The 144179-nt window shown below is 43.7% G+C and overlaps 1 protein-coding gene across 4 annotated transcripts; it reads left to right on the top strand.

The window, feature by feature from the left end:
- The first annotated feature begins 53487 nt into the window (after nt 1-53487).
- EMB1030 (Alanyl-tRNA synthetase, class IIc) lies at nt 53488-111253 on the top strand. 4 transcript variants are annotated; one of them, XM_086503683.1, is made up of 13 exons: nt 53488-53690; nt 92974-93084; nt 93226-93437; nt 93515-93693; nt 93775-93853; nt 107520-107654; nt 107810-107959; nt 108052-108162; nt 108293-109201; nt 109547-109819; nt 109902-110111; nt 110549-110697; nt 110772-111253. In XM_086503683.1, the coding sequence occupies exons 1-13, from the start codon at nt 53546-53548 to the stop codon at nt 111103-111105; spliced, it is 2997 nt and encodes a 998-aa protein (XP_086359809.1). In that variant the 5' UTR covers nt 53488-53545; the 3' UTR covers nt 111106-111253. The 4 variants fall into 4 exon arrangements, with proteins under 4 accessions (XP_086359809.1, XP_086359810.1, XP_086359812.1 ...); XM_086503684.1 differs by having other exon boundaries at nt 53489-53690; nt 92974-93055; nt 93218-93437; XM_086503686.1 differs by lacking the exon at nt 53488-53690 and having other exon boundaries at nt 92974-93055.
- The last annotated feature ends 32926 nt before the right edge of the window (nt 111254-144179 follow it).

Below are 144179 nucleotides of genomic sequence, written 5' to 3'. Positions count from 1 at the left end.
TGTTTCTTGATACCCTTACTTTTGACCTTTTCATTTATCTTTGCTAAAGCCTTATCCTACATTTGCCCATAATGCTCCAATGCGCTCATCCTATCCAACTGGACCTCTTGTAACTGCAAGAGCCTCTCTTTGAATGCATCACTAGGCAGCCCAAGCAACTTCTCTAACATCTTGACCACAGGCAACTCTACCTCCACAGACAATAGTGTTTCCTTTCCATACACCAAATGAAATGGAGTAAACCCTGTACCTGTCTTCACCGAAGTACGGTAAGCCCATAATGCACTAGGCAATTCCAAATCCCAATTCTTTCCTTGGTGCTCTGTCACTTTAGAAAGAATTTGTACCAACTCGCCATTGAATCTTTCATTTAAGCCATTACACTGCGGGTAATAAGGAGTGGTATGCTGGTGCCTAATCTTCATCTTTGTGCATAAGAAGTCTAGCAGTTTACCTCTAAATCCTGGCCCCTTATCTGAAAGTAGCTCTAATGGCACCCCAAACTTGCAACATATTTCATCATACACAAATTTTGCCACATCCTTTGCAGTGATCTGTTTTACTGCTATAGCCTCTGCCCATCTAGAGAGATAGTCCACTGCCGTCAAGATATAGCTTTTGCCCCTGCTTGTGATAGGTAACGGGCCTATTGCATCAATCCCCCACTTTTCAAACACATCAAACGCCATAATGGTTTTTCGTAGCTCTGGCTTCAACACTCTCTTCCCAAATGCTTGACACCTATTGCAAGACCTACACCAATGGTGAACATCCTTGTGCAAACTAGGCCATACATACCCCTCTTGCAAAATCTTATGCAAGGTGATCTTTAGAGCAAAATGGCCACCACATGCGCCTTCATGATTCTCTTCCAACACTCTGTAAAGCTCCTCCCGCCAAGGTACACGTCTCAACACGAGATCAGCCCCTTTCATGTATAAGACATCACCAATCAATTTGTACCTGTATGCTCTACGCACAAAACCATACTTCTTAGACTTCTGAAACTCCTTTGGAATAATTCCTGTTAGCAAAAACTCCTCTTCTTGAGCCAAACTTTCCCGGCCATGATAAAGAGGTAAAGTGGTCCTCAACACAAATAGCTCCTCAATCATGCCTTGAGCTGCTTCATGTGCCTCTCCATTTAGAGCACGTTCAATGTGTCTGATGCTCCATGCTTCGAACTTTTTTAACAGGCCTTTAATTCTGAAGCACATTTCCTTCAATGAGGTGTTCTTACTCTTCCACACACCCAACACTTGCTTCACAACTAACACGGCATCACCTTTTATGCTCAACCTTCTAACCCCATGCTTCAAACAAATGTGTAATCCAGCTTCCAACGTAGCATATTCAGCCTCATTGTTACTATGCACATCCAACTTGAACCCTCTCTTGCATACTAGCTTCCCCTCTGGATCATAAAGTGCTATACCCCCTGAAGCTGCATCATGGCTCTTTCTGTATGAACCATCAAAGAACAACACATGTGCATTGCTGATCTGTGGCACTTCTTCAACTACCTTTCTCACCACCTCTTCCTTAACAATAAGGGGATTCTCCTTGTAGGTCAACAAATCAGCTAGGGTAGCCCTTGTACTATCTTCCACTAGAAAAGAGAACTCAAACTCTTGCAGCTCAATTACCCATTTCTTCACCACATTTGACATGTTAGTACCATTAACTAACTGTGGCAAAAAGGCATAACTCGTCAAGAAAAAAAAAGGTCGTAGTAGCAAGTAATGACGAAATCGTCGACAAGCAAATATTACACTGGCCATCACTAGCTCTACTTCCGAGAACTTTCTCTCCGCTACCAACTTCACTCGACTTGCACAATACACTGGCCTCATATAATGGCTGCCCTTCCCCTTTTGCAATAGCATGGCTCCAATGGCATCATCCCCTACTGATGGATTTACATAAAAAACTTTCTCCCAATCAGAAGCCTGCATGGCTGACAACCCCCCTAGCACCTCTTGAAACACTTCTTCACAGTTGTCATCCCATTGCAATGGATCATGCTTTGCCACTTGCTGTAATGGATAAAGAAGCTGCAAAGATAAAGAACCGTGCCATGTACTTCACTTTGTGTATAAAAGTTGCCAATTGCTTCGTACTCGTAGGTGATGGAAGAAGAATAATAGACTTAACCTTATCTGGATCAGCCTCAATGCCATTTTCTGACACCATATGGCCCAATAACTTCACCCTTGGCTGTGCTAGATGACATTTCTTTGCATTTAGTTGTCCTCCACATTCATCATATCGAGCCAATACCATCTGCAGCTTCTCATGGTGTTCAGCCCTACTGCTATAAACACAGAAGTCATCCATAAAAGCTTTAACACAACTACCAATGAATGGTTCCAACACCCAATTTGCTCTCTCTTGATAGAAGGAAGGTCCATTTGACAACCCAAATGGCAATATTGTGTAGCAATAGCAGCCCCATGGCGTAATAAAAGTGGTCTTTGTGCGGTCTTTAAGAGCAATCTTCAATTGAAAATAGCCAGAAAAACCATCACACACACTGTACCTCTCATAACCTGCCACTGAATCCAAGATCTAATCGATGAATGGAAGAGGATATGGGTTCTTCTTAGTGGCTGCGTTGAACGGTTTAAAATCTACACAAATTCTCCACTTTCCATCCTTCTTTGGACTGACCACAACTGGACTCACCCATTCTGTGGTCTCCACAGGGACTATGAACCTTGCCTTCAACAACTTGTCCACCTCTTCTCGCAAGGCTTCCATTTGCTCTTGACCCATCCTTCTTAGCCTTTGCCGCACTGGCTTAGCACCTTCTTTCAGCTCTATATGCATCTCTTTGCCCTTGAACCCTCTGATCTCTTCATATGAAGTAATGAACAAATCAGGAAAACTAGCCAGCATGTGCAAATATATATCCTTCTCCATAGCTGAGAGGTCTCCACTGATCATTTGTGTCATCAATTCCTGCTTCTTTGACAACTCAACCTTGGTTTGCATCAGCCCTTCAATCACTTCATAAGGCCCTTCACTTTCATCTTCAACCTCATTCGCAAATGCAACTAAACCAAACTCCTGGATTTCTTTGTCCATCAAAAGAAATGCAACATCAGCATCCTCATCACTGCTGGTAGTGCTATCACTGTCCTCATCTATCACCATGGAAGAGTCTTCATCACTAGACTCATCCTCATCTTCATAAAGCTCCTCTAATCGTTTCCTTGTGTCCATATTATAAATCTTCTTGGTACCTGTCTTTCCATAGAGGCTAATCGTACCATGTCGCCAATCTTGAACAGCTCCCATTGCACGTAACCATGGTCTGCCTAGTATAATAGGATATGCTCCCAACCCTGCTAGCATCACATGAAAATCAACCATTGCCTTTGCATCATATGCTTCCACTTCTAAGCTCTTTACAACACCCAAACATTTTACTTTCTGGTGGTTTGCCAATCTGATCCAAAAACCTGACACCCCAGCCACTGTGAGACCCATCTTCTCAACGCATGAGTGTGTTATGACGCATATTTGGGCTCCTCCATCCACATAACCTTGTGCCAAATTTTTCCTTTTATGCCACACATCTACTATTGGACAAATGTCTGGTAGCTCATCCATTGCCAACACCTTTACTGAACCTCTCTCTGGCCCTTTCTCCATTGGGTTAACCATCCTCTTCCACTGTCGCTTTAGCTTAGGCACCATCTCTATAAGCTGCCCAAAAGTAACATCTGCCTTCTTGCTCGTCAGATCCTCCTTCAAGTCATAGCTTAATTGCCCATCCCCTAGTGAAAAATCTGAAACATGAAACTTTCGACGAGATCTCCTTTTCCTCTTGGCCTTGACATCCTCGCCTTCATGGCTCTTTCCTTTCTTCTTACTAGGACCTGGGGCACTTCTTCCTTCCTTATCCTCTGTTGTCCTCTTCCCAATAGGCATCACTAATGTATCCTCTAGCTTTGATGCCTTCTCCAAGGTGACTACACTTAGCACTTTTTTCTTTCCCTTTTCCTCTTGGGTTAATCCATTGGTTCCTCCATCTCCCTTAATTTCGATGCCATAATCATTTGACCTAGTTAACACCTGTCTTGGCAAGGGATACATGTCTCCCCCCATCCTTGGTGGCTTATCACATTGCGGGCTGATGTGACCCAACTCTCCACAATTGTAACATGTGGGCGTCTACCTCCAAAACCTACCATTGCTTTGTCCAACACCATTCCTAGGCCTTTCTTCACCTCCTGGCTGATTTGCAAACCTCCCTCGACCTCGATTATTTCCCACTTGACCTAGCATGTTTAGGCTGAGATTCTTCATTAAATCTACCATTTGCCTCATGTCTTGCCTTAGCCCATCATCTTGCACCGATGTAGTGACCACTGCTGGCATAACCTGAGTAGTAACAGGAACCACTGGTTCATGATGAACCCCTGACATGCGACCTTGTAAAGACTCTATAGGCTGAAATTCAGACCTCATGGGCAAAGACTCCACCCCTAACTGGCTCATTTTCCTCAACTTCCACTCTTTGTTCCTTGCTACCTCTAGTGCATCTTCATATGTCCTAGGCTTCTTTAGCTCCACTCTCCAACATATATTCTCCCAAAGACCTGCCAAGAACCTGTCCTTCTTCATCATGTCAGGCGGGGGTACCTGTGGTGCTAAGGCCTTGCACATCCACTCCCATGCCAATGAGAACTTACGTATGTACGCATCTACTAGCTCACCTTCCTTTTGCACTAAAGCCTGTACTTCTTGCCACACTTTTTCAGGATCTTCTATCTTCACAAACTCCACTTCCAACCCATGCCGTAGATTGTCCCAACTCAATCTTACAGGTGGATCAGCCACATGCAACTCCTCTTCAAATGCTTTAGACCAAACTCGTGCATCACTCTTCAAACAAATTTGGAGAAGGCGTAACATCTGCGCAGGGTCATGAATCTGGTTGCTAATGCAGGCAACCTCCATCTTTTCCAAAAATTCTTCCACATCTTCATTACTTCTTCCATGAAACTCCGGATAAGAGAAAGCCGTGGCTACCCAAGTTATAATGCTTTGAGAGCCCCTTCGAACACACGTGCAAGAACCCAAAACTTCTCACTACCCAATCCCCAGAAACTTCAATGGAGCTAATCTTTAGATAAGGACAAACACATGCACATCAAATGAGTTTTCATAGTTAATCATCGGAATGACAACAGGCAAAGGACATTCCAAGATCTCTCGTAATCTTCTTGGCCCGAACATAAAGACTATGCGCTGCTGGAAAAAAATCTTCGTGGACACATGAACATTTATCTGGATTCTTTGAGTTAAATGAAATGGAGTGAATTGAGGGCCATTTTGATCATCCATTAAAGCCAACCATGCAGCTCCCAAGAAATCACACCTTACTTATCCTCTGATTTTGCTAGAATTTTGGCAGCATAACAGCATAAATGGATTAAAAGACCAAAAAACCAGCCACCATAACTTGGGAAAATTTCGACAGAGTTTCCCCAGAAGTAGAGCAGTAATAACCCAAAATATAGACTGTATGTGTAAGCATAGACTGCCAACAATAGAACTCGAGCATCAAGTAGGAATCACTAGTACATAGCCTATGGCGAGGTCACGAAAAGGGTGCTCCAGCCACCTGTATCACCGAAAAAATCTCACATTTGAGAATCCCCCAGCTCAATGAAACCTCACGCTATCGACCCTCTCACGAAGGCTTATGCAAACCTCGTATAGTCAAGTCTCAGAAATGACTATCTTCCAGACCAAGTCTCAGAAATGGATGGGACTGCCAAATAAAACCAAGTATGGCTCCACAAAGGCGTACAATGGCAGTATCCACAAGTAGCGTACAATACAAGACCATGTGCTCAAACAGACACCCAATGATGCATACACTCAGAAACTGCAAGTGACTTCCACTTGCCAGTATATCACTGTCCTCCAGCTACCTGTACCTATGTGAATCACCTATACCTGTACCTGTCCCTGTAACCTGTAACCTGTATCCTGTAATCTGTGACCTCTAATCCCGAATCTCGAAGCTTGAAGCTCGAAGCAGAAGGTACTCGAAGAAGAACCTCAGTGGGGGCACCAAAAGAATGTGAGCGGGATGGAAACACACACAACGCCTCTATAATGACCCGACACACACTCTTGGGATGATACGCACACACATTATGGGGCACCACTCGGCTTACACAACCACCCTGGCCGAGACAGGAAACACACAGACGAAGTGAGAAGAGAGAGATTTCCCACTTGCCCACTCAATACTCACACACACACTCTCAATTCAGCTCAAAGGAGGCAAATTGCTGTTGTTTAGACTCAATGAAGCTCAGCCCAACACCAATGGGGCAAATATGTTACACAATATTGAGGAAATACACCAGATACAACCACAAAGTTAAGCAGAGGCTTCACTCACCGGAGAAGATTACACAGAAAAACAGCAGAAAATCTGTGAGGAATTTGGCAAAATGAACAGCGCCATCGCGTCCGGAACGGTCGAAAACCCCACTCTACAATGTCAAAGTGCTCAAATCCGACCTCGGATGAGCAGTTTAGGGCCAAAAAATGCTCCAAAAACAGCAAAAACACACTTGCGGCTGTTCCTCCTCTCTTCTCCACATTTTTTCTGGTCTTCTCTCATTTTTTTCAGTTCCCACACTTAGCTTTTTAGTTGGGCACCCTTGGCCTTTTAGATGACCTCAAACGGACCCCGAACATGCCAAAAACTGACCTCGCAGTGCATAGTTGTCACCTTTTTGCATCATCCGCACACCTAGCACTCATTTCTTTTCAATAATGCGTCTCGCAACCACGTGAAGTGGCCCCAAAATATGGTCCTCATGATGACCTTTCTGCATAATTATCACAAGAAAACACCCATGTTGTGTCCGTCCTCATCCACGTGCAAATATTGACCGCGTTCGCCCTCCTGACGCCACTAGATGCCATCTAACGCACCTGCTTACCTCATGTCGTCGGCCCGCGAATAGCTTCCTCGAGAATTTTTATGCGCTACCAACTCCTCCTTATTGTGGAAAAAACACAATGGTACTGGTAATAGTGAAAATCGATGCACTATGTACACCCTGTCCTACCTGTACACATGTGGGACCCACGTAACCACCTGGCTCTGAAAAACGGGCAATTCTTTATTTGATGCACCATGCATGTATATGTACATATGCGCAATCCCTTGCTCCAAAAAACTCCTGACAGCGGCAATGATCCCCCCTTGGGATAAAACAAGCCAAGATGTAAAGTGCCACTAAGGTAGTGGAAAATCCTCTTGACAGCCTGCCAATGCTTAGACCCTGGGCTATGCATAAATCTGTTGACCTGTGAGACTGCAAACTAAATATCCGGCCTCGTTTTGCATACATAAATGAGGCAGCCAACAGCAGTTTGATAAAAAGTGACATCAGCAAGATCGCCAGCATCATGTAGACTCAACTTCAAACCTGTTTTCATGGAAGTGGCAATAGGTTTGCAATCCTCAAGTCCAAACTTACATAGCAATGTCTCTATGTAACTTTTCTGACACAAGACAATACCACCATCACACTGCTTAAACTGTATACCCAAGTAATGATGCAATAGTCCCAAATCTTTCATCTTGAAAGTAGCATTTAAATCAACCTTAAATTCAGCAATATGTCTCTCATTTGGTCCAGTGATCAGCAAACATCGACATAAAGAACCACAATGAGAAGTACATCACCCTCACGCTTTATATACAATGTGCTTTCTGTTGGACTGTTATGAAAGCCTCGTTTGACCAAATGAGTGCCAGCTTTCTCATACCAAGCACGAGGAGATTGCTTCAACCCATACAAAGCCTTCTTACATCTGCACACTTTGTCCTCTTGTCCTTTTATGACAAAACCGCGAGGCTGCGTTTTATAAACTTTCTCAAATATGTCACCGTTCAAGAAAGCAGTAACAATGTCTGATTGATGTACATCCCAACCAAAATGAGCTGCCATTGCACATAGAAAACGCACAGTAGTCATACAACAAGTGGGAGCAAAAGTCTCTTCATAATCTATGCCTTTTTGTTGTGCATAACCCTTTGCAACAAGTTGAGCCTTATGGCAATCGATCTCACCATCCGGCTTGCGTTTCAACTTGTAAACACACTTTGTACCAATGGCCTTTTTGCCAGGAGGCAAATCACATAAAGTCCATGTGTCATTTTCTATAACTGCATCATATTTTGATTGCATGGCAGCCATCCAATTTTTTGAATTCTGTGCTTCATCAAAAGATAGAGGCTCCTCAACATCATGTAAGCTAGACACAGCCAAAGCATAACAATCTAATGCATAAGATGTATGGCGAGAGCCTGAACGAGTACGACTAGACAAAGGTGCATCCAATTTATTATCACGCAAAGTGTGCACCAGCCATTTTGGCATACCTCTAGCCTGCTCATTTTCAGCCCTTTCCTCATCAAGTACATCATGTTCATTTGCATCAATAATAGGCTGAAGTGTAACATTTTCAGAAACCCCCATAGGCTCTACATTTGCCTCATTGGAAATTACATTCGTATTTCCACCACTGAAAAGAGGCAACAAAGTGTCATCAATGTCCTGTGAGCTTACATTATTGTCTCTAGTACATGATAGCAAGGCTGAACAGAATCTTCCACAAACACTACATCCCGTGAAACCAGAATACGTTTTGTTTGCGGATGATATCACCTGTAACCTTTGCTTTCAGCACTATAACCAACAAAAATACATTTGACAGTCTTATCATCCAATTTTCTACGCTGTGTTTGTGGCACCAAAGCATATGCCAAACAGCCAAAAACACGCATGTGCTCAATAGAAGGCTTTCTATCATGCCATGCTTCATATGGAGTAATAGACTGCATAGCTTTCGTAGGACACATGTCAAGTACATAAGTGGCACACATGATGGCCTCAAGCCAAAAATAATGCGGCAAAGCTTGACTTTTGACCATACATCGTGCTATTTCCGTCAGTGACCTGTTTTTCCTCTCAGCAACACCATTTTGCTGAGGTGTATAAGGCACTGTACATTGGTGTTTTATACCACGACTAGCCAAAAATGCATTAAATTCATGAAACATATACTCCCCCCCTCGATCGGAACAGAGGGTGCCCATAGTACATTTCGAGACATTTTTAGCCATAGCCAAAAAAAATTTGAAGCCCATAAAAACTTTGTACTTTGCTTTAAGCAAAAATACCCATGCATGCCTGGAGTAATCATCAATGAAAGTCACAAAGTAAAGGTAATTGCCCAAGGATGCAGTTTGCATGGGTCCACAAACATCACTATGCACAAGTTGTAACCTGCATGTGGCCCAAACTGAAATATCCTTTGGAAACTTAGAATGCTGCATCTTACCCAAAATACAGCCTTCACAAACATGTTTGACAGGTGCTTCAAGAGGCGGCAAAGAAGCAACCATATCAGATTTCTGCAAACTAGCAAAATTCAGATGACCAAAATGTGCATGCCAAAGTTTTGCATCTGAAATAGCCCTTGAATCTGCAATAGCATTTGCAAAATTTTGTCCACACTTGTCATACAAAATGAGCTTTTACAGCCCACGGCACAAAAGGCCAGATGCAACAATTTCATCACCAAAAGTACTGAGATCATGAAGTGTACATCTGTCATCCACAAATTTGACTACAAGTCCAAGTCTAGCAAGTGCGGATACACACAAGAGATTCTTCTTGATTCCAGGTACATAAAGTGCATCAACAAGTGTGAAGGAACTGCCATTTGCAGCAGTAAGCACAATCTTTCCAACTCCCTGAACCGGATAGGAGGCATTGTTGACACAAGTGACTGAATTCCCATGAGGGACAGACTCGAGAGAGGTAAATAACTCACGATGTGAGGTAATGTGCTTGGTAGCACCACTGTTGAAATACCACACGTGAATCAGCAGCAATTGACAAGCATGCATCATGGACAGCAGGATTGTAAGTGCATTCTGCGCTAAAAGCCCATTCTACATGAATATCAGCAACACAGTCTCCTTTCACAGAAGACTCAACAATGGCTGCATTTGTAGTGGAACCAGCATTTGCAATGGAACCACCCTCTTTCTTCTTAGCCTCTTTGACCTTCAACTTAGGACACGACTTGATCAAGTGATCATTAGCTTTACAATAATGGCAACGCATCTTCTTTTTGCCCTTATCACCAGAATTGCTAGACGAAGTGCTTCCAGTAGAAGCATTGGGAACAGAAGTTTTGCCACTCGCAGCAGAACCATAACAAGTGGCTGCATTGCTGTTACCACCCTTTCTTTGAGAAGCAATAAAATCCTGTTCAACTGCAAACTGACTAGTCTTGTTGTTTCTAGAAAGTGACTCTTGCAACAGCAATGTGCATAATGCATCAAACTTGACAACTTTTGGATTTCCTTGGGTCGTAAGTCTCCAAGTACTAGCAAAAGTCTGGAAAGAATCTGGTAAGGCATCAAGAAGAGTCTGCACAAGGGTCTGAAATGACTTCACCTGCAAAAATAAGTTGATCATTGATATCCTTGACACTAGCAAGGAAAGTGTCCATATCATCTTCCTCATGCATAATCTTCGACTCTAGCTCTTTACGCAGCAAAGCAATTTTTGCCTCATTGCGACTTGCATAAAGACCAGCCAAAATATCCCAAGCCTGTTTTGCAGATTTTGTTGAACGGATGTGAGGAACGATGGTGCGCTTCACAGACAACACAATCAATGCATGAGCCTGCGCATCCTTTACATCCCAACGAGCTTGTTCTGTCGTAGGCAAAACAACTCTAATATCAGCAATCCTTGCAGCAAGACCTGCAACATCCTCAACATCGCCTACATCCTCAGAACCAGGACGTACATCAATGCCTTGCACAATATTCCAGACGCCCTTTGATACAAGAACGTGTTGCATCATATAAGCCCACATAGGGTAATTGTCCCCATCCAACCTGTCCTCACCAGCAAACATCTTGAACACATCTGTGTTGTTGTTGTCAGCCATGGTAAATGTTGCACCTGATGTGAAAACTGCTCGAAAATAGGAGAAACGGAGCAGGAACAACACGTGCTATATAGCACAAACCGTAGAAGACTATAAGGCACGTGTTATGCAGAAAACGGCATTGATAGAAATTCTGCAAAAAATGACGAAATTGCCTGTGTAGACCTACCTGTAGTGGAAATGGAGGCCAAAATGAGCCCGAATCAAAAATCTGAGCATACTAAGCTCTACGAGGTTACCCAAAATATTTTTCGACCTGCAAACACTTACCAAAGCTCACTGAAATTGAAGAAAGTGAGCAGGCGTGTACTAGAGCTGCTGGCGACTGAGGTCGGGAGGACGCAACCTGCTCTGATACCAATTGTTGGAATTAGGGTTGCAGAGAAACGCACACATCTTGGAGAAGACGAAGGAAGCTCAAGGCACACAATAGAGAATGTATTACTTAGTGTGCAATGGAAAGATAGATAGCCCTAGAGTGATGGGCGTATATATAATGCTCGGGGGGGGGAAAACCTCCTAAAGAGGGAAAAAATGCCCCGGCGGTCCTAGTGTGTTCACACATCACTACCACATGTATATGGTAACAAAGAGGAAAAGGACTGTGGATAGATTACATCCAATTGAGTGTGGAAAGACCCCCTAGTAGGGTAGAAAAGGCATATTTTCAAGATTAAAAGACTTTTCTCTGGGCTTAGCGATGAAAAAACAAATCATTAACAGACTTCAACTTCTTGGGAGTAGAGATGAAAGAAACTCTACCATTACTATTTAGCAAAGTGATTGGACCCTAGTGAGCCATGTGCCAACCAAAGATTCCTTATTATTCTTGTGCAAAGCTTCTCGCACACTAGCAAGCGTCTAGTTGGCCTACCATGGATTGACTTGTTCTATCTAAAGCTGTGAAGCAAGGAGCTTATGAAACCTTCTCAATCGATCCACCTCCTTGTCCTTCCCCCCATAGTAGCATCTTCTTCACTCTTTTCATCCTCGTTGTGCTACATTTCAACTTGGGATTTTGGTTTTGCAAACAAATTAAGGGGGCATGTTTGCTCCATAACACAAAGAGGAGAAGCTTGGAGTCCTTTGAAAGAGAACCTATGATGTCACACACCGGGCTTAAGAATTAATGTACATTTGTTATTGAGTTAATACAACACTACCACCCAAAATTGTAAGTGGTTTACAAGCTCCAACACAAGTTGTTTTCTAAGTCTCCAACTTTTTTTTGAGCATTCGCAACAATGAACATCCAAAACTCTGAATTGTTTAGTGAAGACCTAGTCCTAAACAATACAAATCCTCTACTAATAGTCCTCTACATTGTATACATAGTCCGCAATGTTTAGTGGACAACTGAACTTTCTAATGGACATTGAAAATTGAAATAATACATTTTAAGTTCTACAGACTATTACTAAGAAAATGTCTTGCAAAATCTTGGCCAGATTTCAAGCTTGCCTTCAAAAAAGTCGATAATATATACCAATTACTGACAAATGCTTCAAATATAGCAATTACCGACATATGCTTCAATTGCGATCTAAAACCAGAATAGTTTTTGTTGTTTGTCTCTATTTTCTTCAGTTAGATAAAATGTTATTGGCAAGCCCGACATTGTGCAACAACCCTGAATATCACTACATAGTATATTGTGCAGAGTACTCCTAACAAGTTTAAAAAAAAAGAAGCTAATCAACTAAAGTCTAAAAGGTTAGAACTTAATCTTACGAGGATTCACAACTCTAGTAAAGAGTCAAAAGACTCACGAGTTTGAGGCATGAATGTTGAAACTGGGCATCAAGAATTGAGACTTGTTGAGAGCCTGCACATGCCACTCCAAGAGGCAACAGGCCGTTCAACTCCATGATGCAAGCCTGTAGTATCGCAGCTCTCTCAGGTCAGATGGTGTGGACAGAGACACCATAGTTCACTAGGTCGCACTCGACAACAACAAGTTAGCAACTTAGCGGGCAAGCTCGACAGTGGAGTTTGGACAGCAGCAACGGCAGCCCCGAAGCAAGCAAAATTGACACTTCATGATGGTTGTAGAGACGAAAGGCAAGACTCGAGAGGCTGTGAGCGATGAGTGAGAAAACAACCTAAAGGGAGTTGGCCCCTCGTATCTTTTAGGGGTTGAATTTTGTATCTGTGTTCACATAGCCATGGACAAACCCAAAGAAACTTCAAAGTTCAAAAGAAAATAAAACTTATCATAAAGCTATAAACCATCACTAATTTCTAAAGCTCTTATGAACTTTGAATCGGTTTTTCAAGGGCAGTTGGATGGCCAACCCTTCTAGTGACAGATCTGAGAAATTTTCTTCCTTCGCAATTGAAGGGCAACTTCGATTTGATCCCTTCAAGTGCAGGGTTCTTCATGAGTCAAAACCCTTCCTACGGGCAGAAGGGTGTCAAAAACTATCGTTAACCATTGGTAGGTAGTGTTTTGAAGTTTCAAAAAAAAAAATTCACAACATACAAAAGTACCTTCAAGGTAGGTTCCAAGGGTAAAGTTTTCAAAATAGCCAGCATTATATGCAATTGAAGTTATTTAACTCTATTTTCTTGATTTTTCAAACTGATTTTCTCCTTCTCCCCCTCCCTTTGACCGGCGGTTTTGAATTTTCCACCGGCTCAAGACTAAGCTAAGGCACGCTTTTCTTGAACACTCGGAGTCACATTGCACAATTTACCTGATGCTCTCTCTCTCTCTCTCTCTCTCTCTCTCTCTCTCTCTCTCTCTCTCTCTCTCTCTCTCTCTCTCTCTCTCTCTCTCTCTCTCCCTCTCTCTCCGTCGAAACAACCATTGTATTTAAGGTGGCCCAAGTAGGTGTATGTACTCCCTATGTAGCTCCCCCGCCCCTCCCTTATATATACGGTATGAGTATGAAATAATGAGGGGCCACCCCTATTGCGTACGCTTATGTACAAAATTCAAAAACCCCCCTCTTGTACACTCACGTGGTATCGTACGGCCAAATGGTTGCTCCACCATTGAGAAGACAGGACACAAACATGCATAATGCAGTGCCTCTCAAGCGAAGGGTTTCTCTAGCCATACATCGGCTTGCTAGTGGAGCAAATTTGGAAGTGTCTGCAGACGTGCATAGCATGGCACAAAGCACAGCAACCTCAGTTTTCCTCGAGTTTTGTTTGGCTATTCAAGAAAGTGATCTTCAGGGCTTTTACATTCGATGGCCATCGGTTGCTAGAATGGCACAACTTGCAGAAGGACTCAACTCTTCGTGGGATACCTTATGTGATTGGGGTTGTGGACGGATCTCACATTCCTATTATTGCTCCTAGACAAAATCATGCAGACTACTTCAATAGAAAAGGTTTTCACTCCGTGCTTTTGCAGATGACAGTGGCTGCCAATTGCATGGTCTGGGACTATGATGTTGGTTGGGCAGGGTCGATGCATGACTCCAACAATTTCTCGAGAAGCATGCTTGGTAGGCGGTGTGAAAGTGGAGTTTTGGGAAATTACTTCCTCGTAGGGAATTGTGCCTACCCGGCATGGTTGTACATGTTGGTCCCCTTTAAAGGGAGCAAGGATGGCCTACCTGAAGACAAGTATTATTGGAACTTCATCCAATCAAGTACCCGTATGCCTGTGGAGAGAGCTTTTGGGATGCTAAAAGCTCGTTTCCGGATCTTGTTGAAGCGATGCGACATGAATCTTGAGAATGTCCCAAACGCAGTTGTAGCCTGCTTGGTATTGCACATGGCATCTGCCTAGTGCATAAAGATAGCTTTGACAATGCTTGGGTTTTCGATGCAGAAGATGAACTCCGGACGATAGTTGAACTAGAAGAAAGTAGAAGAACTGCTTCTACTAGTCTCATTGAGTTGCAAGCTATCAGACCACTGACATATGATGAGTGTATTGCTCGTGGTCAGGGTGGCAATTGGGTAGATGATGATGGGGATTTGGTAGTGGCATCTGAGGATGGATATGTAAACATGGACAACTCATGTGAGCAGTCTCAGGTTGTAGATCACCAAAAGCGCAAGACTCGTGGTGCAACAAATGAGACAACCTGGCTAGAGCATTGTTCAAGGAGTACACATGCAAGAATGTGGTAGTCGTGTTTGGAGCTGACTCATAGACTCCATCCACACTAATGGAGAGCTCATCCAATGACGAGGAGATGTCTGGTAGCTGAAAATAAGAGATGTCTGATAGCCAGCATTTCGCTTAGTGTGGGTTGGCCAATCCCAATTTGATGTATTTTTGGCTGCTTAATATTTGAGAAACTCTTGTCTGTGTTTTTTTCTGATTTTGTGAAGTCAAGATTTGATTGCAGGGCAACTTGGATGACACACATTCTTGTATTTATATGCAAACAATGTATGCGACTTATTTGTTTTTATGGTTCTGTTATAGCTGTTCATGTATGTCAGGGTTGCGACAGATGTCTGTCTAGGCGGGTTTAAGGTCGCCAAGTCAATGTGATTGTTTGTTGCAATCGTGCAAATTGGTGAGGACTAATGCAGTCATCACAGCAACTATACACTTCTCCTCTTGAGCTTGGAGACAGTAGTTGGTTGTTGAGTGTGTGTGTTGCTATGTTTGGGTCGTGTTTTACTGATGTTGATGGTACTCCTGTCTCTTTATGTTGATAATAGATCTAAAGTGCGCAGTGATGTTTAGTCAGATTGTTGAGGCAAAGCTGTTTTTTGAAAATAAAGTCTCTATTAAGATTTAATTCTTGTCCTGGTATCTGTTGTTGCTTAGCTCAATTGTTGAAGGTCGATGTGGAAAGAGTACACCAGAAGGTATGTTCCATTAGTGTTTGAAGAGGATGCTATGCCGATGATGATGACAAAATTGACAAATGGGATTTGGAGCTGCAATGACAACTTATTTTGCAGCTTTATATCCATGGTTTTGCACTCAGAACTGCATACTTGTATGTCATGTATCCTTGACATGGCGAACTTTATTGATGGTATAACTATTTTCCGATAATCAAGCCATTATGTGTGTCTCTTTCTTCAGCTTCACTCTTTGTCTTTCTCTCTGTTTTAGAGCTGGTGAGCTGCTTCTTTTTCTACTCCTTTGCGCTATATCTCTCTTTGTTTTTAGCTGCCTATCCTTCTTCTTCTTCTCTCTCTCTCTCTCCTCTTCAAGATTAGCAGGTAGAAAATTGTTTATGTGCAAAGCAAGAATCGTTTGTTGCTTTCTAACGCTCTTTTATATGGTTGTCGCCATGTATTGCCCGTAGGCTATCCGCCCGCGTGTGACGCTTCTTCTCACTACTCAACTCCTAGAGATGTTTTAGCTGTTGCCCGCTGAGAAGCAAGACCCTTTGTCTGGGTGCTTGTGTGTGACGCGAGCTGAAGGGGGTTTTCACTTATTTTGAGCCTGGAATGAGCCACTTGGTGCAACCACAACCATCGATCCATGGTCATAATCGGACACCTTCGAATCAACAGCGCATGCTTTTTTTTATTTTTTATCTTTTTATATTATCAAACATCATCGCACCTGGATATGATTTTTGACACGGAGAAGGTTGCAAGGAAGCCGACGTCGTTCTAGTAGAGGGCGGCCGCTACGGGAAGAACAACGCCAGGTGGTTTGTGGTGGAGGTAGCCATTGGTCGACAAGAAATGCACAATTGGAGGAGCCACCATGGACGGGTAGTAGCAAGGTCACTACTCAACAAGAGGAAAGCAGCAGAGCGATGGCTATAAGAGAGGATTGCACACACATCACACTGATTTTGGTGGGTTTACTTTTCCCTCGAGGTCATCATGCCACATCATGAAGTGGTAGCTCCCATGCCCTGGGCTTCGACTCTATTTAGGGAAGCCTCAAAAGGCTTTTAAAAAAAGAATCGGGTAGTTTTATGCGGACAGGAAGTTTTGCAAAAACGTGCACCGGGAAGGAAAGGGGCATAACACGTTGTAGCAAGGGGTAACCAAGTAGATAACGAGCTCTGGCAAGGAGCAAGCAAGGAGATAACCAGGAAGCAGAGGAAAAATAGGAGTTGTTTTTTACTTGGTGAGCCAAAGGTCCTTTTGCAGCTCTTTCAACCCACAAACGGCCACATTGCATCAATTTTTTTTATTAAAAAAATACAAGCAACAACGCAATGAAAAGCAGTGCAACTCCTACATGTGCTATAAATACAATGTGCAGCCTAATGGGGCAAAACAAAGGAAAGGCAGCAGCAAGAGATCAAAGACAGGCAGAGAGTTAATGGACATGGGCCAAGCAAATGAAGTGCATTGCGCTAGCAAGGAAAAGCTATTGAAATTGAAACTTATCAAACAAGGCTTTTTCTACATTCGACTTGATACTAGTCACGAGAGAAAAGGGGCTGTAGCAAAAGCAGTGCAGTAGAGAGAGAGAGAGAGAGAGAGAGAGAGAGAGAGAGAGAGAGAAAAGAAGCTATATGGCTTGTAGCGAAAGTTGGAACTGGTGAGATGCATTTGTTCGCCCGATGCTCAGCTGAAGCTATCTTCAAGTGCAATTGAGTTTGAAAGTATAATGGTATATGCTATGCAGGTAGAAGGATTTCAAGCTTTTGAAGATTGATGTTTGCCGGCACCTTTACAATGCCAAGGGGGATGGGTTCACCCTAGTCAAAGCATGCAGAGGGTTGTTGTTGGATGGATACGCCGCGACGGACGTCAGCACAGCGAGAACTCACCTAACAAGATTTGTCCAGCTAAGGACGAAGCTCGACCTGCAGGCGCATGGAAGCAAGCATAGGGTGTCAATCTACACTCGACCGACTCTCGACTAATTCCTACAGAGGTCTCTACCCAATGTCTAAGCTACAGCCTTCAGGAGTGCTTAAGAGGAGATTTCCTACAACGCTTTCTAGAGCCAAATACCCATCAAACGGTCTCGAAACGCCATAGAACTTGAAGGAGACCCTACTAACACCAAGAGGTCGCTCTCCCTAAGGTCCATGAACCAAAATCCCAACCCAAAACACCCGGTGCAAATTCACGTAGGATGTCTGGCCGAAATTTTCAGGTCATCGTTTTCGAAAACTAAAGTGCCTAATGTGTAGCTCTACTCAATGCGAACGCGTGGAGATGCTGCAATACAAAAACGGACAACGTATGCTCACTGAATCACCAGATGAAGCTCGTAGGTCGAGCTTGCAAAACCGGACCGTATGCGCGCAATGTAGGTATTGGCGCGTAGCTCTCGTTGGGGGCAACACGCTGCACTTCTCCGCACTCGATTCCGACCACCGGTGCGCGCATAGCGTCAAGATGAAGTTCTCACTCTCTCTCGTACACAGTACGCTCACTCACAGACTTCACTTTTTTAAAATGACAAAAGTTCTTCATTAAGGTCAAAAAGTGGTATAAATACCTTACAATTTCAAACCCTAATGTTCCAATTTAACCATCTACTCAATCTAAATGTCAAAACTCGGATACAATCTGAAAACTTCTGTAAGCCCCAATATTTACAAAGGTGAAATGTCAAGTTTTCTCAATAAATGAATAATTACCGAAAATAATAATCCGCGGAGCAGTCATTTTCTTTAGGATGTGTCCAGCTTCTAACACTCCCCCCTCCTTGTTCAAAGTCGTCCCCAACATGGCTGTTTTTTGGAGGGTCTTCAATAATTGGTTCTATTGGTGGCTCTCCTTTGTAGGGCTTAAGTAGGCTCACATAAAGAGCATTGTGTATGAGCCAATGGTTGGGCAACTTGAGTTGATAAGGCATGTCATTGATTGGATTCAAGATTTGAAGAGGACCATAGTATCTTTTTGCTAATTTAGCATAATACTTTTGGTGGCCCGTAGGATTTTTGCCTATCATTTTTCTCAATCGAGCCTTGGGAAACTTAAGTAAAACCATATCATTTTCTTTGAATGTTAAGGCCCTTTTGTGCTTGTCAGCAACAGATTTTTGCCTTTGTTGAGAGATGGATATAGCCTCCTTAACCTTTTGAAAAGATTCTTGTAGTTCATGGCTATACTCATCAGCAGCGAAGATCTTCCCATGTACTTTAAGTAGCAAGGTACTTTTAGGTCTTCCCTCTATGATCTCAAAAGGTTCTTTTCCTGTAGTAGTATGGACAATATTATTGTACACATACTCAAGTACTTCTCCCATTGCGATCGTTGATCTACTTCTGTAACATAAGTCTTTAGTATATCGAGTATCGTAAGATTAGCTATCTCACTTTGGCCATCCGTTTGTGGGTGGTAAACAGAAGAGAAATTCAATCTTGTACCTAGATTTTCAAAGAGACTTTTCTAAAAATTACTGATCATTCTAGGATCTCTATTTGACAATATGGATGTTGGTAATCCATGGTGTTTGAAAATCTGAGACATGAAGATGGTTGCCATTTGGTGTGTCTTAATAGTCTTTTTGATAGAAATAAAGTGTGCTTGCTTGCTAAACCTGTCGACTATTGTCCATATTCCCGTATTCCCATGGATAGACTTGGGTAATCCAAAGATAAAATCCATGAATATACTCTCCCATGGTGAATTGGGGATTGGCAATGGTTGGAGTAATCCACATTTCTTTCCTCTATCATACTTAGTCTCTTGGCATGCCACACATTTTGAAACATACTCTTGTATGTCCGCTTTCATGGTAGGCCAATAGAAGTATGTCTCTACTCCTCGAAGAGTAGGTTGAATGTCAGGACACCAGCAAAGCTAGACTAGACAAGGGCAGGGCCGGGCTAGGCAGTGTGGAAAGGGAGTCCAACTAGGGCAAAGGGCCAGGGGCTATGCTATATAGTGGGTGGTTGAGTGGTGGACTCCTAGGTTCTAGTTCCCCTTGTCTAACATTGGTATCAAGAGCAAGGTTCCTTTTTTGGGAAAGGCACAGCCCTGGAGGAGGGGGGCCACACAATTGTGCATGTTTTTTGCATGTCGGGGTCAAGGGGACGTGAAACACCTCTCTTGTGAGGAGGACAACAAGGAAAGAGCGCGGTGGGCAACCCCCCTTGCAAGGAGGAGCCGTCGAGGTGGACCTACATCAAAAACGCCACTCGCGGGCTCTACGGCTCCGTGCGGGCAGGGGAGTGTTTTACGTCACTGGGTTGGAGCCCCTACCTCAACACAGAGGCGGCCATGGGGTTTCGCGCGCTGCTCTGAGCGGCCATAGCCGACTGTGTGACGTTTTTTTTCCCACTTACCGACGCCCAACCCCCTTGGGGGTTAGTGGCCACATCCAAATTTTAACCATAAGGGGTGGTACCCACAATGGGGTACCCCACCCCCTTACTCCACGTGTGGATTCAGCAAGGCCGGAGAGGTGCGGCATAGCATCGACGAGGCTGGCACAAACTTCGAACCAAATTCTCTGCGCATTACGCAGAAACTTAGAGATTTAAAGAACACCATTCCGAGGGGAGTTCAAGTACAATTATTTGGCAAAATAAATTAACGCTTTCAAGTCTAATTGATTCGGCTATCAAGAACTTGTGGAATTTCATATATGGCAGACAATTCGAATCAATTTCCATCGGGATACTATCGATTTTGACAGAATTAGCAAGGCTAATTACACTTTGCGGGTGCTCTCAATCTTAGGTATTTTTTCTGACTACTCCTTGCACCGCACTGTGTCACCATGGATTCGAATATCAATATGACATTCGATTTTGAGCAAAGTACGCCTGATCCTGCCAATGATGGCCCGTGGTCGGATCCTCTCAAGGAGAGTACCCGCGACGCTACAGCAGGTGATGATACTTACGAATTGCTCGATATTCAAGAATTCCGTGCACTTCAGACACGCATGACAGTCATGGATGAAAATTTTAAAGCTTTAAATGAAAATGTTACTAAACTATCCACATTAGTAATTCAATTACTGCAACAGCAGACCAAGAGTCCTACTGACATGCACATGCATGAGCACGTTGCTACACAAGGGCAAGGCCCTTCTAATCTAGGGCAAGGTCCAAATGCTGATACGTTGCATACTCTCACTGCAAAAGAGGTGGATGAATTGTTGAAAAACACCAAACCACCGATTTTTAAGGGAGAAGACCGAGACCGCAATAAGGATGCAGTGAATATCTTTCTCAGCAAGTGGGATGGAATTCACGCCTTAAGGCGTACTCCAGACGTAGTCAGAGCTCTGCAAACGAGCTTAACTCTGGAAGGCAAGGCCTACAAATGGTGGATGTCTTTCAAAGAGAAGAACGTCATACCACAGAGTTGGACAGCTTTTGAAGCCATGTTTAGCAAAGATTTTTTGCCTACAAACGAGGCAGCAAGACCCAAGACCCTAAAACACTTGAGGAAGCCATAGTGAAAGCACATATTCATGATGATCCAGATGAAAAGAAAACACATAATAGTCACGTGCCTGCTAATACACATGGTAATACACGCACTCAGTATGGGCACAATAAAAGAAAGTTTATAGTTGCCAATTCGGATGCATCTAAAAAATCCAAGGGGTCCAGGGGTTCTTTCTCTCCTGAGGACTTTGATAAAGCCAAGAAAGAAAAATTATGTTTTTAATGTTTAGGAAGAGGTCATGGCAAAAGGGATTGTCCCAAGGGGAAATATTCTGCTCAGGGCAAGGAGAAAGCAATGCACACGGTGCAACTGCTATCTCTTGAGTCTTCCTCACAATTCTCTATAGCGGAAGTAACACACACCGAGGTGGTGCATGAATGCTGTCTCACAGCTTCCATGTGGCAACCAACCTTTGGACCACATGAGTTAGTACGTATGCACAAATATCTGCAAGGGCACAAGGTGTGCATCTTGGTAGATGACGGTGCTACTCACAATTTCATCAATTACGGATTGGTGAAAAAACTCAAATTGCCTCAAACTCCGAGTACCCACCGCTACAAGGGAGCAATGATGAATGGACATGATACCGAAATCTGGGATACTCAATGCCGAGCTGTTCCATTGGAAGTACAAGGGTACTCCACATGCTTGGATTTTCAGGTTATGAACATGGAAAGGGCGGATATGGTTCTTGGTAGGGAGTGGTTGCATAGCCTAGGACCATCACTGAAGCGTAGCTATGGGCACAACAGCTTGATGTTTGAATCCCATGGCGCACATGTGTTGTTGTTAGGAGAAAAAGATATACCTTCATCACCACTGATTTGTACCGTTGAGCTTATGGAACTTGTTTTTTATAATGAAATAGATCAAGTTTTCTTGTGTTACTCACTATCTCATTTTCTTTCTAACATTGAATCTGTTGAACATTCCTCAACGCCGCATGCTTCTCTCTCGTCACCAATGGCTAATTCTAAACAAGCAAACATTGCTAGTCAATTACAAAAATTATTAAAGGAATTTCAAGATGTATTCCCTAATGATTTTCCATCAAGATTACCGCCAACACAATCAGTGCAACATTTACCACCCTACCGTATGAGTTATTCGGAAGCTGCTGAGGTGAAATGTCAACTTGCTGACTACCTTAGCAAAGGGTTTATACAACCTAGTTCTTCACCATGGGCTTTGCCTATTCTATTAGTGAAGAAAAAAGACGGCAGTATGTGCATGTACGTAGACTACCGTGGCTTAAATGCGGTTACGGTTAAGAACAAATACACATTGCCTAGAGTAGATGAGTTGTTTGACAAACTCACTCATGCTCGCACTTTTATGAAAATAGACTTGCGGTCAGGATATCACCAAGTCCGTATTCGACTTGCCGATATATCCAAAATTGCATTCCGAACATGATTTGGACACTACGAGTTCTTGGTGATGCCCTTTGGGTTAACCAATGCGCCCGCAACATTCATGACAACTTATGGATAGTGTCTTGAAGCCATATTTGGGAAAATTTGTCATTATTTTTCTTGATGACATCCTAGTCTATAGTGCTTCTGACAAAGAACACTTACAACATCTCAGGCAGGTGTTTGAGTTGTTACGCAGAAAAAAATTATATGCCAAGGAATCTAAATGTGATTTTCTAAATGATGAAATTCACTATTTAGGGCATGTTATTTCAGCTAATGGGCTATATATGGATCAATCCAAAGTGGATACCATTCGGAAATGGCCTTCTCCTAAAAATCTGGAAGAATTACAGATTTTTTTGGGATTTGCAGGTTTTTACCGAAGGTTCATTAAAAACTATGTTAATATTGATGTTCCCATGACGGATCGACTAAAAGGCAAAGGCAAATCTTTTCAGTGGGGATCCGCTCAACAGCACAGGTTTTGATACGCTCAAGGATGCATTAACTACAGCTCCTATACTCGGTATTGTAGATCCTTTGAAACCATTCGTTTTGGAAATGGATGCCAGTGACCGTGCTATTGGAGCAGTCCTGTTACAAGACGGACGGCCGATTGCATTTGAAAGCAAGAAGCTTGATGCATCTCAGCAGAACTACTCTGCTTACGAACGCAAACTCTATGCAATAGTGTCTGCCTTAAAAACATGGCAGCATTATCTGTATGGTGCTCAGTTTGAGATTGTGTTTGACCATGAAAGCATCAAATGCTTTACACAACAAACGGATTTGAAGGGTCGAAAAGCCAGGTGGGCCGAGATTCTTCAGGATGCCAGAGATCAATTCTCTCTTGTTCACAAAACTTTGTAGTGAATTTTTAGAGTCTCTCAAAGGCAAATATGAGCATGATGAAGCATATTCCAAAGTGTGGAGCCATGTTCAAAAGAGGGATCCTTCTCACTCCAATGACGGTAGTGTACAGTTAACCTCCACACCTAGTTCTCCTTTATTGAGTGATGAGCTACAGCGATAGAAGCATTTCACCATCGACGATGGGTACCTACTCCATAAGGGGAGAGTTTGTGTACCGACGGACACAGACATTCGGCGCCAAATTCTTTATGAATGTCATGATAGTCCCAGTGCAGGGCACCTGGGGATTAGAAAAACTTCAGGTAGTGGTGGACGCTCTAAGTCGAATGCCAGAGATCAATTCTCTCTTGTTCACAAAACTTTGTAGTGAATTTTTAGAGTCTCTCAAAGGCAAATATGAGCATGATGAAGCATATTCTAAAGTGTGGAGCCATGTTCAAAAGAGGGATCCTTCTCACTCCAATGACGGTAGTGTACAGTTAACCTCCACACCTAGTTCTCCTTTATTGAGTGATGAGCTACAGCGATAGAAGCATTTCACCATCAACGATGGGTACCTACTCCATAAGGGGAGAGTTTGTGTACCGACGGACACAGACATTCGGCGCCAAATTCTTTATGAATGTCATGATAGTCCAAGTGCAGGGCACCTGGGGATTAGAAAAACTTATGCTCTCGTACGATGACAGTTTTACTGGCCAGGTATACATGGCTTTGTTCAAGCTTATGTCTTGCATTGCCAAAAATGTCAAGTTAACAAAGCGGAGCGCCTGAAAGCAGGAGGACTCTTATATCCTTTGGAGATCCCCAATGGAAAATGGAAAAGCATCTCTATGGACTTTATTGTGGGTTTACCAACCACTATACGAGGTCATGACTCGGTGTGGGTGGTTGTAGACCGGTTGACTAAACTATGTAAGTTTATTCCAACCAAATCAACGGTTAAGACACCAGAACTAGACAAGTTATTTGTGGACAATCTATACAAATTGTATGGCTTGCCAAGTAACATTGTCAGTGACCGTGATCCCAAGTTTAACAGTCACTTTTGGAGAGCTACGTTTAAACGATAGGGTACACAACTGAACCTCAGTACATTTGATCATCCAAAAACAGATGGTCAGACTGAACCAGTTAACCTGGTGCTAGAGGATATGCTAAGAGCATACGTCAGCAAAAAACAGTCAGACTGGGAAGAATACTTATCTATTCTCGATTTTGCCTACAACAGTGCTAAGCATGTCACAACAGGCTTTAGTCCTTTCATGTTATAGGTTTCAACCTAGGTCACCAATTACGGTGGGGTTGGCAACCGAAAAAATCCAACAGGTTAAGGATTTTCTCCAAGACCACATGGATATGCTAAAACTTGCTCGTCAGAATGTTCGACAAGCACAGGATCGGTATAAGAAGTACGCTGATGAGAAACGTCGGCAAGTTACCTTTGAAGAAGGGGAGGAAGTATTTTTACGTGTGCCAGAACATTTAGAAAGTCTGAAAATTGGGCCAACACCTAAATTATCTCCCCGATATTGTGTGCCTTTCAAAATACTCAAGCGAGTAGGTGATCGTGCCTACAAATTATTGCTACCTTCACATTCTCGTATTCATCCGATGTTTCATGTAAGCCGTTTACGTAAGCGGTTACATGGGGATGACAATGTCATTGACCAACAGATTTTGGTAGATTTCATTGAACCTCCTACCTTACCGCATGAACCTTAACATGTTCTCGATTATCATGAGTTGTGTACACGTCATCATGTACATCAACAAGCCTTAATCAAGTGGAAAGACCGACTGGAGGAAAGTGCCACTTGGGAAAACATTAGTGTTCTTAAGAAGAAGTTCCCCACTTTTGTTTTCGAGGATGAAAACTCTTCTTAAGGGGGGAGTAATGTCAGGACACTAGCAAGGCCGGACTACACAAGGGCAGGGCCGGGCTAGGCAGTGTGGAAAGGGAGTCCAACTAGGGCAAAGGGCCAGGGGCTATGCTATATAGTGGGTGGTTGGGTGGTAACCTCCTAGGTTCTAGCTCCCCTTGTCTAACATTGAATGCCTCTATGCTCTGCATAGGGAGGAGCATGGGATTCATACATGACTTTCTCACGAAGGGAGTGGGTAACACATCGCTGGAGAAGATAACCATCTTGCAATGTGAATGGTTCCTCTTTCTTCCCCAAAGCAAGGGCTGACATTACATCTTTGAAGTCAAGGTCAATATCATACTCATCTATCATAGAAGATAGATCATTGTGAGTTGCTATAGACACCGCATTGACTTTTGGTCGTCTTGAAAATGCATCGTCCACTTGATTGTGCTTACCAGCAATGTGAGCGATATGAAAATAAAATTGCGAAAGAAAATTTTCTCACCTCATTTTTTTGTCGGAAAGCTTGGTTTGCTTCATTGAGTACTTGAAACTTTGGTGGTCTATTCGTAAAATGAATGGAGTCTCCAATAAATAGTGCTTCCATATGTCTAGGGCATGTAGAACAACTAAAATCTCTTTCTCATAAATGCCCAAGACATGTTCATCTGTATTGAGCCTTCGGCTCTCATATTCTATGGCATGCCCTTCTTGAAGCAAGACTGCTCCAAGGCAATCACCATAAGCATCACATTGGACCTCAAATGGCTTTGAGAGATCTGAAAGCATGAGAACTGGTTGAGAGGTAAGCTTCTCTTTGAGCTTGTCAAAAGATTTTTGCTCCTTATCAGTCCATGAATACTTAACGTTCTTCTTTGTTAAGTCATGTAATGGTCCTGCTATTTGAGAAATTTTTTATATGAAGCGTCTATAGTATGCACACATACCAATAAAGCTTCTTAGCTCATGTAGATTCCTTGGATTAGGCCATGCTTTTATTACCTCTAACTTTGATGGATCCATACGGATACCATCTTGAGAGATAATATGACCTAAGTATTGAATCTCTTGAAGGAAAAATTCGCTTTTCTTTTGGTTGAGAAAAAGCTTGTTCTCCCTCAATGCTTGAAAAATCACTTGGAGATGTTGCTCGTGTTCCTCCAAGGACTTGGAGTAGATGATGATATCATCAAAGAACACTCTAGTGAACTTGCGGTAGGGTCTAAATATTTTCTCCATCAAACGATTGAATGTGGCTGGTGCATTGGTCAAGCCAAAAGGCATGACTAGATATTCATAAAGACCAAATGTTGTACAAAACGCGGTCTTTAGGATATCTTCATCCACTATCCTTATTTGATGATAGCCACTTTTAAGGTCAACCCTACTGAAGTAGGTAGAGCCTTGTAGCTTATAAAATAGATCTTCTATCCGAGGCACATGAAATCTGTTTTTGATAGTGGTATGGTTTAATGCTTGATAGTCCACACACATATGGTATGTACCATCTTTCTTTTGCAATAAAAGGACTGGAGAACAAAAGGGAGAGGAGCTAGGCCTCACCATCCCTTTGCCTACCAATTCTTGTACTTGCCTCATGATCTCCTCTTGTTGAGCTTGGGAAACTCGATAAGGAGGCTTGTTAGGCGGTGAGCTTCCTGGTAGGAGCTCAATTCGATGGTCATCATCGCCTCATTTGGAGGTTAGTCCATAGGGATATCATCGATGAAAACATCTTGGAATCCATTTAGAAAAGTAGACAAGTCTAACTCTTCTTGATTCCCACCATTTTCATTTGATAAACCATTAGCGTCATTAGTGGATTCTTTGATAAAAATCATGTACACAAAAATTGAGCTTTTCATTGACTTATCAAAAGCTGGTGAATTTACAAGTGGTATAGTACGACCAGACTCATTAGTATGTATATACATGTTCTTTCCCCTGTAGGTGAAGTAGATTCTCCTTTCAAGGAACTTCATGTTGGCAGCCATGCAATCAAACCATGGGGCCCCTAGGATAGCATCCTCATGTTGGAGAGGAGAGATGAAAAAGTCTTCTTTGTCGAAATAGCTTTGGACATGAAGCCTGAACTTCCCAATCAAGGGAGTAACGGAGGCTTGTTGTCCCTTGAAATCTGTGTCAACCGTTACAATATCTCCCATCTCAAAAGCTTGAATGCCCAACTTGGTGGCCAACTCCGTTGATATGAAGTTGTGAGTAGAGCCAGAGTCAAACAAGATGAAGGCATCAAGCTCCCTTACCTTTCCCCAAGCATAGGAGAGAGATGATCCTTTGCAATGAGCATCCTCTTTTGGAGCTTTGATGGTGGAAGCCCTAGGAGTCTCATTGCGAGCATTTTTCTTGCGGCAAGAACGATAGCCATGTCCTTGCTCCCCACACTTAAAACACTTATGGTCCTTTTGCAAAAATCTTCAAGCTCTTTATGAGAGAGTTTGTTTTTACCTTTGTAAACTCCCCCCTCCTTGGACCTATTGTTGTTGTTGTAGGAAGTGCCTTGGGAAGAATTTTGGCCATTGGTTTTCCCCTTTGCATCATTTTTGTCTTTGTTTTCCATGGGTTTGACATTCCGTCTAGCGGCATTGGTTTTCCCCTTTGCATCATTTTTGTCTTTGTTTTCCATGGTTTTGACATTCCGTCTAGCCCCTTGTTGGAAATTGATGCAGGAAGCAACCATGGTGTGGTGGATTACTTCGGTGATAGAACCAGGCCGGCGTTGGAAGTTGACATACTCGGCCATTTCTTCAGGTAGTCCCGCACAAAATTGTTGCTTTTGCTTGGCAAAGTATATCTTTTGGAAGACAGTAGCCTTGAGATGTAAATCCCAAAACTTGTCCACATATGTGTGAATAGACTAATGTGAGAGAAGCTTCAAACTGCACCATTCGGTAAGTACTTTGTCCTTTGCATCACTTGCAAGCAATTGCTTCATGATGGAAACTCGTAGAGTTTTCCATGTCTTTGAGGCTTCACCGTTGCAACGAAGGCTAGCCCACGAGCCGATTTCTAGAAGTACATAGCTACATGGCATAGCTTGGAGGACTTCGTGAAGCCTTCGTCTCCAAAGGCTGCATCAAATTGTTGGATGAAGGCCAATACTTTGTCGATTGCACCAAAGGTGCCATCATAGGTGAGAAAACAGATACTCTTTCCTCTCTCTTTGAACTTCTTGAGCTTTTGTGATGTTCACCATGCAGGGTATGATTTGTGATGTCCTCCCCTCTTGTATTCTCTAGGTGAATAGCCATAGCTTTCGTCAAGAGAGGAGGAAGGTGAAGAAGAAGGAGAAGAGGGTGACCTCTTTCTTGACCTTTTCTTCCTTTGTTTCTTCCCTTTCGGAGTGACGAGGAGAAGGATTGTGTGTTGACGGTTTCCTCATGGGAGGAGTTGACGATCGTCTAGACCGCCGTCTTCGTGGAGCCACATCTTCAAAGGAACTTAGGGATTCATTACTTTCTTAGTCTTTGGATTCTTCCTCTCGTATGTGGGAGAGAGTCTTCTTTTGGGGGTCTCATCAAGAGGCCTCCTAAGCTCTCTCTCCTCTTGGAGAGGAAGGGAGATCCCATAAGCACAAAGTTGTTGAACAACTTTGGCTTGCAAGTAGGGTTGCCGGTAGCTTGGTGCAACCTAGTAACAAGATAATTGATAAACATGGGGGCATCATCATTAGCACCTTCATGTGCAAAATCAAAGTTATCAATGTTCATTCTACTCTCTTGGTTATTGTCAATCATGCTAATTATACTTATGTTTACTTAGTGTATTCTCTGGCAATGAAAACCTTAGTTGCTACTCCTCTTAGCCTTTAAAAATAAGCACTTATCTACACCCACGACTCAAATTGGTTAATTATAGAGAGTAGTGGGGTGGGTCTAACATAGCAGAATTGCTGAGGGATAGCTCCTTTCGGACTTCTTATGGCTCAATAATAGTAAAGCCGTAGGCAAGTCTAAAAAGACCCCATTATTAAGACCAAAGCTCCCAAGGTGTGCACCATATCCCACATAGTGTGCTCAACAAAACCGATAATAGATCCCAGTCCCAATTACCCTAATATAATTAACAAAGCCAACCATTAATAGGCTACTTAAGGACCTCTCTTCTTAAGCAAGAAAAAAGAAACCAAATGCTCTGATACCAATGTAATGGAAATGGCCTATGAACTTTGAGAATAGCGGAATTAAGAGAATTAGAGTGAGCATTTTTGTGAGATTACTTTGAGAACATACAGGGTGAACTTAATTGATGGTAGCAACATGAGCATAGTACTTAATTAACTTGGCATGAACAATACTTTTGTAAGAGAGAGAGTATTAGAAAACATGATAATAGTTGAGGACCGGATTTACTTGGATCCGGTGGTCCCCCCTTTAAAAGGCGTTTGTATTATAGATTCTCCCATCAAGAGAGACTTGTTACAACACAATCTTTGTGTTCCTTGTGACCTTGGTGATGCTATGAAGATGGAAAGCTTCATGCATCACGAGCTTAACATAAACTTTGCAAAAAGCATTAACTACCCAAACCTTAGTCCCAAGGCCTCAAACACCTTCGAAGGTGGAGAGAGCTAGCGGGGAATGAGGGTAGGAAAGAGGAAGAAGAATCATCCATAAGAGAAAGAAATAGTTCCTCACTTATCATCACTCTTTTTGCTTAGCATAGCATAATAGCATGGTAATGAAGATGAAGAAGATGACACACTTAAGCATTGAAGCATGGCTCTTGGTTGGATTTGCATTCCATAGCCAAGAGTGTTGGTGTAGGCTCTCCACTTCTCAACAAGCTTGGAGAAGGAAATGGAGCTCTTGCACTTTTCACTTCACACAATGAGAGAATCTCTGTGTGTGTGGGAGAGTATACCTCTCTCTCTCTCTCTCTCTCTCTCTCTCTCTCTCTCATTATTTTATTGTTTTATTTGGACATGTGTCCTCTTTTTCCTCTTTGAGAGAAAGAACTTAATTATTTATTTTTATGTATCTAAATCCTCATTGGAGAATTTAGATACAGCCCTTTAAAACCTATCCAACAACATTCAAGCACATCATGAGGGCCACATGTGAAGGATCATTTGAACATGTGACTTTTATGCTTATTAAGTCATTTGGTTGAATTGAATACTTCAATGACTTAGTCAATCAAGCATGGAAACGTTGATGCCTCTTGAGAGTTGTCTTTGAATTGAATACTTCAAGAACCTTAGTCATTTAAGCATGTGAGAAACACCTCAAGTTTTGGGTAAGGTTTTCACTATCTCTAAGCAAGCCAACAAGCATCTCATGCTTGGGTATGATTCTCGCCTCAAGGTCAGCCCTAGCTTGCCTAAGGTCAAAGGACTTTTGAACACTAACTTTGAAGGTCTTTAATGAAGCTAACCCTACGATTTTTAAGCTCTATTCGGTAGCATTGCTCTTTAACATACCATCTCTCATTTGGACCTCTTTTAACCTTGGCCTCGTGTTAAAACAGATCCATAGGCAAATGTCTATATTCTAACCCTTGTTCCTGTTTATTCTTCCACATCAAATGATCAGTTTAATACGAGAAAAATCATTTGGGTTGGTTAGATATTAGATTTATGACATTTTGAAATGATGTTGCAGGGTGAAAAGGATTCTCTACCCGCTAAGAAACGTAGACTTATGACTAAGACTTTATCTCGTCTACCTCATAGTCGAGGACTATGATTTCAAGAGAGAGGTAATGTCATAATCTAATATCTAACCAATCCAAATGATTTTCTCATATCAAATTGATCATTTAATGTGGAAGAATAAACAGGAACAAGGGTTAGAATATAGACATGTGCTTATGGATTTGTCTCAACACGGGGCAAGGTTAAAAGGGGTCCAAATGAGAGATGGTATATTAAAGAGAAATGCTACTAAATGGAACTTAAAGACCGTAGGGTTAGCTTCATTAAAGACCTCCAAAATTTAGTGTTCAAAAGTCTTTTGACCTTAGGCAAGCTAGGGCTGACCTTGAGGCGAGAATCATACCCAAGCATGAGATGCTTGTTGGCTTGCTTAGAGATAGTGAAAACCTTACCCAAAACTTGAGGTGTTTCTCACATGCTTAAATGACTAAGATTCTTGAAGTATTCAATTCAAAGATAACTCTCAAGAGGCATCAATGTTTCCATGCTTGATTGACTGAGTCCTTGAAGTATTCAATTCAACCAAATGACTTAATAAGCATAAAAGACGCATGTTCAAATGATCCTCCACATGTGGCCCTCATGATGTGCTTGAATGCTATTGGATAGGTTTTAAAGGGCTCCAATGAAAATTTAAATACATAAAAATAAATAATTAAGTTCTTTCTCTCAAAGAGGAAAAAGAGGACACATGTCCAAATGAAATAATAAAATAATACGAGAGAGAGAGAGAGAGAGAGGTGGACCAAGCATGAGAGGGGGGTATACTCCCCCCCCCACACACACACACACACGCACGCACACACATTCTCTCATTGTGTGGAGTGCAAAGTGCAATAGCTCCATCTCCTTCTCCAAGCTTGTTGAGAAGTGGAGAGCCTACACCATCAATTTTGGTTATGGAATGCAAATCCAACCAAGAGCCATGCTTCAATGCTTAAGTTTGCCATCTTCTTCATCTTCATTACTACGTTATTATGCTATGCTAAGTGAGAAGAGTGATGATAAGTAAGGAACTATTTCTTTCTCCTATAGATGATTCTTCTTCCTCTTTCCTACCCTCATTCCCCGCTAGCTCTCCACCTTCGAAGGTGTTTGAGGCCTTGGGACTGAGGCTTGGGATAGTTAATGCTTTTTGCAAATTTTATGTTAAGCTCATGATGCATGAAGCTTTCCATCTTCATAGCATCACCAAGGTCACAAGTAACACAAAGATTGTATTGTAACAAGTCTCTCTTGATGGGAGAATCTATAATACAAACGCCTTTTGGAGGCGGGATCGCCGACTCCAAGTAAATCCGGTCCTCAACTATTGTCATGTTCTCTAATACTCTCTTGCTTGCAAAAGTATTGTTCATGCCAAGTTAATTAAGTACTATGCTCATGTTGCTACCATCAATTAAGTTCGCCCTCTATGTTCTTAAAGTAATCTCACAAAAAAATGCTCACTCTAATTCTCTTAATTCCGCTATTCTCAAAGTTCATAGGCCATTTCCATTACAGTCTTAGCCTTCATTCAACAATTCGATGTGGTGTTTGGAGATGAGGGCTTCACGGAGTCCTCTAAGCTACGCCATGTAGCTATGTATTTTCAAAAGTTCACCAGGCAATGCTGGTCTAGCCTATGGGCAAACAGTGAAGCTCCACGAACATGGAAAGCTTTAAGAGCTTCCATCATGAAGCAGTTTCTGTTTATCAATACCAAAGACAAAGTACTCACCAAATGGCGAAGCTTGCAACTCTCTCCCTACAAATCTATCCACAAATATATAGACAAGTTTTGGGACTTACATCTCAAAGCCACTATCGTCAAAAAGATGGATTTTGGAGAGCAAAAACAACAATTTTGTGCGGGTTTAACTGAAGATATGGTGGAGTATGTCAACTCCCAAAGGCCACACATTATATTTGTGGCCATACACCATACCATGGTGGCTTCACGAATCAATTTTCAACAAGGGTTAAGAGAAATCTTAAGCCCACGGAGAACAAGGACCGTAATAACGAGCCCAAGGGGAAGGACAATGTCCAAAAGTCTCCTAAAGGAAACGCCAACAACAACAAAGCTAAGGAGAAGGGAGTTTATAAAGGCAAAAATAAACTCTCTCCTAAAGAGCTAGAGCATTATCGTAAAGATAACCGTTGTTTCACGTGCTTGTCCCCACAAGAATACACGAAATGAGCCTCCTAGAGCTACCTTGGTCGAAATCCAAGAAGAGGATGCTCACCACAAAGGATCTCCTCTATGCCATGCTTGGGGAAAGGTAAGAGAACATGATGCTTTTATTCTCTTTGACTCTGGTTCTACTCACAATTTCATATCCACAGAGTTGGCCACCAAGCTAGGCATCCAAGCCTATGAGATGGGAGATGTCCTACCCGTCAATGGTGCTTTCAAGGGGCAAGAAGCCTCAGTCACTCCCTTAATTGGGAAATTGAGGCTCCATGTCCAAAGCTATGTGGACAAGGAGGACTTCTTTGTCTCTCCTCTCGAGCACGAGGATGTAATCCTAGGGGCACCATGGTTTGATCGCATGGCTGCGAATGTTAAATTCCCTAAAAGGCAAATCTACTTTAGGTTCAGGGAAAAAGATATGTACATAGATGCTAAGGAGTTGGGTAACACCATACCCATTGTATATACGCAAGCTTCAATAAGTCAATAAAGACCTCTATTTTTGTGTACATGATTTTTGTTAAAGATTCTCAAAATGAACCTAATGCTTTAGCAAAAGAAAATATAAACAATCACAAGGAATTAGAATTATCCAATTTTCTCAAGGAATTTCAATATGTTTTTATTGACGACATCCATTGTGAACTACCTCCTAAATGAGGCAATCACGATGAACTTCTTCCAGGAAGTTCACTGCCTAATAAACCTCCTAATAGAGTTTCTCAAGCTCAACAAGAGGAGATTATGCAGCAAGTGCATGAGTTAGTTGAGAAGGGCATGGTTAGGCCTAGCTCATCTCCATTTTGTTCACCCATGTTATTAGTGCAAAAGAAAGACGGCACATATCGTATGTGTGTTGACTATAGAGCACTAAATAGGATCACTATCAAGAATAGGTTTCTCGTTCCATGGGTAGAAGACCTATTTGATAAGCTATAAGGGTCGACCTACTTCAGTAGGATTGACCTAAAATGTGGCTACCATCAAATAAGGATAGTTGATCAAGTCATTGTAAATACCACATTTTGCACTACGTTTGGTCTTTATGAATACATTGTCATGCCTTTTGGCTTGACCAATGCACCAGCCACATTTAACCGCTTGATGGAGAAGCTATTTAAGCCTCACCGAACCTTTACTGGAGTGTTCTTTGATGATATAATCATCTACTCTAATTCACTAGACGAACACAAGCAACACCTCCAAGTAAAATTTCAAGTCTTACAAGAGAATAAACTTTATATTAATCAAAAGAAAAGTGAGTTTTTCTTACAAGAGATTCAATATTTAGGTCACATTATCTCTCAAGATGGCATCCAAATGGATCCATCAAAGCTAGAGGTTAAAAAGGATGGCCTAATCCAAGGAATCTACATGAACTAGAAGCTTTATAGGTATGTGTGCATACTATAGACACTTCATAGAAAAGTTCTCACAGATTGCGAGACCATTACATGACCTAACAAAGAAAAACGTTAGGTATACATGGTCTGCCAACGAGAACAATGCTTTCGAAAAGATTAAAGAAAAGCTTATCTCTCAACCTGTGCTTACATTGCTGGATCTCTCAAAGCCATTTGAGGTCCAATGTGACGCTTGTGGTGATTTCTTTGGAGCTGTTTTGCTCCAAGAAGGGCATGCCATAGCCTATGAAAGTCGAAGGCTCAACCCTGTTGAGCAAGCTCTAGGCATATATGAAAAGGAACTCCTTCGCAATTCTACATGCCTTAGACTCGTGGAAGCACTATTTATTGGGGACTCCTTTCATTCTACGGACAGATCACCAAAGCCTTAAGTACTTCACAACGCAGACCAAGCTCTCCAACAAACAAATGAGCTAGGCAAATTTAGGGACAAGGCTAAACCATTTACCTTACAAAATGGTTATCTTCTCTATGGCAATAGACTATGCGTTACTAACTCACTACGTGAGAAAGTATGAATGAGTCTCATGCTCCTCCTTATGCAGGGCATAGAGGGATTCGGTCTACCCTAAAAGGGAAACATATTTCTATTGGCCTGCCATGAAAGCAAACATACAAGAGTATGTTTCTAAATGTGTGGTATGCCAAAAGACGAAGTTTGATAGAGGGGAGCAACCTGGATTGCTTCAACCTTTGCCAATCCCTAATTCACCATGGGAGAGCATATCCATGGATTTTATCTTTGGATTGTCTAAGTCTATCCATGGGAATACGGGAATATGGACCATAGTAGACAAGTTCAGCAAACAAGCTCATTTTACACCTGTCAAAAAGACTATCAAAGCCCATCAAATGGCAACCCTCTTCATATCACAAATCTTCAAGTACCATGGCTTGCCAATGTCCATAGTGTCAAATAGAGATCCCAACCTAGGGGTCAGGGACCTAGGCCAAGGGCCTAGACTGGACCAGTTGGACTGGGGATCCGCTTAGGGCAAGAGCTAGGAGCTAGGCCTAAATAAAAGGGCGGTAGGGAAGAGGATCCTATGTCTCAGTTCCCTAGGTCTTACACTGGTAGCAGAGCCTTTCACTGCCAAGGGCAGTCAATAGGTATGTTAACTTGTTGCTTTGATCAAGCAATATTTGATAATAGCTGACATTTGATAGCTCAGCGGTAGATCAACATCGAGCAATGTTACGATTCTCAATATCATGTCTTTCGGCAAGGCCCTTGACAGCATGAAGTAGAGTAGTTATTGAGCATGTGCTTGATAAACTCTCGTATGCAATGGAATGGATGATCACGGCTATCATTCATAGAACCAAGCAGGTCTGAGATGCATAACTTGTGCGTGTTCTACTAATTTTCACTTACATTTTCAATTCGACACGATCGATTTTTTGTGCATGAACGACAAGGTCGTCTCTCTTTGCTATGACAGTTGTCGTCAATAGCATTTGTCGGCAACGAGGCCAGACATAGTTCTATGAAGCAAGCTTCAATTTCTACATCTTTCATTGAAGCTGGCCACGTTTGGCATATGCTATGAGCATATACAACGGGGAAGGAATAGGCAAAGTGTTTGTAGGGGGATTCAATTTTGCAGTTTATGGCCTTATGTACCAGACGGGTGTATAGGACATACAAGGGCGTCTGTGCAGATATGGCTATGGGCCATTTTGGAATGAGTTTTTCTCCCAACTTTCATGACAACTGGTTGCAACAACAACAACCAGGTTAGCCAAGTTTAAGTTTTTCCTGTTTCTTCCTGTTTACACTTTACTTGAAAAAATTGGCAAATTAGGGCATCTCACCTCACAGAATCCCTACGAGTTTAGATTGTGCAAGGCACTAATGGTTTTGGCTCTAACGTTTGAGGCTATCACTCTCGCCAAGGGCATAAAAATCTGTATGCAAGGCGTGCTAACCAGGTGGCATGAATTCTACCGCTTCGGAGATTACGCTTCCGCTATCACACCAGACACTCTTTCAAGGACAGACTAAGGATGGATTGTTTACAATGATGGTTGGTTGCTATCAAGACACACCAACACTACAAAGAATCTAAAATTTTGACTAGATTCATCGGCAAGGGGCCCTATTCAAGTCATTCCCATACAATCACGACCCATACACGGTAGATGGTCAAGATGTGACTGGTGTTACCTCTCGATGCGAGCATCATACAATCAAATTATAAGATAAGCTACACATCAGGCATAAGATGCCTACGAGCACACATTCTGGGCACACACTCTAGAAATTTAAGGAAAGTTCCTCAGCCCCAGCCTGCTCTTCTTCTCTCTCTTTTTCTTATTTCTCTCAAGACTAATGAAAACTTTTTCAGAATCTTTTGATACAATTTTTGCTCGTGAGTCAGCTTGAGCCAAGGTGCTCTAACTCACAGCTAGCACGTGGCTAAGATGCTACTCAAATTAGTACTATTCGGTTCACCGATCGAATACTATTTTGCATAGTGGCTATGAGCCACACTGGCTAAGAGCCATTGTTAGGCCAAGGGTAAGACCTAGCTATTGGCATTCTTTGGATACTTCTTTTAAAGATCAACCAGATCTACCCAGGGAAGTACACATCGACACTACTGGACAAGCAAGAGTCTTGTCATTACGGATGTCTAGGGTGTCATTTTTCCACTACATGTTTTCAGTGCGACACCCAAGTTGAGTTTGTTATACTCTTCAACTCACAGCAACTGAGCTCTACAAGGAAGTCTCGATGCAGCAATCAGTTGCAACAACATGGCTGTCCATAAGAGCTCGACAGTTCTCTTGTGTGGATTTCCTGCTCTCTCTATAGCACTACGGCGTGTCTATGGACATTGTTTTGGGGTAAGACCCGGTGGGTGATTGTTACATCACCCCATAGGCATTAAGGATCACAGTTTGATCTGCATTGAGGATCACAGTTGATCTCTCCCAGTTATACTTTCAAGGAAAGAATTCCGCAATCTACCACACGTGGTAGTGGCCGAACACACTTTTCAAGATTGATTCCAATCATTCTGTGCACGGTTGACTATGTTGGTTATCGTTATCTGCTAGTTGAGTAGTTTCTACAAAGAGTTTTTACCAAGGGGTTTGACTACGTAGATTCTAATCCAAGGGCTGGGATTGCAAAGGCAACACCCAGGGTTTCTAGTGCAATGCTGTTTGTTTTTCAGGTAGGGGACGTACTCTTCTCCATTTGAATACAGCTAAGTGTACATTACGTTCAAATCTCTAGGTACGCATCTATTGATTTGGTGTTATTCCATTTTCAGTATGCTTTGCTTGGTTTTTCAAGACCTCTACGTACGCTTGAATGTTATAGAGCCATGCCAAGGGCATGTCGGCACAAAGTATTTTGGGCCAAGTGTCCAATCTATCTTTCTGTCTTACACTGTTACGAACCTACTTGTAGGGTTCAATTTGGCACAAGTTGTCACATGGGATACAACATGGTCTAGGAACTCAAGGAGTTCGGTTTAGCCAGTGTGGAACAAGATAATGAGGGTCCTGCTCACTTGTCACGGAGTGTTTTGTAGTTCCTCCACACACAAGTGCATCTTGTACTTGATGGATGTCGCCTTTTCGGCCATCCTTATTTGAGACATATTCCACATGTGGTGAATATGAGTCTCTGGGACTGACACTGGCGCCTAATTCTTAATGATGTGTCACGACGAAGACCCTACGTGCTGGTCGCATCCGTTTATTAGACCATTTGGAGCACACCGTATTAGGAACAATTTCAGTGGCCAGAAATTGTCAGGTACGCAATACAGCTTTGTTGCGATGACAAGTGCTGTGAAACCACCTTAACGGAGGGTCATCTCTACATATAGCCAAGTATGCTAAGTTATTGGAATGTCTCATGGTTGGTACCTAGGTGTGACTGATCTTTCACATTCTGTTATGGTCCAACTCTTGTTAAAAGGCTTTCACTTATGTACCGTGGAAAGTCTCGTCATGGAATTGCGGTTTGGATAAATTTGTGTTAAATGCATGCACACTAGGTGTTATGGGCCCTAGTGTTTAACACTGATATATTTGGAGCGGCATGCCAATTCATGGACTTATATTCTCTCTGCACCTTTTTGCACTGCATGTGGAATCTCTCTGTTAACCCTCACGGCTCACGGACACCCATCACCTACGACGGACGTGTATTATGTATTCGGTAGAGTCAGGTACCGGGCTTGTCGGACCAATAGGGAAAGGTAGAGTGATCGCGGATGAGAGGCGCACTTTAACTTGGACATTCAAGGGATTAGTTGGCTAAGCATGGGCGCCCAAGTGTGAATGGGGTGAGCTCCTATAAAAGCCAACTAAACCTAATTTTTACTCATTCTCTCATTTGTGCAATAGAAGAGTGCTCTTGCTCCATCTCCATCTTCTTCTTCTTCACCTCCTTGTGTGTGTGTGTGTGTGAGAGAGAGAGAGAGGGAGAGTGTGTGTGCGATCGAGCATTACGAAGGCACGACGGCGGCGAAGCGGTTGAGCGCGGCACGACTGCAGCTTCTTCTTCATCGCGGCGAGGAATCCACCACGAAGGCAAGCGTAGAGCGGTGAGTGACACACCCTTTGTTCTCTTTGAGCTTGCTAGTTTAGGCTTGTTGTGTGCTTGGAGCCGTTTGTGGCTCGCACACGGTGTATTGGCAAGTCCCTTGCTTCGACAGTGCGGCAAGGAGCGCACATTTTTGGCGCCGCTGCCGGGGATATGCCATACACTAAGCTCGGTTAGCACTTTACGCTTCCTTGTGGTGCAATTTCTATCATAGGAAAGGCAGGGAAGGAGTGTGTGGAGATTTCTGTTTTTTGCGTTTTCTGCATTTTCTGTCAAGTTTCAATTTCTGCTATTGTCTGTGCTTTTTCAATTTTCTGCATTTCTTGCGTTTTTTTCAATTTCTGCAATTTCTGCATTTTCAATTTCGGCGGTTTCAATTTCTGCAATTTTCTGCATTTCTGCGTTTTTTCAATTTTCTGCAGTTCTGCATTTCGTTTTCAATTTCTGCAATTTCTGCATATCTGCGTTTTTTCAATTTCTACGTTTTCTGAAATTTCTGCATATCTGCGTTTTCTGCAATTTCTGCATATCTGCATTTTCAATTTCTGTATTTTCTGCACCCAAAAAAAAAATAAAAATTTAAAAAAAATTATTTTTCCTCCAAAAAAAAAAATCTGGAAAAAAAATTATTATAAAAAAAAAAATCGGAAATTAAAAACGCGAGTGAGCGGGCGGCAAAATTTTTTGAAAATAAAAAACGTGACTCTTAAAACGGACGGGTTGGTTTGTATAAAAGATAGATCGGGATCAGGATCATTTGTCCAAGCCCAAGCCCAGGCCTAAGCCTTAGTCCTCAGTCTTATGATGTATGCTAGACTCACTCTTATATATATACCCTACTCCCTCAAGAGAGAATGAGAGCATGTGGGACAAGTCCTCCACTCTCCTCCTTTCTCTTCCCACTTGCACCCTTAGACTTTCTAGTTTGGGCCTAGTTCCCTACTGGAAATTGACAGTTTTAGGGATTCCGAGGGCATAGAGTGACCAAACGGAGGGCTGTAAAGCACGGCACGACCCTCTGACCGATACGCTCGTTTCGAGCTATCACACGGCCCATTCCACGACACGCTCTAAAAAATCTAGCAAAAAAACAAACAAAAAACATGCTAAAAACTAGTCACAAGGCCTCCTAGAGCAGCTTTTTGACACCTTAGGGTATCAAAAGCACATGCACTTACGCTCTGGGCGGGTGCTAGAACACGAGCATATTGAGGGTGCCTCTGTTCATACGGACACCCATTACCCATCCACGATAAGCTCTAGACCCTCAGCGGGGACACAAGGTAGCACCTCCCAAGACCCTAAAATAGCCGCTAGTGATTCCTCCTCCGACTCAGAAATCATGGAAGCATACCCTACCCAAAACACTGAGAGAGAAGGCCATGCACCTCCCGAAGCTCCACAGCCTAGTACTAGTATGTTTAGCCGTTTCATGGAAACATTAGGTAGAGCTACTCGCTCGGAACCTGATGCAAATGAAGCACACGAAGGGGGTGGGGAAGTGGAATCTCCTTTCACATCGCACGTGGACCCCACACCCCCAAAGAGTGTCCATGTGGATATCCTACCAACTTCTTACCAAGAAGGCCCTGTTGAGCTGCCTCCTTCAGAAGTTCCCTCTAGAGTACCGTTGGTGACAAGTAAAACCACGGGGAGCAACATTGCTTCTACCTCACAAGAAACCATTAACACGTCGACTCTAGAAGGATTGTTCATTAATGATCATTGGACATACGACCTCCACACTGAGGTGTTGACGGATCTACACTCTGGCCACGCCTACCATGTAGGATGGATAGAGATTGTACAATCCACCTCTAGTGCCACGAGCATCGAAGATCAACAAAAAATGATCTGTAATGTTATCCATGGCATTATTCAATCAGAAAGGCAAAACCGAGGGGTAAATATACTCTCAACTGGCCCCATGAGATTTCTGGATACGAGCAAGGCTCAACAGCCTACTCTATCACAAATGGAGACTCCTCTAATGAGCCCCATGGACCCATCTTACGTCATTTCACCTGGGGTCTCTATGCAATCTGAGCCTCCGAGCGAAAACTTTAGCTTCCCTAACTTGGCTCAACCCTCTATTAAGGAAAACCCAGTGCTCACTCCAGGGATAAGCCTGACAGAGAATGTACCGATGACATCTACGGTTAGCGCAGTGCCACTACCTAGTGTCGTAGTACCTAATATGGGGCCTCGACCATATGTGCCTCTAGCCCCTTATGCACACATGGCCCCCACACCTCCAATTGTACCACTTGCTTATGCTCCTCGAGTGCCGCTCCCTAGCTCTTATCCGAGTGGACCTATGCCCGGTTATGTTCCATATCCTGCATCATCTATACATATGCCAAGACCGGTACCCGTTCCTCTCCCACATATGATTCCAAGAGTACCTCCACCGGCCCTACCTCCTCACATAGGTGACTTGGCAGCGTTTGCTCAAACCATAGGTCGATCTATCACGGAAAATATGCGTCACGCATCTGATAGAGAGCCTAGAAGTAAGGCAGTACAAATTGCCAAACTCACGCAAAAATTCAATGGGGACGAAGATGCTAGAAAACACATTGAAGTGTTTGAACAAGTATGTGATTCCTTAGGGGAACGCAACGAACTACATAAGTGCAATGCCTTAAGCTTGACATTAAGTGGGAAGGCTGGAGATTGGTATAGGACCCTAAGGGTGGACGAGAAAACAATCTACCCTACCCTTCGAAGGTTGTTTCTAAAGGAGTACATACGAGAAGGTGTGCTTTGGGGTGTAGCATCTCAGCTACAGAAGGCCGAACGTAAGGAAGGAGAGTCAGTAAGGGACTTCATTAGTCGTCTAAAGCACTTAAACTCTCGCTGCCCTGTAAATGAGCGCTTCAACAATAACCAACTGCTTGATCGATTCATTCGAGGGTTGAGGAATGAAGGAATCTATAATGGACTAGTGATTAGAGGTATCACAACCTGGGAAGATGTCACTGCCAATGCAATCCAATTAGAGGACAACTTGATGATAGCAGGCATGAGGGTGTCTACTGACACGAGATCCACTAGCTCACAAGCCATTGAGTATGAACCCATGACTGCAAAGCCCATTGCCAATGAGCCAAAGGTATTTGAGACATTCTTGACAGACCTCACCAAGGCAATCCAAGAGTCTCTTAAGGATAACCGACCCCCTCAAAATAGTCACATGTATCCAAGAAGGGAGCAACAATGGTGTTCCATTTGCTTAGGTCCACATAGCACTAGTGAGTGCCCTACGTTTAGAGTAAAATTTAATGGAACTTGCAACGCATGTGGTAGGTATGGTCACCAAGCTACGGATTGTTTAATGATCAAACGTACGATGGCAAATAGACCACCTGTAGCCTGGACGGATGCGCCTCAAGCTCCTGTATTGATGCCTACTCCACCTGTTGAGCAACTACCGCAACACATGGTCCCTAGATCTCAAAATGTTGTACAAGCTACACCGTTACCACCTCCTGTGCTAGGACCGCAGCCCCCGCATCCAAGAGTCGCCCCTATGAACCAAGTGGGTTGCGAGCCATCAAATGCTTATGCAGATGGTTGTGAGGAGGAAATAGACACTAGTATTGCCTACGGACTTGATACATTGGAAGAGTGTCCTATATACTACATGGAAGATTGTTGGGGGCAAGTCAGGGCAAGTCAAGCCGGTTTATCAAGCTGCTGCTCTCGCATCCAGAGGTCAAAATATCAACACCCAGGCTAGGAGGCCACCTCTTCAATGCTACGAGTGTGGTGGACCACATCGGGCAGCGGAGTGCCCTATTAGGCTGCAAAAGAATGCTGCACAGATGCAAATGAATCAAGGGAGCACGTCTGCAATGCCAATACTCACATGTAATCGTTGTGGCATAGATCACTTGATTGCCCAATGCCCCTATAACCCAAATGCGCCTAAAATCACACCCCTGAATTTGGTCGAAATTGCTAGTGTGACATCGCCAATACCACCCGTCGCACCCGCTTATGCGATTACACGGTCCATGCTTCAAGGGCCAGGCCATATCCTCGAAGAGAGAGATACCGCGTCAGTTATCCAAGCAAAGAAAAAGAAGACACGAAGGAAGAAGTCGCAGAATACGGAAAATTCAAAGCCAAGTTCCAAAACAAACATAGGAACAGGAGATGACCCCGTGTATATGAATGACCTCGAGGATGATTCAGATTCAATCGAGACAATGGAGACTAGAACCAATACCACAAAGGGAAAGACCGACAAAGAAAACCATAACATGGAACCAAATGGAAACCGAATAAGAGAAAACCATAAAGAGCCTCTGAAAACGCCACAAGCGTTTCCAAATCCAATCCAAGACCCCCAAGATAAACCGCAGGGGCAAAAAGGGAAGAATCGTAAAAAGAAGATTGGGACGTACCCAAACCCAGTAGACGAGATTGAGCAGGTGAAACATCTAAGAGGTTTAGTGGAGGAGACTCAAAGGAAACTAGAACCAGAACCCATGCAGGTCAAAATTCATGACACAGTGTTTCCCACGCAAGTTCATCCACCCCACATGAACCATAGACTGTTAGCCATATCTAGTATCATCCATGAAGGGAGCAAGGACGGGACATCAGAAAGTGAGCATACACCCTTCTTGTTGGAAAGGATGTTTAACGAAGGAATACCTGATCCCATTGAGGAATATGAGATTCCATCCTCACAAGTTCCTAGTCAAGGACCTACACCCTGCAAAACGCCAATGAATGTTGCCAAACTAGTGGACTTCATGTCTTCTGAGGTCCGAACCACGATCATAGCAAAGCTGTATGGAGATCCTGAGTTATTCCTTGCACTTCGAGCATTCCTTAACGGAGAGCTACGAACGGGATTACCGCAGTTTGCGCAACCAAATAGGCCTGACTCGATTATGATTGATGAGGAAAATCATGTGCAATCACTTGACTTAGATGGACACGAGTCTGTGATCGAGGTACCCATTAACGAATTAGGGCAGTATTTTGAAGGCGACGAGTCTAATGTGACCCTACCCATCACTACCAAGGGATTAACTATAAAGGGAATTCTTGATGGTGGTGCGGGAGTTAGCATCGTTACAAAAGATTGTTGGGAATCCATGGGAAAACCCCGCCTCAGTGTTACTAACATTGTAGTAAAGATGGCAAATGGTACCATAGCCAAACCTATGGGGATGCTCAAGGATCTTAAGATCAAAGTTCTAGGACACAAGGTACGACATACGTTCATTGTAATGGATTTCTCTAAACACCTTATGTCATATGAAATGATTTTAGGACGACCATTCATGAGGGAAGCACAAATGGTTCACGATTGGTCTAAAAATCATGTCTATTTGCAATTCCAAGACTCTGTCCTTAGAGTGGATTTGGTGACTGGTAAGGTACACCCCTTAGGGAGTAAAACCATTATTGATCATCGCTCTGACACCACAGTTCACTCGGCCCCACTACAATATTGTTACACTTGTAAGAAGGATACAGACATTGGCCAAGATTCTCCTTATATGGATATCCTACCTGGGATGACTGAATCAGACAATGTGGATTGGGTCCACCTAGCATCAACCATAGACACTTGGGGAAACAGGGGGACGACCTGGGTAACACCTGAGGGGGATGAAATGCCTGTACCCTTAAATATGCTACAAGCAATGCATATCGCTTCCAACAAGACTCATCCTAATGTAACGAAGAAAACATACAAGTGGGTCCCTAAAGCTTCTTTAGTGACCATAGCTAGTGCTAAAAAACAGAAGCCTTGTAAGAAACGTACCACTCGCTCCAAGAAAAGTAAGAAAATGTTGCGATGGATCCCTAAACGACTATTGGAAGCCCAAGGCTACTATCAAGGAAATGATCAAATCTGGGTGCCAAAACGTAGATTGTGCTCTTACCTATCACCTGACCCAAGTGAGCCCAATCCCGTAGCTCCAAAACGAATCAATGATCGTGAAAAGAAAAAAATCACAGAATGCTACACACCCGCTCCCGAGCTAGTTTGGGTACCAAAGAAAGAACGATTTGTTCCACCTAGCTTAGGAAGGGGGGAGTCCCATGAAGCTTCTAGCTCCTCATGTAATACATCCATAGAGGTAAAAGCTTCTACACAGCCTCCATCTATAGTAGTGGACCTCCATGAAGCTACAAAAGAATCCACACCTCCCAGTGTTCAAGAATCACCTAATGAACCACTTCAAGTTCGATCCTGGGAGAGTACCTTACCACCCTTGCAACTTGACGAGGCACCTAGGGTAATAGAAAACTACTGGCAAAAATCCTCACCTATTACCAACTGGAACAATTGGTTTCAAAGGGTGACAAGCTCATTTCAAACGGTATGATCTACCCAAGGAAGGGGGGAGTGTTTGTGGACATCCATCATTCACTTGTTTCCCTCTCAACCTTTTTCCCTGACCTCTCAATTCCAATCTTAGGGAATGTACATATAAAGCTTTATACTCACAAAAAAAAAAAAGAGCAAGAGCAATTAGCAAACGAGTATGCACATTAAAGTCAAAACATTGACTCAGACCTACACATGTCACATTTGGTACAGTGAAACAGAAACCTATGCCATAAAACACCTTTGATCCTCATCACTTGAGTGATGGAGGGTAGGTAAGATTAGTACGATAGGAGTGTTTCTGTTTTAGAGTTGAGTGATTAGCAAAGTTCTCTTTTCCCACTAATGTGCCTCCTGAAGGTATTCCTTTTGTTTCCTAGTGTGTACAGGAGCGTGTTGCTATTGATAGGATTTGGACCTTCATGGAACCTTTCTCTCGTTCACACTTCAAATCAAGCGCGACCATCAACACAAACAGGTGTTTCTTATCCATTAGCATTGCCCTTATCTTTTTGCATCTATGATTGTCTGCTTTGATTGTGATTGGTAGCATAATATTCAGCGCATTTGCTTAGTATCAAACATTTAATTCAATGTAATGTTTTGTCATAATCACTTGTCTAGGTTTAAAAATCAAGCAGTCCGACTAAGCTAGTTTGACCAAGCTAGGTACTAGAAATCTTCTCTTAATACCATGGGGAATGCCTTCCTAATAAGCAATGGTTACTTAGGTTCTTAATCCGATTTAGGCAGCATTGTATGAAATGTACTAGGGCTTTCTAGTGGGCTTAACCCTAGTGACCTTTAGCTTAATTATTATAAAGGGAGTTTACTAATGTGATGAGCCTGGGGAGGGTAATAGTGTTATATGACCCCCCAAAGTTACAAAATTAAAATGCTGAAAATGAACAAACAAAAAATCAAAGTGCCACAATGTAAAATCTTACGCTGGAAGAGAAATCTCAGCTTGAATTGGTACTTCACTCACATGTATCGCCTATGGTACTAGAGCCCTAGAGGTTCCCAGTGTGGGCGCTTTTCCTTGAAAAGCAAAAAACCCAAGGCATACAAAATAAGCACACACATCATAATTGAATCAATGTGAAAAGACTTTGGGGGGTCAAAGAAAAAGTAATCAGTCAGGCGATGATTTCATGAGAAATTCCTTTTATGGTAGCTTAACTACAAAGTCTTCTAGATATAGCCTCTAGTCAGCCCTCGAATATGAATACTTGGCTCTCGCGATTAAACAACTTAATTGACCACAGAAAATTAAGAAGCTTACCCATGGTATTAATATTCGATCTCTAGTGCCTTTCGACCGTCAAATTAGCGACCCTAGACTTGTTTAATTTTCTACCTGTACATCTGTTTATGCATTTGATTACATTGCAATTTAATGTTCATTGCTACCAAATTGTTTGAAATTCTTTTTCCAATCAATGTGTCTACCTAAAACTGCATATGCTTTTTAAGAGAATGCCATTACTGTGCCAATGTTGTTTGATTTTGCAGTGACTGAAGAAGGCTAATGACATTCATCTCAAATGCTCTTCCACCTCGACGAACCAGCTTCAACTCAATAGCTTCCGAGGACGGAATCTACATCAGGAAGGGGGGCATGTTAACCCTCACGGCTCACGGACACCCATCACCTACGACGAACGTGTATTATGTATTCGGTAGAGTCAGGTACCGGGCTTGTCGGACCAATAGGGAAAGGTAGAGTGATCGCCGATGAGAGGCGCACTTTAACTTGGACATTCAAGGGATTAGTTGGCTAAGCATGGGCGCCCAAGTGTGAATGGGGTGAGCTCCTATAAAAGCCAACTAAACCTAATTTTTACTCATTCTCTCATTTGTGCAATAGAAGAGTGCTCTTGCTCCATCTCCATCTTCTTCTTCTTCACCTCCTTGTGTGTGTGTGTGTGTGTGAGAGAGAGAGAGAGGGAGAGTGTGTGTGCGATCGAGCATTATGAAGGCACGACGGCGGCGAAGCGGTTGAGCGCGGCACGACTGCAGCTTCTTCTTCATCGCGGTGAGGAATCCACCACGAAGGCAAGCGTAGAGCGGTGAGTGACACACCCTTTGTTCTCTTTGAGCTTGCTAGTTTAGGCTTGTTGTGTGCTTGGAGCCGTTTGTGGCTCGCACACGGTGTATTGGCAAGTCCCTTGCTTCGACAGTGCGGCAAGGAGCGCACACTCTCCTACAAATTTATTATGAGTTTACACCCTGCCATACAAGGCACTGGCTCAGGATGGGTGTCTATGGTTGGATGGTCTAAACTCTAGGAGCTTACTCCAGTCCACCCGTTTTCAACCTAGTTGGTTGTCTTCACTCCATATAAAATATATGGCTGGATACTCAATAATTGAGTCTTAGTTTATCGACAGTCAGGGAAGACTGTCTGTAAGTGGTTGGGGAACAACACCTCACTCTTACTGTTGCTATTCATCTCGTGTTGGATGGGAAACTTACAAATATCTTTTGCTAAAGGATCTGCTAAGAGCATACGTTAGCACAATGAATTTCTGAATAGATGATTTTCTCCCTATTCTAGAATTTGCTTAAGCACGGTTTTCAACTTTGAACACCTGTTGTGGTGGGGTTGGAGATTCTTTCAATCGTTTCATACGTCAAGGACTTACCAGGTGTTCTGACAAACTATGTTGGCATGTAAACTTCATTAGGGGTGAACAAGTAGTTCTGTGTGTTCCAAAATGTTCAGAAGTCTGACATGAGGACACTCCCTATGAAGTCCCTCAATAGCTATGAAGCTTTTTCATATACTCACGCGAGTTGGAAATCTGGCTCTCAACTTCATGGGCAGTTGCGCCAAGGTTCTCTTGCATTATTCCAGTACCTTCAAAAGATCTGACAACTGGTTATGCCTTTGGACAACTCTTAGTTATGGTTACTCCTTTACAGTACTCAAGTGAGTTATAAATGGAGTTACCATTTAGACCCAAGTGGTTGCAAAAGGACAACAATGTTGAAAATCAAGATGTTGCTCTTGGTTTCATTGAACCTCGTCACTGCACCACCTATCGATCATACAGACAACTGGCTCAAGTATGGGACGTCAATAAAGAAAACATCAGTATTCTTAAGAAAATATTACTACTTGTGTTTTCGAGGACGAAAACTCTTCCTTAAGGGGGGAGTAATGTCAGGACAAGGGTCCTACGGGGCAAGGCCCAACCTAGGGGGTCAGGGACCTAGGCCAAGGGCCTGGACTGGACCAGTGTAGACTGGGGATCCACTTAGGGCAAGAGCTAGGAGCTAGGCCTAAATAAAAGGGCGGTAGGGAGAAGGATCCTATGTCTCAGTTCCCTAGGTCTTACATCGTCTCTACCTCATAGTCGAGGATGACTATGATTTCAAGAGAGAGGTAATGCCATAATAACTAATATCTAATTCTCCTAAATGATTTTCTCATGTTAAACTGATCATTTAATATGGGGAAGTACCAAGGGAGAAAAAGCTAGAATATTGGTTAGGTTGGTAGACCGGTCACAGTAGGGATCCAAAGGAGAGAAAATAGGGATCCAAAGGGGGGGGCATCTGCAAAAGAGAAATGTGCATCAATGGGCTTCAAAGTCCCTGAGGTTCAGCCCATTAAGACTTCCAAAATGCTAAGGTTCCAAAGTTTAACTAAAATCTTCAATGGTCAAGCCTTAGGGTGAATTGGATGCTTGTGGGAAGACTCAAAAGTCTTCCCACATCCCTATCTAGGAGGGGGCGAGCCATATTAGTAGGGGATGAGAGAGAAAGACACACACATACACGCACACACTCTCTTCTAAGCTCCCTTTACACAAAGGGCATAGTGGACACATGTCAGCTTCCTAGCCCAGTTGCCCCCAAGGTGCATTCAAATCCTGTTGGATGGCCATAGAGATGGACCAATGAGAATTAGGCTAGAGTAAATTTAGTTTAATTCATTTAAAAACACTTGATAAAAGAACCAATAGAAATTAAGCTCTCTAGAAGACTATTGGATAGTCTCCCAAGGGGTCCAATGAGCATTCATCAACCCAATGGCTGCCTGATTCCTATTGGCCAGAAGACTAAGAGGTCCAATGAGAGTTTAGTTGCATTATTTAAATACCTAAAGCTCTCACAAAAGGGGAAAGGGGGACACATGTCACAAAGATATCACTTATGCTTCTTAATTGTCATTGGCTAAGCTGCAGGGGCCAATAGGATGCCAACATGAGCAAATAGCAAGAGGGTCCGACCAAGAAAGAGAGGGAGACTGATATTTGCAAGGCATTATCACACACACACTCACACAATCTCATGTGTGAAGTAAGGGGAAGACTATCTCGTTCTCAAGCTTTAATGGAAAGCTCATCATCTACTCCAAGCTTGTGAGAAGGGAGGCCTACACCAACAACTCTTGGCTTTGTGATGCAAATCCAACCAAGAGCCAAGCTCCAATGCATGCTCATCTCCTCTACCATGCTAATTACTAAGATATGCTAAGCTACTCACAACTCTTGGCTTTGTGATGCAAATCCAACCAAGAGCAAAGCTCCAATGCATGCTCATCTCCTCTACCATGCTAATTAAATAAGCTATGTTAAGCTATTCAGAGTGATTATGTGAGGAGACATACTTCTTTCTCGTAAGAATACTCCTTCTTCCTCTTGATCTACTCTCATACCCCGCTAGCTCTCACCATCTTTGAAGGTGTGTGGGATCTTGGGTTTGAGACCATGAGGGAATTGATGTTGTGTTTTTCAAGTGTAAGCTTGGTGCTTGAAGCTTCCATCTTCATTGCACCAGCAAGTTATTGAAGGAACACAAAGTATTGTATTGTAAAATGTCTCCCTTAACGGAAGAAACCTATAATACAAATCCTTTTGGAGGGGGGACTAGCTCCATGTAAATCCGGTCCTCAATTGTTGTCAATAGCTTAATTTCTCTCTCTTTTTGAAGTATTGTTCATGCCTATTTAACTAGGTGTTATGCTTTTGTTGCTCTCTCCATCCAAGCACTCTTGCTATGCTCATTAGGAATCTAGTTTTAATGAAATGCTCACTATGTCTATGTTATTATCCGCTACACACAAGTTACTAGATCATTAAATGTTACAGAAACCCTGTATCTTTTGGAATTCATCTAAACCTTCTAGTTTTAATATGATTTCTCGATACTTAGAAAGATAGTGAGTGAGATAGAGGCCAGACATGCGGCATGCACCCCATGCTATCCAATTCTTATCTTCTAATTGGAGTCCAGAAACTCTTTGGAGAAAGAAGCTTGAAAGGCAGCCCAAGACCGAAGACGAGCATCTATTGGAAATGTCATCCACCAATTATAGGCCTTGCCTTTAAGAGATAGACTTATTTTACAGCTGTGTTAATATCTGGAGTGTGTCTTAGCCTATGAATATCACTCCATTTGTGTAAGAACGTATTGACTGCATCCTTGTTGCGATCATGCTCTTCACCTTGAAACTCAAGAATGGTGATATTCTAAAGTAATGCATTGCTACCTTATGCATCTTCTAAAGCACTTGTCTCATGGACTCCTTGAGTCGTACAAACGTGTGTTCCTTGAACCATGCGAGCTTGGGTTCCTTGAACTGTGCTAGCTTGGGATCCTTGAGCAGTCTAAGAATTCATAAATGTCATAAGTAGTTCAGTAAGGTTTGTAACATTTGTATTTAATGCAGAGAGGTTGCGTTCAAGTACGCTTTGGAGATTTTTCAAAGTCTTGAAAGCAGCCACATCTACAAGGCCATGATCTCCTAGACCATCATCGTCATGCATATTAGTATTGGCAGTGCCCATGGTTGCCGGATTTTGATGTGCGTGCTCAAAATCAAAAGTGTGTGTATGTGGGATATCCTTGCCAGCCATGGTAAACACACGCTAATGTAGAGAGAGAAAAAAAACGTCAACTTGTACCTTGTAAAGCTTGAAGTCGTTGTGTTTTTTATGCTCGATGACTTTCACGTTGCATGCGATCCTTGCCTTGCGAAATTTTGTAGCGCTTAATGTCTTGTTCTTCGTAAGAACACCTTTGTTGATTCTTCACAAAAGCTCGTTGTATTGTGAAGGATTTTGTTCCCTTATGAAGCTTCTTTCTTGAAGAAAAATGAATTTTGGAAGAAAACTTGACTTTCTCTAAGGAGTGAAAAGGAAGGGTGAAAGTACTTCCTTGACGTTTGTAGCTTTCCTTTCCTTTTAGCTTTCTTTGTCGACTCAAGTATGCTATCTTTCCTTCTTATATACAATAAGTCTCAATAGCTTAGATGGTAGGGTGTTGGCCTCTTACCCTCATGGGTGGGCTCAACCCTCCTTCATGCAAGGGTTTAGAGGGCCTTTCTACGCACACAACAAACAACGCCAACAAAGCCTCAGTGTTGTAGAGTTGTCGGTCGAGTTTGCCTTGGTCGCACACCTTAGTCGGCTACTGCTTCTCGCCGTCTGTTCTCTCATGCTGTACCTGTCTTATCTTTTGCTACCTTGTGGGCCGTCGTCTTCTCCATCTGTTGCATGCGGAACGTGGGCGAGGAGATGTGCATCCCATTCACATGCAACCCGCTTTTCCCCTTTCTCAAAATAGGCCGGATACTGGAAGGAATGGAGTAATGAAGTGTGCTAGTCTCCACCCAACCATGCTATCTTATAGCCTCCCCCTAGCATACACACTGTCCAACCTTGCCCGTAGGACCTGTGTTCTTACAAGGACTATCCAAGAGACATCAAAAATCTATCCTACGAGTTTGAAACACAAGATTTGTTACTTAAGATTGAAGCGGGAACTTGCCCCCGTACTAAAGGACACCTCACTTTTGGAGGGGACACATGGTTTAAAATAGGTGTTGCGAATCAATAAATATCTTGGTAGTCAATTCAAATGTTAAGTTGATGTGTCTTAACAATTGTGAACTCAATGTGAGCTTGTATGTAAATGAGTTTTGAACTAGATGTGAACAATATATGAACTTGCAGTCATATGCATTATAGCTTTTGTATTGTGAACTAGTTGCACTTTAACCAAAAACCTTAGGTCTCGATATGAATGTCAACTCAACAGTTGTGAAATAGGTTTGAATTGGTATGTAAACAAGTTGTGAACTAGATGTGATCAAATTTTGAATGCCGCAAATTGTGGTTGCACTGAACGAGTTGTGAATTGCGTTGTGGACTATGATATTGTGAAGTCAACAACATCCGTTAAACGATGCAAATTTGCACTCAACAACAAATCGCATGCACTAGTGGATTCGTAAGGCACTTACTTCAATATTGAGGGGGTTGAGAGATTAAGCCACTCCTAGCCCCGATTTTTTCCCTTTGGTAGAATTAGATGATCAGAATGCTCATTCATATAAGCGATCAGAATGCTCGTTCATCAATATAAAAGTTATTACATTTTCCTACTCGCACGTGCACAAGCACACATGCGAGGAGTATTCTTAGGGCTTGTTCATACTACTTGCACTCGACCCACCCGCAGGCAAGATTTTTGAGCTTTTGAATTCACACAGCAGTCGTATATTCTCCACCTGCTTTTGTCACAACAAGCTAGAATGCTGTTACTAGCCCTAGTTTCGCGCTCAAAGCTTTGAGCTGAAAAGCGAATGGAAGACCCATGGGTGGTGAGGCTGCCCGTGAGACAAATGGGTCTGGAACACCTACATTATACTTTCAGCCAATCACACTTAGCATCGGAGGAGCAGTTTCAACAGACCTCAAAAATGTCACGGACAAGGTTTGAACTCACAACGTGCCGCGGGTGAGACTGAAAGCTTATCATAGGAGCTTCCTAGCTATTTCAACAGACCTCAAAAATGTCACGGACAAGGTTTGAACTCACAATGTACCGCGGGTGAGACTGAAAGCTTATCATAGGAGCTTCCTAGCTCGCCAACCATTCACAATGTTGGTAGGACAGAAGGCAGTCCTTTGGACTGCCACAGGCGGAGTGGCTACCAACGTTGCTACCATGCCTTCCACCCTTGCGCTTGCCGATGTCTACAAGCTCTGTTTCAGAGCTTCCAGAGGTTCTTTCGGTCTGGCAAAAGGTATGCGTCCCCCAGAGAGAGAGAGAGAGAGAGAGAGAGAGAGACTAGGGACCAATAAAGAACAGACGGAGTGAGATTTTTTATCTTGGGCTGCGGTATGTGCCACAGTTTCTTGTCAAAAAAGGACCATTTGGGGGCTGAAACGGCATCAGTTGAAAATACCACACATGGTGCTTCTTTTGTTAAGTTAATGCCTGGAACTGCTGCTAAGCATTTTGGTACTTCCAATCATCGAAGTAGTCAAAGCTAGTGTATGCCATTGGAAGGGGCGGCGGAAGATGCACTTGGATGACAGAATGCTGCAGCTCATGCAAGAATTCTCTGTGATCACTTTGAGGTTGGTACTCCGGGAGTTGGCGTTTCCAGCACTACATGCTGCACTTGCTGCTGGTTTACGGTGTGACACTGCGAGCAGAGTCTGACAGCACTTCTGACTCATGCATCAAGGCATCGGCATAATTCATGGCCTGCTTGGTGAGGACTCGGCATGTAGAGCAGGTTGCAATCCCACACCCGATGTGAGAGGATTTAAGGATTGGTTATGGGCTCCAACACCGCAGTAAATGTGGGGCTAATGCAGGCTAAAAATGATTTGGCTGTTACGGCAACGAATGGGCCGTAGAGAGGGCTCGATACTAGAGCAAAGGGGCACCTAGGCAAAGAGGGTAATGGGTTGCCAGAGATGTATTGAAAGCTACAAAAACTGGAAATGCTAGGCTGAGTTGCTGGCTTCTCAATAGAGAGCGATCCCACTCCCAAGACGCTAGAGAGAGCGAGAGCGATCCACTTGCAGAAATGCTGGCAGGATGGAGGGTGAGGATTTGCGAAACGCCAAGGGTATATACGACGTTCCCTAGTTCTAGGTCAAGCAATGACTTTGGCATGATTCACAAAATAAACTACCAAAATTAACTTATTGATAAATTATGTGTAGGGTTAGTTTTTGGGCTAAATTACTGCACCAATTCAAGAATCTGATTGTTGTGGGAGTTGGTTCGATAGGCTCCTCTAACCTAAATCTACATGGCATTACGATGCCACTGAAGCGTAACAACATCCGTCAAAACGTGTTACAAACCTTTTATGCAAGAGGGTTTCAAAATTATCTAATGGACTTGTCCAGGCATGCAAGACTCAAGTCCTTCAAATAGGCTCGCAAAATAACCGGTACCAATTCCTCTAGGCTCTAAGACACTGCTAGAAGTTGATGTAGCATGTCCACGTGGCAGACAGAGCCATGTGCACATGACATTGAAGCAATTGAAGAAGTGGAAGAGGACGTTGGGAAAAAGCAGTTTCAGACTCAACAAGGTCTACTTGCGGAGTTAGAGCAAGATAGAAACGCAGTGGTGCTTTTGGGAGTCTGTAGGGTGTCTGACTAAGGAGGAGGACAAGAAAGAAGAACACAGAAAAGCAAAGAAAGCCAAGGCACAAATAGATTCAGTGTCTTGGAAGAGATGGTTAAAGGGATTGCAAAATCTTTTGATTTATGCAAGTAGAAAAGTGCAGAACCCAAAACTAACTTTCCCTTGTTTTTTGCATCCCCAATTTCCAAAATAGGTGGCTAAATGTCAATATCAACGCTAGGGCTTGTCTTAGAGAGGAAATGTTTGGCAAAAAGTAGGTTATGGGTACCAAAATTAATGAGGTTGATGCTATTAATGACTTGGTTATGGGCAAAATGAGAGAAATATATAAAGAATCTGCTAGTTCAGACATGATATGTACATCAAATTGCAATAGTATCTTACATAACTAAAATTTTGAATTCTCGAGCTTGGTGGTGGTTGATATGAGCAACAGATGCAAGTGAAAGATGAGTCAGGTTGTGAGCTACTTGATTTGACTAATTCATAGAGGGATCTTCTAGATGGACCTTCTAGACTTCTGTTGGGAGGAGTTCTTGGAAGTTTGGTGTCACGTGCACATCTAACCCTATGTGCATGTGGACAAGTTGGACTTACTTCTAGGGTTTAGGTCAGCCTAGGAAGTGTTCTGCACCTTTGTGAGCGTGTACGTAGGACGTGTATGTCCAGACACTTAGAGTAGCTGCATATTCTGATTGCACAAGCCATTAGTACCCAACATGAGCACCCAACATAAGCATTTCCACCGCGCGTGGGAACCACCTCTTATGGAACACTTAAATAATAAGTGACTTTGGGCATTTTATTTGAATCATGAGGCTGAATTGACTACTGCTCGATCCAGTCCTTGCATCGCTATATAGGCAGCCACTCGAGCATTGGAGAAGAGCAGGAGGCAGGAGAAGGGGGGGCAAGCGCCCTCCGCACCCAGCCTCCCAGCAGTCCTAGCGTTTTCTCACCTTCAGCCAGCCAGCCAGCGTTTTGACCTGCTACTTCAGCGTTTTTAGACCTCTTCACCAACGCTCTCAATACCTGTCACAAGACAGGCACCACATGCCAATAGAAAAGAACAGATTGAACAGACTTTTAGCACTTCAATAAAAACATAACTGAGAGAGAGAGAGAGAGAGAGAGAGAGAGAGAGAGAGAGAGAGAGAGAGAGAGAGTGGCGGAATTCCACCCCAGAGAGTATTGGCCCCAAACCTTGGCGCCCCTTTCGGTATTTCTTTATATTGCATCAACACAGTACAAGCCGGTACTCCAGACTCTGCACCTTCACCAGGAAGCATGCCAGAGAATGAGCCCTAACCTCATATTTAAAGGCCCTTGGCCTGAAAAGCAGTTACAGTGAAAAGCCTTCAAAACTCAAAAGCTTCTGGTCCCAAAAGCAATGCTAAAAGTTGCCAGCGTAATTTACGGAAATCCGTATAGCCTGCCTCGTCATCAGCCAACGCAAAACGCGGAAAACCGTACAGCCTGCCACGTCATCAGCCAGTGTAATTTTCGGAACTTCCGTACAGCTGCCACGTCATCAGCTTTGCGTGAGTGTGTGTGAGTCGTGCTTTATTTTAATCCCTTTGTCACTGGGGCCCCATCGGACGGGGTCCCCATGAGTTGGTAGGACTTCTTCTTCTTTTGGTACTTGTTCTTCTTAGGGTTTAGGTCCCTCGGTCGGCATTTGTAAGTTGGCTCCATTCTTTAGGCTTTGACACGTCAGCAGTTTGTGACATCTCGCCTTCTTGATACCACTGTCACAAGACGAGCACCACGTGCCAATAGAAAAGAGCAGACTGAACAGACTTTTAGCACTTCAATAAAAACATAACTGAGAGAGAGAGAGAGAGAGAGAGAGAGAGAGAGAGAGAGAGAGAGACGCGACACAGAGTGGCGGAATTCCACCCCAGAGAGTATTGGCCCCAAACCTTGGTGCCCCTTTTGGTATTTCTTTATATTGCATCAACACAGTACAAGCCGGTACTCCAGACTCTGCACCTTCACCAGGAAGCATGTCAGAGAATAAGCCCTAACCTCATATTTAAAGGCCCTTTGCCTGAAAAGCAGTTACAATGAAAAGCCTTCAAAACTCAAAAGCTTCTGGTCCCAAAGCAATGCCAAAAGCTGCCAGCGTAATTTACGGAAATCCGTATAGCTTGCCATGTCATCAGCCAACGCAAAACACGGAAAACTGTACAGCCTGCCACGTCATCAACCAGAGTAATTTTCGGAACTTCCGTACAGTTGCCACGTCATTAGCTTTGCGTGAGTGTGTGTGTGAGTCGTGCTTTATTTTAATCCCTTTATGGGCCCCATCGCACGGGGCCCCCATAAGTTGGTAGGACTTCTTCTTCTTCTGCTACTTGTTCTTCTTAGGGTTTAGGCCCCTCGGCTGACATCTGTAAGTTGGCTCCATTCTTTAGGCTTTGACATGTCAGCAGTTTGTGACAGTACCAGCCATTAGCATTATAACCTCAGTCATTCAGCCTACAGCCGATCGGAGATTTCAGCCAGCAGATCCTCAAAAGCCTAGTGTATTTGAAGCATCTCAGCCGCAGCAGATTTCAGTCCACAGCTCTCAATGATTTCAGTTCTCAGCTACCATCGTCTACAACAACAGAAGATCAGCCCGTAGCCTCGCCGCACTAGCTGATTCCCATCAACATCCATAACGATTTCAGATTTCAACGACACCATCGTCGTCGACATCGTCATCGTCATCGTCGTCATTGTCGTGGACATCATCATCGTCATCGTCATCGCCGTCGACATCGTCGTCGTCAAGCATCACAATATTTAGAACCACTGTACCATACTTTATGCAATCTAAAGCAAATACCTCTCTAACAATAGATAGGGGGGCCCTTGGGGAGGGGTTTGAGACCCGATATTTGGTGTCGTGTCTCTCTATCACTCTCAACACTTTCTCTCACAGTTTCCACTCTCTTTTGTTTTGGTCATTGCACAATCTCTTATTAAGTCAAGGAAGGCTCTCCCTTCCTTTAAGTAAAAAGAACCTTGAACACTCACTAATCACTCATCTTGAGTATACACCATCATCCTCTTCCGTTGCACCTTACATTGGTATCAGAGATCCATGGCAGTGTTCGGTATCATCACTCAAGGAAAAGAATCACAAAGAACCACTCAAATTTTTTTGCTTCTTGTGATGTCACGTGCACATCTAACCCTATGTAAGGTGCAGTGGAAGTGAATGTTGAACTTTGCTCAAGATGAGTGCTCCAAACTGTGCTCAAGGGTTTCTTTTACTTACGGAAGGGAGAGCCTTCCGTTCCTTTAATGAGAGAGTGCAAGTGATCACAAACAAGTGGATAAACAGTGTGAATGAATGTGCTGAGACTGAGAGATAGAGAGAGAAGAATACGACGCCAGAATGTTGTCAAAACCCTCCTCCGAAGGCCCGACTCTCTATAGCGAGAGCGGTCTACTTATGATTGCATAAATCTCTACAATGCTTGGACTTGCTGACGATATCGACGATGATGAGGACGACGACGAGACGGACTGAAATCTGAAAATGTTAAGGGCTGAAATCTGCAAATCTTTATCTGCTGAATTCTGACTCTATGTCGGTGACGATGTCGATGACGACGACGCAACGACAACGCGTTGAAATTGCAGATGCTGAAATCTGTGTTTTTTGGGCTGAATGTGCAAACTTCGTTGGATTTGACCGTGCAGCGAGGATCTGTTGCGGGAAGGTGAGATCTGCGAGGTTTGGGGGTTCTATTGCGGAAACTGAGTGCTGAAAACTGAAAACGCTGAGTCTAGGGCTGATTTCGTCGGAAGATCTGCAAAAATGCTGAGGTTGATCTGCAAACCAAAAACGCTAGGGGCTGAAACCTGTCTTTGCTGAGGAAACTGCCAACGCTAGGGCTGATCTGCTGTTGTTGGGGAATTTGCTATCGCTAGGGATGATCTGCTGTGTCTTGTGGTCGTCGAGGCTGATTTGCCATGCAAAAACGCTAAGGCTGATCTGCAATTGCAAGACGCTAGGTCCTTGTTGACGTGTTGCAAAAACACTAGGCTTGTTGGGGTCCTGCTGAGAAGGTGCCCGTTGAACCGAAGTTCCTGCTGCCTCTTCTGTTGTGGAATGCTAGCGTTGGATTTTCTTATATACAAGCTTATCAAATTTGCCCTACCTAGTTCCCAACAAAAGTCACTTACAAATAATAAGTAAGAAATGTCAAGAATAGGAAAAATAGGTTTTGTGCATAGGAAAATGCTCCTGATGGATTCTGATGGTAATGCTGATGATTATGCTGTGTGCAACCAGAGGATATGCATATAATCTAAGTGTCTGGACATGCACGGTCTGCGAACAGACTCACAAAAGTGCCAGATCACTCTCTATTCTAGACTGACTTGACTGAAGTGAACCCTGGTCATGCTATAGCTTGTCCACGGATACATAGGGTTAGATGCATATGTTTATGGACAACAGAATGGTAAGAATGGTAACTCTTCTAGCCAATCTTCCTCTAATTCTTCGGAAAAGAACTTTCAAAATGAATCTAAGGGTAAAGCTAAAGCACTTGCAAAACCTAAGCTCACCCCGGATGAAAAGGCTGCACAAGGAATTATAGGAGGATACAGCACGGCTGAAGAAAAAGCGATTTATGCTAAGGAAGGTGGATGTTATCAATGTCAAAGCTTGTCCTAATATAGCCCCACCTAAAGAACCAAAGGCACCCACAGTAACCACAAGCACTTTAACGAACCAAGCTGAATCTTCTCATGTCTCTAACACACACATTGATGAGTCTCTCATGAAGTGTTAGGGTCATGTAAAGGGTCAGCGTTTTATCATATTGTTTGATCCAGGCAGTATGCATGATGTGATTAGTACCTCTCTTGTTGAGAGAGTCTGCCTAGAGGTTAGTCAGAAATCTCCTCTCGAGGTCTCTGGCTTCGCTGCCGGTATGGACTCTCTCATGACGAAAGAGTGCCTTGATGTGTTGTTTACAGTTCAACAAGCTGCTTTCTCGCGTTTCCTTTGTCAGGATGTGATATCTTTGGGCATTACATGGTTTCGGGAGTACAACCCTCTCATTGATTGGGAGGCTAACACTCTCACATTAAATTTTAAGACTGACTCCCCCATCATCATTCGTGCTGAGGAGAGTCTGCATTCTTTGCCTCTTATTTCTCATGTGTAGGTAAAGTGGGAATTACGACGAGGAACACAAGCGGCATTCATCTATGCTGCTCAGTTCCCAGAGCATACAGGCTCCAGACAAGTATTCAGATTTGTTTACCAAGTTTAAGCATCTCTTTTTGCAGGATGATCTTCCACCCCGTCTCCCACCCGAGCGGCCGGAGGACCATCGCATCGAGCTTATGGAGGGGACACAGCCTGTCAGCAAGGCTCCCTACCGTTTGAACAAGACACAGGAGGAAGAGTTAAGAGCGGCAACTCACGGAGTTGGTGGCTTGAGGATTCATACGTCCGAGTGTAAGTCCTGTAAGTCCTTTTGCTGCTTCTATTTTGTTTGTCCGCAAGAAAGATGGTTCGTCCCGTTTGTTTGTTGATTACAGGGGCATTGAACAAGATGACCCTCAAGAACAAGTCTCCGATGCGGCGCATTGAGTATATCCTTGATAGGCTCAATGGGGCAAAGGTTTTCAGTAAGGTCGATCTCAAGAGCGGATACCATCAAGTATGGTTATTCAAAGGCGACATCTTCAAGACCGCTTATCGCACAGAGCGAGGGCAATGAGAGTATGTTATGCCTTTTGGATTGACAGGTGCCGTGGGTACATTTAATCATCTCATGGTAGGCCGTTTCAGTGATATGGTTGTTGTATGTGTGTTGATCTTTCTGGATGATATTCTCATTTTTTCTGCATCGTGGGAACAACATGAAAAGGATGTCGAAAGTGTACTAACCCGTTTGGATGAGTGTCAGTTGTACATTGTAGCTAAGAAATCAGAGTTTTTTCTCACTGAAGTTACTTATCTGGGTTATATCATATCTGCAGAAGGCGTCAAGCTAGACCCCGCGAAGGTGGAACAGGTACGTAATTGGGATTTGCCCAAAACTGCATATGATGTGCGTTCTTTTCTTGGTTTATGTCAAGCATATAGTTCGCACATAGAGAATTTTGCACGCATTGCCGCACCTATGACTGATGTTTTGAAAGGGGTAAAGACTCGCCATCAGCGCGTAGACTTGCCCGAAGCAGCCATTGAGGCTTTCGCAGCTCTCAAGGTTGCGGTAACAGAAGCACCGTATCTTATCCTTGCCTCTTCGGATGATCCCTTTGAGGTATGGGAGCAATGTCGCCATAGGCGCTGTGCTTCAGCAGCATGGTTGTCCTGTAGCTTTTCTTAGCCGGAAGCTCAATAATACAGAAAAGAACTATTCAGTTTATGATAAAGAACTTTTGTATGTCATTCACTCTCTTAAGCATTGGAAGCATTTTCTGTATGGTAGAGAGTTTACAGTTCGCACATATCATCAAGCCCTCAAGTGGCTCCAGTCTATGTCTAATGCACATTGGAGTGATCGCCACAAGCACGGTGGTCACAATTTTTTGAGCAATTTGGAGGTTCGATTGAGTATGTGCTTGGGAAAGCTAACCCTGTTGTAGATGCGTTGAGTCGCAAAGGACAGATTTTGGCTCTTGAGTCAAGATCCACAGTTTCTATTCAGGGTGTCTCTCGACAGCATGAAGAACCAATATGTGGATTTCGAGTTTGGTAAACAATGGTTGCAGGCTCTTGCTTCCCAAGGGCCAAGCAACTATGTCATTTGTGATGGTTTGTTGTATTTTCGTCAACGTTTATGTGTGTTGCTCTCTCTCAGGCCAACCATATTGCATGATGCACATGATTCTCTCACGGGTGGGCACAAGGGAATTAACACCACTTTGGAAAAAATAGAAAGATATTTTTATTAACCTAAAATGCGAAAGGATGTGTTTCGTTATGTCACACAATGCAATATATGTCAAAAGGTAAAAGCGCCTCGGGATAAGCAGTAAGGCCTCTTGCTTTCGCTGCCTATTTCCGATGGACCTTTTCAAGATATTTCGATGGATTTTGTGACTAACCTTCCACCTAGTTTGCATTCAAGGAACACTCAATGCTTGTAAGGCCACAGTCACAGCGCAAGATGTAGCATGGTTGTTTATAAAGCATTGGTACCCCCTTTGTGGTTTGCTAAAGTCGATTGTATCAGATAGGGATGTTAAGTTCACGTCCAATTTTTGACGCGCACTCCTTTGAAAATTTTGGCACTAAGGTGAATTTTTCATCGGCTTTTTATCCACAGTCAGATGGTCAGATAGAGATTTACAATCAGTTGTCTTTTGATGTTTTAAAGTCATATGTGCATGATCAACAGTTTCAGTGGGAGCTCTATTTTCCATTGGTCCAAGCTATTCTGAATGACTTTTTTCCTGTGTCATTGGTCGAACTCCGTATGAGACAGCTTTTGGCCGTCCGTTCCAATTACTTTTGACTCGCTCGGTCAGTCAAATGCCTGATGCCAACGCTGAAAGTCAGTAAATGGATGAGATTTCTGAGAGTGTGAAGCTTCGGCTAAGCAAGGCTCAGGAATCTTATTCTCGGTAGGCTAATAAGCATCGTCAAGATGTTTCGATCAAGGAAGGGGATTGGGTGTATTTAAGAATCATGAAGCAAAGAAGTGTCCCAAGTTGTCTTTTCGAATGCTTGGTCCATTTCCTGTCATTAAAAAGATAAATGAGATTTCAATGAAATTGCAATTGTTTAACTCATGGTCAATGCACAATGTTTTCCGTGTTTCTTGGTTGAAAGTGTTTTAGGGAACGCCTCCAAAGGACATTTCGGAAGAAGAAGAACCGGAGATCATCTATGAAGCTGAAGTCATGGAGCCGGAGCAAGTGTTGTTGCATCGGTTTCGACATGGTTCAAAGAAGCAAGTGAGATGTTTATGGACAACAAGTTAGAACGCGAAGCAAGAACAGCAGAAGAAAAGTAGAAATTGATCATAAGTACCAAGGAAGAATGGCAGCCATAGCACGTGAGCGCGAGCAAGCACGCTTGGAAGCCAAAGCAAGACAAACCGAATTTGATCGTGAGCGCGAAGAAAGAGAAGCAGAATTTGATAACGAAAACAAAGCAAGACAAGAAATGAACGTCTGACATATGAAAGAGATGTTGCAACTCTTTTTTCAAGTTCAGACACATATGCAAGAGATTCGGGAAAATGAGACTCTCTCAGTCTCTTCTTCTCCAAAGCATGACACACAGGATTTGCATGATGATAAGCATGATGAATTGCATGATAATGATGAGCATGATGATTTGAATGATAAGGACAAGCACCTTACATTGGTATCAGAGCAACCAAAGTGAATGTTGAACATTGCTCAAGATCAGTGCTTCGAATTGTGCTCAAGGGTTCCTTTTACTTAGGAAGGGAGAGCCTTCCGTTCCTTTAGTGAGAGAGTGCAATGGACACAAACAAAGTGGTGAACACTGTGAATGAAGGTGTTGAGACTGAGAGATAGAGAGAGAAGAATACGACACCAGAATGTTGTCAAACCCTTCTCCGTAGGCCTCACTCTCAATGGCCAGAGCGGTCTACTATTGATTGCACAAATCTATACAATGCTTGGACTTGCCGACGATGAGGACGACGATGAGACGAGCTGAAATCTGCAAATCTTTATCATTCAAATCATCATGTTCATCATTATCATGCAATTCGTCATGCAAATCCTGTGTATCATGCTTTGGAGAAGAAGAGACTGAGAGAGTCTCCTTTTTGCGAATCTCTTGCATCTATGCCTGAACTTGAGAAAAGAGTTGCAACATCTCTTTCATGTGTTGGTCGTTCATTGCTTGTCTTGCTTTGTTCTGGCGATCAACTTCTGCTTCTCTTTCTTCGAGCTCACGATCAAATTCGGCTTGTCTTACAATGGCTTCCAAGCGTGCTTGTTCGCGCTCATTCGCTATGGTTGCCATTCTTCCTTGGTACTTACGATCAATTTTGCCTTTCTTTCTGTTGTTCTTGCTTCGCGTTTTAGCTTCCTTGCTTCGCGTTCTAATTTGCTGCCCATAAACATCTCACTTGCTTCTTCGAACCATGTCGAAACCGATGCAACAACACTTACTCCGGCTCCATGACTTCAGCTTCATCGATGATCTCCGGTTCTTCTTCTTCCGAAATGTCCTTTGGAGGCGTTTCCCGAAACACTTTCAACCAACAAACATGGAAAACGTTGTGCATTGACCATGAGTTAGGCAATTGCAATTTCATTGAAATCTCATTTATCTTTTTAATGACAGGAAATGGACCATACATTCGAAAAGACAACTTGGGACACTTCTCAATTTGCTTAAGACGTTGCTTCATGATTCTTAAATACACCCAATCCCCTTCCTTGATCGAAACATCTTGACGATGCTTATTAGCCTGCCGAGAATAAGATTCCTGAGCCTTGCTTAGCCGAAGCTTCACACTCTCAGAATTCTCATCCAATGACTGACTTTCAGCATTGGCATCAAGCATTTGATTGACCGAGCGAGTCAAAAGTGATTGGAACGGACGGCCAAAAGGTGTGTCATACGGAGTTCGACCAATGGTAGAGGAAAAAGAGTCATTTAAAATAGCTTGGACCAATGGAAAATAGAGCTCCCACTGAGACTGTTGATCATGCACATATGACTTTAAAACATCAAAAGCCAACTGATTGTAAATCTCTGTCTGAACATCTGATTGTGGATGAAAAGCCAATGAAAAATTCAACTTAGTGCCAAAATTTTCAAAGAGTACGCGCCATAAATTGGACGTGAACTTAACATCCCTATCTGAAACAATCGACTTTGGGAAACCACAGAGGGGGTACCAATGCTTTATGAACAACCGTGCTACATCTTGTGCTGTGACTGTGGCCTTACAAGGAATTAACATGCAAAACTTGTTGAAGCGATCAACAATTGTCAAACATTGAGTGTTCCTTGAATGCAAACTAGGTGGAAGGTTAGTCACAAAATCCATCGAAAAATCTTGAAAAGGTCTATCGGAAATAGGAAGCGGAAGTAAGAGGCCTTGCTGCTTATCCCGAGGCGCTTTTACCTTTTGACATATAGTGCATTGTGTGACATAACGAAACATATCCTTTCGCATTTTAGGCCAATAAAAGAATCTTTCTATTTTTTCCAAAGTGGTGTTCATTCCCTTGTGCCCACCCGTGAGAGAATCATGTGTATCATGCAATATGGTTGGCCTGAGAGAGGGCTACACACATAAACGTTGACGAAAATACAACAAACCATCATGAATGAGATAGTTGCTTGGCCCTTGGGAAGCAAGAGCTTGCAACCATTGTTTACCAAACTCGGAATCCGCATATTGATTCTTCATGCTGTCAAAAGAAACACCCTGAATAGAAACTGTGGATCTTGACTCAAGAGCCAAAAGTTGTCCTTTGTGACTCAATGCTTCTGCAACAGGGTTAGATTTTCCAGGCACATACTCAATCAAACCTCCAAATTGCTCAAAAATTGTGACCACCGTGCTTGGCGATCACTCCAATGTGCACTATGCATAGACTGGAGCTACTTGAGGGCTTGATGATCTGTGCGAATTGTAAACTGTCTACCATACAGAAAATGCTTCCAATGCTTAAGAGAGTGAATGACATACAAAAGTTCTTTATCATAAACTGAATAGTTCTTTTCTGTACTATTGAGCTTCCGGCTAAGGAAAGCTATAGGACGACCATGCTGCTGAAGTACAGCGTCTATGGCGACATCGCTCGCATCCGTCCATACCTCAAAGGGATCATCCGAAGAGGCAAGGATAAGACACAGGGCTTCTGTCACCGCAACCTTGAGAGCTGCGAAAGCCTCAATGGTTGCTTCGGACAAGTCTACGCGTTGACGGCGAGTCTTTACCCCTTTCAAAACATCAGTCATAGGTGCGGCAATGCGTGCAAAATTCTCTATGTGCGAACTATATGCTTGACATAAACCAAGAAAAGAACGCAGGTCATATGTAGTTTTGGGCAAATTCCAATTATGTACCTGTTTCACCTTCGCGGGGTCTAGCTTGACGTCTTCTACAAAAATGATATAACCCAGATAAGTAACTTAAGTGAGAAAAAACTCAGATTACTTAGCTGCAATGTACAACTGACACTCATCCAAACGGGTTAGTATCCTTTCGACATCCTTTTCATGTTGTTTTCACGATGCAGAAAAAATGAGAATATCATCCAGAAAGATGAACACACATACACCAACCATATCGCCGAAACGGCTTACCATGAGACGATTAAATGTACCCACGGCACCTGTCAATCCAAAAGGCATAACAACATACTCCGATTGCCCTCGCTCTGTGCGAAAAGCGGTCTTGAAGATGTTGCCTTTGAATAGAGAATAGTAGGACAAACTGTTGCATGCGTTGATCTATCTGCACTTCCCGCTCTAACCATCTTTCTTTGCATTCGCGAGCGAAGTCGGCTAGTCTTTCTGTGGGCTCGCGATCCAAGTCTGCGTTTCTTTCTGTGGCCGCCAAGTGTGCTTGCTCGCACTCACGCTCTATGGCTGCCATTCTTTCTTCATACCACACTTCTCGTTGTCTACCTTGTCGTACCATCATGTCCATCATCGACTTGACCAAAGCCTCCATAGGATTTGGTGCAAACCGTGGCGTAGATGGGGACGGGGGAGGGTTCAAAAAACCTCCTGGTGGGTAAAATGCCGATGCTTGGTGCTCAATCTTTCTTGTGCTCTTTCGGGTACTGTGTCATGCCAAGGAAGAGACATGGAATGTGAATTCCTTGAATGCAAACATTTCATCTTTTCATGAGTAATCCGCATATATCCGTGCTCATTCATGAGTGAATTGTGTTCATCATACAATATGTCATGCCTATGAAAAGGGATCACATAAGGACGGTGACTAAAATATAGAAAAGCATCACGAATGGAACACTCGAACAATGCATGCTGACTAATCATTCAAACACATAATACTTCCTGTGGGGGTTCTTTGGACCTCGACTTGAGAGTCAAGATCGATTCTTGGTGATTGATGGAATCTGTAATGAGGTTAGCTTCACTAGAAAAAGCATCAACTAAACCATCATCCTTGTGAACAATCACATCATTATCCTGTAAATCATCATGCTTGTGAGAAATCACATCTTGATCATGCTCATCATTATGCTTATCATCATGCTTGTCATTATCATGCAAATTATGTGTGTCATGCTTGGGAGAAGAAGAGACGGAGAGAGTCTCCTTTTCCCGAATCTCTTGCATCTGTGCCTGCAGTTGAGAAAAGAGTCGCAACATCTCTTTCATGTGTCGGTCGTTCATTGCTTGTCTTGCTTTGTTCTCGCGATCAAATTCTGCTTCTCTTTCTTCGCGCTCACGATCAAATTCGGCTTGTCTTACTTTGGCTTCCAAGCGTGCTTGCTCGCGCTCGCGCTATGGCTGCCATTCTTTCTTCGTACTTACGATCAATTTTTGCTTTTCTTTCTGCTGTTCTTGCTTCGCGTTCTAACTTCCTTGCTTCGAGTTCTAACTTGTTGTCCATAAACATTTGCTCTAACTCCTTCGTAGGAGTTAGTGCAATCCTTGGCGTAGATGGGGAAGGGGGAGGGTCAGAAAAACCTCTTGGTGGGAAAAATTCTTCTTCGCCAACTCCATGCTCATCACCTTCATGCAAAGTATCCATTGTGCTTCGAGTGATGGCCATCCACTGAAGTCTTGGGTTCTTAAGTTCACGAGGAACTTGGGTTCTTGTGCGTCTTGGTTCTTGAGTTCTTGAGGTTCTTGCGGGTCTTGAGGTTCTTGAAGTTCTTACGGTTCTTCGTTCTCTTGCAATCTGTGTTGGAGAAGGATCTTCTCTTCACCTGAGTTCTGCTCTTTTCCGCGGGTGCATCCCTTGGCGGCCTTGCGCTCACGCCAAGGTTGCTTTTTCCCACCTCACGTCGATTGGCCGGCCGGTAAATGCACGGTCCGCTCTCAATGAGTGAAAAGAGAAACAAGGGGAGGCTGGACAAGCCCTTCTTTCTTGGGTTTCCTGTCACTCTTCAAAAACACGATTAGGAATCAACACGCCCAAGAGGACTTGGGTTACGTGCGACCGCAACAAGCAAAAATGAATAAATTTATGTGGTTCTTGTGGTTCTTTCTTTGAGTGATACAGAACACTGCCAAAGCTCTGATACCAATGTAAGGTGTAGCGGAAGTGAATGTTGAACTTTGCTCAAGATGAGTGCTCCGAATTGTGTCCAAGGGTTCCTTTTACTTACGGAAGGGAGAGCCTTCCGTTCCTTTAGTGAGAGTGCAAATGATCACAAACAAAGTGATGGGACACTGTGAATGAAGGTGCTGAGACTGAGAGAGAGAGAGAGAGAGAAGAATATGACACCAGAATGTTGTCCAACCCTTCTGCGAAGGCCCCACTCTCTATGGCAAGAGTGGTCGACTATTGATTGCGCAAATCTCTACAATGCTTGGACTTGCCGACTATGTCGACGACGATGAGGACGACGATGAGACGGGCTGAAATCTAAAAATGCTAATGGTTGAAATCTGCAAATGTTTATTTGGTGAAACGCGCTAAAAACGCAGATGCTGAAATCTGCAAATCTTTATCTGCTGAATTCTGACTCTATGTCGGTGACGATGTCGATGGCGACGATGCGACGACGACGCGCTGAAAACGCAGATGCTGAAATCTGCGTTTTCCGTGCTGAAACTGCAAACTACGCTGGATCTGACCGTGCGGCGAGGATCTGTTGCAGGAAGGTGAGATTTGCGAGGTTTGGGGGTTCTAGTGTGGAGTCTAACCGCTGAAAACTGAAAACGCTAATCTACTTGTTGGTTCTGTCGCAATGATTCTCAAAAACGCTGAGGTATCAGGCTGATGCAAAAACGCAAGTGCTGAAAATGAGTCCTGATGCAAAAATGCTAGGGCTTTTGTTGGTTTTGCTGTCGCCGGTTGTCTTGCAGATGCAAAACGCTAGGATGATCTGTTGTTCTATTGTCGCCGTGAATCTGCAAGTGCAAAAACGCCAAGGCTGGTCTTGATCCAAAAAAGCTAGCTTCTCTACTGTGGTGCAAAAACGCTAGAGCATCTTGGGGGTCCTGATGAGAAGTTGCTTGTTGAGCAAGTGCTCTTGCTGCCTCTTCCACTGTGGAATGCTAGCGCTAGGTTTCTTTATATATTCACTTAGTCAAATTGCCCTACCTAGTTTCCAACAAAAGTCACTTAAAAATAATAAGTGAAAAATGTCAAAAAAAGGGAAAATAGGTCTATGCACTGTAAAAATGCTCTTGATGGGTTTTGATGGTAATCTAAGTATCAACTAACCCATCATTCTTGTGAACAATCACATCGTGGTCATACAAATCATCATGCTCGTGAGAAATCACATCTTGATCATGCAAATCATCATGCTTATCATTATCATGCAAATCTTCATGTGTGTCATGCTTTGGAGAAGAAGAGACTGAGAGAGTTTCCTTTTCCCGAATCTCTTGCATCTGTGCTTGCACTTGAGAAAAGAGTCGCAACATCTCTTTCATTCTTGCTTTGTTCTCGCGATCAAATTTTGCTTCTCTTTCGTCGCGCCACACGTTATGGCTGCCATTCTGTCTTTGTATTTACGCTCTATGGCTGCCATTATTTCGTCGCTTTCTGACTTCCTGTCCATGATCATCTTGTCGAAAGCCTCCATAGGAGTTAGTGCAATCCTTGGCGTAGATGGGGAAGGGGGAGGGTCGGAAAAACCTCGTGGTGGGGAAAATTCTTCTTCACCACCCTCATGCTCATCACCCCCATGCGAAGTATCCATTCCGCTTCGAGTGATGACCATCCACTGAAGTCTTGGGTTCTTAAGTTCACGAGGAACTTGGGTTCTTGTGGGTCTTGGGTTCTTGAGTTCTTGAGGTTCTTGAGGTTCTTGAGTTCTTGCGGTTCTTCTTTCGCTTGCAATCTGTGTTAGAGAAGGATCTTCTCTTCACCCGAGTTTTACTCTTTTCCGCGGGCGCACCCCTTGGCAGCCTTGCGCTCACACCAAGGTTGCTTTTTCCCACCTCACGTCGATTGGCCGGCTGCTAAGTGCACGGTCCACTCTCAATGAGTGAAAAGAGGCACAAGGGGAAAGCTGGACAAGCTTCTTTCTTGGGCTTCCTGTCACTCTTCAAAAACAAGGTTAGGAATCGACACGCCCAAGTGGACTTGGGTTACGTGCGACCTCAACAAGCAAAAAAAATTCTATGGTTCTTGTGGTTCTTTCCTTGAGTGATACAGAACACTGCCAAAGCTCTGATACCAATGTAAGGTGCAGCGGAAGTGAATGTTGAACTTTGCTCAAGATAAGTGCTCCGAACTGTGCTCAAGGGTTCCTTTTACTTATGGAAGGGAGAGCCTTCCGTTCCTTTAATGAGAGAGTGCAAGTGATCACAAACAAGTGGATAAACATTGTGAATGAGGGTGCTAAGACTGAGAGATAGAGAGAGAAGAATACGACACTAGAATGTTGTCAAAACCCTCCTCCAAAGGCGCCACTCTCTATGGCGAGAGCTGTCTACTTATGATTGCACAGATCTCTACAATTCTTGGACTTGCCGACGATGTCGACGGCGACAAGACGGACCGAAATCTGAAAATGCTAAGGGCTGAAATCTGCAAATCTTTATCTGCTGAATTCTGACTCTGTCAGTGATGATGTCGATGACGACGATGCAACGACAACGCGTTGAAATTGCAGATGCTGAAATCTGCGTTTTTTGGGCTGAATGTGCAAACTTCGCTGCGAGGATCTGCTGCGGGAAGGTGAGATCTGTGAGGTTTGGGGGTTCTACTGCGGAAACTGAGTACTGAAAACTGAAAACGCTGAGTCTAGGGCTGATTCCCGCGAAGATCTGCAAAAACGCTGAGGTTGATCTGCAAACCAAAAACGCCAGGGGCTGAAATCTATCTTTGCTGAGGAAACTGCTAATGCTAGGGCTGATCTGTTGTCGTTGGGGAATTTGCTATCGCTAGGGCTGATCTGCTGTGTCTTGTGGTCGCCGAGGCTGATCTGCCATGCAAAAACGCTAAGGTTGATCTGTGGTTGCAAAACGCTAGGTCCTTGCTGCTATGTTTAAAAAACGCCAGGCTCGCTGGGGTCCTGCTGAGAAGGTGCTTGTTGAACCGAAGTTCTTGCTGCCTCTTCTGCTGTGAAATGCTAGCAGTGGGTTTTCTTATATACAAGCTTATCAAATTTGCCCTACCTAGTTCCCAACAAAAGTCACTTAAAAATAATAAGTAAAAATGTCAAAAATAGGGAAAATAGGTTTTGTGCATAGGAGAATGCTCTTGATGGATTCTGATGGTAATGCTGATCATCATGCTATGTGCAACCAAAGGATATGCATCTAATCTAAGCGTCTGGACATGCACGGTCTGCGAACGGACTCACAAAAGTGCCAGATCACTTTCTATTCTAGACTGACTTGACTGAACTAAACCTTGGTCATGCTATAGCTTGTGCACGGACACATAGGGTTGGATGTGTCACGTGACACCCTATGTGCATGTGGACAAGCTATCTCAGGTCTAGGGTTCAGGTTAGCCTAGGAAGTGTTTTGGCACCTTTGTGAGCCTGTGCTCAAGCCGTGCATGTCCAGGCACTTAGAGTAATTGCATATCCTCTGATTGCACAACCCAATACCACCCAGCATATGCATTGTCCAAGTAGCATGTCCAAATTCCGGTTAGTTTTAGGGCAGAACATTTTCCAGGTATTTTATTTTATTTATTAATTATTATGCCATTTTATGAGGTCGTGGGCTGTTGGGGAGACTTCTCGACCCCGCCTGGTTCAGGTATACAAGCAGAGAGGGGGGGCGCTCACTATATGCAGAAGAGACAGAAGAAGCTTAGGCTTGTAGTGTTCTCTTCTCAGCAAGACGGCAGAAGACCTAGCATTTTTAGCCTGTAGGACAGCTAGCGTTTTTGGATTCTTCCAGAGCATCTAGCGTTTTTAGTTGCAGATCAGCCCTAGTGTTTCCACGAGCAGTTCCTCCTAGCGTTTTGCAGTTTTCGTCGCCAGATCAGGTAGCCTTTTCAGTTTTCAGCCCTTAACCATTGCAGATCCAACCCTTAGCTTCGCAGATCTCACCTACTTGCAGCAGATCCTCGCCGTGCCACTGGATTAGCCAGCGTTTTCAGATTCAGCCCATTGTCCGTAGATTTCAGCATCTGCGTTTTCAGCGCATCATCGTCGCCATCGCCGTACTCGTCGACTCAGTGTCAATTTTCAGCAGAAAGTCAGAGTTCTTAGAAATTCAGCAGATTAGCCCTAGTGTTTTCAGTTTTCAGCCCGTCCTCGTTGTCATCATCATTGTCGTCGACATCGTCGGCAAGTCCATTGCATCCAGACCATTGTGCCAGATTTGTGCAATCTATAGCATAGACCTCTCTCGCCATAGAGAGGGGGGCCCTTGGAGTAGGGTTTGAGAACCGTCTGGTGTCGTATTCTCTCTCTCTCTCTCTCTCTCTCTTTCTCTCTCTCTCTCATGCTCAACACCTTCATTTACAGTAGCATTCACATTGCTTGTGATCATTGCACTCTCTCTCTAAAAGGAATGGAAGGCTCTTCCTTCCGTAAGTAAAAGGAACCCTTGAGCACACTTAGAGCACTCTTCTTGAGCAATATCAACATTCATGTCCGTTGCACCTTACATGTGATCACACACAATCCAAGACCACTTGGGTGTGTCGATCCCTAATCTGTGTTTTTGAAGAGTGGCAGGTAACCCAGAAAAGAAGGCCTTGTCCAGCTCCCCCTCATTCCTCTTTTCCACTCTTTGAGAGCGGACCTTGCAGTTAGCGGCAAGCCAATCGACGTGAGGTGGGAAAAAGCAACCTTGGTGTGATCAAAAGGCCGCCAATGGGTGCACCCGCAGGAAGGAGCTGAGCTTGGGTAAGAGCAAGGCCTCTTTAAACGCAGATTGTAAGCCAAGAACCCAAGTACCCAAGAACCCTAAGTACCCAAGAACTCGAAGAACACCAAGTACCCAAGTACCCTAAGAATCCAAGTACCCCAAGTACCCAAGAACTCAGTGCATGGTCATCACCCGAAGCGGAATGGATACTTTGCATGAAGGTGATGAGAGTGGAGTTGGAGGAGACGTAGTTTCTACACTAGGAGGATTGTTCCCCTATCCTCTCCCATCCCCATCTACGCCACGGGTCCTATAGAGACTTTGGTCAAGTCGATGATGGAGATGATGCTACAAAAGGAGGCTCATCGTGCCGCCATGGATAGAGATTGTGAAGAAAAAAGGGCAGCTATGGAGCTTGAGCGTAAGCAAGCACGCGAAGCTCAACGCAGCGGCTGCAAAAAGAAGGACATCTAAAGCACGCGAGGCTCAACGCATAGCGGCCGAAGAAAATCGAGCGAGCGGTTATGGAGTTAGAGCGAGAGGCACAGAGCAACCAATGAATGCAGGAGTTGGTCCTATAGGTATTCTCCACGAAGAGCAAGCCACTCAAGGAGGCCGTCGAGTCATCACGTAGCACAAGTAGAGACGAAGATTTCAACAATCCAATCGTTGAAAAGTTGACATTCAGTAAGTATGATGGTAAGATGGATACTGTTGTGATTCATTCTTGGTTGCATCAATTTAATGCTTACTTTGCGACTAACAAGAAAACCAGCAATAGTAAAGTTTTGACTACTGCCATGTATCTAGCAGGTGATGTCATAAATTGTTGGCTGAGCACCTTGAGCATGCCGCGCATGGCGTACCCCTCTCTTTCAGTTGGATCGACGTCCAGGACAAGCTCAAGGCTCATTTCATACACTGCAGTACCTTGATCGGGTAAAAGAAGATTAGCGTGGCCTTTAGCAAAATGGCACTCCTGTTATGTCTTTTTCTAACTGTATTTTGTAGATTGGCATTCAATTGCGAAAGTCGATGTAACAGACTTGGACACTCCAAGTCAAGATTCTACCGCGACACGACAGGAAATCACTTCAAAACAGTTCACAGTTCACAATTGACTCGACACGGCCCGGCGGAGTTTCGTGCCTAGAGATATTGGCCCCAAAGACTGGCGCTCCTTTCGGTATTTCTTTTTAATCTGTTGCACAAAGTACACGGGGGTGGTTGGGTCACATTCTGAGACTCTGCGTCCAGATGCTCTGAGAAGTGGGCACCCAAACCACTAATTTATAGGTTTTTACAAGGGATGCCAAAAGCAAAGCCCCAAAAGCTGCCCATTCAAAAATAGGCTTACAAATAAAGTAAAGCTTTCGAAGGCTTCTAAATTAGAGCAATTTAAATCAAAAGCTTTTTAGGCCTTGCGTAGCAATAGCGTAGAGCCAAACTCTGCTTTTTCCATACACTGCCTGCCATCGCTTTTTGCGTCGCAGTTTGCGGAGGGGTCCGTATAGTAGTGCCACGTCAGCATGCAGCGCAAATATGGGGCTGCTACCACGTCATTGCCATGTCAGCATTTCACGGGGTGTGTGTGTTTGTGGATGTGTCCTCTGATGCCCACCATGTCCAGGCATGACACGTCACCAAGTTGTGACATACCCCCCTCTACGCCCTCGATCACGCCTGCAAAACAGACAAAGGCCATAAACTGTCGTAGCAGACATTGACTGTTAGTACCGACTCACTAGGAACACACATCTAGCACATGTACCAATCGACAGTCACATCACATGACATCATAGGACATCACTTGACATCACAGGACACCACATGACAAATCACATTCAACATTCATGCGGATCTCAGACCATGATTTATCGGCAACGTATTTAGCAAACACATCTAGATCCAGTCGGAACCTCACAGATGCCCGGTTGACTAATCCTTATTGCAACCATGTCTAACGAGATCTTTTAGACCAAAATGCTGCAGTCATTTCGTCTATCAGTTCCTGCACTTAAACAAGTCAAGAACAATCAATCATATTATCGGGAATTCCAGTTCATAAAGTCATACATCAGAATACTGTCAGCTCACAGTATCCCTGAAACTCAAAGAGACATCAGTGACTTTAAATATAAAAAATCGAGGCAATCTGTTGACAAAGGAGCGGAGCAACTCCCCTCTTGTGCATACCCGCTGCACCAGATTCCACCCAAGCTGAGTTTGGGGCTCCATTTAGAATAGACTATGCTAATCCAAATGCGTCAAGGTAAAAATTCACAATTTGAGGATTATCTGCTAGGTCCTCCTCCTCCATCCACTTCGCATCCAATGCAGGATAGTTCTTGAATTTAACCAAGAAATGCCTTATCACTTTACCCTTAATCTTTCTGTCTTTATGTGCCAATATCTGTTGTGGAACAAGGATCTCCTCGTTTTCTTCCACTTCAGGTTGCTCATCAGGCTTCCCATCTTCGGGGACATTGCCTTTAAAAGGCTTCAAGAGACTCACATGAAAAGCATTGTGAATTCTCCAAGTATCGGGCAGCTTCAGTCTAAAGGAGACATCATTTATCTTTTCCGAAATCTTGAAAGGTCCGTAGTATCACATACTAAGCTTTGGAAAAAGCCTCTCCTTTTCCTTTTTCTTTCTCAGGTGTGGCTTCTCAAAACGTAAGAGCACCCAATCGTTCTTCTTCAATTTCAAATCACGACGATGGCGATCTGCTGCCTTTTTCTGTCTTTCTTGAGATTTCTGCAAAGCCTCACGGACCTTGGCAAAAGCCATGTCCAAGTCACGCTTATACTCATCGGCTTTAAAAATCTTATGTTTCGTGCTTAGGAAGGGTGGAACCTTCGTAGCACCTTCAATAATCTCAAATGGCGCCTTCCCCGTCGAAGAGTGTATCGTGTTATTGTAGGCAAATTCCACCAAAGGTAAATACCTTTCCCATTGAGTCTTCTGATCCGAGATGTAAGACTTCAATAAATCTAGTACCACTGAATTGGCAATCTCAGATTGCTCGTCAGTCTGCGGGTGGAACGATGACGAGAAGTGCAACCGCGTGCCAATGCTTTCCCAAATAGCCTTCCAAAACAAACTCGTAAATTTGGGATCCCTGTCAGAGACAATCGTCTCAGGCATGCCATGTAATTTGAAGATCTGGGCCACAAACATTGGCGCTAAGTGATCCGGCTTCACTGTTTTCTTTACTGGAATGAAATGAGCTTGCTTGCTAAATCTGTCAATAACAGTCCAGCTACCATCGTGACCACTCTGTGTTCTCGGGAGATCAAAAATGAAATCCATTGCAATACTTTCCCAGGGGCGGGTGGGTATGGGTAAAGGCTGTAACAATCCTTGTGCTTTATGCCTATCGAACTTGACCTTCTGGCATACCAAGCAACTACGTACAAAATCGTCCACATCTTCTTGAGTCTCGGCCAAAAGAAATCTCTCTCTACACCTTTCAAGGTGGTAGCAATGCCGCGGTGACCTGTAAAAGGTGGACAGTGGCATTCGGTTAAAACCTTTTCACTCAACGGCTGTGTAACGCACAACATGGTTTTCTTCATCAAGTAGCCATCCCGAATGGAATATCGGGCTACTATCTCCCCATTCCGTATGCGAGTGAAAATATGTGCAAAATCTGTATTTGTGGCATACTGATCAACCATATCCTCGAAGCTCCTATGATGAATCGCGGAAATAGCCAGAACCAACGGCTTCCGAGACAAAGCATTTGCCACCAAATTCTTATGTCCCTGCACATGGACAATCTGGAAGTGAAACTGGGACAAGATGTTTGCCCACCGCATTTGCTTTTCCAATATCTGCTTCTGTGACAAGAAGTAGCGTAAACTCTGATGGTCTGCGAAGACAGTAAAATCCGCTCCGAGTAGGTAATGTCGCCATTGAGTAAGAGCATGGATGACCGCCAAAAGCTCTTTCTCATAAATCTGTGCTGTCAATTCCGGCCTTGAGAACAGTCAGCTCTCGTAGGCAATGACATGGCCTTTTTGCATTAAGACCGCACCTAGACTACGACCACAAGCATCACAACATACTTCAAATGACTTCTGCAAGTCCGACAAAGTCAAAACGGGTCCTGTAGTCAATTTCTCTTTCAATGTTTGAAAGGTAGTCACCTCTGTGGATCCCCACGAGAAATGGACTCCTTTTTGTGTCCAGGTATGCAAAGGGAAAGCAACCTCTGCAAACTTTCTAATGAACCGCCTGTAGTATGAACACAAGCCCAAGAAGCTTCTAACTTCATGGACATTCTACAAATCAGGCCAATCACGGATAGTCTCTCTCTAGGCCGGCTCCATCTGCACTCCTGCTGCTGAGACAATATGTCCCAAAAAGTGTATTTCAGGTAGGAAAAATTCACTTTTCTTCGCATTAATCACCAACTGTGATCTCGTAATGCCTGAAAGGCCTGTAGCAGATGTTCTCTATGTTCTGCCTCATCCTTGGAGAAAACAATGATGTCGTCAAAGAAAGTGCCAACTAATAGTCTGTACTCTCGAAAAATCCTGTCCATCATGCGGTTAAATGTCGCAGGAGCATTGGTTAGGCCAAAAGGCATCACCAAAAACTCAAATAACTCAAAAGTCGTCCGAAAAGCTGTGTTGTAGACATCTCCCGGCGCGACTCGGATTTGATGATATCCGCTCTTCAAATCGATCCTGCTAAAACACGAGGATCCCTGTAGTCGGTGAAGAATATCATTGATCCTTGGAATCGGAAATCTGTTCTTGATGGTGATTTTACTGAGAGCTCTATAATCGATGCACATTCTCCAAGATCTGTCTTTCTTCAACACTCGAGAGGAGTACGGTGAAGTACTAGGTTGGACAAGACCCTTTTCCAAGAGGTCTTTCTCTTGGTTCATAATTTCTTCGTTTTGGGCTCGGCTCACACAGTACGGTGAAGTACTAGGCTGGACAAGACCCTTTTCCAAGAGGTCTTTCACTTGGTTCATAATTTCTTCGTTCTGGGCTCGGTTCACACGGTAAGGTGGCCGGTTCGGTGGTGTGCTTCGAGGTATCAGATCAATGGTATGGTCCTCAGGACGAGCATGTGGTAACTCGCTTGGCAGGCCCTCTGAAAAGCAATCGGCATGAGTGTGGAGAAAATCTTGGCGTTCTTTATCAAGTTCAGACATATTTGTTCTATTGTCATCATTCAACTCTCTCAAAAAGATCGAGTAAACAAACAGATTGGATTTCATTAATTTTGAAACGGCTGAAGCCGTTACAATGGGGACAGACTCGCCCTTAAGTTTTACATCAAGTACAATGGTTCTGCCCTTCTCTGTAGTCAAAGTCGCTTTTCTCGCCCGATAGTCGACCACGGCGTTGTTCTTATGGTACCAGGGAATTCCCAAGAGGACATCACAACCTTCCAAGGCCATTATGTAGTGCCCCAAATGCCCCTGACAATGCAACTGAAGTTTGCCAATGACAGGTGTCATGGCTATGTCCTTGCCGGGTGCCGCTAGAACTGCCTTTGCTAGTGGTCCTATCCGATCGGGTGTGATCTCGAGCTGCGCCGCCAATTCAGGTGAAATGAAGTTGGCCTTGGCTCCTCCATCAAAGAAAATCAGGGCTGCTTGGTCTTTCACTTTGCCCCAAGCTCGGTAAAGTTCTGTACTCTTGTCAATCGTGCTTCGGGCAGTATCCATGCAATCTGGAACTAGTCCTGCTTTCATCTTGCGCTTTCGTCCACGTTCCTCTGCTACTTTCGAACCCTCAGGCCTGTCCTCATCCTTGTCGTTCTTTCGGTGCCTTTTTAGGGTACTTCACGGAGATATGCCCAGTTTCCTTGCATCCAAAGCACTTCCCCTCTTTGATGTAGAGAGCTCTCTCTCGAAGAGTGAGCTTGGGTCGTGCATCCTTTTCTTTCTTTTCTGGGTTGCTCTTTCTCTTTCTACTTTCATTGTTTGAAGTCTGTTCAGTCCTTTGCGTCATGATTTCATCTGTGGGTAGGTCAAACTGCTTGAATGGATGGCAAAACCCCGTTTTACATGACTCATCAGTTTCTGAATGGAATCTGACTTTTGCTCTAAGCAGTGATCTCGGATCTCTGTAGGAAGTCCCAAGGTAAACCGCTTAATCTGTCCTTTGAACGAGATCTTCTTAAATGAAGAAGTTGGTAGAAAAGAGCTCCAGAATCCCTCACAATATGCGTCCAATGTATCCTTCTTGGTCATCCGAAGATGGTTCCAAGCAGTTCTTATGTCGCGTTCGTACTCCCGAGTCAACCAAGAAGAAAATAAAAAACCTTTTAAAGTTCAGCCCTTTAACTGGCGCTGTCTTGTTTAATATAGGTTTTTACAAGGGATGCTAAAGGCAGAGCCCCAAAAGCTGCCGATTCAAAAATAGGCTTACAAATAAAATAAAGCTCTCAAAGGCTTCTAAATTAGAGCAATTTAAATCAAAAGCTTTTTAGGCCTTGCATAGCTATTGCGTAGAGCCAAACTCTGCCTTTTCCGTACGTTGCCTGCCAGCGCTTTTTGCGTCGCAGTTTGTAGAGGGTTCGTACAGCAGTGCCACATCAGCCTGCAACGCAAAATCTGCGACTGCTGCCACGTCAGCATTTCACGGGGTGTGTGTGTGTGTGGATGTGTCCTCTGCTGCCTCACCATGTCCGGGCATGACACGTCACCAATTTGTGACAGTCGGATGAGGATCGCAAGGAAGCTTTCCTCGTCGGGTTGGACGAATACATCAAGTTCGACGTGCAAGTCTTCAACCCTACGGACTACAATGATGCCGTCAGAATCGCTCTAGCATAAGAGATGAAGCACAACAAAGGTAAGCTGAAGGAGAACGAGTCAAGTACCCCTCAAGATTAACAAAATGGTAAGATCAATGGTAAGCATAACGATAATTCTTCTTCTTCTCAATCTTCTTCTACGCCTAGAGCACAGAACTCTCACAATGATAGTAAAGGAAAGGCTAAAACTCAGGACACCCCTAAGTTGACGCCCGATGAAAAATCTGCTCAATGAATCTCAGGAGGTTAGTTAACTCTTGAAGAACGAACCGAATATGCAAAGGAAGGAAGATGTTTTGAATATCACACTAAAGGCGACATAAAACGAGTTTGTCCTAAGAAAGCATCTAAAGAACCTACAAAGGAACCCATAGAATCCACATCATCTGTTAATGCAATTAGTGAGAATACTAATGTGTCCCAATTTTCTCATGATCATATAGATGAGTCTCTCATGTAGTGTTATGGTCATGTGAATAGTCAACGCATTGTGATCTTGTTTGATTCGGGTAGTATGCATGATGTGTTAAGTGACTCTCTCGTGAAGAGCGCACGTTTAAAAGCTCTTCCAATAGATCCCATTGTGATCTCTGGATTTGCTCCTGGCATGCACTCTTTTTTCACGCATGAATGGACGTCCTACTTTAACCGTTTTTTGGTTCAAAATGTTGGTTTTCGTCGTAAGTTTGTGGTTTCTCCTCTCAAAGGATGTGACATGTTTCTTGGCATCAAGTGGTTTAAAGGTTAGGATCCACAAGTTAGTTGGAAAGAAAATAATCTCTCTTTTCATAGTTGAAGTAGCACCTCCCGTGGTTCTTCGCTGTGACACGAGCATTACGTCTTTGCCATTAATCTCTCTCTCATGTTTTGAAAGAGGATAAAACACGCAATCTCAGTCTCTCAGTGCACAATCCCACATTCTAGAAAAGAACGAGTCATTGCATTAAAAGGAATCTTTTTCTGTCATTCCTTCTCCTTAGCATGACACACCAAGGTGGTAAGGTACGGTACGTATTCGGTACGACCTGTACGTAGTACCGAATGGATAGAGTTGTTAGGTACGTAAAATTTGTAGGTTTTTTTTAAAAATGCCAAAAGCCTACAATACGGTTTGTACTTGATAAAAAATTCATAAGTATCACTCCAAGGATGTTAGTTCACTATCCTATAAACCAAAGCAAAGCTTTCATACGAGTTCCTAATCGTGCTTGCCCTCCTATATTCACCACTGCAATGACGTTCGTGTGTGCTCTACAAATGCAAGTTGTGTCGAAATGTCTACAAAACTAGGTGTTGGGATAAGGCTAAAGAAGGGCAAACCAAAAATTCCTGCCACAATAGGGTTTATTTCCACACATCACCCACAACACTGCCCCCCCCCCCCCCCTCCCAAAAAACCAAAAGAAAAAAAAAGAAAGAAAAAAAAACAAAAGAAAGAAAACATACAGCACGAATCCGTACGATACGGTACCGTATGGTACGGACGTACCGTACCGTACAAATCCATACGTACGTACGGATCGTACCTTGTGACACACATTTTTTACATGATAGAGATTTGATTGTTCGTAAGGATAATCAAGCCTTCAAGTTGCTCGAGTCTTGTGAGCAATTTGGTGGTTTGATTGATTGTGTTCCTAGTAAAGCTAACACAGTTGCAAATACGATCAGTCACATAGGACCGATCTTGCCTCTCAAGTCGAGGTCCACAATACTCATTCAGGAAGTATCTTTTGTTTGTATGATTAGTCAGTATGCATTGTTCGAGTCCCTCATTCGTGACGGTCTCTTATATTTTTGTCACCGTCTTATGTGTTACCTTTTCATAGGGAAGCCATATTGCATGATGCACTTGATTCACTCATGGATGAGCACGGAAGCATGAAGATCACTTTAGAAAAGATATAGAGTTTGCCTAAAAGAAATTTGTAATCTGTCTTTGAGACTGTCTCTAGCTCTCCCCAATAAAGTGTTTCTATATATGTGTAAGTCACGTAGATATAGCCCAAGACATCTCATAACTCATGACCCTAGAGAAAGGACCGAAACCCTCTCTGAATAAGCAATGGAAACGGCCCCGAATCTCATAGTACACTGTGCAATGACATATGTAATGTGAGCCCAATTGAGGAAACTGCAAGCTCGCTGCTGCCTGCGCCCTCCCCCCTGCCTTCGCGTATCCTCCCCCCTCCTGCTCTCTGCGCGCGCAGGCTTCTGCCCGTCCCCTGTGTGCGTAGCCCCTTTCTCCCCCGTTGCTCCTGCCCGCAACCCCGCCTGCTGCCCTGCCTCCCCCGCTGCCTACCCCCGCCTGCCTACCCCCCTGACGCCCCCCCCCCCCCTGCCGCCCCCACCGCCCCCCATAGCTTAGCCGCCTCCAGCCCCCCCCCCCCCCCCCCCCCCCCCCCCCCCTCGCTCGCCTGCCCTCTCCCTTCTTTCCTGTCTACATTGCCTCCCTCCCCCGCATCCCCTCCTTTTTTGCTCGCAGGAGGCTGTCTCTACGGCCTACTGGGAGCTTCGCGTCCTTCCCGCCTTCTTCGACTCCGCAGCAGACACAAATGGAGGCTCCAGCTTGGCCACAGAGGGACTCTACCGAAGCCCCCTCGCCCAACCCCACTGAGTCCACCATTCGACTTGCTCTTTCACCGATAGAGCAAGCGAGCCTAGCCGCAGAGGTAGAGCGCTTGCAGACGACTTCTGTCATTTGCAAGATTCTCGGTACCCGACCCAGTAGAGGAGAGCTGCGTGAGCTCGAGCCCACTTTCGACAGTGGAGACATGGTTTTGACCCTGCTTCGGATGTTCTGGTAGAGGAGGCAGACATCCCCATCTCCGTCTGCTTTCCTGGTTTGCGGAGGGAGTACTTACCACTTTTGTCCAGGATAGGCTCAGCGATTGGGACTGTCTAGGAGACACCTCGCACGGCAGCCTCAGTAGCTGCCAAGGCGGCCGGCATTTCCTCAGTTTGCGTTTTGGTTAGGGACACTCACACGCTCTCGAAGGTCATTCTTCTGCCTTGGGTGAGTGGGGGTTGGTTCAGACAGAGTGTGGAGTATTCGGGTCTCCCGAACCAGTGCTTCATTTGTCGACGGATGGGCCATCTTGCGAAGGCCTGTCCACGGAGGAGGCCTCGACCTACACCACAGACTCAGCCCCAGCCTGCAAGGGTTGGCCAGCAGCCACAGGCCGAGACACAGCGCACACATGCAAAGCCTCCCTCCGAGCCTGGGGCTCCAGCGGAGGAGGGATGGCAGCAGGTCCGTGGTCGACGACGGCAGGGGCCACATAGATAGCCTGACACTCAGAGTGGTCCTCAGGCGCCTGCCCAGCAACAGTGGGTTCCCACGTGGAACCGTTTCGGTCCTCTTGAGCAGGATGAGGTCCCTGCTCGAGCCCCCACCTCAGCTTCACCCTCGACAGCCCCCCCCCCCCAAGAGTTCCCCCCCTCCTCATCATCCTCCCCCCCTCCTCGTGCTCCCGCCGTGTCCTCCCCCCGCCCCTCCTCTCCACCTCTTACCCCTGCTCCTACTCCCCCCCCTCCCGCTCCAGTTCCACAGCCGACCCAGGGGGCAGGGCCATCTCCGGCTGCTAGGAGATCTCTTGGCAGCACCTTTGCCACAAGTCGCTTGGCGAGAGAGGGACAGTCTTTCTTGTGACCCCCTCTACAGGTACAGACGTCTCCTTTTGCAGCTATCCCTCCAGGTCTTACGAGCATCGACTTGTGGCGCCGAGGGACTTCTTTGACTACGACTTCACTCGTTTTCTCGGCGACAACCCATCAACAGACCATGAGGCAGCCTGCTTTAGGGTCCATGTTCTGTTCCTTGCAGCTAGGGGGATTGAGGCCTTGGACTCAGCGGTTGGCTTCTCGTTTCCCCTTTGCAGCAGGGACCAGACTGAGTGGACTCTCGACTCCGTGTTGGGGTGGTTACACACACAGGTCCTAGAGTTCTCTCACCACATGGGAGAACTAGGAGTTAGAGACATGCTTCAGATCATGTGGCCACTGGCCAAGTTTGTGGTGACCCCTCCAGATACAGCAGGATGTAGACACATTGTGGTCTACTTCTTTGCCGATACGCAGTGCTTGCCATGCTATGCACACATTCATGAGGACTCTTGGACAGAGGAGGTTGCTTTACGGACGGCTGGATCTACTTGGGCTTGGGCCAGACACTCGTTGCAGTCACGTCTATCTAGAGGACGCTTGGATGCGGATTACTCCCCAACCAAGCTAGCCTCGAAGATAGCACGTTTAGCTGCTGCGGCAGCATCTGTTCTCTCTCGCTCCCCATGAGGATCGTGGTGGCTGTCCAGGTGAGGATGGGTTGACTCCCAGTTTTTTCTTGGAGTACTGGGACTTGCTTGGCCCATATCTCTGTAGTGCTTTTCAACACATCTTGCACACAGGAGTGATGTCTGACAGCATGAGTGAGGGCTTGATCTACCCCATTCCCAAGGAGGGTGGCTCCTTGGATGAGATTCGACAGTGGCGCCCCATCACCATCCTCAACTCAGCCTACAAAATTCTTGCCAAGGCTCTGAGTTTGAGGATCCAGCCACTACTAGAGAGCCTTATACATGGGACTCACACAGGTTTTGTCAAGGAACGTAGTATCCTTGACAACATCCTTACTTTTTGGGAGGCTTCTGCCCTAGCGCGGCTCCGTGGTGAGGACTTGGTGATTCTTCTTCTCGATTTTGAGAAGGTATACGACAGAGTTGACTGGGACTTTCTAGAGGGCACTCTATGCAGGATGGGCTTCTCAGATGCTTGGATCAGAGGGGTGTCAGCTTTGTACAGACAGACTCACAATCAGGTAACACGTTCGGTCAGACAGGGCTGTCCTCTTGCCCTCTTCCTCTTTTTGTTCTATGCGGAGGCGATGAGCAGGTTTTTGGTGTTGCAGCAGGTTGGTCTACGGGGCTTAGCACTCCCTATTCGGGGAGATGAGCTTCTGGACGCTGAGTTTGCCGAAGACTCAGCCTTGTACTTAGATGGCCAGGAGGCCAACCTTCACAGGTGTGAGCAGGCTTTGGAGACCTTTTGTTGTGCATCTGGCGCACTGATCAACTGGAGAAAGACAGTGGCTTTCTTGGTTGGTAGTGCTCCTGTGCCCGATTGGATGCCAGGAGAGGGTTTTAGGTGGATTCCCCCAGGGACTGCAGTTCGGTACTTGGGCTGTCAGGCTGGTTTGGACTTGTCTCCCGAGCAGCAGATTGCTCCCCTCCTGTCTATCAGGAGGAAGTTGTTACACTGGAGCTCAGCTCGACTTTCTTTGGCTGGCACAATAGTAGTGGCCAAACCAGGTGTTGTTGGCGACTATGTGGTACATCACTTCTTGCTGGATCTTCTCGAGTTCTTGTATCAGCCAAGTAGAGAGGGTGATCAGGAACTTCCTTTGGTCAGGACATGACACTCAGATAGCCCAAGCCAAAGTGGCTTGGCAGGTCATCACTCTTCCTTGTTCACAGGGAGGACTTGGGATCATTGACCCAGCACAGCAGAGCAGAGCCCTTCTTGGGAAGTTCATAGTCAGAGGACTTCTCTTAGGTGAGGAGCCCTGGAAGGAGTTCTTGCTACAGCGGCTTCGTGCTAGGGTGCCTTAGGCTGGAGGCCCTTGGCAACCTTCGACCAGATGGATCTTCACAAAGATGCGTAGAGTTGGTTTGAGCAGGAGACTGGAGGACCGCTTCTCTGTGAGTTTGCTTCGATCTTGGGAGCACTTGCGGCGAGGCCTGGAGCAGCGTCAGCCTACTTGCACGGAGGAGCGCCTACGACAGCCCCTTGTTTGGAACCCCATGGTTAGCACTCAGAGAGGCCACTTGGTTGTTAGTCGGCCTCATGTTTCCTAGGGTCCCATGGCAGCGGGTCCAATGCGCTCTGTAGATGATTGGTTAGAGTTTTCAGGCTTGTTTGAGGAGGTGCAGGGTTTCCAGCTCTACAAGGCATGAGAGGGGTGGAGAGCATGTGCTAGGACATCTCAGAGGCAGTTCCAGCTGAGTGGCTCACACCTCTCGAGCCAGTAGTACCCAGGTGGATGGGAGCCTTCACATGACTGGAGGTTTTCATCTCAGTCCGGGCCTGCTCAGAGACTGTTCCATCCCTTTTCTCCGAGCTACAGGGTGAGGGATGCTTACAGCGAGTTGCAGTAGAGGCCCCGCAGGTGGCAGAGTGCTGTTTTCAGAGGATCCGAGTGGTGGGCATCTGTGGGAGGACTTGTGTCATCGATCCTGACCCAGCAGCTCTTGAGAATGGACATTGGAGACTGTGGGCTTGGGAGTGCTGTCCACTGGCACGAGTACAGTGGGATCTTGGAGAGTGGCTTTGGAGGGACCCTTTCTCTTCGGCAGACCACCCAGGTGTCCCGTTCTTTCAGTACACTGTTCGACTGGGACGTCACATACTAACAGCACAGAGAGAGGCCCGCCCCGCAGCAGCACCTCATTGGCAGGAGGAGGGTATCACAGCTGAGTTCTTGGCACCCTTTTGGGAGAGGTTGTGGGACTCTAGACAGTCAAGGCGAGTCACCTTGTTTCAGTGGCTGGTCGCACACCGAGCTACAACAGTTGGGAGCTGGCTAGTGCATAGTGGTCTCTTGGCCGCATGTGCAGCTTGTGACCATCTTGTGGAGAGTCAGCGTCACTGTCTTTGGGACTGTCCTTTGGCAGAGCAGGTGTAGCTTCGAGTTCTTCGGCTGATACCTGCTCTTTCCACGGCTCGACAATACACTTGAGGAGCAGCGGCTTGGTCCACTCTCATGGGCCCGGCACTTCAGTTTGAGGTATCTTCCACCAACAGGATGATAGTGATACAGGAGGGGCGACCTACACTCCAGCCTGCCACAGAACTTACTCCACAGGAGTGGTACAGTGAGAGAGAGGAGTGTTGGGAGCTTATCAGTGGCCTGACACTCTAGTTCATCTGGCGGGCCCGTTGCTTCCGCATCTTTGAGGCTCGCCCTGTGCCACAAGCAGAGACTGTTCGTTATCTTTGGCTAAAGCTGATCCACACTCTCAGAGGACAGCTCGAGAGACTACAAGGCAGCTCCGACCGCATGCGGGAGCGCAAAGAGGCTTTCCTTCGACTATGGCGTCCTAGGCCTTTCTACACCATGGTCCAGGGTGTACTCCGATGGCACTACCGGCCACCTGTGTGGCTTTTCCCTCCCCCATTTCTTGATTTAGCCCCATCGTACATATGCTGGTTTTTCATTGGGAGAGTCTCCCCATCATGGTTGTTGTAGCCCTCTCTTGAAGAGGTGGTTGTAGCCCTATGGGCAGTTTCATTAACTAATAGAAGGATCTTTTTCTTGGAAAAAAAAACGACATATGTAATGTAGCTTTGTCTCTGGCTCTAGTTGGCATAAGCGGCATATCCCGTTGTCTGCTAGCTGATGTGAGGATGTCATAGTTACCCGGAACGGGAGATTGGAGCGGGGAACGCGGAACGGCAACATGCATGAAACCATTCCTTGTTTCGGATACTCACGTTTGAAACACGGAGCAGGAATCCGTAACGGTAAATTGGGATGGGAACGGGGAACGAAGATGTAAAAATGGCCATTCCCTGTAACTATGGAGGATGTGCGTATCTGACCTCAAATATCTCAAGAGACCTCAAAGATCTATCCGACGAGAGTTGAACTCAAGACTTGTTAGTCGTGGGGGGGGGGGAGAGAGAAATGAAATGAATGAAATGTTATATTAACGTCTTCAAAAGGCCATAGTGACCTATGAGACGACAAATGAAACAAAACTGATACAAAACTGAACTGAATGTAGGTAGTGGAGTATCTGAGGAGGGATGGAGCTCTATCTCTAGGGGTATATGCATGTCTATATGCTCAAGGTAGTACAATCATGAGAATGCATCAAGCTATCTAGCTCCATCCTGTACTAATGGGGGGATGTAAGATGTGGTACATGGGCGGGTCTGGTGCCAAGGCTACCCGGATGAAAGCTGTCGTGTCGGCCCTCATCTAAGCCACTCGCTCCTCAGTGGCACGGCGCTCCCGGGCTCGGATCTCCTCGATCTGTCGGTGGTGGGAGCTCGCGCCCCTGTAGCCTGTGACTCGTGGTCGTCGTCTAGCTTGGCTCACCTCTGCCTGTGGGAGTGTCACTCCCCTTTGAGTGTCTGGTGAGGGAGGGGCGGCAATCCTCTGAAAGAAGTCTGTGAGCTGCAACTGTCTCCCCTCTGTCTGTGTAGCTGTGTGTGGGTGTAGTAGTGTGTCCCGATGGCTCTGTATCTCTAGTAAGAAACGTCCGAGCTGTCTCTGATCTCGAGAGTCCATGATCTCTCGGAGAGTGGGCTGTCCTCTGAATAAGGCCTCATACCTGCCTCTGATCTCAGTGTATGCTTTGCATCTACATACAAAGTGCTCCTCACTCTCCACCTCCTCTGTGCAGGCTCTGCAGACTCGCTCCTCCCTGGGAACACCAATATGTCTCCCGATCTCAATCTCTAACCTGTGTGAAGCCACTCTCAGCTGACCAATCGCCACCCGTGAGCTATGTGGCATATATGTGTCCATGTAGCGTGGTCTCTGTATGAACCCCCCAGACAATATGGTGAGAAACTGGTCTCTGTAATCTGACATCCTCGTCCCCAAGCCAGGTGACTCCCAGACTCTCCTAGTGTATAGCTGCCACAGATCCTGTCTCAATACCAAGTTCCTCTCACTGCGAGAGAGGTGAACATATGGTGAGTGGGGGTCGTACTGGAATGGTGGTAGGCTCTCCATGTCAAGACCGTGTCCCTCAAACCATGCTCTGACCTGTGAGTACCATGCTCTCTCATGCCCACTCTCTAATAGCTGTATAGCTGCCTCAAATGCTCTACGAGTAAGTCTGTATGGAGGTAGCTCTCTCATCCTCTGGATGAAGCAGACTTTCTGGAATAGTGCCTCTACAACCATAGGTGGTGTGGCGAGCTCGGCTCTAATAATGTCATGTGGCACTGTCTTCTTGTTGCGGAGCAAGCGTGAGATCATACATACCTGTGGCCTCTCAAGCTGTGTCCACTGGTCAACTGTCAATCCTGGTGCCCATACTGCCGCCGAGTACATCAAGGCCGGGGTGACTAAGGTGTCGAAAAGCCACCCCTTCGTGCGGGGCTCCTGAAAGTGTGCCTGGTGGCATCTCCGCTCTAGCATGGCCAGAGCTGCATATCCTCGGGTGAGCCTGTCAGCAGCAGCCTGCCTCATAGTGAAGGGTCTTGGTAGGCTGGTGAATGTGATGCCAAGGTAGACATAGGAGGTGACTACATCAACCTGTCCTCCTGCTGCTGTGAAGGTGGCAGCGCTCCTCACTGCACTGGATGTGTGAAAGATCATAACCTTGGTTTTGCCAAGGTTCACAGTCAACCCCTTGTGTGTGCTGAATTCGTCCAAGGCCTCAAGATGGCGTTGCAAGCCCTCGGGTGACTCTGAAATCAACACAATATCATCAGCATATAAGATGATGTGGACCGGAGTACTTGCCAAGTCGCTCCCCTCTCCTCCTGCTCGCAGTATGTAGTCGGAGATCTCGTCGATGTAGAGCCCAAAGAGTGTCGGGGAGAGTGGGCATCCTTGCTTAACACCAATGGTGCTAGCAATGGTCTCTGAAAAACCGCCTGGGCAACGAACTTGACCCGTCACCCTCTCGTAGAGAGCATATATGGCCCAAATCATCTCTGTTGGTACCCCAATGCTGTGAAGGCGCTGGAAGAGTCTCTCGCGTGGGACTGTGTCAAAGGCCTTGCGGAAATCCACAAAGCAGCAGTAAAGCCTCTTCTTTCGCGCCTTTGCCCCATCAATGAGGCAGCGCAGAACGAAGATGTGATCAGTGGTGGAGAAAGCTCGTCTGAAACCTGCCTGGCCTGGAGCTCGTAAACCCTCGATCTTTGCGTAGCAGCTGAGCTGTGCCTCAAGTACTGCTCCATATAGCTTGGCCATCGTGTGGCCAATCATGATAGTCCTGTAGTTCCCTGGGTCCAGGGTGTCGCCAGATTTGTGGATAGGCACTATGGTGTGCTGTGTCCACTCTTCTGGGAAGCCCTTCCCTATAGCCCGGTTGAAGACATGTGCAATCAACGGGGCTATAGTGGAGGCCGCATAAATGATGTGCTCACTCTGTAATCCAGTATGGTCAGCTGATCGTCTGTGCTGCATGCGGCGTATGGCCCTCTCTACCATCTCTGCTGTAAAGAAGGAGGAGCACGTGGGGCGTGGCTCGTGTGGCTGTGGGATAGGAGGCTGCCCTGGCACCTCATAAAGTCGCTCTGCATAATCATGCCATATCTGTGGATCCTCAATAGTTGTAGTCGGACGTGGCTCGCGCAGGGTGCGCCATGCCGTCGCGCTATCCATGCTCATGAATAGGCAGTATAGCTCAAGCTCCTGTGCCTCTTCGAATGCTCGCCGCTTTTGACGTGTCAGCGTCTTCATATGCCGTCTGGCCTCTCTCTCTGTGATCTCTCCTAAGGCTCGCCGTGCACGGAGGCGTCGGTATAGCTCTCTGCACTCATCATCATACCACCGGTTCTGAGGCATAGTCCCGGGGGGGGGAGTGCGTCCTGTGTGAGTGGTGTGTGGAAAAGAGCTAATAGCTGAAGTGTGGAGAACGGAAGAGATATGTGATGTGAGAATTGAGAGTGGTGTGGATGGGTGGAGGAGGCATAGGCCATGCTCGACCTCGGCCGAGTAAAGAGAGGCTAGCTCATGTGTGAAATGGATGGTGGTGTGTGGAGTGTGTGCTGTGGAGCTGTGTGGGATGGTATCTCCGGTGATGGAGGAAGAGAGGTATGTGTGGTCGGCTCCGATGGGTATGGGTGGAATGGTGAAGGATGTGATAAGGTGTGTAGCCTCCCTGGGTCCCAGAATATAGTCGACTGTACTCCCCCCTCCCTCTGCAACTCCATGTGGCATACAAGTCAGGCCCCCTGAGGTGGGCCACTGGACCATCCCGTTATAAATAACGAGACGGTGCTGGGAGCCAAGTCGAAGTAGATGTCGTCCGTAGGCTGTGACTGGAGCTCTGTCTGCTGTATCTCTCATAGTAGCCTCCTCATCTAGAGTGTGTAGTGCCTCTGGGTCCTCGTGGTCATATGCCTCACACTGCTCACTGCGCGTACGAGCATTGAAGTCTCCCATAAGGAAGACTTCACCCAGTGTGGAGTACTCCATAATCTCCTCCGTGAGGCATGCGTACGGTGACTCCTGCTCAATAGGGGCGAATCTGGAGCCTGTGGGAGCAAAGTAGCAAAGGGCAATGTAGACGATCCTGTCTCGTGAGAGTTCGAGGCGAATCCACATGTAGCGGGCCTGTGGGTCCCGGGCAACAATCTGTAGTCTGCTGTGAAGCCCCTGTCTAAAGAGTATGGCCACTCCTCCTGAGCCGCGAGTGGTGTGCTGGCGCATACATCCCCGATGTAGAGACTCCCACTGGAATCCATGTATCCGTGGTAACCCTCTCTCTGGGCTCTCGTGTGTCTCTGTAAGTAGAATGATGTCTCGACCTCTCATCACCTCCTCAAGTCTCTCTGGGTGTGTCCATAGGTCTCCATTGCAATTCCAAACCGTGACATGAATCTCCTCGTGTGTCCCACAGGCCGCGAGTCCCTATGCGATGGTCTTGCCATCAATGATAACCCTACCATCTCGATATACTGCCTTCTTCCCTTCTTTGCAGGCTTGGTGGACTCTAGGCATGCACGCGCGACGGTGATCTTGTTGCATCTTTGTGAGGTCATCATCAAGATAAATCGGGGGGCCTTCTAGCCCTCTCAAGATGACCCTCTTTCGGAGGAAAGAAGTTCGAGACTCCTCGGAGGCGAATTGGAGGATGAGAGCTCTCTTCTTTGGATCTTTGCCGGCTCTCCAAACTTTGGAGAAAGGGATCTCTTCTTCCTTGTACTTTCTTGCATAAAGCTTTCCCATCGCTCTCGGGTGTAGACCCTTCTTCTTCTTTGATGCCGGTCACTCGCACATTGAGACGGCGAGCTTGTCGCATCTTCTCCTCCTCGATGGTTGTGTGTACGATGAGTACCTCATCTTTTTGGGCTTCCTCTCTTGCTACCTTCTTGATATTCTTTTTGACCACTTCGACCCATCCTTCTTTGGTGGCCTCTAATTTGTCCTCAATGCTTGCGGTGAGGGCTTTGGTGATCTCCTCCTTGAGGGCTTCCTTAGCCTCCTCTTTAATCTCTCCTTCCTCGGGGGTGAGGGATGTGATGGAAGCATGAAGGAGATCGATTTGTGCCTTCATCTTTTCTTGCTCTTTCCTCCATCTCTCCCTCTCCTTCTCGTTCTCCCGTTCCCTTCTCTCCTTCTCCTCTTTGAGATTTTGGATTTCTGCTCTCATGTCCTCCTCCTCTTCGTTCCATAGCTTGATGAAGGTGGCTTTCTCCTCCCTCCATATCTCTCTCTCCATCCACCATTCTTTCATGTCCTTCTCCAATTGTGCAAGCCTCTTGTTCGTGAGCATGAAGGTTGTCTTCATTGTCGATGTCGGCGTCTTGATGATGGGGGAAGACATGGTTGTCTTCGTAACTACCCTCTCTTCATATTGTGAAGAAGAGGGGAGAAGGGGGAGAGAGGGAGTACGTGTGTGTATGCGTGTATGTGTGTAGTGTGTGTGTGGGTATGTATCCGTGTGTGTGTGTGTGTGAGAGAGAGAGAGAGAGAGAGAGAGAGAGAGAGAGAGAGGCTGCGTGAGAGAGAGAGAGAGATGGCTGCGTGATGGGGAGCGAGGAGGGGCTGCGTGAGGGGGAGGGAGGGGCTGCGTGAGGGGGAGGCTGGAGGGGGGCTGCGAGGGAGGGGCTGCATGAGGGGGAGGCTGGAGGGAGGCTGCGAGGAGGGGCTGCGTGAGGGGGAGGCTGGAGGGAGGCTGCGAGGAGGGGCTGCGTGAGAGAGAGAGAGAGAGAGAGAGAGAGAGAGAGAGAGAGAGAGAGAGAGAGAGAGAGACTCGAGGCTCCTTCTGCGATGAGTAGCCCCTAGCTTGCGACTGTTCATTTGCCCTCGTTGGAGCTTCTGCCACGCGTCCCCTACCCTTGTTTTTTCTTTTAACTCAGTCCAAAGTATCTTTTGAGATTCTTCTCAAAGAAGTTGGTTTCAGAATTGTACCAACATACTGGTGCAGTAAAAGTTTATGATTATTGTTTTACGCCACACCTTCAATGTTTTTATGCTGATTTATCTTTTCTTCTTATTGAAAATGTCACTCAGAAAAGACTATGCTTCTGCAGGGTCAGGTTTTATGGGATTTAGCTCCTTTCACGTGAGTTCTCAGAGCTCAAGCCATAAAGTCCCTCTCAATTCTTTCAAAAGGTCAAGACTGTGGACTCAAAACTTATCAGGTTCTTGCTTTGGTGCTTGCTAGAATTCTCAGTTATATCTTCTGATAAAGCTATAGTAATGTCGTTTTGTGTGCTCGACATGCACGAGTTGATGATAGCTTTGCTTTTCTACAATCATGTGATGCTTCCTTAGTCATACAGCGGCTGTTGAAACGGCTAAGGAAGAGCAAACAGAGCAAAAGGTTTCAACAGATCTTTCCTTAACGGGTGATGCTATAAGACAAAGATTTCTGGAGTTTTATGCCACTCGCCAGCATAAGATTCTGCCTAGTTCATCTCTTGTTCCAGATGATCCTACTGTCCTCCTCACCATAGCTGGAATGCTGCAGTTTAAGCCCATTTTCCTTGGCCAGGTATTCAGTGTTCAATGATCATCAGTCAATTTAAGTAGCCTACTACATCTCAGTTTAGTGTTTTCACACTCTGAAAGGCGCCGAGGCAAGTTCCACGAGCCACCACCTCACAGAAATGCATAAGGACAAATGACATTGAGAATGTTGGCCGAACTGCACGACATCATACATTCTTTGAGATGCTTGGTAATTTTAGCTTTGGTGACTACTTCAAACGTGATGCCATCAAGTGGGCATGGGAACTGGCCACTCAAGAGTAAGTGTAAAATTGTATTGTCAATCTTCTCGTCTATGAAGTACCACACTAATTCTACTGGGTTTTTTCTCATACTTTCAGGTTCAAACTGCCCATAGACCGCTTGTGGGTGAGTGTTTTCAAAGATGATGATGAGGCTTTAGCCTTGTGGCGAGATGAGGTATGTAGCTTTTCCAAGATAATTCCACTAGTTTTAAGCATTTTTTGTCGAAAGAGAGAATTTCATGCTTGGCCTCTTGGACACAGTTTTGCAGCAGCCTGATGAGGAGTGTTGAGAACCTAAATATTTGGATCTTTCCTGTTTTCTATTATTGTTAATCTGTGACAGTTGTAATCTTCATGAAATTACTGGTTCTTTTAAAAATAGGAACATGCTTATTTGTTGAATTCTGTGCTTTTAATTTATTTTATAAGTATTATTGGTCACTTTTTTTTGTTGTCATTGTTTGCATGACTAGAGGCCCTTTTTACAAACGGCTTCTTCATCTAGTAACTACCTTTTGGTCATAAAAATCTACCTGCCATGTTCATTACTAGTTCTTTTTTTCCAAGAAAAAGATCCTTCTATTAGTTAATAAAACTGCCCATAGGGCTACAACCACCTCTACTAGAGAGGGCTACATCAATCATAAGGGGAGACTCTCCCAATGGTAAAACAGCATATGTACAATGAGGGCTAAATCAAGAGATGGGAGGACGGAAAAGCCGCATAGGTGGACGGTAGTGCCATTTGAGCTCACCCCGGACCATGTTGAAGAATGTCCCAGGGTGCTAGAGTCGAAGGAACTCCTCTCTACGCTCCCGCATGTGGTCGGAGCTGCCCCGAAGTCTCTTGAACTGTCCCTTTTGAGATTATGAATCAACTCCAACCAAAAATCTCAAATAGTCTCCGCTGGTGGCACACGGCGAGCCTCGAAGATGCGGAAGCAGCCGGCCCGCCAAATGAACTAGAGTGTCACTGCACCACTCCTGTGGGGTAAGCTCTGTAGTAGGCTGGAGTGTAGGCCGACTGCCCCCCAAGTAAACTGTCGTGCTGTGGAAAGAGCTGACATCAGCTGATGGACCCGAAGCCAAACTTGTTGTGCCATAGGTCAGTCCCACAAACAGCAACGCTGACTCTCCAAAGGATGGTCACAAGCTACGCATGTCACATGCTGCTGAAAGGCCACTATGTACTAGCCAACTCTCCACTGTTGTAGCTCTATGTGCAACTAGCCACTGGAACAAAGTGACTCGCCTCGGCTGTCTGGCATCCCACAACCTCGCCCAAAAGGCTGACAAGAACTCAGCGAGTCAGCTTTGAGACCCTCCTCTACCAATGAGGTCCTGCAACAGGACGAGCCTCTCTCCGTGGTGCGAGTATCTGACGTCCCAGTCGAACAGTGTACTTAAAGAAAGGGACCCCTGGATGGTCGGCTAAGGAGAAAGGGTCTCTCCAAAACCACTCTCCAGGATCCCACTGCACTCGTGCCAGTGGATGGCTCTCCCAAGCCCAAAGCCTCCAATGGCTAGTCTCTAGAGCTACTGGGTCAGGATAGATGTCACAAGTCCTCCTGCAGATGCCCACGCTTGGATCTTCTGAAAACAACACTCTGCAACTTGTGGAGCCTCTACTGAGACTCTGTGTAGTCGACCCTCGCCCTGTATCTCGAAGAACATGGAGGGTACGGTCTCTGAGCAATCTCGAACTGAGATGAGGACCTCCAATTGCATGAAGGTCCCCATCCATCTGGGAGCTGCCCTCTCTAGAGGTGTGAGCCACTCAACGGGTACTGCCTCTGTAATGTACTGACACATGCTCTGCACCCCTCTCATGCCCTGCAGTTGGATGCTCTGTAACTCCTCTGGTAAACCTAATAATTGAAGCCAATCACCTAGAGTGCGTGTTGGACCCTCTGCCATGGGACCCCAAGAAACATGAGGCCTACTACCAACCAAGTGGCCTCTCTCAGTGCTGACCATGGGGTTCCAAACAAGGGACTGTCTCAAGCGCTCCTCCGTGTAGGTAGACTGGTGCTGCACCAAGCCTCTCCGTAGCTGCTCCCAAGAGCGAAGCTGGCTGGCAGCAAAACAATTCTCCAGTCTCCTTGTAACAAACTTGGACACCCCAAGTCAAGATCCTATTGCGACACAACAGAGATTCACTTCAAAACGCTTCACAAATCAAAAGAGAGTCGACACTGGCCCAACATAGTTCCGTGCTAAGAGATACTGGCCCCAAAGACTGGCGCCCCTTTCGGTATTTCTTTTATATTAATCTTTGAGCAAAGTACAACCGGCCCGTGGGTGCTCGCTCTCAGACTTTGCGTCCAAATGCTTTGTGGAATGAGCCCCTTGGGTCACTAATAAAGGTTTTACAAGGATTGGTAAAAGCAGAGCCCCAAAAGCATTAAAATCAAATCTGCCAGCCAAGAGCAGCCAGCGGTAATTGCGGAAATCCGTACGCACTGCCACGTTAGTAAATCAGCGTAGACTACGGAAATGTGTACAATTGGTGAGCATAAGAAGCAGAGGGTCCGTACGTTGCCACGCCAACCAATCAGCGCATAATCCGGGCGTCCGTACTGGCTGCCACGCCATCCGCACATGTGTGTGTCTCCGGGCACTGCCACATCATCAATTTGTAACGAACCCCCCTCTTGAAAGAATTGTAATCGCCCTCGATTACTCTTGCAAAACAGACAAAGGCCATAAACTATCTTAGTAGACACTGACTGTTAGTACCGACGCACTAGACACGACACATCTACCACTTGTACAAAACGACAATCACATCACAGGACATCACTCGACATCATAGGACATCACATGACAAATCATAGAAAAATTCATTCCAAATCTCAGACCATGACTGCCAGCAACATATTTAGTAATCGCATCTAGATCCAGTCCGGACCTCACTGATGCGCGATTAACTAATTCTTATTGCGATCATGTCTATAGAGATTTATTAGACCGAAATGCTGCAGTCATTGTCTTTCAGTTTCTGCACTCAAACAAATCAGGTAAGAGAGTACAAGTCAATCATATTCATTTTCGGGAATTCCGTGTCATAAAGTCATACAACAAAATACTGGTCGCCCAGTAGTATCCTTGAAACCCAAAGGGGACATCAGTGACCTTATTCAAAAATCAAGGTAATCTGTTGACAAAGGAGCGGAGTAACTCCCCTCTTTTGCAAACCCGCTGCACTAGATTCACCCTTGCTGAATTCGTTGCTCTATCGGAGTAGACTATGCTAAACCGAATGCTTCAAGGTAAAGTTTCAAAATCTAAGGAGTATCTGCTAGGTCCTCCTCCTCCATCCACTTCGCATCCAATGCGGGATAGTTCTTGAATTTAACCAAGAACCGTCGAATCCCTTTACCTTTCATCTTTTTTTTTCCCCCCCGAGAAAAAGATCCTTCAATTAGTTAATGAAACTGCCCATAGGGCTACAACCACCTCTACAAGAGAGGGCTACAACAATCCTGAGGGGGAGACTCTCCCAATGAAAAAACAACATATGTACAATGAGGCTAAATCAAGAGATGGGAGGAGGGAAAAGCCACACAGGTGGACGGTATTGCCATCTGAGCACACCCTGGACCATGGTGAAGAAAGGCCCCCATGGTGAAGAAAGGCCATGGTGTGCCAAAATGTGTTCTGGAACTAGTATGTGTTCTGGCTCCCCATCAATTGACACATCACTTAAAAAAGGCTTCAATAGACTTACATGGAATGCATTGTGAATCTTCCAAGCATCGGGCAGCTTGAGTCGAAAGGAGACATCATTTATCTTTCTTTTATCTGGAAAGGGCCATTATACCTCATGCTAAGCTTTAGAAAAAGCCGCTCCTTTCCCTTCCGTTTTCTTAGGCGTGCCTTCTCAAAACGTAAGAGCACCCAATCGTCTTCCTTTAATTTCCAATCTCTTCAATGTCGATCTGTTGCCTTCTTATCTTGTTCTTGAGATTTCGCTAAAGCCTCCCGGACCTTGGCAAAAAGGAGTGTCCAAGTCCCTCGTGTACTGGTCGGCTTCAAGAATCTTGTCTTTAGTGCTAAGGAAGGGTGGAATGTAACAAACTTGGACACTCCAAGTCAAGAATCAACCGCGACAGCACCAAATAACCACTTCAAAACAATTCACAGATCACAATAGATTTGCACTGGCCCGGCGGAGTTCCGTGCCTAGAGATATTGGCCCCAAAGACTGGCGCCCCTTTCGGTATTTCTTTTTGTATTAATCAATCATCAAAGTACAAGAGAGCGGTTAGGGTTTCACTCTCAGACTCTGCGTCCAGATGCCCTGAGAAGTGAGGCCCTCACCACTAATTTAAAGGTTACAAGGGATGCCCAAAAGCAGAGCCCCAAAAGCTTTTAAAATCAAAAGCATCAGTTCTCTCTCTCTCTTAGAGAGTCTTTTCTCTTTTTTTTTTATAAAAAAAAAGCAAAAGCAAAATTCGCGTCGCTCATCATTTTCCAAAAAAAAATAAATTTTTTATTTATTTATTTAATAATCCGCCTCCGCGATTTCCGGAATTTAGGGTTTTTGGCAAAAATTAGGGTTTGCAGGAATTTTAGGGTTTCTGGCAGAAATTAGGGTTTCTGCTGTCCGCCACGTCATCACTTTGTGACATACCCCCCTCTTGAAAGCATTGTAATCGACCGCGATTACGCCTGCAAAACCGACAAAAGCCATAAACCGTCTTAGCAGACACTGACTGTTAGTACCTACGTACTAGGAACACACATCTAGCACATGTACAAAATCGACAGTCACATCACACGACATCACAGGACATCACCAGACATCACAGGACATCACATGACATTCAACATTCATTCGGATCTTAGACCATGATTTATCGGCAATGTAGCTAGCAATCACATCTAGGTCCAATCGGGACCTCATCGATGTCCGATTGACTAACCCCTATTGCAACCATGTCTATTCGAGATCAATCAGACCAAAATGCTGCAGTCATTTCGGCTATCAGTTCTTGCACTCACAAGAAGTCAAGAACAAATCAGTATCATAATCAGGAATTCCATTTCATAAAGTCATCCAGCAGAATACTGTCAGCTCTCAGTATCCCTGAAGCTCTAAGAGACATCAGTGACTTTAGTATCAAAATCGAGGCATCTGTTGACAAAGGAGTGGAGCGACTCCCCTCTTGTGCATCCCACTGCACCAGATCTTCGGCCAAGCTGAGTTTCTGGGTTCCGTTTGGAGTAGACTATGCTAAACCAAAACATCGAGGTAAAGTTTCACAATCCGAGGAGTATCTGCTAGGTCCTCCTCCTCCATCCACTTCGCATCAAATGCAGGAAAGTTCTTGAACTTAACCAAGAACCGCCTTCGGACTTTACCTTTCTTCGTATCATTATGTGCCAAAATCTGTTCAGGAACAAGGATCTCCTCGTTTTCTTCCACTTCGGGTTGCTCATCAGGCTCCCCATCATCAGGCACATCACCCTTAACAGGGTTCAAGAGACTCACATGCAATGCATTATGAATCCTCCAAGTATCTGGCAGGTCCAATCGGAAGGAGACATCATTTATCTTGTCAGTAATCTGGAAAGGTCCGTAGTATCACATACTAAGCTTTGGAAAAAGCCTCTCCTTTCCCTTTTTTTTTTTTTCTTAGGCGTGCCTTCTCAAAAGTAAGAGCACCCAATCATCCTCCTTCAGTTTCCAGTCGCGACGATGGCGATCCGCTGCCTTTTTCTGTCGTTCTTGAGACTTCTGTAAAGTCTCGTGAACCTTGGCAAAAGCCGTATCCAAATCTCGCGAATATTCATCCGCTTCAAATTTCTAATCTTTCGTGCTCAGGAAGGATGGAACCTTCGCAGCAGTTTCAACAATCTCTCATGGCGTCTTCCCCGTCGAAGAGTGTATCGTGTTATTGTAGGCAAATTCCACCAAAGGTAAGTTCTTTTCCCATTGAGTCTTCTGATGCGAGATACAAGACTTCAATAAATCTAAAATCACTGAATTGGCAATCTCAAATTGCCCGTCAGTCTGCAAGTGGAACGATGACGAGAACTGCAACTACGTGCCAATGTTCTCCCAAATTGCCTTCCAAAACAAACTCATAAATCTGGGGTCTTTGTCGGAGACAATCGTCTCAGGCGTGCCATGTAATCGGAAAATCATCGTGATCATTCTGTATTCTCGGGAGATAAAAAAAAATGAAATCCATTTCAATATTTTCCCAAGGGCGGGTGGGTATGGGTAAAGGCTGTAACAATCCCTGTGCCTTATGCCTGTCAAACTTGACCTTCTGGCATACCAAGCAACTGCGCACAAACTCTTCCACATCCTTCTTCAGTCTCCGCCAAAAGAAATCTCTCTCTACCCCTTTCATGGTGGTAGCAATGCCGCGGTGACCCGTAAAAGGTGGACAGTGGCAATCAGTCATAACCTTTTCCCTCAACGGCTGTGTAACGCACAACATAGTCTTTTTCATCAAGTAGCCTTCCCGAAGGGAGTATCCAGCTACTGTCTCCCCATCCCGTATCCGTGTGAAAATATCTGCAAAATCTGTATCTGTGGCACACTGATCGACCATATCCTCGAAGCTCCTATGATGTATCGCGGAAATAGCCAGAACCAACGGTTTCCGAGACAAAGCATCTGCCACCACATTCTTCTGTCCCTGCACATGGACAATCTGGAAGTGAAACTGTGACAAGATGTTCGCCCACCGCATCTGCTTTTCCGAAAGCTGCTTCTGTGACAAGAAGTAGCGCAAACTCTGATGGTCTGTAAAGACAATAAAATCCGCTCCGAGTAGGTAATGCCGCCACTGAGTAAGAGCATGGATAACCGCCAAAAGCTCTTTCTCATAAATCTGTGCTGTCATCTCCGGCCTAGAGAACAAACGGCTCTCGTAAGCTATGACATGGCCTTCTTGCATCAAGACCGCACCCAGACTACGACCACAAGCATCACAATATACTTCGAATGACTTCTGCAAGTCCGGCAAAGTCAAAATAGGTCCCGTAGTCAATTTCTCTTTCAATGTCTGAAAGGCAGTCACCTCTGTGGGTCCCCACGAAAAAGGTACTCCTTTCTGTGTCAAGATATGCAAAGGGGAAGCAACCTCTGCAAACTTTCGTATGAACCGCCTGTAGTATGAACATAGTCCCAAGAAGCTTCTAACTTCATGGACATTCCTCAAATCGGGCCAATCACGGATAGTCTCTATCTTGGCCGGGTCCATTTGCACTCCTGTTGTGTTGCTGACACAATGTGTCCCAAAAAGTGTATCCATGGTAGGAAAAAATTCACTTTTCTTTGCATTAATCACTAGCGTGTGATCTCGTAATGCCTAAAAGACTTGAAGCAGATGATCTCTGTGTTCTGCCTCATTCTTCGAGAAAACAATGATGTCGTCAAAGAAAGTGCCAACAAATAGCCTGTACTCTCGAAAAATCCTGTCCATCATCCGGTTAAATGTCGCAGGAGCATTGGTTAAGCCAAAAGGCATCACCAAAAACTCAAATAACCCAAAAGTCGTCCGAAAAGCTGTCTTGTAGACATCTCCTGGCGCTATCCTGATCTGATGATATCCACTCTTCAAGTCAATCCTGCTAAAGCACGAGGATCCCTGTAACCTGTCGAGTATATCATCGATCCTAGGAATCGGAAATCTGTTCTTGATGGTGATTTCGTTGAGAGTGCTATAATCGATGCACATTCTCCAAGATCTGTCTTTCTTCAAAATCAACAACACTGGAGAGCAATATGGTGAAGTACTAAGCTGGACAAGACCCTTTTCCAAGAGGTCTTTCACTGAGTTCATAATCTTTTCATTCTGTACTCGGCTCACACAATAAGGTGGCCGATTCGGTGGTGTGCTTCCAGATATCAGATCAATGGTATGATCTTCAGGCCCTCTCAAAAGCAATCGGCATGAGCGTGGAGAAAAAAATCTTGGCGTTCTTTTCTTCAGGTCAAAACATATTCAACTTTTATCCATGGTTCAGTTCTCCCAAAAGAATGAGTAAGAAAACTGAAGTTCATCAAGTACAATCTCTAAGCCCTTCATTTATCAAAGTCGCTTTCTCGGCCCGGTAGTCAACCACGGCGTAGTTCTTGTGGTACCAAGGGATCCCGAGTAGAATGTCACTCACGTGCCCTGAACACCCCTGTCATTGCAAACGAAGTTTGCCAATGCTCGGTGTAATGGCAACATCCCATCCGGGTGCCAGTCGAACTACCTCCGCCAGTGGCGTCAGTCTGTCGGGCGCAGTTCCAAATCGAGCCGCCAATTCCAAGTGAAAAGAAGTTGGCCTTGGCTCCTTCAAAAGAGCTTCTTGATCCTTCACTTTGCCCCAAAAAAAAAAACGGCAAAGTTTGTACTTTCATTCATTTGATTCGGTGCAAGTCCCACGCCATGTGGTACCAGTTCTGCTTTTCTATCTGCCTTTTCTGCCACATTCCTCAGCTGCTCTCGAACTCTCAGACCTGTCGTCGTCTTTATCATTCTGTTCTTTCTGTGCCTTATCAGGGCACTTTGCGGAAATATGTCCATGTTTCCCGCATCCAAAGCACTTCCCCTCTCTGATGAAGCGAGCTCTCTCCTCAGGAGTAAGCTTGGGTCGTGCATCCTTTTTTTTTTCTCTGGGTTGCTCTTTTTCATTCTACTTTCATTCCCAGAAGTCTGTTTGGCTCGTTGTGTCATGGCCTCATCTGTGGGGTAGGTCAGACTGCCAGAGTGAATGGCAAAGCCCCCGCTTCGCATGACTCATCAACTCCTGAATAGAAGCTGACTTCTGTTCCAAGCAGTGATCTCGGATCTCTGTAGGTAGACCCAAGGTAAACCGCTCAATTTGTTCTCTGAACGAGATCTTCTTGAATGAAGAGGCGGGTAGAAAAGAGCTCCAGAATCTTTCACAATAAGAATTCACTGTATCGCTCTTGGTCATCCGGAGATGGTTCCAAGCAGCTCGTATATCTCGCTCAAACTCTTGAGTCAACCAAGAAGAAATAAAAAGCCTCTTGAATTTCAGCCATGTAACTGGCACAGTCTTGCTTAATAGAAGCGTGGACCACCAAGTACGAGCATGCGTCCTCCCGCGAAAGCGATGTCAAACTGCTGTATAAGAGACAAAGCCTTCGAAGCATCTGAGTATCCTGAAAAGTATCAAACTTGATCGAGTGGCCACCTTCCTTAAACTCTCGGACTTTCTTGCTGTTATCTTCGAGAAAGTCATACTGGTTGGCTTTGTAAAAATTCTTCTTGTTCGCATAAAACTTTCCGTCATCGGAATCTGAGCTGTCTGTAGACGAATCCTCAGTAGAACTGTCAGTCTTTGGGCGAGATGTAGCCTTCTTTGCCTTTTTCTTGCCCGTTCCGAAGCTTTGTGTCTTGCTTCGCTTTTTGCTTTTTTTCTGTCTTCTTTGCTCTAATCCGAGGAGCTAGAAGAACTGTCAGAAGAAGAAGAAGAAGAACTGGGTACTCCTTCAAATCGAACACGCTTCTTCCGTTTCTTTGCTTTGTCGAATGTCGACTGACGACCCAAATATCCCGGGAAGTCAGTACCTTTGTTCTGCTTTTTGCCGTGCTTTTTGCCGTGCTTTTTGCCTTTCTTTTGCACGTCGAAAAGCTGAGCAATCCGTGCATCAACCACGTTCTCCAGTTCCTTCTCCGTATATTTCTTGGAGGTAGAAGGTTTCTTGAGAGCGGGTTTCAAGAGTGGTGTTGTGGTTCTCTGCCACTCCATCTGTACCTCTTTCAAAGAGGTCTGGTTCATATATTTTACCATCTTCGGGTCCTTGGCAAAATTGAGCATCATCTTTGTTGCATCACCAATCAATTGACGACGCTCCATCTCTGTTTGCTCCGCCTGAGTAGGCCGAGGCGGGCCATACTCTCTGTCTGAATCTTCGTTGTGATCCCAGCCCGCATCTCCAGATGCAAAGGGAGTCGACTGATCATTGCCTGAAGCCATAGGTGCCGCGGAAAAAAATATTCGGGGATCGGATTTCCCGTAGAAGAGAAATCGGCCGTGCTCTGATACCACTGTAACAAACTTGGACACTCCAAGTCAAGAATCAACCGCGACAGCACCAAATAACCACTTCAAAACAATTCACAGATCACAATAGATTTGCACTGGCCCGGCGGAGTTCCGTGCCTAGAGATATTGGCCCCAAAGACTGGCGCCCCTTTCGGTATTTCTTTTTGTATTAATCAATCATCAAAGTACAAGAGAGCGGTTAGGGTTTCACTCTCAGACTCTGCGTCCAGATGCCCTGAGAAGTGAGGCCCTCACCACTAATTTAAAGGTTACAAGGGATGCCCAAAAGCAGAGCCCCAAAAGCTTTTAAAATCAAAAGCATCAGTTCTCTCTCTCTCTTAGAGAGTCTTTTCTCTTTTTTTTTTATAAAAAAAAAGCAAAAGCAAAATTCGCGTCGCTCATCATTTTCCAAATTTTTTTTTTTTTTTAATAATCCGCCTCCGCGATTTCCGGAATTTAGGGTTTTTGGCAAAAATTAGGGTTTGCAGGAATTTTAGGGTTTCTGGCAGAAATTAGGGTTTCTGCTGTCCGCCACGTCATCACTTTGTGACATGGAACCTCCAGATCGCCTTCGATTATCTCAAATGGCGCCTTCCTTGTCGAAGAGTGAACCGTGTTGTTGTAGGCAAATTCCACCAAAGGCAAAAACAATTCCCATTGAGTCTTCTGATCAGAGATGTGGACGAGATGGGGGTAACTCGCTTGGCAGGCCTTCAGAGAAACAATCAGCATGTGTGTGGAAAAAATCTTAGCGTTCTTTGTCTAGTTCGGACATGTTCTTTCTGTGTTCATCATTCAACTCTTTCAAATAGATCGAGTAAACAAAAAGACCAGATTTCATTAATTTGAAAATGGACGAAACCAATACAATAGAAACTGACTCCTCCTTCAGTTTTACATCTAGTACAATTTTTTTGCCCTTTTCATTTGTCAAAGTTGCTTTCTTGGCCCGATAGTTGACCACGGCGTTGTTCTTATGGTACCAAGGGATTCCTAGGAGGACGTCACACCCTTCCAAAGGCATGATGTAAAAGTCATCGTGTCCTTAATACTCCTGACATTGCAAACGAAGTTTGCCAATGACAGGCATAATGGCTATATCCCGTCCGGGCGCTGCTAGAATTGCCTCCGCTGGTGGTCCCATCCTGTCGGGCGTAATCTCGAGCCGTGCCACCAATTCAAGTGAAATGAAGTTGGCCTTGGCTCCTCCATTGAAAAAGATAAGGGCTTCCTGATCTTTCACTTTGCCCCAAGCTCGGCAAAGTATTGTACTTTCATCTATCTGGCTTGGGTCGGTTCCCATGCAATTTGGTACCTGCTTTCATCTTGCCTTTTCTGCCACGTTCCTTGGCTGCTCTAGAACTCTCTGGCCTGTCTTCAGTCTGTCCTTGTTGTGCCTTTTTGGGGCACTTTGCGGAGATGTGCCCTTGCTCCCCGCAACCAAAACACTTCCCCTCTTTGAGATAGTTAGCCCTTTCTCGAAGAGTCAGTCGGGGTCGTGTATCCTTCTTTTCTTGAGAATTCTCTTTCTTTCTACTTTCATTGTTGGAGGTCTGTCTGGTCCTTTGAGTCAAGATCTCATCAGTGGGGTAAGTCAAATTCCCCGAATGTATTGAGACACCCTGTTTCGCATGACCCATTAGTTCTTGAATAGAATCCGACTTTTGTTCAAGGCAGTAATCTCGGATCTTTGTAGGGAGTGCGCAGCAAAACCGCTTAATCTGTTCCTTAAAGGCGATCTTCTTAAATGAAGAGGTTGGTAGAAAAGAGTCCCAAAACCTCTCGCAATATGCGTCCAAAGAATCTCCCTTGGTCAGGCGACCTTCTTAAATGAAGAGGTTGGTAGAAAAGAGTCCCAAAACTTCTCGCAATATGTGTCCAAAGAATCTCCCTTGGTCATCGGAAGATGGTTCCAAGCGATTCTTACATCCCGTTCGTACTCCTGGGTCAGCCAAGAAGAAATAAAGAGCCGTTCGAATTTCAACCACTTGACTGGAGCTTCTTTTCTCAGAAGAAGAGTGGACCACCATGTTCGAGCATTTCCTTTTAGAAAAGATGCAGCCCTCCTGCTCTGTAGAGTGAGCCCCTTGGGTCACTTATAAAGGTTTTACAAGGGTTGGTAAAAGCAGAGCCCCAAAAGCATTAAAATCAAAGGCAGCGGCTCCCAAAATCATTCTCTCTAAAATTTGCCAGCCAAGAGCAGCCAGCGGTAATTGCGGAAATCCGTACGCACTGCCACATAAGCAAATCAGTGTAGACTGCGGAAATCCGTACAGTTAGTCAACGTAAAAAGCGGAGGGTCTGTACGTTGCCACGCCAGCCAGTCAACGCATAATCTTGGCGTCCGTACTGGCTGCCACATCATCCGCGTGTGTCTCCGGACACTACCACATCATCAATTTGTGACACTCTTGCTCATACCAACTCTGCGCATCTTTGTAAAGATCCATTTGATGGAAGGTCTCCAAGGGCCTCCTGCCTGAGGCACTCCAGCTCGAAGCCAGTGAAGCAAAAACTCGTTCCAGGGCTCCTCCCCTAGAAGCAATCCTCTGACAACAAACTTCCAAAGAAGGGCTCTGCTCTGATGTGTTGGATCTATGATCCCCAACCCCCCCTGAGAACAAGGTAGAGTGATGACCTGCCATGCTACTTTGGCCCAAGCTATCTGAGTGTCGCGCCCTGACCAAAGAAAGTCCGTGATCAGCCTCTCTTTTTGGCTGATGCAAGAGCTCGAGAAGATCTAACAAGATGTAATGTACCACATAGTAGCCAACAACACTTGGTTGGCCACTACAACTGTCACAAACTTCGACACCCCAAGTCAAGATTCTATCGCGGCAGAGCAGAGATTCACGTCAAAATACTTCACAGATTATAAGAGAGTCGACACGGCCCGAGGTAGTTCCTTGCCAAGAGATATTGGCCCCAAAGATTGGCGCCCCTTTCGGTATTTAGGTTTATATTAATCTTTGAGCAGAGTACAATCGAACCCGCGGTGCTTGTTCTTAGACTTTGCGTCCAGATGCTCTGCAGAGTGAGCCCATAGGGTCACTTTTAAAGAGTTACAAGGGATGCTAAAAGCAAAGCCCCATAAGCTTTCAAATTCAAAAGCAAACTGTCCCAAAATCAACTGGTCTAAAATCTGCCAGTAAAAAACAGCCTGCGCTAAAAGCAGAATTCCGTACAACTGCCACGTGAGCATTGTCAGCTAAAATCAGGAAATCCGTATGCTCTTCCACGTCAACAAGTCAGCGTAAATTACGGGTTTCCGTATAGTTGACATGTCAGCCAGTCAACGCAAAAGGCGGGTGTCCATACAGTGCCACGTCAGCAGTCCGTGCTGTGTGTGTGTCTTCGGGCACTGCCATGTCATCAGTTTGTGACATTCCCCCCTCTTGAAAGAATTGGAATCGCCCTCGATTACGCCTGCAAAACAGATAAGAGGCCATAATCTGTCTTAGTAGACACTGACTGTGAGTGCCGACGCACTACACACGACAGATCTAGCACTTGTACAAAACGACAGTCACATCACAGGACATCACATGACAAATCACAGAAAAATTCATTCCAAATCTCAGACCATGACGTAGATGTCTTTTACTTGGCTTGTTGTATTGTAACTCTTTTGATGTTAGAATTAGAAGCTTCGCCTCCTGAGGTAAGATTGGCAGTTGAAACGTGGTTTGCACATAATTTACTGTAAATTTCGAGCTCTGGGGGGTCTTGATTTTCTTCTCTTTCTGTTGAGTTAGGATGAAAATACTTTCTTATATGTAATTGACAAGCATTGAATGAGTTCTCTTAACTCACAGGTTGGTATCCAAGAGGACAGGATCAAACGCATGGGGGAAGAAGACAACTTTTGGTCTAGCGGCCCCACTGGTCCTTGTGGGCCTTGTTCAGAAATCTATTACGATTTTCATCCTGAAAGGGGACTTGCCAATGCGGTAATCGAGACTATTTAAAAGTTGCTTGCTTTTTCACCTTTGTGGTTAACAAAGGACTAAGTTGGTTGCTGGGAGCTGCATTCTGCATAGTTGCACTTGTTCCTTCACCATTTTGTGATTTGGTTTCTCATTTTGGCAACTTTCTTATGCCACAGGATCTCGGAGATGATTCAAGGTTTATAGAGTTCTATAATTTAGTGTTTATGCAGTACAATCGGAAAGAAGATGGAGTTTTAGAGCCTCTGAAGAATAAGAATATTGATACTGGATTGGGCCTTGAGCGTTTAGCACAAATACTTCAAAAGGTTAAGTTTTGTAGCACCTTTTTTCATAAGAGCAAATAAACTCATGCGTATTCCTGACAAACTGTTGTTTGTCTCACATTTTAAAAAGGCAGGTGCCAAATAACTATGAAACAGACTTAATTTTTCCTGTAATAGAATGTGCAGCAAATCTTGCTGGCTTGACATATTCAAATGGATCAGAGAAGGTCAAGACTTACTTAAAGGTGATGCTGCTTTCATTTTTCAGAATCTATATTAGAAGGCCCCCATCCTAGTTTCTATTTCTGAAGAACAAGAAGATTTTGAGATCTTTTGATTCTAGGTTGTATCTTTCACCAAGTTTGACCCTTACAGGTAATTGGAGATCATTCTCGTGCTGTTGTGTACTTGATATCCGATGGAGTTACTCCGTCCAACATAGGCAGAGGGTATATTGTCAGGCGTCTCATTAGAAGAGTGGTTCGTATGGGGCGTCTGCTTGGAATAAAAGGCGACGGGCAAGGTGATGTTGAGGGAGCATTTTTGCCTACTATTGCGAAGGTGGTAATAAAGATGAGCAAGAATGTGGATCCGGATGTACAGCAAAATGCTAATCGTATTTATGAGGAACTGCGCAAAGAAGAGATTCGATTTGTGCAAACTCTTGAGAGGGGGGAGAAGCTTCTGGAGCAGCTTCTACAGGAAGCACTTGCACGAGCTAATGGACAAACTAATACTGTTGCAAGGCTTTCTGGAAAAGATGTTTTCACTTTATATGACACATTTGGGTTCCCAGTAGAGATCACAGAAGAAGTGTCTGCAGAACGAGGGGTAACGATAGATTTAATAGGCTTTGAAACTGAGATGGAAGTACAAAGGCGGCAGTCCCAAGCTGCTCATAACACTGTAAAGCTTTATGCAGATGGCACACTTGGGGATCTTTCTGCCAAGGTGCCACTCACTGAATTTTTGGGCTATGCTACCCTTCAAAGCTCTGCATCTATCGTTGCACTTCTGTCTGAAGGGTTTCCTATCACGCATGCATCTGAAGGAAGTGAGGTTGAATTAATACTGGATAGGACGCCTTTCTATGCAGAGTCTGGAGGTCAGATTGGTGATCACGGGATCTTAACTGTCCAAGGAGCAGGTGCAGTCAATGTCACAGATGTGCAGAAGGTCGGTGGCGGTTTGTTTCTTCACAAGGGTATAGTGCAAGAAGGGACGATTGAAATGGGTGGAAGTGTGGATGCAAAAGTCAACACAAGACTAAGGCAACGAGCCCAGGTCATTTTTCATCTTCCTGTTCTCTGTGTGTGTGTATACTGTGTTTTTTTTATTGGAAGGGGGGGGGGAAGGGAGATTGGGGTGTGAATTTACACACCAGTGTATGGAGGGGATGTCCAATGCTTATTAGGGTGGCAACTTGTAGTGCAGATCACGCTTCTCTTTGTGCTATCAATCTTGCAATTCATGCTCTGTGTTTGTGCATTGAATGCTTTTCTATCTCCTTGTGCATGCACGGGTTCACTCCACCCGTTTCTCTTGCTGCTCTATGTAACATTAGGTTTTTCAAGTAATGTCATGACGTTTAGTAACATGATGGAACTGACCAAATTGGTTCTGGCTCAGGCACATCACACTGCCACACATCTTTTGCAATCGGCATTGAAGAAGATTATTGGAAAGGATGTTTCTCAAGCAGGCTCATTAGTAGCCTTTGATAGGTTGCGGTTTGATTTTAACCTTTCAAGACCCATGACTGAAGATGAAGTCTTCAAGGCTGAGGATTTCATCAATGAATGGATTGGTATGGCAGTACCTTTACAAACCAATGTAATGGGTCTTGCTGAAGCTAAGAAAGCTGGGGCCATTGCAATGTTTGGCGAGAAGTATGGAGAACAGGTGAGTCTCTTGATTGGGAGCAGCATTTGATGGGTAAGACTAAATTTTTGATTGTAGAATAATTCTCTGCATTTTTGTGCAGGTTAGAGTTGTTGAGGTACCTGGTATTTCTTTAGAGCTGTGTGGGGGCACTCATGTTACTAATACCTCCGAAATCCAAGGTTTCAAGATTATCTCTGAGCAAGGAATAGCTTCAGGTATTCGACGCATTGAAGCTGTAGCTGGACCTGCTTTCGTGGAGTATGCCATTGCAAGAGATAGGGTGGTTAAACAGCTATCTTCATGTCTTAAGGTACTGATTTTTACTTCTATATCAGGAAGTACATAACCCTGTATTTTTCCTAGAAATTATGCACTTCTAGGTTGGTGCTAAATTTTCGGGTCGGTGATTGAAGAGGGCATAAGAAACGTCAATACATTGTATTGGCGTAATGGCCTGCTGGTTAATCATCTGCCATCGAGCTATCTCCCTCTTGCTTACTGTTGAGAAAGGACACACGTACACAAGAAAAAGCACCCCATCCGCTGTAGCCCGACGTAAAAAGTCCCCCTCCTGCATTTTGTGTGCCTTCCTATATCGAGGGAACCTTGTTTATTGCAAATGGAATAGACTGCTTGCAATTTGATGGCTTTCGATCTAGTCTTGAAGTATCATCTTGATTCTAGAGTTCATGGGCTAGCTTTAGGCCTGCATTTCATGCTCTTCTGTGCATGCATAATCTTTGTCAGGTCAGAGCTGAAGATCTACCAACTAGGGTATCAACCCTACTTGATGAGATAAAGGCTGCTCGAAATGAAGCCACTGACCTACAAGCTAAACTTGCTGTGATGAAGGCGGAGGTGCTTGCGAGCTCCCCTCTTGTCGTGGGACCATACAGGTAATATTGCAAAAGATTTTTTGCACTATCAGCTGCATATGCTAAAATAGTAACAAAATGTGGTTTCTATGCAGGATGGTAGTGGGAGTTCTGGATGTTGCAGACGTAGACGCTCTGAAAGTGGCTGCTGAGTTTGTGAGTAAGAGTCTCGGTGATCTAGGTGCCGTTGTTCTTGGTAGCGCTATGGGCGATGGGAAAGTAAGCTTGGTGGCATCATTTGGCCCCAAGGTAGTAGGGCATGGGCTGAATGCAGGAAAATTTGTGGGCATGATAGCCCGCATTTGTGGAGGCGGTGGCGGTGGAAGGCCGAATTTTGCTCAGGCTGGTGGAAAGCTACCTGAAAAGCTCCCTGAGGCCATGCAGAAGGCCAAGGATGAGCTTGAAACCGCCTTGTCTAAGTCAAGCTAGTTTACTTTGCGCATTATCCATGTCCTTGTAGATTCATAAGACCATTTGTTCCCTTCATTTGGGGTGTTCTGTCATGAAGCGAACATAATGTATAGTCCAACATTTTTAAAATGTTATGTTTATGTATAAAGGGTGTTTTCAGATGCTATATTTTGTTTCCTCTCTCTCTCTCTCTCTCTCTCTCTCTCTCGTGCGCGCGCACACACACACACACACACACACACACACACACACACACACACACACAAGGGAAACAAGAGCCTTATTGGTATTTTCTGAATTCTGTCTTCGGGAATGCCGTTTGCTTAGGTTGAGGACAGTGCATTCACTGCTGTCTTGTTGGAATGCACTTTGGCCTTCTAGGTCGTCATAGTTCCCGTGAATTGCATACAGAAGATTTTGACCTCTTCTCAAGTCCTCTATTGTCAGACAGGGTTTCTTAAGGTCAAGCCTCACCTCAGGACTAAATGAAATGGGGCCATACAAAAGGTGTAGGAGCAATCCCCCAGGAGCGATCATCCACATTAATGATAGCCCACTACATGAATAAACTGGTGTGGAGTCCTACAAAGCTAAATAAAGTCATAGGAGAAGTTCAAAGTTGAGTGCGAGCGAAGATAGAACATGCCAAGAATTCAAAATTGAGGCAGCAAATGAATCTGTTGTAGAAACCTGGTTTCAGAATTGAAAGCAAACGACGAACACCAATATGAAAAGCAGATCCAATTTCTATTTGGTTGAGATCTTGATTAATCATCCGCAATAGGCAATGTATCAATGGTTTGAAGCCAAGAGAATGATGCGTCTCCAACAAGATTGTGACCAAAAGAACCAAGCTTCTTCGACAGCAGAGGTGAGTCCTCTTTCTGTGTATTTTCTCTAAAACTTGATCTGAAAAACCCAGGTTGAACTCCCCACAGATCTTGTCCAATTTCAGCTCTACCTCAAAAAGAGAAAGATAGATGTTACCTTACTATAAGATACATAGAAACCTACAATGTCACTTACAAAAGATTTTGTTTCCTAGGACGATGGGGCATGATTGCTTTGTGTGAGTAAGAGGGAGAGCTTTTCCACTAAGGAAGATGGGCATGGTTTCTTTGTAAAGGCATGAAACAAATGAGATTGGAGGTCCTAGAACCATATGATTACTAAAAAATACATCATGTATAAGCATGAGGCTTAGGGTCCCGAAGATATAACTTTAAAAAAATACAAAAGTTAGACAAAATTGGGGTAAAGTTTGGGACTTAGTTCTTGCTTTAGTCTTTAGTTTACTATTCTTTGGTGGTACACAAGCCAAAAAGACCACCAACCAAGTTCTTGTAACTCGAGATGTTTGCAAGTGGTGAAAGTATCTTTGCTAGTCAACTTTGAATTAACCTCACATGTGTATCTATCTCCTTACATTTGGTACATGCCAAATGCCTTCAAGATCTCCATAATTTTGTTGAAAGGTGGATAATTCATCCAAACTTCAATAGTGCATCAAAAGCCCAAGTCTACCATCTCTCACTTTTGCACAAAGCTTCTCTTGTTTTGTGACTATAGTCCCATTACATCCTATATAAAGGTTGTCCATTCGTACAACTATGACAGCTTCGCCCCCCCTTTCCTATATGAATGGAAGTTAGCATCTAAAGCATACCTTTGCAACAAAATATTCGTGAGCACCATGCTCTAGGAGTCTATTCCATTCTACACAATAGCTTCTTGAACATGCATACTTGTTCTTTAGGTAGGGAATCTTAAACCCTATGGTTAAAACATAGACATCTCCTCCTTGAGGTGTCGATTTAGATATGCTAATTTAACCTTCCATTGGCGAATCAACTTGTGTCTATGAGCATCCATTGCTGCTATCAAGTAATGTGTCATCATGTAGTAATTAATGAAACGAGTGGTGACCCATCCTCCACACACACATAGATACATAAGTTTCTTTCTTCTCATCTAAGTGTTAGCTTGTTTTAGACTTGATACCGATTTTTGTTCTTGTAATTCAGATGTTTCAAACTCAACATTGTACCTCTAAAACAAGTGTCGGGGTCACGACGGCTTTCAAAAACAATAAGAAAGTGATAAATTGTTACGTTGAATTAAACTGGCATCAGTGTTTGGAAAAGGATTGCCTCAGCTTAGTCTTGAGCCGATTGAAAATCGAGACTAGCTAGCTGCAAACCATGGTAAACGGAAGAAAAACCGATGAAAGGTGTGAGAAAGTCGTCCAAAAATTCTACAAATCTAAAAAATTGTGCTAGTATTCTCGGTTTTCTGTTAGGAGAAAACTCGATCAACAGCCGCTTCATAAAAGAGACTTTGTTGAACGTTAACACCGACTGGAATCAAGCTATAAAATGCAAGAAATGTAAAGCCATGTGAAGTTGTGAAATGAAAGGTGAAATAAAAAGAACTAATTATTATATATGTGTATAGAATTTATTAGAATTATGCAAGGTGAAGCTTCACTTTAGCATTCTGAAACAATAGAATGCAAAAAAAAAACATATATGTGTGTGTGTGTGTGTAAAATTTACTAAAATTATGCAAGGTGAAGCTTCACTTTAGCATTCTTAAACAATAGAATGTAAGAAAAGTAAAGACATGTCCGTATGTGAAATGAAAGGTAAGTCTCCATCATGCACTGAAAACAATGAAAGTCTCCCTAACCCAACACAACACTAAGGGATTCTTTTAGAAAGCCAAAAAACATAAGACGGTTTAGAAGTTGTCTAGTTTGATATTTCTAACCATAACTGACACGATTATTGTATATCACTAATGTTGTTCCATTTTCACGCTGCCATGCAAGTTTCCTTGCATATGGGTGTGTGCACAATACTCCCCTATATTTAAAAGCATACCATTCCCACTGCAACATAAAATTCATAGTACATTTTGTTCACTAAGTTACCTTTAAGTGGAGATTTTAAAGATGCCTACCCATCGTGTTCTACCTTTAAATTTTAAAACTCCTTCAACACTTTTTAATGTATTTTGCATGGACTATTGTATGTTTTGATTTGAAGACTACATAAACATGGAAGAGAAGTATCTTTGAATGAAAAAGGATTATTTACTTGGCAAACACAGATTTAAAAGCAAACAAATTAGGAAGGAACTATGACGTAAGATACAAATCATACTCTTTTTGGATTGTCATTTTGGAGGCTTGACATCGACACTGACATTGAGATAAAAATGACAATGCAAAACCTACCATTCTTTGGTATTTGAAGGCCTCACTATGGTTAGGGGTGGTCTTCTTCATTGAACTGAGGCTAAATTAGGCGCAAGGTAGGATGTCCTAGTTCACCCTTGCTCCACTCTCAATGCACCCGCTTGTTTTAACAAACGAGATTGCTTGACTCTCAATCATAAACCCCCTTTTAATCACTTTCTGTCATTTAAAGACATAATTAGCTCCCTGACCCATCAAAATTTAAGAGGTTTAATAAATTATTAGAGGGCAATTCACATATTCACCAAAAAAATGGGTAAAATGTATGATATAGAGCAACCTTGCCTACCGCCATCATCCTCACTATGGACATCCAAGACTTTAATGCACGTGGGTCAAAAGACTCTTTGGTGGCCTTAGATGCTTTTGGTTTACATAGGGCCTTACCACAAAATTGCCATGTGTCCTTTTAACCATTACTTTTGGGTGTTATTTTTATAAAAATCACATCTTTCGGGTAAGGAATATTCTTTACCAAAGATAAGGCATGCTCTTCATGATCGATGAATGCTAAGGTCTTTTTTCTTTCTTCAATCTCGCTCTCTCTTTGTCTCTCGAACGTTTCTCTATCTCTTTCATTCGGCTCTTCTTTGCATTGCGTAGGTCATCACAACGTCTCACCTTGTTTGATATTGTTAATGACCTCTATTTTGTAATGGGGGTGGATCACTCATCAAGCACTAATGTAGGTCAATGAGATATAGTGGCAGTGTTCGAAAAAAATCATTTTTTCAAACATATTGTTTGAATTTTTCGAGGGGAAATTTTAGAAAATTAAGCCTATTTTTTGGGTTTTTACAATATTTTTTTTTCTCTATTTTGGGGCGGAATTTCTCCTTTTTCCCTTGCCCTCAACTGGCATTTTTGAGATTGAATACGGAATGATATTAAGTTGAGACACATTTTTTTCAAACACTCTATAGTGGCCATTCTAAAACAAGAGAAACTCACATGGCCCATTGAATGACCTTGTCAAGTTAAATTTACAAAATAATGTATACGCCACCTCTTTTGTCCTAGTCACCTACCTTGTGTGTTGTCCCTCCGGGGTAGCCTTGTAAATTTTTATTCTATCGAATACAATTCCAAATGCTTTTTTGGTAAAAGAAAAAAGTAATGCACTCCTAAAGCTTAAGAGGTTAGCATATGCCAAAAAGAGAAAAGGTCCAATCCTAGAAAAGTGGTTGAAAGGACTACCTTGTGTACAAGGTATACAAACAATGCATCAAAGCTCCCCCATTACTCTAGATGAGAAGACGTATCACCTCTCAACAGTGTTTGGGAAAATTCATTTTTCCAACAATACAAAATTCCTTTCCTTGACTTTGCCAAGACGAAATTTTAAAAGATTACTTTGTTTTTCTCGGTTTTTTGCACTATTTTTCTCTATTTTCGGGCGGAATTTCTCCTTTTTCCCTTGCCCTCAACCCGCATTTTGGAAATTGAAAACGGCATAATATTAAGCTGAGACACATTTTTCCCGAACACTATCTCTCAATCTTCCAAAAAACTAGGAATCAATCATTAAAATCGCTAATTCTTATTGAGACAAGAGCGTTTACAAAGTTTAAAACAGAAAACTAATTTTTTCCACAAATGTAGAGATAGTTGATTGAGTAAAAGAAATCCTACATGTGCAAAGAAGTTTAACTATGATATACATTTTGGTGATGTATTGGCGATAAGTCCTTCTTGAGCACTCTGAAACTTGATTCCATGTGCTTGAAAATCTTTGCCAAAGACTATGCTATGTAGCTAATGTGTTTGTTTTTAGGGAAAATTACAAAAATGCCCCTCAAATTTCAAAAATTCCCAAAACACCCCCAATATTTTCCACAAATCCCCAAAATGCCCTTCAATTTTTCCAAAATTCCCAAAGTACCCCTAGTTGTGAGATTAAATTTCTTGAAAGACAAAAAATTTATAGCTTTTCATAAGAAGACTGATTGTCTATCAATACAAGATGCTAAAACTAGAATTTGGGTATGTTAGTAGTCTTTGAAGATGAATTTCTTCATTATTTTAGAGATAATTGCCCTTTTTGCGAGGTAATTTGTGACAAATTACATGCTAAGCACTCAAAAACAGATCTTAATTGTCAAAAAGGAATAAAGATTAGAAAATCTTGAACAGTCCAACCAAAATAGATGCAAGGGTATTTTGGTAGTTTTTCAAATTTAGGGGGTATTTTGGGAATTTCTACAAATTAGAGGGGTATTCTGGTAATTTTCCCTTGTTTTTAATCCTAATTTGTACCTTATGTGTTACTCTCCCATAATTTTTACTTATATAGAAACATTTATTGGATTTTGAGAAAACTAAAGATACAAGCTTTTTGTTTTTTTGGGTCATACTCACAATTGTGAGTGGATGAAGTAATTTCATCATAAAGGGATGTACAATCACCCTCAAGCACGTGACGTGCCTTGAAGTTCCACAAGATATATATAGGAGCTACACAACCCAGACCGATATAGGCTACTACAATAAAACTCCTTTGCAATGCTATCTAGTAGTGGTTGTGATGCGAAATACTTGATTCTACTTGAAGCAAGCAATTGAGAGGATGTTTTCGAATAGGCACGGGTTCCTAGACCTCCATACTTTTTTAAAGTAGCAGAAGTGGACAATGTGCATACAGATTAAAAGAGCTTGGTTCTTCATAATCTTCCTTCCACGATTAGATCGTTCTTGAAGAACACAATCTCCCAGGTCTTCTATATCATTTGTAGGTTTTTCCTGCAAGGCCTCTTATAGTCAGTCAATCCTTGATAAGTGAGGTGTATCTTCAATAGTTGCTTTGCACCCAGAGTACCTATATGAGCCAATCCTTCTGGCTAGTATCTTAGTGTTGGTTGGAATAGACCACCATAGCACTTTCCATAGGAATATCTTCATTGCATGGGTCAAATGAGGGTGGAAAGTGAGAATGCAATGCTCGGGTGGCACTTGTTTAGGTGTGTCATTGATCCAAGGAATGGTCTCAGGCTTGATGTGAACAGGTTGAAGAATTTCATTAAGCTTGACGATTGCTTCTTCCAGAGTGTCCTCGCTAGTGCACCATGGTGTGGGAAGTCCTCGAATCTTGACCTTAAGGCCAAGGGATTCTTGAAGTCGGCGTTCTTATAGAGCTACTTGTATCTTTGTGTCAAGCTTCCTGTGATTCGCTTCGTGAACTTCCTTCACTGCCTTGACGGTTTCGGTAAGGGACGCTTCAACACCTTGGGCTTTTGCGAGAAAAGCTTGGCTATCTGATTCCTTCATCTCCTCTAGCTTAAGCAGACGAAGCTTGAGTTTCTCGTTCGTTCTTGGATTTGTGCTTCGAGCGTTGCAATCCTTGCTTCTTGGTGTCCGGTTGGATCTTTCCTTGGTGCAGTTGCCACCGCGAGGAAGCTTCTGCGTGAGGTCGGGGTGCCCAAGGAAGACATGGGGCTTCCTCTTTCCTAGAATGTTAGAGTATGGATAGCTGGCCTTCAAGGTTCAGAGATTGCATGGGACTCGGGTCTTTGCATGCTAAAAACACCCTTGGAATTCGAAGTTGAAAACACTCGAGAGTGTCATATTGGAGAGTGTGCAACAGGAGCGAGAGGGTGTTGATGGGCAGAGCAAGAAAACAGGAGGAGATGGGCTCGGTTATGTCTCTGCATCATGAGCGAGAGGAGGAGTATGCAATGAAGAAGGTCCTATCTGCACACCAAGAGAGGGGGAAGGACAGGACTGCGTGTAGCGAGAGATGGGCCGGGTTGAGTCTCTACAGCAAAAGCGAGAAGGATGCAGTGGAGCTAATTCGCGCCTCTTTGCTTTGTCACAGGGCGAGGCTAAGGTGTTAATGCCCCACCACAAGGCTACCCTCGCCCAGGGGGAGACACAATGGGAGAGCCTTTAGGGTGAGAGAGAGAGAGAGAGAGGAGAGAGTGCAAGGAAACTTTAAAGGAAAGAAAACGCTAAAGTAAAAATAAAGGAGAAGAGAAATACAAGTAGACAATGAGAAGTCTGACCACTCTTTATATAGACACAAAAAGTTTCTTGACTTTCCAGCTTAGCTTCGTATGTCTTTTGACTTTCCACCTTCATTTCCTAAACTCACCCTTCACTTAGTCACTTAATATGTTTTGAAAAAAAACACACACACACACCCCCACAAACCCCCCCCCCCCCCCCCCTCTCCAACACCAAAAAAAGATTGGGGAGACCTAATTTGAGATTGGGTTTTATTAAGGGGTACTTAAAGAGATACTGACTTGGGGTTTAAAGAAGAAAAGGAAGCGGTTTCCACACGATGGGCGACGAAGGACACATGTCAAGTGGCATGTAAGCAAGGGGAATGTAAGGACAAGACAGACGGGAGATAACAGGTGGCCCTAGAAGACAACTACCACTTGCACACAGGAGAGGGGTTGGGGGAGGACACCAAAGTGCATTTTTCTTTTGTATTGAAGGCATCATGCTATTGACAACCAAGTCATTAGGGTGAGATGGTTAGCACAAAAGGACTGGTTATTGGACCTAAACGCTCGAGTTAGATTCAGGCTCCTGCATGGAAGGTTTAATTACATGGAGTGAAGGTATTTATGGAGATTCTAATTGATGGAAAAGTGAAAATGAGCATATAAGTAGGTGCCAACGATTTTGAAATGTTCTTATTAACAAGTGTAGATCAATTTCCCATGGGCCGTATATGTTTATGTGTAGATCAATCTTGTTTGAATAGTACATCATATAGTGGGCCACATAAAATGATGGGAGAGAGTATGTGGCCCTCTTGATAATGCCCCTCTTACACACAAAGTACAATTTGACATTAGATAAATTAGAATATCAATTAAAGGATTTAAAAAAAAAAACCATACTCGCAATGGTGAGTGGAAGAGTTATATTCTCTCATATATGAATGTACAATAAGCTTCAAACATAGCCTGTGCCTTGAGGAACCAAAGATACCATAGCTCTAAGCCTTCACATAGACTTTTACATAGCTACAATTGAACGTGTGTTTCGATTCGTAGTTAGGGCCCCATGTGTAACGCATGGGAAGTGTCTGCGGTCGGGTGAATAAGTGTGCAAAGATCTAAAGGATGCTTTATTCGTTCAATTGATGTAATTTAGTTAGACTCCATGGCTCATTTTGAGCGTGGAGGATGTATTTTTCTTTTTCTAATTTATTTCAACTAAAAGGATGTTTTCTTAAGGAAAGAAGTTGAATTTGTCCAAGCAACATTTAATCATTACTAAAGTGAAATTATTAAAGCAAAAGTGTAAAAGGGACACACTTTAGAAGGTTACAAGCATGAGAAATGATCGCCTTTGAGCTGGCTTCAACCAAACCTTGAAATTACTAGCATCATCTTCTCTCCTCATTGCACCCTCGTTTTTTCTTCCATCTTTGTCTAAAAGGAGGAGCAAAGGACATTAGTTGTCATACCTACACTTTTTGTTTTTGGTCCTTTTTTGTGGCCCTTCTGTTGCCAAGCTAGCGAGTATTGAGTGGTCACATCATACAAAAAGGGGGCCAATGTGAATTCTTGGCACAAGATGCTCTTGCATACCTTCAAGTTAGGCAATGCTCTTGCACATGGCTTAGTTGAACTACTCCTCACAAATTGAACCTTGCCAAAACTGGCATGCTTGCTTCAACACAAAAGGCAAAGTTACAACCATGCCTTATGTGTCACCATGCATGTGGCTTTGCTATTCAAAAAGTAACTGCTAGTAACTAAGCCTCATCCAAGCATGATCTTACAGACGTACCCTCGGGCCTCGTGCCTTTCATTCGAGATAATTGATGATGAGGTCACATGACATCTAGTCTTTGCTTGTAAGCACCCTATCTCCTTAATAGACTTTGGATTTACACATGCTTGCACTAGTACTGTATTCTTGAAAGCCATAATTAGGTGCCTCTCACTTAGGAAGCTATCATTATTGGAGAATGCCCTTCCTCTTAGACATAGACATCCCCAACCTTGAAGCCTTTCCAACTTCCCATAAGTTGATCATTGCCCACTTTTCGCACAAACTTTGCCATTTAGACCTTTCTGAGGCAGCCAACACACTGGAGGATCATGTTCTATCCCTGCTCTTTTCTACCATATTAAAGTCGCCAAGCAACAGCCACTCCCCTTTAATAGGGGTATCTCTGAGATGCATCCATAATTTAGCTCTATCTTTTGCATTTCAAGGGCCGTACACATTCAGAATGGTGAGGGGATGCCCTTCCCATCTGATTCTAATCCCCAAGATTCTGCCGGATAGGTGGTTAAGAAGCAACTTTGGCTCCATAAGGTATGGCAAACAAGGAACCGCCGTGTCTTTGAAGGAGGTTTTGAGGTGGCAAGCTTTGCAAAAATTATACAAGAAAGCAAAGTGATAATATGGGCACTCGGGCGCAAGCATCACTCGGAGGATTGGTGTAGGACTGCTTGTGCCTTGTTGTCAGCAGATGGAATGCCTAGGATGGGGGAAAATCTTGGCTATAGGTAAATGCCTAGGATGAAGGTGGGTTAGTAGGGGTGGCTGCCCTGATAGCCGATGTAATTATGATTCCTGGATGTTGTCATGGCTTCACATGAGCATGACAAAACCTTGTAATTTTTTGGGCTGCTCAATATAATTCACTCACAATTGTGAGTTTTGTTTTTTTTTGTTTTTTTAAATGACTCTAAAAAGCAAGCAATCAAATTCAAGTCTTTGGAGCCCTGCTATTGGCTCGAAAATTCTAGTTCTTTTATGGTCTATTATGGATGAAGGCATCTAGACATCCAAGAGGGCTTTTCATATTGGCAAAGGAGATGGTATTGTGCTTGTTGAAGAGGCTATTAAACCCCTTGAGAAGGTACTCATGAGAACTCTTTTGAAAGCAGAGTAGAAATCCTATGGTTGATTTGGAAAATTTGCAACTCTACTATTATATTGACTCTAAATGGCTAGTTGGCAAGAATTACTCGAGGTAAGGTGGAGCATATCCACAAAACCCATACTAATCTACTAACATAATATGGCGAAGGTCGTGACCTTTTACACGTGTCACATTCTGCGAGATGAAAGCTATAAGCCAAAAGTGGGGGAGCGAAAAAGAGAGAGAGAGCTTAGAGGGGGAGCGAAGGAGAGAGAGAGAGAGGCCGCCGAAGGCGGCCGACAGTACTCGTCTCTAGTTAAAGGGGACCCTCAACAATAAAGGGCATGGGGTACTCAATGAACCCCTAGTAGTGGGGTCCACGGGGGAGATGTGAACCCATGGTAGTGGGGTCCATGGGAGAGACATGAAGCTATATACCATAAGGCGTGAAAGGACGTTGGAATCTTGATCCACTCATAAGGAAAATAGGTCATCAAAAAGTGAGTTGTAATTGGTAAATTTTTATATAAAAAACTCAATGGTTAGAGCATGTCCCTCTTATGCATGAAGGGTTGGGTTCAAGTTGCAAGAGGTGCACTGTCAAAACCTTTAGGGTAAAGGGCCCAACTTAAGGCCACTTAAGAGAGACATAGAATTGCAACCAATGTCCTCCACTGTTTTCAGTTTGCGAGGGTACGTTCAAAAGCATAATGTAAGGATTGCCACAGAGAGAAGCCGCATCGTGAATGGCAAGGCGCGTAGTATGCAGAACGTAAAATTAGATTTCTTGTGTAACAAAAAAGGTTGTGAAAAAGGAGCCAATGCAAGGTCAAATAGAGCCATTGCGCCACATAGACTTGAACTCATGATCTGACGGCATAGATTCCATCTTACTCTTTGCTAGTAAGCCCAAGGCTGGCCTCGTTGTATCTCATCACTGGATAGCATCCAATTTATCAAGGGCAATCGACGCATCGTGATAAGGGGGGCCGGTTTTGTACTGGTCCCTTTACCCTATATCCTAGCATCTTTGAAGAGGTTTGTATGCAATACGAGTCAGTGAGCCAGTCAAAAAAATATTTTAGTGATCTACTTTAGGCTCGACTATGTGTCATGACGAGTCCAACTTCAAAGTTCAAGTCTATGAAATCTAAGTCAAGAATGCGATGCAATCTCTTGGGGCATGTGTCTACACTCTACAATGTACATAATATTTCTTTATAATTTGAGGAATCAACTCTTCACATTCTAAGAGAAAGTGCAATGATAGGACAAAAGAAATCCGTTCTTCATGATTTCATCTCGCCCCCTTCACGAGAAGTTTTGGACAAATTCTCACAAAAATTCCCACATTGTGACTTAGCTCAACGTCATGAGGTTCTGTGAGGGAGGCATCGCCTACCTAGCTAGGTACGATTGGGGGCAGGGGACCACCGGTCCGGTGGAGGGGCCGGGGGTCCCCTGCCCCCAATCGTACCTAGCTAGGTATGCGGTGCCTCTCGAGCAGAAGCTCATGATGTTATGCATTGTATGAAAAACACTAATAAAGACATTGTTTTCTTACATGAGAAAATCTCTAAATCTTCTTGTGCTTGTATCATTGGTGAGCCCTTCGAACACACTTGCAAGCAAGTGCTAAAAACCTAAGATTGCCCATGATGTGTCTATAGGATCTTTAAAAAGTATATTTTCATCAAGGGCCACCCACATGCAAGGGGGACTTGGGAGCCAATGTCCAAGTTTGCATGTTAAAATAACAAAGATACAGACATGCGTGCGGTGAGCGAGGCTCGAAAAAAGGTCGGTTCCCTTCTCAAATCAAAATATGGCTATCTCAATTTTTTGCAAGGAGGATTTGACACCGGCTCAAGTTTCAAGATTTCAGTTGAAAAGCTCAATTTTAAATAGAATTTTCCTTCTCAAATATGGTTTTCACCTTCTTAGAAAAGGATGAAAGGGAACCAAAGCTGGCCCTAGTAGTGAGCTGAGGAGCTTTTGATAGAGTTCACGAGAATTCAAGACTGTGCTAAAGCCTTGCGTTGTTTATTCCGTCTTAAGATTCTCGTCACCCCGTGTTCCTCTCTCATGCTTAGATGCTAGATCCCACAATGGGGTCTTTGTTAAAGACCTTGTGTGGTTTAGTGCTGAGGGGCACCTTCCCGAATACCCTAGCATCAAAGGCTAGCCTCCCAATGTAAGTGCAAGTAAGAAGTACCCATGATGTGTTTAGGATCTTGTGATTGCATGATGTGAAAGACGTGGTGTTATCAAAAGGGGGTCGTGACTATTTTCACATAAGAAGGATTGACAATGAATATGGTCCTATTTATGGCATCAACTTTACGTAAATTATGAACTTCCATGTGCCTAGAGTTTATAACCAAAGTGGTCTCTCAAGTGAGCAAGATTTTGCAACTTCTTATTGCCCCCACAAAGAGAGAAGAAGGGAGGGGGCAACAACACCTCTTTGGGTGTAGTTATTTGAGTGGAGGGAGTAACTCAAAACAGTTAATTGTAATCTCCTTCTTGTGTGGGGATCTTTTTAAGTGTTCTTCGCACGCAAGAGATAACTGCAAGCCAAAGAGGTGCAGTTAACCTCAAAGACTCCCATAACAAGCAATAATTTTCTTTAAAAATCCTCAATATGACAAGGTTTTGTCACAAAACACTTTGAAATTCATGCCTTCACCCCTCAAAAGAACCAATCAAAATATTTTATATTCTTCTATTTGACAGCAATAAAGACCTTTACTTTATATGAAATAGCCTTTCTTCGATGTCACAAGCACTGTTTCTCTCACTCACTTTCTCTCTCAAAGCAAGTTACTGAGGGATGATGGGTTGGGGGTTTAAAATCACTCGTCAAATTATTGGGAAATAATCCAAAACAGCTAAACCTCTCTGCATGTGGGGGTACTAGATATTGAGTTACACCATCCTCCCTCCACTAATTACACTCATTTGAGATGTAGTTAGAAATTAGCTTTGTTATCTCCCCTCCCTTTTCATATGTGTGTGAGATAGATGTCTAATCCCATGTCCCATCTTTCTTTTCTTACGAGAGATACCCCTTTTCGTGTGAGCGGTACCTTATATGCTGAGAAGCACTTGTGAGGGGGAAGTGTTCGGGAAAGGTGTGCCTCAGCTTAGCCTTGAGCCGGTGAAAATCAAGATTAGCCGGTTGCAAACAATGGTAAAGGGGGGAAAATCCGGTAAAATATACTAGAAAATAGCTAAAAATTTGTGCAAATTTGGAAATTTCTACTAGTATTTCTAGTTTGCATATGTACTTCAAGAATTTCTTATTGGGTAGCTATCGAGGTCTAGACATACCACTGTGGACCATCTGGAGAGGGTACTTACTGTGGTATATTTGGAATCAGAGAAATGCATTTGTGTTCAATAGTCAGTCAGTCTACCCCATTTGTTTTCTTAAGTTTAACTTAAAGTCTTCTGCCCTCAATCTTTGTAACAAAGTACGGGAAGCTCTATCTTAGGATCTCTCCTTTTCCTCTATATTACAATCAATTAGATGACAAAAATGGAGCTCTATTGCCCCTTTGTTCTATCAACCTGCTAGGTTCAGAATGCTCAATCTCTTGTAAGTAGTACCTCAGCATCATGGCAGTCCCACCCCTTACCTGTGGGATTTTTGTAACTCTGTAACTATTTTTCTAATACATTTCTACTCTTCTTTAAAAAAAAAGTAAAAATTCCAAAGATTCAGTGGGGTGATTACTATCAGTAAGGGACAATCAAAGTACGGTGCATATTTACTGCCCCTGACCTTGGAGCTTGACATAGAGTAAGTTTTAGTGAGTGCTGAAATAAAATGGAATAAATGGTTTACCAAAATACCACTCTAATTTGTGGAAATTCCCAAAATACCTCCAATATTTTGTCATAAAAATGCCTTTTAAATTTTCCAAAATTCACAAAAGACTCGTTGTCAGATTAAACATTTTCAAAGATAAAAAAACTTGTAGCTTTTCATAAGAAGATTGATTTTCTATCCATACAAGATGCTAAAACTAGAAGTGGAGTTGGTTATGTAGGCTTTGGAGATGAATTGCTTCATTATTTTTAGACATAATTGCCTTTTTTGCGAGGTAATTTGTGACAAATTACATGCTATGCACTCAAAAAAAGAGCCTCAATTGTAAAAAGGAATAAAGATTAGAAAATCTTGAACAATGCAACCAAAATAGATACAAAGGTATTTTGCAAAATTTTGAAATATAAGGGGTATTTTAACCACAAATTAGAGGGGTATTTTGATAATTTTTCCAAAATTATAAGGTAAAAGGTACACATTGCGCATTATCAAAATTGAAATAAATAAAAACAATAAAATAAAAAGACACATTGAAAAACTAAAACAAAAGAATATTTCAATGCCTTCACGAAAAGAGATAGATTCAATAAGCATAGAAAATAATGAAACAATTTAATAAAATGAATCTTTGTGAATTCCGAAATGAAAGGACTGTTTACAAATCAAAACATCAAGAAGAAAAAATTGAATCAATACTTCCCATCATGGTCTACCTCCTACAGATGCACTTATTATTCTTTTGTTCTCTAAAGCCTTTTTCAGACAAAAAAATGAATCTAGCTTTGAGAAATAGCATTTGAAAGCAGATGATGTCTTTTTCTTCAAGATGTTTAAGGATTTTAATTGAGAGACACAAGTATAACAACTTGAGATGAACGACCTTCACCCATATGGATAGTCTGGCCTTGAACATTCCAAAAAAGCTTTCCATGTCGCCATCATTCACAATCTGTAGCATGTGCCTCCTCTCTTGCCATCTAGGCTAATTTGTGAGATCACTTGAAACCTATGTAGGCTCAATATTTGCCTCACTTGGACTTACATTTGTATTGTCATCATTGAAAAGAAGCAACAAGGTATCAAAAATGACATGTGAGCTTACACTTGTCTCTTTGTTACATGATAGCAAGGGCCAAATTGCATCTTCCACAAAAACAATATCTTGAGAAGTCAAGATATGTTTCTATTGTGGATGATATAGCATGTACCCTTGCTTTCAACAATGTAACTTACAAAGATACATTTGACAAACTTATAATCCAATTTTCTACATTGTTGTTGTGGCACTAGAGCATAAACCAAGCAACCAAAAACACGCATGTGACTAATGGATGGCGTTGTGAGCGGGATGAAAACACACACAGCGCCTCTATAACGACCCGACACACACTCTTGGGAAGATACACACATACACACACACACACACACACACACACACACACACACACACACACACACACACACTATGGGGCACCACTTGGCTTACACAACACACCTGGCCGAGACAGGGAACACACCTTTGGAGTGAGAGGAGAGAGACTATCCACTTGCCCACTCCACACAGACACACACACACACACACACCCAAAAAACTCAGCTCAAAAGAGGAGAATTTCTGACGTTTAGATACAATTGAGCCTGGGCCAACACCAATGGGGCAAATAGCTCACACAATATGGGTAAAATAAGCCAGATACAATCACAAAGTTAAGCAGAGGCTTCACTCACCGGAGAAGATTACACAAAAAAATAGCAGAAAACTTGTGAGGAATTTGGCAAAATGGACAGCGCCATTGCGTCCAGAACGCCCAAAAACCCCACCCTACAATGTCACAGTGCTCAAATCCGACCTCGGATGAGCAGTTTATGGCCAAAAAATGCTCCAAAAACAGCAAAAACACACTTGCGGCTGTTCCTCCTCTCTTCTCCACGTTTTTTCTGGTCTTCTCTCAGTTTTTTCAGTTCCCACACTTAGCTTTATTGGTTGGGCACCCGTGGCCTTTTAGATGACCTCAAACGGACCCTGAACTGGCCAAAAACTGACCTCGTAGTGCATAGTTGTCACCTTTTTGCATCATCCGCACACCTGGCACTCAGTTTTTCCAAATAATGCATCCCGCAACCACGTGAAGTGGCCCCAAAAAGTGGTCCTCATGATGACCTTTCTGCATAAGTATCACAAGAAAACACCCACGTCGTGTCGATACTTCTCCGCGTGCAAGTATTGATCCCGTTCGACCTCCTAACACCACTCGATGCCATCTGACGCACCTGCTTACCTCATGTCGTTGGCCCGCGGATAGCTTCCTCGAGAATTTTTACGCGCTACCAACTCCTCCTTATTGTAGAAAAAACACAGTGGTACTGGTAATAGTGAAAATCGATGCACTATGTACACCCTGTCCTACCTGTACACATGTGGCCCCACGTAGCCACCTGGCTGTGAAAAATGGGCAATTCTTTATTTGATGCACCATGCATGCATATGTACATATGCGCAATCCCTTGCTCCAAAAAACTACTGACATAATTTGCCCATCCCCTAGCCTACTAGATCATTCATGATCAGCAACAGCAAAGAGAGATATGAGACTTGCCGCATCACAGGCGTCCTCATCCTTCACCAACATTGCTTGCTCCACAGACAGCTCATCTTGCTTCACCATCATTAACCTGGCATGATATAATTTAAGACGCAATCCATTTACCCTTGACTTATGTAGAATCCCATCCAGGTTAGCCAACTAATATGTACCATTTGGAAAACACTCCACTACCTTGAAAGGGCCTTCCCACTTAATCTGAAACTTCTTTTGGAAGTTGTTGTCCAGCTTACTGTTGTAACGCAAAACTATGTCATGCTTCTTGATACCCTTACTTTTGACCTTTTCATTTATCTTTGCCAAAGCCTCATCCTGCATCTGCCCATAATGCTCCAATGCGCTCATCCTATCCAACTGAGCCTCCTGTAACTGTAAGAGCCTCTCTTTGAATGCATTACTAGACGGCCCAAGTAGCTTCTCTAGCATCTTTACTGCAGGCAACTCTACTTCCACAGGCAATATGTTGGGGTATAAAGCCCAATGTGGTCGCCCAGGTAAGTGGGCGGGCCGCCAGGTATGTACACATATTCTTTTGTAAAAACCTAATAAGAACTCACTATGCTCTACACATTACAGTAGAGCGAGTTCACCATATCGTCGTGCTCTTCTTCTCGCACTCTCTCTCGCGTCGCACTTTCGCTCGTACTCCTTCAACTGGTATAAGAGCTCAGATCGAGGCTTGGGGCAGCACTACAGAAGGCTAGAGTGACCAGCTCAGATTGGAGTGAAATTCGACAGGCAAAGACACGGCCCCAAATCTTGTGGGTAAGCCCCTAGGGCTTGGTGTGCTCAGAATTTCATTATGAGGTCATCTCGGTCAACGTTTGGCTTCGACAAAGTTCTGCGCAGGTCATTTTCGACTACGTGGTCTCAGCGGGTGCAGATCCGACTCTGCAAATTTGGGGTTTTCGGCCAACGACTACAGGTGCTGAGGATATCGACACTCCCAGAGTGTTGATTTGAGAAAGGCAAGGAAGATTGGGTATGCCAGTTGTTAAAGAGTCTTTATGGCTTAAAACAATCACCGAGGGCATGGTACCATAAATTCCACAAGTTTATGCTTTCTCAAGGCTACAAACCTAGTGAGTTCGATCACTGTCTATATACAAAGAAGGCTAAGGATGGCAGTTGGCTGATCCTTATTTTGTATGTGGATGACATGTTGATTGCTGGCAAGCACTTGGAAGAAATTTCAGCTTTGAAGTCAAAGATGGCAAAATCGTTTGACATGAAAGACATGGGTGAGGCAAGTCATATACTTGGTATGCGCATTGAGAGAGACAGATCAAAGAAGTTGATTTGGTTATCTCAAACAGAGTATATTGACAAGGTTTTGCAACGTTTCAATATGGAGAAGGGAAAGACACTGAGTGTTCCATTGCCACCATATGTGAAACTTAGCAAACAAGATTGTCCTGTGTCTGAGGAAGAATAGGCTGAAATGGATAAGATTCCATATGTGTCTGCAGTGGGTAGTTTGATGTATGCAATGATTGCTACTCTCCCAGACATTGCATTTGCAGTGGGAGTAGTAAGTCGATACATGTCAAACCCAGGCAAGAAACATTGGGAGGCAGTTAGGTGTTAGGTGTAGTAAGCAGTTAGGTGTAGGGTAGTACATCACTTCTCTACATCTCTTGTATATTAGCTTGTATAGTAGCTTCTCTCACATTTAAAGTACCACATTGGACTTTAAGTGGGAGGTTTTTGGGGTATAAAGCCCAATCTGGTCGCCCAGGTAAGTGGGCGGGCCGCCAGGTATGTACACATATTCTTTTGTAAAAACCTAATAAGAACTCACTATGCTCTACACATTACAGTAGAGCGAGTTCACCATATCATCGTGCTTTTCTTCTCGCACTCTCTCTCGCGTCGCACTTCCACTCGTACTCCTTCACAATAGTGCTTTCGTTCCATATACCAAATGAAATGGAGTAAACCCTGTACCTGTCTTCACCGAAGTACGGTAAGCCCATAATGCACTAGGCAATTCCAAATCCCAATTCTTTCCTTGGTGCTCTGTCACTTTCGAAAGAATCTGTACCAACTCACCATTGAATCTTTCATTTAAGCCATTACACTGTGGGTAATAAGGAGTGGTATGCTGGTGCCTAATCTTCATCTTTGTGCATAAGAAGTCTAGCAGTTTAGCTCTAAATCCTGGCCCCTTATCTGAAAGTAGCTCTAATGGCACCCCAAACTTGCAACATATTTCATCATACACAAATTTTGCCACATCCTTTGCAGTGATCTATTTTACTGCTATAGCCTCTGCCCATCTAGAGAGATAGTCCACTGCCATCAAGATATAGCTTTTGCCCCTGCTTGTGATAGGTAACGGGCCTATTGCATCAATCCCCCACTTTTCAAACACATCAAACGCCATAATGGTTTTTCGTAGCTCTGGCTTCAACACTCTCTTCCCAAATGCTTGACACCTATTGCAAGACCTACACCAATGGTGAACATCCTTGTGCAAACTAGGCCATACATACCCCTCTTGCAAAATCTTATGCAAGGTGATCTTTAGAGCAAAATGGCCACCACATGTGCCTTCGTGATTCTCTTCCAACACTCTATAAAGCTCCTCTCGCCAAGGTACACGTCTCAACACGAAATCAACCCCTTCCATGTATAAGACATCACCAATCAATTTGTACCTATATGCTCTACGCACAAAGCCATACTTCTTAGACTTCTAAATCTCCTTTGGAATGATTCCTGTTAGCAAAAACTCCTCTTCTTGAGCCAAACTTTCCCGACCATGGTAAAGAGGTAAGTTGGTCCTCAACACAAATAGCTCCCCAATCATGCCTTGAGCCGCTTCGTGTGCCTCTCCATTTAGAGAACGTTCAATGTGTCTGATGCTCCATGCTTCAAAATTTTTTAACAGGCCTTTAATTCTGAAGCACATTTTCTTCAATGAGGTGTTCTTGCTCTTCCACACACCCAACACTTGCTTCACAACTAACAAGGCATCACCTTTTATGCTCAACCTTCTAACCCCATGCTTCAAACAAATGTGTAATCCAGCTTCCAACGTAGCATATTCAGCCTCATTGTTACTATGCGCATCCAACTTGAACCCTCTCTTGCATACTAGCTTCCCCTCTGGATCATAAAGTGCTATACCCCCTGAAGCTGCATCATGGCTCTTTCTGTATGAACCATCAAAGAACAACACATGTGCATTGCTGATCTGTGGCACTTCTTCAACTACGTTTCTCACCACCTCGTCCTTAACAATAAGGGGATTCTTCTTGTAGGTCAACAAATCAGCTAGGGTAGCCCTTGTACTATCTTCCACTAGAAAAGAGAACTCAAACTCCTGTAGATCAATTACCCATTTCTTCACCACATTTGACATGTTAGTACCATTAATTAACTGTGGAAAAAATGCATAACTCATCAAGAAAACAAAAGGCCGTGGTAGCAAGTAATGACGAAGTCGTCGACAAGCAAATATTACACTGGCCATCACTAGCTCTACTTCCGAGAACTTTCTCTCCACTACCAACTTCACTCGGCTTGCACAATACACTGGCCTCATATAATGGCTGCCCTTCCCCTTTTGCAATAGCATGGCTCCAATGGCATCATCCCCTACTGATGGATTTACATAAAATACTTTCTCCCAATTAGGAGCCTGCATGGCTGACAACCTCCCTAACACCTCTTTCACCTCTTGAAACACTTCTTCACACTTGTCATCCCATTGCAATGGATCATGCTTTGCCACTTGCTGTAATGGATAAAGAAGCTGCGAACACAATGGAATAAACTGTGCCATGTACTTCACTTTGTGTATAAAAGTTGCCAATTGCTTCGTACTCGTAGGTGATGGAAGAAGAATAATAGACTTAACCTTTTCTGGATCAGCCTCAATGCCATCTTCTGACACCATATGGCCTAGTAACTTCACCCTTGGCTGTGCTAGATAACATTTCTTGGGATTTAGTTGTCCTCCATACTCATCATATCGAGCAAATACCATCTGCAGCTTCTCATGGTGCTCAGCCCTACTGCTATAGACACAAAAGTCGTCCATAAAAGCTTTAACACAACTACCAATGAATGGTTCCAATACCCAATTTGCTCTCTCTTGATAGAAAGATGGTCCATTTGACAACCCAAACGGCAATACTGTGTAGCAATAGCAGCCCCATGGCGTAATAAAAGTTTTCTTTGTGCGGTCTTTAAGAGCAATCTTCAATTGAAAATAGCCTGAAAAACCATCACACACACTGTACCTCTCATAACATGCCACTGAATCCAAGATCTGATTGATGAATGGAAGAGGATATGGGTTCTTCTTAGTGGCTGCATTTAAGGGTTTAAAATCTACACAAATTCTCCACTTCCCATCCTTCTTTGGACTGACTACAACTGGACTCACCCATTCCGTGGTCTCCACAGGGACTATGAACCCTGTCTTCAACAACTTGTCCACCTCTTCTCGCAAGGCTTCCATTTGATCTTGACCCATCCTTCTTAGCCTTTGCCGCACTGGCTTAGCACCTTCTTTCAGCTCTATATGCATCTCTTCACCCTTGAACCCTCTAATCTCTTCATATGAAGTAATGAACAAATCAGGAAAACTAGCCAGCATGTGCAAATATATATCCTTCTCCATAGCTGAGAGGTCTCCACTGATCATTTGTGTCAACAATTCCTGCGTCTTTGACAACTCAACCTTGGTTTGCATCAGCCCTTCAATCACTTCATAAGGCCCTTCACTCTCATCTTCAACTTCATTCGCAAATGCAACTAAACCAGACTCCTGGATTTCTTTGTCCATCACAAGAAATGCAACATCAGCATCCTCATCACTGCTGGTAGTGCTATCACTGTCCTCATCTGTCACCGTGGAAGAGTCTTCATCACTAGACTCATCCTCATCTTCATAAAGCTCCTCTAATCGTTTCCTTGTGTCCATATTATAAAGATTCTTGGTACCTGTCTTTCCATAGAGGCTAATCGTACCATGTCGCCAATCTTGAACAGCTCCCACTGCACGTAACCATGGTCTGCCCAATATAATAGGATATGCTCCCAGCCCTGCTGGCATCACATGAAAATCAACCACTACCTTTGCATCATATGCCTCCACTTCTAAGCTCTTTACAACACCCAAGCATTTTACTTTTTGATGGTTTTCCAATCTGATCCGAAAACCTGACACCCCAGCCACTGTGAGACCCATCTTCTCAACGCATGAGTGTGTTATGACTCATATTTGGGCTCCACCATCCACATAACATTGTCCCAAATTTTTCCTTTTATGCCACACATCTACTATTGGACAAATTTCTGGTAGCTCATCCATTGCCAACACCTTTACTGAACCTCTCTCTGGCTCTTTCTCCATTGGGTTAACCATCCTCTTCCACTGTCGCTTTAGCTTAGGCACCATCTCTATAAGCTGCCCAAAAGTAACATCTGCCTTCCTGCTCATCAGATCCTCCTTCAAGTCATAGCTTAATTGCCCATCCCCTAGTGGAAAATCTGAAACATGAAACTTTTGACGAGCTCTCCTTTTCCTCTTGGCCTTGACATCCTCGCCTTCATGGCTCTTTCCTTTCTTCTTACTAGGACCTGGGGCACTTCTTCCTTCCTTATCCTCTGTGGTCCTCTTCCCAATAGGCATCACTAATGTATCCTCTAGCTTTGATGCCTTCTCCAAGGTGACTACACTTAGCACTTTTGTCTTTCCCTTTTCCTCCTGGATCAGTCCACTGGTTCCTTCGTCTCCCTTAATTTCGATGCCATATTCATTTGACCTAGTTAGCACCTGTCTTGGCAATGGATACATGTCTCCCCCCATCCTTGGTGGCTTATCACATTGCGGGCTGATGTGACCCAACTCTCCACAATTATAACATGTGGGCGTCTGCCTCCAAAACCTACCATTGCTTTCTCCAACACCATTCCTAGGCCTTTCTTCACCTCCTGGCTGATTTGCAAACCTCCCTTGACCTCGATTATTTCCCACTTGACCTAGCATGTTTAGGCTGAGATTCTTCATCAAATCTACCACTTGCCTCATGTCTTGCCTTAGCCCATCATCTTGGACCGATGTAGTGACCACTGCTGGCATAACCTGAGTAGTAACAGGAACCACTGGTTCATGATGAACCCCTGACATGCGACCTTGTAAAGACTCTATAGGCTGAAATTCAGACCTCATTGGCAAAGACTCCACCCCTAACTGGCTCATTTTCTTCAGCTTCCACTCTTTGTTCCTTGCTACCTCTAGTGCATCTTCATATGTCATAGGCTTCTTTAGCTCCACTCTCCAACGTATATTCTCTCAAAGACCAGCCAAGAACTTGTCCTTCTTCATCATGTCAGGCGGGGGTACCTGTGGTGCTAAGACCTTGCACATCCGCTCCCATGCCAATGAGAACTTATGTATGTACGCATCTACTGGCTCACCTTCCTTTTGCACCAAAGCCTGTACTTCTTGCCACACTTTGTCAGGATCTTCTATCTTCACAAACTCCACTTCCAACCCATGTCGTAGATTGTCCCAACTCAACCTTACAGGTGGATCAGCCACACGCAACTCCTCTTCAAATGCTCCAAAAACAGTAAAAACACACTTGCGGCTGTTCCTCCTCTCTTCTCCACGTTTTTTCTGGTCTTCTCTTAGTTTTTTCAGTTCCCACTCTTAGCTTTATTAGTTGGGCACCCGTGGCCTTTTAGATGACCTCAAACGGACCCCGAACAGGCCAAAAACTGTCCTCGCAGTGCATGGTTGTCACCTTTTTGCATCATCCGCACATCTGGCACTCATATTTTCCAAATAATGCATCCCGCAACCACGTGAAGTGGCCCCAAAAGTGGTCCCCATGATGACCTTTCTGCATAAGTATCACAAGAAAACACCCACGTCGTGTCCATACTTCTCCGCGTGCAAGTATTGACCCCGTTCGACCTCCTGACGCCACTCGATGCCATCTGACGCACCTGCTTACCTCATGTCATCGACCCGCGGATAGCTTCCTCGAGAAGTTTTACGCGCTACCAACTCCTCCTTATTGTAGAAAAAACACAGTGGTACTGATAATAGTGAAAATCGATGCACTATGTACACCCTGTCCTACCTGTACACATGTGGGCCCCACATAACCACCTGGCTCTGAAAAATGGGCAATTCTTTATTTGATGCACCATGTATGTATATGTACATATGCGCAATCCCTTGCTCCAAAAAACTCCTGACAGCGTCATATCATGCCATACCTCATATCAAATCACAGATTGCAAAGCTTTAATGGAACACTTGTTAAGTATGTAGGCAGCACCCATGATTGCCTCTAGCCAAAAAGCATGTATGAAAGATTGGATTTTGATCATACATCATGCCATCTCCATAAGTGACCTATTTTCCTCTCAAAAACACCATTTTGTTGAGGTGTATAAGGCACTGTACATTGATGTTTTATCCCACATCCATCCAAAAATGCATATATACTCCTCCCTTTGATTCGAACACCCACAATACAACCAGATACATTTTCACTCAACAAATTTTTATTTTTGAAGCACATAAACACTTTAAACTTAGCCTTATGTGGATATACCATGTATGTTGTAATTTATCATCAATGAAAGTTATGAAGTATAAATTGTTATTGAAAGAATGAGTGTACATTAGGCCGCGCACATCATTGACGATGAGCTGCAACTTGGAAATGTCCCGCATTGAACCATCTTTTCAAAACTTAGAATGTTATATCTTTCCCAAAACACAACCTTCACAAACATGCATAGATGGTACCTCCAAAGGGGGCAATGAGGAAATCATATCAAATTTTTGTATACGTATCAAATTGGTAGAATTTAGATGTCTAAATTGTGCATGCCATAGTTTAGCCTTCTAAAATAGTTGTAGATAATGCTCTGGGGACATATTAGATATGTATGATGGATTTTAGTGAGTTCTTGCATAAACTTTTGGCAATATTCGTGGATGATTTCATTATCTATTTCTCAAAAGAGATGCATATACTATTCCTAGATCTGGTATTTGAGAGATGCAGTGAGAAGAGGATCTGTTTGAATCCTTTCTTGTCAATGTTCATGTTATGGTAGGGACATCTACTGGGTCATGTTGTGTCAAAAATGGAATCGAGATGGTTGAAGACAAGACCCGAATTGCTCAACAAGCTAGAGCTTCCACGAATGTGTCTAAAGAATGTTCTTTTCTTGGAAACATTAATGTTTATCCAAGCACTATGGTAACTACATTTGTAAAGTTTTTCACACACTTTTCATAAGAATTGATCTTGTACAACCTATGAGACAAGATACCTGATGCCACAATAGTATCTCTTGAAGTAAGATTATGAACATTGCATCTATCATCCATCAACTTTACAACAAGACCAAGTCTTGCTAATGCAAAAATAGACATTAGATTCTTCTTGATCCTAGGCACATAAATTACATCTAGAAATTGTCTTTCACTACAATGAGTACAATCTTTTGCTCAACTAGATAAGAGGTATTTTTGGCACGTGAGGGTATTTCCGTTAGGAAAAACATAAGAAAAAATGAACAAGCCATGATGAGATGTAATGTGATTTGTAGCATCATTGTCAAAGTACCATACATTTGAAACTATAGCCTCAATCTTGTATCCCTCATGGATAGAAGGGTCATATTGACACTGTGCACTACAAGCTTATTTTGCATCAACGAAATTTGCAAATTTTGCAATAGTTGCATTTAAAGAAAATTTTGTTTCTTTCTTATGTGCCTCTTTAGCCTTTAGCTTAATACATTGCTTTATCAAGTGATCAAAAACTCTACAGCAATCATTACACAAATTTTTCTTTCGTTTCTCGACAGATCTACTAGATGCATTGCTATTATGGAAGACATTTGTTGCGGATGGTTTTTTACGTGAAGAAGGAACCTTAGAAGTAGCAACATTGTTATTGCTACCTCTTCTTCGTGCAACTACAAAAGCTTGATCAACAACATGTGGCTTAGCATTCCCCCCCTTAACATAGCCTCTTGTAACATCAAATTGACCAATCCACAAAACTTAATAGCATAATCATTGCCCTATGCAACAATCCTCAATGTTGAAGTACAAGTCTGATATGAAACTGGTAATGCATCTATGATGCTCAGCACAAGTGAATGGTCGGAAATGACTTTACTGGCAGCAATAAGATGCTCGTTGTTATCCTTGATTTTTGCAAGGAAAATATCCATTTTATCTTCCTCATGCATGATTTTTTATTCTAGCTGTTTGCATATATATGCTATTTTTGCCTCATTGCGACCTGCCTACAATCTAGCTAGAATTTCCCAAGACTTTTTGTTGTTTTAGAAAAAATGAATGTGATGAGTAATGGTGGACTTGATTGACAACACAATCAATTCATGCACCTAGGCATCTCTACTATCCCAACAAGCTTGTTCAATTGTAGGTAAAACAACACGAGTAGCAGGAGCAAAACTACCAGAACCTGAAATATCCTCCACAAAATCTGGGTGTATTCCAAAACCTTTAACAATGTTCTATACGTCCTTGGAAACAAGTACATGTTGTATCATGTAAGCCCACAACAAATAGCTATCTCCATCTAGTTTGTCATCTACAGACATCTTCTTGAAAGCCTCATTGCTCTTAGCCATAGTGAAAGAGTAGACTTGATGTAGAAAATGCTCAAACTGAGTAGAAATTGAAGGGAAAATGTGTGTGCTATATAAAAACCACAATAGATTGTTAAAGATCTGTTATGCAAAAATTTGGAGTTAAAGAAATTCTACAAAAAAGACAAAATTGCATGTGTACTACTTCTACTAGTGAAAACAAAGGCCAAAATGAGCCCAAATTCAAATTATGAGCACACCTAGCTTTACAATTTCTCCCAAAGTATTATTGACCTAGTAGGATTCCGCAATTTTTTTTTACAATAAAAATCCTATCAAAACAACTCAAATGAATAAGTGAAGGGTGAGTTTAGGAAACGAAAAGTCCCATATCCATATATAAAGAGGTGATTCTAGTGTGCATTCATATAATTGTATTTTTCTTCTTGTTTTCCTTTCCTTTATCATTTTATGCTCTATAGAGTTTCTTTGCACCATGCACTTTCGATATGTACTACATAATTAATCAATTTATATATTTTAGAGCCATTAAAACAACCTATTGATGGTCGCTGAAGCTCACCCAAATCAAAGAAAGCGAACAAGGGGATATTGGCAATGTTAGTGACTATGCTCGGGGGGATGCAACCTATCCTGATACCAATTGTTGGAGTTAGGGTTGCATGAATGCATATATAACTTGGAGATGGAGAAGAAGCTCATGGCACACAAAACGAGAGTGTATTACTAAGTGTGCGAATACAAGATAAGATAGCCCTAAAGTGATGAGCATATATACAAAGCACGGGGGAGGACCTCCTAGTGAGGGAAAAATGTATCAGAATGGTCCTAACTGTGTTCACATACATCACTACCATATACATGACAACACTTCACATATTATTCCTTAGGGTCATCTCTCATGCAATACAAAAATAAGGCAACAAGGTGGTAATACTACAAAAAATTAAAATAACTTGGATGTTAGTCACAAAATAGGACAATTAAAGTGATCAAAATTAAAAAGAAAAAAGGATTCTATTCCCTAATTACACATTCATGCTACCACAACACACCCGCATACCTATATACTTAAGTACTTCTCGATATTCACTAATATTGTGACTCTACACATGGATGAGCTTAGATAAACAAAAAATTCAAGATTAGGCACACTTTCTTTTGGAGGTATAAAGAACAAAGAGGTTTAACTCAATGGTTAGTTACGTTGCGGTTAAGCACGCTTGGGCTAGAACACTATTGGGATGGGTAACCTCTAGGGTAGTTGGAACTTCAAAAAAATGGCTAGATGCCTCATACACTGTCAACGACATCAAAGAAGCCTTCATAGCCCATTGCTAAGTATACCAAGGGCTATGCCTTGGTTTCTAATAAATAGGAAAAAAATCTAAGGATACAGTCCTTATGCTTGGGACTATGCATTTAGTCACCTAAACACACATCCTAGTACCATGCGACCATACATGTAGAGCTTGTCATAAAAAATAATATCTAATACATCCAAATGATTTTCTCATGTTAAAATGATCATTTAATATGGGGAAGTACCAAGGGAGTAAAGGCTAGAATATCGATAAGGCTGCCAGACCGGTCTCTGTCGGGGATCCAAAGGAGGGAAAATAGGGATCCAAAGGGGGAGAGTTTGCAAAAGAGCAATGTGATTCAATGGGGCTTAAAAGACCTAAGGTTCAGCTCCATTAAGACTTCCATAGGCTAAGGTTCCAAAAATTAACTCTTTTATCCAATGGCCAAAGCAAGGGGAAATTGGATGGTCATGGGAAGACTAAAAAGTCTTCCCACATCCCTAGGAAGGAGGGGGCAAGCCCTTATTGTAGGGGATGAGAAAGAAACACACACACACACACACACTCCAAGGGGGCCCCTTTACACAAAGGGAATATTGGACACATGTCAGGCTCCTAGGCCAGTTGCCCCCAGCCTCTCCTCAAATCCTATTGGATGACCATAGAGGTGGACCAACGAGAATTAGGCTAGAGTAAAATTAGTCTAATCAGTTGAAAAATGCTTGATAAGAGAACCAATAGAAATTAAGGTCCCCATAAGACTATTGGACAGTCTACCAAGGGGTCCAATGAGCATTCAACATCCCAATGGCTTGCCTGATTCCTATTGGCCAAAAGAATAAGAGGTCCAATGAGAGTTTAATTGAATTATATAATTACCTAAAACTCTCACAAAAGGGGACATGGGGACACACGGTCACAGGGCTAGCAATTATGCTTCTAAATTGTCATTGGCTAAGCTTTGCAAGAGCCAATAGGATACCAGCAAGAGCAAATAGCAAGAGGGGTCGACCAAGAAGACAAAAAAGGTTGCATTTTACTCCAAATCATTGCCGCACACACACACACAACCATTGTGCAAGAAGAACTCCATCTCCTTCTACAAGCATTGAGAAGTAGAGGCCTACACCAACAACTCTTGGCTATGGAATGCAAATCCAACCAAGAGCCAAGCTTCAATGGCATGCTCATCTCCTCTACCATGCTAATTACTAAGCTAATCTATGTTATTAGAGTGATTATGTGAGGAGAATACTTCTTTCTCATAAGATACCTCTTCTTCCTCTCAATCTATCCTCATTCCCTGCTAACTCTCACCATTTTTGAAGGTTGTGGACTGAGGCTAGGGACACTAGGTGTGTTTTTCAAGCATAATTTGTGCATGAAGCTTCCATCTTCATTGCACAAACGAGTTTTGTCAAGGAACACAAGAATTGTATTGTACAAAAGTCTCCTTTGATGGGAGAAGCTATAATATAGAGCCTTTATGGAGGGGGGACCGGCTCCATCTAAATCTGGTCCTCAACTGTTGTCAATTGTTCTATTTCTCTCTCGTTTCAAGTATTATCAATGCCAAATTAGCTAGGTGTAAATTGCTAGGTTGCTTTCTCAAATTAAGTACTCTCTCTATGCTCATTAGGAACTTGTTCTTAATAAAATGTTCACTATGTTTTATCAATTTCCGCTACACACAGGTTACTAGTGCACTAAATGTTGCATTGGTATCAGAGCTATTGGTTTCTCTTTTCTTGGTCAAGAAGAGAGGTCCTCAAGTTTGCTACAAATGGCTGGTGTTATTAATTGCAAAAGAGTAAGTATAATAGGGATTTTTCATCCTTGAAGCACGCGTGCTTTATGCAGTTAAAAGGGATACCGTCGAGAGCTATGGTCTTGATAATGGAGTCCTACGAGGCTTGCCTATGGCTTAACCATTATTGAGCTATTAGAAGCTTGACAGGAACCGGTGCAGCGTGCTATCTTGGCTCTGTTAAACCCTCTCTTCTATTCCTTGCAATTAATAATATTCGAGCCACGTGTATAGATGCTTGAGTGCTTATCTTTGAAGGTAAAGAGGAGTAGCAACTAGGGCTTGAAGTGCCAAAGTACAAGTAAATGTTTACACCTAAAATTTGATAATATGGATGACAAAGGAAAAGAGATTGAAATGAATGTTGATAGCTTTGATTTTGCTATGAGAGAGCAACTAATGATGCCCCTATCCTTGTAAACTATCTTATTTCTAGGCTTCAACAAGCCCTGGGCAACCCATCCCTCCAAGGTGAAGTGCTACACAATTGCACACCCATGTGTAGAAGGTGAAGACAGTCTCAATAGGCAGGAACTGTCTCCTGGAAGTCGAACAGTGGATCAGTAAGTAATTACCACGGCAGTTACCACAGTTACTTTGAGAGGCTATAAATAGGACCTATTACATTGTAATTAGGCGGCTTATCTTTTGACCCCTTAGTCTTTTGGGTTTAGTCAATTGTGCTTCAGTCGATTATACCTTGTACTTATTCTTCATAAACTCTGAATCTAAATCTGAAACACTTTTCCAGTCATTCAGTCTATTTCTCGTCCCAGTAGAGTATTTCAGTTCAGTTAACTATTCCAGTTCAGTTTCCATCTTCTATTCCACTTTCACTGACTGAACTGACGACTTACCAGTAGCTATAAATTCTAACATTGGAATTAGCTATCTAAAGAGATCAGGTCCAATTCCATTTTGGTGATCACGGTGGCTAGAGATGTTTGCTCGTTGACCAGAAAACTCTTCTCCTATTTTGAATTTTCAGCTGAAGTTATGGCACCCAAAACCATCTGTGGTCGTAAACCATCCTACCGTGTTGAGCCTATCTCTGAGGAGTCAAAAAGAGATTATGATCCTGAGAATGAACCGATGACTGAGACTGAGGCTCAGGAGGAGCACATTCATGCTGATGAGGCTAAGGACTCTCAACACTTCAATCAGTTAAGAAGAAGAAGGCCAGAGAGGGAAGAACGCAAGGCCAGGAGTTCTCGAACCACACATAGGGATGAAGGAGCCAAATGCAGTAAAGGAAGTCGCCATAGTTCCAGTAGAAAAGCCAGGGAGGAGACATAAACTGAGATGGAGGAAGAAATTGATTGGGATGCAGACACAGACCATTACAAGAAATCTTCAAAAAGGAGCCAGGTTCCTAAGGTGAGAAGAGGCAGAAATGATGCTAATCAACATGATTACACATCTTCATTGAAAATTTCTTTTCTAGTGTTCAAAGATGAAAAGAAAGATGACCTGGATGTTCACATCCAAGCCTTTGAACAGTATGCTGAGCTAAAAAATATTGATGAAGATGACTGGGGGAATACTTTCCTCAAACATTAAAGAAGGCAGCAAGAAAATGGTACTACCATTACCCAGCTTTCCAACTCAGATCTTATAACAAACTACTCAAAGATTTCCGACTGTAATATTCAGACAACAGAGGTGATGAGGATATCCTCTGTGAACTACATAAGATAAAGCAAAGAAAATTTTCAGTCAAAAGTTATGTTGAGAAAATCAAGGGTTTGACTAGGCAGCTGCAGGAACCACCATCAAAAAGCAGTTGCAAGCATGGTTTTTAAATGGTTTCCGCAGTAAGAAGCTTAGCACTATAATGGTAACCTAACAGGACATAAAAGTGTCCTTTCAGGGTTTTGGGAAAAAATTCCAAAACCATATTAGATCCACTCATTTTGAAAAATCCTTTCATGAGCTTATAGTTCAATAACTACTACATATGGAAAAAATGAGAAACTTGTAATTTTTCTCATCCCTTGGTCACTACAAGCCTCCAAAGTTGATGGACCAGTGCATTTTGCCCAAAACAGCAATTTCTTACGGTTGATTGCATATAAATAAGAGTGGGGATTTTTGTTGGACATGAGATAAAATGCCCCGTTAACTTCAATGGGTTGGTGACCAAAACATATGGTTGCTTTTACCTCACTATTATTTTTTTGGGCAAAAAAAATAGGTACAAAAAAGCTGCATTTTTGCCATTCAGCGGACCTATCATCAAAGTTTCTATAGTCACGCTCAATACAGATACTATATACATGTTTTCTTAGTTCCCTTTGGGCCTTTGAATTCAAAAGGAGCCATGGAGCATGTCAAAAGGATAACGGATCTCTTACAATTGGAACCTTGGGGGCAATGATAAAGTGCTAAATACAGCAAACATGAAAAAACTGGGTTTAGCATTATGACCTCTAGAAACCCATAGAAACTACTCAATATCTAGCCAAGTTTGTAGTCTATGATTAGATATGGTTAATACCTACAAAATACACACAATTGGCCTAAGAAACTATTAATATTGAGAAAGTTATACTTGCTACTCTAAAATGTATCGCATTCTTCAGCAATCAAAAAACTCAACCATCATCATATACTATGCTATATAGCATATTAGGTTCCCCAAAACTCAAGGAAGATTATCTTTATGTTATATATTACACTTACTCAATCAAAATTGAATTTGGATATCAAGAAAGCCTCCCAAAAAATCATAAAAGTGCTAATTTTGGCCAAAAAACAGGATTATGCAATTCTTGTAAATTGGTCATAACCTTCAATTTTAACACTTAGCTCTCCCTACAAGCATCAAAACATGTTGAGAACTATGAAGGCCTAACCTCTAGCCATCTAAACCTCACAAACATGAAGTTTAGAGTGGTATAGTTGCCAAAAATTGAAAAAGAGCCAAAAACAGGACCCGTTTTTTCACACAGTTTAGGTTCAAAAATATTGTGCAAGAGTAAGGTTAATGGTGAGATCGATACTCCAAAAAAAATAATAAGTTTTTTCAGCTCATAAGGCAACTTTGTGGATATATAGCACCTAGAAATCCATTCTCATACTCTTCAAATAATGGTCACTTAACAGGACACAAAAGTGTCCAAGGACATAAAAGTGCCCTGTTACCATTCTAGTGTTAGGGAACAGGAGGTGCGTACACCAACAAAGAAATTTAATGATTTGGTGCAGCGAGCCCTGAAGATGGAACAACAAGCCAAGAAGGAAAAGAGTCATAAGAAGAGGAGGTCCAGTAGTAGCAGTACTTCTACTGAGAATTGTGATTCCAGTAGGACCTCCAGTAGCTTTGAAAGTAACTCAGATGAGAAGAGCAAAGAAAAGGCTAAGAAGGGGTCTTAGTCTAAAAAGATTGATGATATGGCATGGCAGATTGCTAAAATCAGCCAGACCAGACAACCAGTCAAAAGAATGGAAACTTGGTGTTCAAAGTGTAAATCTAAAGATCATGTTTCCAATGAATGTCATGGTGTACTTACTGTAAAGCCTATGGCCATCTATGGATCAATTGTGGCATTTGCATTCATCATTTCAAGAAGACCACATGAAGACTTTTGCTGCCATAAATGGACCCTATTTTGATGAATTTTTTACACAAGGTTCCAATCCGGATTGGAAAACGATTTTAAAATTAAAATCGTAGCTAATGAGCTGAAGTTTTTGCCCATATTTTTACTTTTTTATTTGGAGCCACGGTTGAGGAGATATGATCAAAATACTAGACCCCAGTCTGCCCACATCATGCAGGGGCAGCTCATTTCCAACTTTTCCAATTTCTGTTCA

This window comes from Adiantum capillus-veneris, chromosome 27 (genome assembly GCF_014529385.1).
Source record: "Adiantum capillus-veneris isolate H3 chromosome 27, ASM1452938v2, whole genome shotgun sequence".
NCBI lineage: Eukaryota > Viridiplantae > Streptophyta > Polypodiopsida > Polypodiales > Pteridaceae > Adiantum > Adiantum capillus-veneris.
The sequence above is the reverse complement of the archived record's forward strand: the minus strand, read 5'-3'. Positions and strand labels throughout refer to the sequence as shown.

Coding starts and splice junctions, on each gene's coding strand:
- EMB1030 (XM_086503683.1), top strand. CDS start 53,546: ATGTTGGTAGGACAGAAGGCAGTCCTTTGGACTGCCACAGGCGGAGTG. Junction 93,854..107,519: donor TAGCCTTGTGGCGAGATGAG/GTATGTAGCTTT, acceptor CTTAACTCACAG/GTTGGTATCCAAGAGGACAG. Junction 109,820..109,901: donor GCGAGAAGTATGGAGAACAG/GTGAGTCTCTTG, acceptor ATTTTTGTGCAG/GTTAGAGTTGTTGAGGTACC.